We start from the raw sequence: 121,896 nt of genomic DNA, 5'->3' as shown, positions 1-121,896 counted from the left end.
CCTTGAATCTCATTTTGAGAGAAAAGTGGGACATAAATCCCATAAATAGTTCCATTATATACAATGGTATAGTAAAATGCTGTCCCTTATTTAAAATGCCAAAACCAAGGTTTGCTTTTGGACTAGGACATGGGGAGACCAGGGTTCAAATCCCAACTTCGCCATGGAAATCCACTGGGTGACCTTGGGCAAGTCACAGTCTCCCAGCTTCAGAGGATGGCAATGGCAAACACCCTCAAAAAAACTTGCCACGGAAACCCCACAAATAGGTATACCTTAGGGTCATTGTAAGTCAAAAATGACTCGAAGGAACACACCAACAAGTAAACAAATATACAATAACCACTTTTTGTGTGTGTCTTCGTATGTGTGCATGTATTGTGGCCTGTTATAGAGTATCATAGGAGTGCTTGGCTGTGCTAAAATGTAGGCCTGTATCACACAGTAGCATACTTAACAACCCAGCATAATTTAAAGCATTAATGTAGTCACATGCTGTGAGAAGTTCAGTTTTGCAAAAAAGGACAGGTGGCACTTCAGTATGCATGTTACAGTAGTAGACTGTGAGTCCACTGGGATGCACTTTAGAAACAAGGAAATACAACATAAAGCTAAACTACAAGGTAAAGCTAAATAGCAGTAGTAGAATAAGACTACAATACACTTTAAAAAAATAAACACAGTATGTTGGGTGAAAGTGCAAGGAAATCCATTTAGAGAAGGGGGAAAAAACCTGAACAAACAGCACAAACACACAATGGAGTATGACAATAAAAGATCCTTTTATTATAAAAATCTATACAATGAAATGCCAGACATAGCAATCATTTATATCTGGTTTATTTATATATATTTATATATCTATATATCCACATATATAGTTTTTACTTATAGCAAAGTAAAACTATGTTATATCACAAAATGCCTAACTACCATTTATTGCTCAATAAGGATGGCACAACACACACTCTTAGCATAAATGATGCCATGCTAGCTAAGATACTGAACAAACAGCCAAACACTGCATAACACACACAAAAGCATTTGTTAATTGTGAAGTGGAACCAGTCTGATTACTCACTTTATAAAAAATATTGGAATCATATAGATTTAAGCATTATAAAGGAGGAATATATTACTTAAAACATTTAAATAGTGCATATTGACATTTTGCATGTGGTATATAAAACATTCATGTACAACACTATACAGTACACAAGTTTCAATGTTTAAATGCACCGGTGTCTGTGGACAGATACAAAAGTAACTGAAGTGTACATTGCACAATGAAGCTGAATAAAAGCCACAGATAGTCTCCAGATTAATTTCCAATTCACTACAGTCCACTAAAAAAAATCCTTCTAGTTGTATAAAGCAAAGCATCAGAATATAAACCGATTTTAGTGCTCTCTCTTGGGTTCCAAAATTACATGCCTACAATCACAGTAAAAATAAGAGACTAATATGGAGTATCGCAAACCTATTTTCCATCTAATCCATGTTAACGCATCAACCTGATGAATTTACATGTTAGCCACTTATACCACAGACACTAATTTTTTTTTTTTTTTTGGTTTTTCAAAAAGCAGTGAAAAATAATATCAGTGCTGATATTAGCCATTTGTAACACATGCAGCAAATAGGCACATGCAAAAACATGGCCACAGTACAAAAGATCCCCCAAGGCGCCATGTTAAACACTTGAGCTCAAACCATTCTTACTAGATGTAGTACCTTACATGCAACGGGATCCCATTACACCCTGCTACTCCTTTCTGCACAATGCCCACAACCAGGCACTTTGTTTATTCAGAAAGCTATGCTGCTCAAACAAGTACCATAAAGAAGGTTGCAGCCTATGGAGACCCCTATGTGTAGATACCATATCCAAAGTAGGACTGGACAGAGTTCTTCTGAGTAAATTTTAAAAAAATGAAGCACATTAAAGACTGTTGTGTCATCTATAGTAAGCAAAATAAATGTCACCAAAAATGTTTCCATTCTGAAGCTTCATCATGCAAGAACCATATGATACTGTTTAACGCCACAAAGGTTAAATCACTTTTCTTTCCATGTCTACAACAGTGACATGGAAGAACTCTTTTTTTAAAAGCTGACTCTGTCCACCTTAAGTCAATCACATTATTGATTTGATTTTAGCCCTTGGTAAGATAAGTTTATTTTCAGATACAGCAGTTGACATAAGCCACATCTGAGCACTGACACAGTCTCCCCTGTAAGGGTAAGATGAGACATCCAATTTAGACCATACACTAAGTCATCATTCGCTGATAAACAGATAACTGATAAATTAACAGTAATGTTAGTCTTGTAGGCAATATGTGATATAAATGTTCAGATTTTTCCAATTTCTAAAAATAGAACAAGCAAGGTCACTTTCTGGTTTGTCCATTTTCATCTGAAACTGAAGAGCAAACAGGAGCTTTAAATTTCAATATCCACAGATCTCAAACCATTCTATTACATGACAGATGTCATTTGAAATCAAAGTGATTCCACAGCAGTCCTCTGAAAGGCGTTTCAGTTCAGTCTGGTGTTCAGGAACACAGTTTTTTTTAATTTGCTGCCATTGTTCCCCATAATAAAAAAGGCAACAGATGAGTTCAGTGTAACACTAACAAATGCAGATGAAACGAAGTTAGCAAGTCCAGAGTTTTGTAATGGTTCTAGTCCTACAGTCTTTTGAAAACAAGATGCATTTGTGATTTTAAAAAATGAGAAAAAACTTTGCTGAAGTTGGACAGAGCAGTCTTGATTTAAGAATCTCATTAGCTCTCTACTCAGGACCTACTTGCCCTTCAAATGTGGCACCATAGGAAAGTGTACAAAAACTGCATTCTTTCAACAGTGCAAGACAAAAGATAACACCAAAACAGTACAATAGACAGGATAAGAAACCATTCTTTCACTGTTATGAAGAAACATTATTTATATTTATTTTGAAGGATCCTGTTTGCTGATGAGGACCTCAAGAAGCCGAAGCTTGGCTTTAACTTTCTTATACTCTCTGTACTCATCAAGCATGGGGGCACGATCTTCCTTCTGAACATTCCTGAAAAAAGTGAAAAAAGATACAACATTAAAAAAGTAATCCTAGTAACCGTGTCGAAATAGAATGGTGATGAGTCAAGGCCAGCCTCTTTTAACCTCTCTTTCCTGAAAGCACCTTTGAAATAATTTTCAGGTCTCAGGGAAGCCCTGCATAAAAATAATTACCATATATACTTGACTATATGGTGACCTCATGTAAAAGTTGAGGGCAGGTTTTGGGGCCAAAATTATGGATTTTGATATGACCTGTAGGTAAGCTGAGGGTAAAACTTAGGGGCATGTAACAAAGGATGTAACAGATGAAGTAAAGGGAAATAATGCCACAGAACTTACAAAGTTCTGGCAGGCAAAAGCAGTGCTCATTTTAAAGTCTAAATGGATAAGAAGGGAACTGCGGTAAATGGTAGCTGTGCAATGTGTGGGGGAGGCAAGCAGGCACACGTGCAGCTCACAAAGTGCCCGTATGTCAAAATGGATATAAAGGCAAAGCAATGAAAATTGTGACTACATTAGCAATGATTACAACCTTTAACTTTAATGTGATAACTTTGTCTGATATTAACCCAGAAAAGCTGACAAATATACCCAAATGTCTTATTCAAATCTCTCAAAGGGCAGATTTTTCTCAGTCCTCCTTTGAGTGAAGCCCCAAAGAGCTGTCACCAACAGAGAACAGAAAGGGTTGGTACTTTCTTTAGGTGCTCCTGGGCCAGACTAAGCTCTCGCCTTTTGCCACTCCACTCAGAGGGGATGGTTCCTTTTTTTGATGATGCCGACTTTGTTGACTGCAAGATTGGCAGGTTGGCAGTTCGAGGCCCAAATGCTGTGTAATGGGATGAGTTCCCAACACTAGTCCCAGCTTCCGCCAACCTAGCAATTTGAAAGCATGCAAATAAAAGTAGATAGACTGGATACCATTTGAGTGGGAAGGTAACAGCGTTCTGTGCAATCATGACCACAGTCATCTTTGACAACGCTGGCTCTTCAGCTTAGTAATGAAGATACGTACTGCCCTCTACGGTCTGACACAACTCGACAACCTTTATCAAAGATGAATACCTTTACCTTCACCTTTAGAATACTTACCCCGACCCATGGATATGTTGACCCACCTTTTTTGGTCACTTTTTTGACTAAAATTTCTAAGCTAATACATTAGTAAATACAGCATATCTACAGCTCAAAAAAAGCATAGTTATTATCTCTCAATAGAACCTTTGAGATCTTTTGCAGAACCTTAGGGTTCCATGTAACCTTGGTTGAGAAACCCTGGTTTACACCCTCAGTTTTCCAAGCTACAGTGGTGATAAAATTTTTGATCTCAGTATTCTTCTGAAGCATTTTCGTAGAAAAGGTTTTATCACATTAAAGATGTATAATGCTCACATCATGGAAAGAGCACTCAGTAATCACAGCAATACAGCTTCTGAACATGGATGTTCCATTAAGTTATTTTTATCAAAATACAATGAATACACTGAATTTAAACTAGTGACAAATTTTACCTGCAATATTCATAACAGGCAAGCCACACACAAAAGCGCAGTCATTCTTTTGCTTTTATATGAATGATACCTGCTGCCACAATAATTTAAAAGTTGTCTTCAGTAGTTTATTTGGCCAAACCTACAACTGTGCCAAATTTCAAACCAGTCCAATAGCAATTCCCACATCTATAGCAAGTTAATAAGTGTCTAAAATCAACATTTGCTCCCCTTTCTTACTTTCTTGGGAAGTGGCCGTATGTATTTTTTCCAAATGCCAATTTTTTTTGTGAAAAGCATAGAATCATTTTATTAAGACTTGTCAAGAGATAGTGCATTTCATGGGCTCAGCGAAGCTCTGAACAGTGGTTTTCAGAGATAAGCTATTATGAAATGTGACTTTAAAATATTAGACTACACATGACTACACAGACTGAACAAAAGCTAGGAGGAAGGAGCCTACTGTTCTCTTTATGGTTCCTGCTGTCATTCTTCTGTCAAGTCTGCCACTCTGCCTCATAAGTGCCTTTTGGGGGGAGCAATAGCTAGGCCCTCTCCCTACCCTTTTTCCACCCACAGGTGAAGAGCTTTTTGTTCCGGCAGACTTTAAGATGTGAATTCTGTTAACTGTAGTAAAGTGGTGTGATCTATTTTATTTTTAAATGTTTTGTTAGTAATTTATATCTTAAATATGTTTTAATCATTTTAATCATGGTTTCAGTAACATTTGGCATTTAATGCATTTTTAACTTCGGTAGAATATGTTTTTTAATGGAATCTTGTTTTATATTTCTGTAAGCCACTTTAGATTCCATTGCAGGAGAAAGATGGGATAAAAATTCAACAAATAAATAAATAGCAGATTTAGACTTTGGGTGAAAGAGTGCCTTCCCAGGAGGGAGGAAACAAAAAAGGGGGCATACGTGTGCACACAGACAAAGAAAGGGCTACAGTACACTCAAGGAATCAGACGTGGAAAAAATGCCAAACCCACCCCTCCTTGGCTAGTCCTTCTTATTTATCTATCCTGTTTTTAAAATTATTGTTAGCGTTGTGTCAGTGTGATTGCTAGAAACAAAGGTTGCTAAAATTCACCCAGCTGTCAGCCACAGCCTCTAATATTGGCTGTATACACACAAAACAGATTTGTAAATTTTTACAGCAGTGTGGTAGAATTTTTACCTTTAAGGGTTCTTAGCACCATCTACTGGCATGGGTGACTGTATAATCATGGAGGAAGTCTCTTGACTTGTTTTTAGCCAAGGGCCCATACCATATTACCTATGCTTCTGGGGAGAAAGCTGGGAAGGACAGAACTCTGGTATATGCCACACCACTTTGTTCAACAAAGGTTAGATTACACAGTCAGAAATTCAGAAAGCATAGATCTCTCTCACTGCTTATCTCCTAAGCACAGCCAAGGTAGAAAGAGCTGCAAAACTAAATAAATAACAGAAATCAAGATGCTCTTTCTACATTTATATGAGCTCTCCTGTCACTAGCTGATCATCAGACCCCTTGCAAAAATTAGTTCTCTCTCAGTACCAATGCCAAAGTCCTTTAGTATTATTCAGCTTGTTATTTATTAAGCGGATTTATATTCCACCTTGCATTGTGGAATCTCAGGGCAATGTACAAATAAACAGTTTCAACGATTTAGAACACTTAACAATAGAGAAGAAGATTCAGACACAATGGGATTCCAAGAGAGAGCACATTCCACAACCAGGTCATAAGAGCAGAGAAGATTCTCTGCAATTTTCTGGCACACAAAGTTTATGGAATGTAAAGGAAACAACTTTTCTGGCCCTCAGAAACACTACAAGAGCTTCTGAGGTGGTGTTCTGAGGAGACTGAAAAATATGAGGAGATGATAATGAAAGTGAATAAGCCCTGCTTATTATCACTGTTCCCAAAGAAGCCTTCTGAATAACAATAGCTTTCTGTTACTTTTAATAAATGCATTATCCTAGTATTGCATTTTTGATTTTTCTAGATAGTGAACAAGATTATTTGAATTTATTAATTGTTTGTAATAATTTGTAATAATAATAATTAATTGTTTGTTTGCATCTTAACAAATTAATTATGGAACTTCAGATGAAATCACGACTACCATTATTTAACCTGTGTATAATATAGTTAAAACTTGCAAAAGATGATAATTAAAAATGTAAACTTTTGACAACACTAAGAACAATTTAAAACATACCATTATATTGTTTAAAAGTCTTTCTTTAAATTCTTCAGTTTTCAAAAGCTTGTTGGAATTTTATTGTTAAGTGTGTGCCTGCCAATAGAAGGACAGTAAAGAAGGGGCATTCTAGCCTTCATACCAATAAGAATTCAGGAGCCTGGGGGAAAGCCTATCTCATGTCCTCATCAGCAGTACCTGTGAAGATGGTGGGACTGAGAGAAGGGCCTCTTCTGAGGATCTCAGGACCTGGGCAGGCTCACAGACTGCCAAACAGCCTGGACCTAGACCATATTGGGCTTTATAAGTCATAATCAGACCTTTGAACTGTGTCACGGAAATTCAGTTATTAAAAATGTGACAGCTGAAGGTGAGAGTTAAGGCTATAGCATGGTTTCTTAGTCTCTACAAAGCTAAGAATCTGGAAGCCTCATGTTCAGTTTTGGTAATGTGCAACATGACAACTTGTGCTTACTTACAACTTACCCTACAGGCACCTACTTTTCTCTTTGTTTTTTCATGCCCAAATCTAGACAAGAAGGATGGAGTGGGTATGGGTCAACTCCCAAGAGGATCTGTTTAGCAATCCAGTAAAGCTTAGATGCTTCTTAAGGCAACACAAGGCCAGCACAAAGTAGAGCAACTTTCCTGGTCCCAGGCACTCCATTCTCCATATCCAGATGTGAGCTTGAAAATCCAAAGCACAGAGTGTGGGAGAAGAGAGAGTAGGATGTGTGACATTCCTCAGGGAGAGAGTAGAACAGTATGCATTCCTTTCTCTGCAGCAACATATTATTTGATTGCAAAAACACTGTCCAACAAGTCTCCATAGAACCCATACCAGCATAAAAATAGCCTGGTCTCTGGATTAATGTTCTAAAATGCACTCCATTTATATTAATTTTAATTCAATCACTATTAGTGTGACTGCTAATCCTACTAAAATAAATGGAATTGGTTATCATGTTATTTGTGTTAATTGTGTTAGCATAATTCTTGCCTTTTTCAGAGAAAGAGAAGTGCATTTTTTCCTTCTCATTGTTTCTATTAATAATGAATATTTAGTCTAACCAGTACTGCAAACTAAACTAACCTTCCATTCTGCTGATAAAATTCTTCTTCAAATTCTCGTAGCGTTTTGCGTAATTTCTTTTTTTCAGCTCTGGCTTTCCAAAGTTGCTCCAGTAATTCAGGCCTAGAAAGATTGTTAAAAAAAATACATTGGATTATAAACATCATTGTGTATACTTCATCCACTAAAGAAGCAATAATATTTGTTAGATGCCGTATATACTCGACTATAAGTCGATCTCGTGTATAAGGGCATGTTTTGGGGCCAAAATTATGGACTCTGATATGACTCATGCGTAAATCAAGGATAAAACCTAGAGGCATGTAACAAAGGATTTAAAGGATGAAGCAATGGAAGACTATGTCAAAGAATTTACAAAATTCCGGTGGGAATAAATGTGCTCACACTAAAAGCTGAATGGATGAGAGGACAGATTACACTCTTGCCTTTCACCAGGGGATGGTTCCTTTTTTAAAATAAGAGTTAAACTACAGTACTGTATTTTCCGGTGTATAAGACTGGGCATATAAGACGACCCCCAACTTTTCCAGTTAAAATATAGTTTGGGATATACTCACCGTATAAGACTACCCCTCTTCCAACGCACACCAAATAATTTTTTTTTAAAAAACCCATCAGATTTGATTTCAATATGGTAATTTTAATTCAAATGACATGCAGGTACTTAGCAGGAAACTTTGTTGTATACAAAGCCTGCTTAGATTGGTCAGCTCTCCCTGCCTGCCCAGCCTTTCCTGTCTCCAAGACTATCAGAGTGGTAGCTGCTTTCATACGATTGTCAAATATAGTGGGGATGTGGCCGCAGCCATTTTTGAGCTCCCCCCACCATATGTGGCGATCACAGATTCTCCAGTCCAGCTCAGAAGTTTCAGCACCTGCCGTATGACACCCGGTGTATGAGACGACCCTCGACTTTTGAGAAGATTTTCCTGGGTTAAAAAGTAGTCTTATACGCCAGAAAATACAGTACTTACATTGATCCATGGTTAAGTCAACTCAGTTATTTGGGGTCAATTTTTTGACTAAAATTTTTAGACTTATACATGAGTATATACAGTAATAAGTGACTTTTGCTGAGAAATTTGTTTCTGATAAAAGGTGTTTCATCAGAGGAAATGTTCAACTATTGCTGTTGATACAGAAGAAAGAACTATATGAAAATTTTTTGCTGAATTAATAAACTAGAATGGTATTTCAGATTATAGCCCTTGCATTTTAATGCTCTACCCCAAATACCATTATAATCCACAAATATTTACTGTAAAATATCAAACATCTATAAAATTTCCAAATTTGTAAACTAGTGCTCACACAATCCTGTTCACATACATGGAAGCTGCACGTGTACTAGAGAGACGGAGTTCTCGAGTCAACTTCTCCTGAGTATCTTCAGCATCAGACTCTGAGTTTTCAACTGGGCTGGTAGTAAAGGGCTGTGTTTGGGCACTTGATTTCAAGATATCACTCAACTCTGAGGAAAGTTCACCATCTTCTTCTTCTTCCTGCAAGATAATAAATGTAGCGCAATAAACACTATTACACATTACACACTCCAAATGACTAGCCACACGCCGCCAAGTATCATTTACAATGCTTCCACATATGCATTCATGTTTAGAATTCTATGGCACTTTACAGGACATAGGAGGGAAGTGCAAAGTACTACTGGCTCATTTATATTAAGGTTGTGGTCATCTTTGGACACTCAAAATACCTTAATCTCTTCAAAGAAGTGGGCTGTTTCTCCTTCTATGATAGGCTGTAATATTTGGCCACGCCTTTTGGTTGACGGTGATCCCTTAAACAAAATCACAAGGTGTTAAACAGGACACAGAATCAATACTGTTTTAAGTTTTGTTCCAGTTATTTTTAGAACAGGTATGCAGTTTCTGTACCTCTCTATGTTAGCAAAACAGAACATTGAAACCTAGCCAACATCTATCTAGAGACTAGTGTTAACACTACAAAATGAGAACACTAAATCCTACATGGCTCTAATGGCTTAGTGCCAACTAGTGCCAAAAATTCAAAACAAAACTGTTGCTCCAGTTTTACAACCTGTCTGGAGAAAGATCACTACTTTTAAAAATCATACATCATTTTAGACAAAAGTTATTATAACAAATGTTGATGCACACTGGTGATGAAATAAATTAATCTGCTGCAGCTGACACAAACTAGAGAAAGGCAAGAAAAAGTTGAGACTTATTAATTCATCAGTTATCCAAAAGCTAAAAACCAAATAAAATCAGTGTAAAGAATTTTTTGAAATCCTATGTAGTATTTCACTGCCTGGCTCTTCACATAAGAACTAGAAAACGATTCTGAAATACAGAGCAAGATATTATTCTCATTGCTGAAGTAAGTTAACATCAATCAACTGAACAATCTTTGAAATACATTTTCTACTTACAAGGATGGGAGTAATGCTTGCTCGAGTTAACATTTGTTTCACAAGCCTGTATCTGTCATAGAGGGGTTTAACAATATGCCTTTCTTCTCTGGAAACCTAAGAGAAAGATGAGATAGATCATCAAACAGTGAAAACGAACAAAATGGACAGTTCCCTATGCTGAGAAAAAGGCTTGCATGCTCTTTTCAGCAGCACAGAAATATTTACAATTAATAACACAAACTAGAATATGTCATCTACTGAACACTAAGTTTGTAGGGCATAATTTGAACTTAATGTGAAAGACAGGCAAATACCTAAGGCATGGTTGCTCAGAGTGCAGAGGTGAAAGGACCAATGCAACTCTTTTGCTGGAGCAGCGAAATGTTTAGACATATCCTTATCTACAAGTTATCACGGTCATCAGTGACAATTCTGACAAGTGGGCTATTCTCCACAATTCTGGATAAAAGGCAGAGAGAAATGAAGGCCACCTCAAAGAGCATTCACCCCTTTCTGCAGTTACACAGTTAGAAAAAGAGCAGGAAGTCAACATTCAATGGAATACCAACTCCCCAAAAAAGGAAAGCTCCCCACTAGACAAAAGTATGTGAGATAAGAGTTCTCGTCCTATTATGTCATTACAGGATGTTATGCCAAATCAGTACTAACAGAAGAGACATTACCAAAATTGGAAACTACCTTCACAAAGTGCTAAACCAAAACGCCATAATGCTAAACACGGTTTGCAGAAAAGAATACATCTTACAGAAGAATGTATAAGGGCCTAAGATGTCTCCCTGTCAACATTACCCCAAAAATGCTTTAGGTAAGGGGTGGTAGCTGTCCAGAACATGTTGGACTGCAAGTCCCTGCAGCCTAAGCCAGCATAGACAATGGTAAGAATACTGGGAGTTACAGTCCAACAGCATCTGGAGGGCCACATGTTTCCCACCCTACTTTAGATTGTAACTGGGTGGATGAAAATAGTTTAGTTTAAAAATAAAATCAGATTTTTAGCTTTAACATTTTTTTAAAGGTGCACTTATATCTAATACAGCTTGGCTTAAAATAACAACCAAATGTAATGCAAGTATATAAATCTACACTCTCTTCACACTAAATGCATGGCCCCTGTTTAAACACATTAAGCTCAATAAACACATTGAGCTAATCAACATATTATTCATTAGATTTTTTTACAAAACAGATAGTTAGACTCTTTTGAAAGCATGAACATGTATTTTCAGTTCCAGATATAAATATCATTCTGCCCAGTCACTTTTGATGCTGGTAAGTTTTGGGCAATAAAGTCTTCAATTCAAGTAAGTTATCTTTGAGCTGGAACAGACCAGCTCTAAAAGCCACGGTCCAGGAGGCTTGGGAGCGCAGCATTTATATGCCGCATGCTCCCATGCTGCTGTGAAGCCACGCAGAAGTCGGGTGGCCACCCAGATGTGGCCAACTTCAAGACGCTGTGGTGGAGCGGCGTTTACATGCTGCACACCACCGCAGTGTTTGGAAGCCAGCTTTGGGCTGTAGCAGGGCAGGAAAATCTGCCCTTTCACCAACTTGGAGCTCCAACATGACAACATTCAGTAAACACACAATTTTAAATTATAAATAACTAAAGGGTGGAGAAAAATATGAAATATTACCGGACGTCCATGCTGACTTTCATAGTACAGGAGACTTTTTTGGAGTGATGTTTTTTCTTCTGCCAGATGGTCTTTGTTCATTTTCTATAGTGAAAGAGAAAGTAAAGCTAAAACAAAGGCGCATTACAGACGGGCCTAAGAGGCGCCGTCCTTGTGCCGCGATTACGCGCCTTGCCCCTCGCGCGTAACCGATATGTCAAGATAGCGGCGCCCTATACAGATGGGTGCCACCATCTTGACGTAGTGGATGCTCTGCGTCCGCACGTCCCAACCCAGAAGAGACGTCGCGAGTGCGCACTTTGGCACTTGCGATGTCTCTTCCGGGTTGCCGGAAGGAGCGCGATTTTCACGCTCCTTTTTTGCAGCGCAGAGGAGTCACGCGGTTTGGCTGCTGCGGCTCCTCCACGCTGCAACCGGCAGCGGCCTGAGACCGCCCCTTTTGGGCGGTCTGTAACGGACCAAAATTTAAAAGCTCTAAAGTGCTATGAAGTATACCTCATTTAATGGAATAGGCAGGTTCCTAAGTTTTACTTCTTTAACAGAAAATTTGGTACCAGAGGTAAAAATAACATGGCAAGAATAGAGATAGAGCCGTCAACCACAGTTCAATGTGCTTCAGCAAAGTTTTTATCCAAAACTAGTATTATACATACATAAAATGAAACAAACCAGGTCAGGGAATCTTTGTATAATGAACAAAAACACTTTGAATCTTCTAGAAACCATCTGAAAACTTTCTCCAAAATATGTCCTGGAATGATTTTTTCCCCAACACACTCCATTTTTCTTAAGATTTCCTTTTTGGTTGCAAAACCTAAAGATCTAGGATAGTTGGTAAGGCAGGCTAGTCTGTTTTCCCCTTTTCTTTATGTTTTGCTATTCACGCAAGCTCAGTAAGTGATTCTGGAGGAAGCTGTTTACCTGGCCTATTGTAGGTAAGCACACAGAACTATGGTTGGATAACCTACAGCAGAATCCAATTTTTTTCTGGGTCAAGTTTCATTGTATTGTTTACTGCAGACCAACTACTGCAAAGCAACACTAAAGGTCAGTCTTAGACCATCCCTCCTCCATCATCCTCCCAATGCCATAGCTGCAAAAACAATTTCCAGCTAGACAGAAGCTAAGAAAAAAGGAGGGTCGGTCTAGGCTGGGTTGCTGTGAAAAGACTTTGTAAAAAGGAGTTTCTTTTTCAGAAACTTTGTTAAATGAAGTATGCCTATACAAAGTAATAGGTCTGCATACTGACCCTACAACTCCATGGGCTACAGTCCTTCTGCATGAGGTTCCTTGCTCAACCCAGTGTCAAGAAATGTTTCATGTGCCCATCATCAAGCAGATGTTGTTGACTTCATTACTGGTGCAGAATTTCATAGATGCATTTGAGACTTTGCATCAGGGCAATTTTTTTTTACAGTTCTTCCTACAAAATTAATATTCGGGGGGGGGACTATAAATCAGGAACTGTAAGTCAAATTAGGGCACATGCTTGACTGAAATATTTCCATTTCCTTTTCAGGTGTAACAATACAGACAATACTTACCTTTATATCTTCTGGTAGGCATCTTTCAATTCGTTTTTCCTTCAACCTTTTTAAAATGAGTTCAACTGTGGCCTCCTTGGTAGGCTTTTTCTCTTTCTGTGCAACCCGCAAATCATCTTCATTTTCTTCATCTTCATGATCCAGAGATGAGCCAAAGCTTTTTGGAAGAGTGTTACTTCGTGGACGTGTCTGAGGTACAAATTCACCATCTGAGCTTTTGTGCTTTGCATCTACATTCCAGAAAAAATACCAAACCTAAGTGAAGAGTCACTTTGCATCATTATATTTAAATCACCTGAACTAAAACAGAAATTAGGATTTTAATTCATTTTTTCAGGGCTCAAGAAATAGGGACTCTAGGGCTTACTGTGATATACAAACTATATATAAAGTGTAAGCCATGATTGTTCTGGAAATGCAGATCATGATTCAGTTATATTACTTGTCTCCAAGGAAGGCACTGAAAGATTTGTAATTTGTAGTTTGTGAAGATGGATCTCTTACCTTTTATTTGCTTTTTCAATTTGGTAAGTTCTGTCATCCATTTTAAGACCTTTGGATTTGCTGCAATATCAGAATACGAAGGCTGCAAAAGATATATGTGTAACATTAATATCCTCAAGCAAAGTAGGGAAGTCAAACAGTGAACCAAATGTATCTATCTGACTTCAATATGGGAAAAGCAGGTCCCCACTTTTCCTTGCTGGTCAAAATACACTGCACTGGTAGTCAATATGGCCAGGTTTAAGATTTTATTCAGCCATTTGGGATGAGGTTACCCTAAGGATAATCTCCCTTTACCCTTGCCTGGTAGTCTTAAAATGAGGCACTTTTGATGTACCATACAGCCTAAGAGGTCTGCTATGAAGAAAACAGCCTTTAGTGTAGTAAGCTCCTGTTCTGTGGCAATGTTAGCCAACCAACTATAATCAAGACTTTTAGGCACCTGCTTAAGACACATTTTTTCTACTCAAGCTTTCCCTGAAGTCTCATTTGGCTATGCTTACTGATTTTACAGATCACGTGATGAAGATGTTTTTCCTTTTTTCTTATAAATACAATATAATAAATATGAACAAAAAAGGAAAAACATCTTACTACACTAAAGGGTGTTTTCTTCATAGCAGACCTCTGTTAAATATTTAACAGTCTATAAGTGTGCATAATAGTAACAACAGCATCAGAAGCAAAAAATGGTCCTATTTTGCAAGGATCTAAGTACGCATTTTCCCTGATCACAAACTTCAAATCTGCACAACTCAGTTGATTACACAGGTAATTCTTACTTTTTCATAAGAGTGGTCACTTTTGTGGAATTTTGTGGAACCTGTCAAGTTATGAATCCCCTAGCTGTGTGTAGATAACATCAAAGATATATTAAAAGGTCACTGTATTGACTGGAAATCAGGGATGGGGAAAGTGCAGCCATTTTTGTGGCACCCAGAGTCCTCCACCACCATCAAAAATATTTTGGAAAAATAGCCAAAAATGAATCACAGTGCCCAAAGAATTCAAGGCATCACTATGGTGGTTAATGTATTATTAATAACTTTGCTATGTGTGTACATTATTTCATTTATTCACATAGGAGATGATTTTAATTCAAAACTGTTTTATATAGAACAGAAGTGAACAATTGTGAAAGTATAGGGGATCATATTAGCCCCTCAGGAGACACTGGAGAGCCGCACCTCCCTCACTGCATCTGCTCTGGGGAAAAACAAACTAAAATAGTATTTTTTGTCCCCTATGCACTCGGGGAATGAGAGGGGTATTTTCACCATATTTTGGGGCCTTCCTGGGCCATTTTAGAATCAGGAAGTAAAAAAGGCCTCTCTGGGCTCAAAACATGGCATAACTCCCTCTAGAGGGCATACCTTTCTAAGTATGTACAGACTAACTGACAAATGATATGTTCTAGAACTTTTCCTGGTATTGACATCAGGCTGACTGGTTGATAGTTGCTCAGGTCCTTGGTTTGTGTCCTTTCTGAAGATGAAGACAGCAACTGCCCTCCAAAAACCTGCTAGGACTTCTCCTGTCCTCCTCCAAGAATTCTCAAAGATTATTAATTGTGGCTCTGAGATTACACCTGTAAATTCCTTTTTATTCTTGGAAGCAGTTCATCTGGACACAGATGGTGGAATTTATATAGAGAGCTAGATATTCGTTTACTACCTCTTTACCTATTCTGGTTAAATTTTCCTTTACTACTTCTTTACCTAGTCTACCCTGAAGTCTTTTTTTGCATAATTTCTTCTGTTTTCATCAGTCAGAAGCACTATTTTCCTTTGGGGGTAAAACTGAAGGTACTGAACAGTTCAGTCTTCACCATCCTCCCTACACAATGGCCTTACCATTTCTTGTTCTTTTCTTGCTTTGACCATAGCCAAAAAATTCACCCATTTTATTATTTTGAACTTCACTAGAAGCTTCTTTCTAGTGAACTTCTTGTTAGTTTTTCTGACTTTCTCCCTATAAGACTATTATTCATTTGTATTTCTCTTTGGTGAGTTCCCCTTTCTTCTATTTCTTATGTCTCTTCTAAACCTCAACTCGTCTGAAATTTCTTTATACATCCAACATGGTTTCTTTAGACCAGTGGTTCCCAACCTTTGTTGGGCCGCGACCCCCATTGCGGGCAAAAGTCCCGCCCATGACCTCCCTCATTGGTTGGGAGGCCAGGTACGGGTGGGACTTTCGACCGCCTACAAGCCCCAGCAGGCTTTGCGCCCGGAAGTCCCGCCCCTACCTGGCCTCCCAGCCAATCAGGGAGGCCACTGGCAAAGAAGGGGTGGGACTTCCGGCCGCAAAGGCCACTGGGACTTGCAGTCCTGTCTTTGTCCCCTTCTACCCGCAGGTGCCTTCAAGGCACCCGCGGGGAGAAGAGGCAAGGCGGCGGCGGCCCTTTCCCCTTCTCCTTGCGGGTGCCTTCGAAGGCAACCACAGGGAGAAGGGAAGAGGATGAGGTGGCCCTGGCCCCTTCTCCTCGTGTTGTCCGCCGGCAGCCACGAGGAAAAAGGGAAGAGGGGAATCCCAACCTGGCGACTCTCAAGAAAGGGTCGAGCGACCCCCAAAGTGGTTGCGACCCCTGCTTTAGACATTCCAGTTCTCTTTCTCACTAGAATAGCTTGCAACTGTGCATTCAGTATCTCATCTTTAAGAAACATCTATACATTAGGACAAGGAAATGGAAGGAAAAAGAAAAGCGCATTCGTGCTGAATTAAAAAAAAGCATACCTTGAAGTTTTTGTCTTTTTCAAACTGCTCCTCAAATTGTTTTATTTTTTTCTGCAACTTCTTGACTAGCTGATAAGGAGTCTTTTCTTCCCTTCTGTCATCCTTAGAACTATTAAATGATGCTCTTCGGGTTCTGAATGTAAAAGAAGGGGATGTAAATTTTTAGATACGCATACACATATTATAAAATACAGAAAGCCCCCCAAAAAACAATAAGCAGAGGTACATTTATTTTAAAAATTCTAACACAATGTCTGCAGAGTAAACAAAATAATAATAATCTCACATGTTACAAAATATCGTCCTCTCACAAAATACTGTCACTAATCCTCACTATAAAGTTGTATTTTGATGAGGTGAGAACATGGCAGGTGAACAGGAAGTCAGTCAAGTGCTTGAATCACTGATAAGAGCTGACCCTTTACTCTTGCCACAAGATGACTGATTTCTTCCAGAAGCTGTAAACTATAGCCTCTGTGAAAAACATGAAATCATTGCAGACTCTAAGGGAAAATGCATAGCACTTTCACACCACAGCTTTAAAAGACATCTAACACAAAAAATCAGCGACAGAAAATGAATCCCTTTTCTCTGATACCATGTCAATGCTATTAATACAAAAACTACATGCAGTGATAAATAGAAGGAAATAGCTTATAGCCTAAAGACTAATTTCTACCCTTGTGTCCACAACAAAATTTATGTTTTCTTCACTGCAATTGGAGGCTAAGAGTACTGTCAGATATTCTTGACAAATCATTTAAGCTTTTCTGTGCCTTTACTTCCTCTCTTCAAGAGGCAACTTCTCCACTTTTAACAGAATATGAGGTACATTATTTGGGTCCAGACCACAAAAAAGATCTCTACGGTATACTTACATTTGTTCAAGCCAAGCTAATTCTGTGTCTACATCTCTAAATGTTTCCTTTAAGATGAGCAAATTCTCAAAAATTAAGTGGTTTCTACAAAATTTCTTACTCGGGAAATATAGCCAAAAACAAATTCCATGACTCATAAGATAGCTGAAAAGAAAGTGTTCCCTTGTCTTTACTACTGCCTGATGATTCTGCAAGCATCCTTTCTTTATTATACATGAAGTTCATTTTATGTCATTCCTCAGTGAAAAAGCTGAGAACTAATACCAGTTTGAACAGAACATCTATATAATTGATAATAAACCTCTGTCAGCTAGTTACAAATTTCCCTTTAACCTGGTCAACAATTCACTGCTATTCTAACTTCTTCTGGACTAAGCTACTCACTAAATAATGTGCTAATCAGAATGCCAAAAGAAAATTAATGTCTCTTTATGCTCGTAGACACTAACATGAAAAGGCTTTTATTTTTCTTTCAAATGATCCCTGTTAAAAGAAATGGAATACCTTTTGTGCCATGGAAGAAAAAGATTTCTAGATCTGTCTAGCAGGAAAAGAAATCTAGAATAAGGTATAAAACACTGTATGATGCCAAGGGAAGGGGTGGCTTGGGTGTCACAATCCACATTGATGTGGAGTTCTCCTGACCTTCTGTAATGCATTTCCAACGATGGAAACTATGGAAAGAGGAGGGATAGGGAAATTCTTTCTCACTAGAATAGCTTGCAACTGTGTTTCCACAGCTATGCTGAACACACCTACATTTTATGCTGAATCCGCACTGCAGAAATAAGCCAATTTGACATCACTTTTACTGTCATGGCTCAATGCTATAGAATCCCAGAATTTTAGTTTTTTGTGGCAAAGTTCTCTGACAAAGAAGGCAAAATGTCTCACAAAGTTACAACTCCCAGAGTTCCATAACACTGAGTCATGGCAGTTAAAGTGGTGCCAAATGGATTATTTCTGCAGTATGGATGTAGCCTTTATTTTTTTAGAAAATGAACAGTGATATTTCGGAAATGATAGAAAGTTCTTCACCTAAGCTGGAAAACCAGCTTTAACTCAATCTGCCAAGTATAGACATGGGGAAAGATTGGGTTTTAATGTTTAGAATACTGAGGCCTGTTACAGACGGACCTTAAAGTATGTGCTGAGCACATACTAGGGTTAGGAAGCGGCGGCGCTTCCGCACCCCCCAACCCTGGTACGTGCTCAGCACATACAAAATGGCGGCAGCCTTTCCACACGGTCGCCGCCATGATGTCACGACTGCGCTGCCTCCAAATGAAGCGGTGCGGTTGTGACGTAGTGGGGCCGCGCGAGGGTGCTTAGTGCGCCCTTTCCGCGGCCCCGGAAGGAGCTCCGTTTCGGAGCTCCTTCCAGGTTTGCGTCGCTGGGCGCTGCCTTTAGATGGCTGCGCCCAGCGACGCAGAGGAGAAAGGGGCCAAGCGGCCCCTTTCTCCTCCTCCCCGCCGCCGCGGGGTGTCCTTGGGGCTTGAAGCCCCAAGGACACCCCTTTCCAGGCTGCGGGGAAGCGGTGTTTTGCCCCTTCCTCGCGGCCCGGAAAGTGGCAGATCGGGGCCTCAGCGGCTGCTGCTCTGGCCACTGAGGCCCCGATCCGGCGGGGAAAGGGGCGTGTGCAGGCCGCCGCTTTTCAGCGGTCTGTAACGCGCCTTAGTTAGCGAGGCCAAAAGTGAAGGCTTATGGGTGCTGGAATTCAAAACATCAGGAGGGCCAACATTTCTCCCTCCTGCCTTTGTCTGTCCATCCCCTCCTTTTGTCTGTTAGCCATACAGCGCCTTTCTTTACAAAGATATTTGAAGAACATGTGAAAAAAGTAGTGAACTATACAAGAACAAAGGCACGGGACAGCCAAAGTTAGTTAAAAATGGAAATGGACTGTTGAAATGTGTTTAGAAAATATCAGTGGTCCTTAAGCTTCTTAAGGTCAAGTTTCTGACCAGTTTAATATGTTTAAGAAAATCAAAGTGCGCTGTAGAATTAAAGGAATTTTAAACTGTCCATACTGTCCATTAAGGAGAACGCTTGTGGCAATTACCGTATTTTCCAGTGTATAAGACGACTGGGCGTATAAGACGACCTCCAACTTTTCCAGTTAAAATATAGAGTTTGGGATATACTCGCCGTATAAGACTACCCCTCTTCCAATGCACACCAAATAAAAAAAATTAAAAATCAGATTTGAGTTCAATATGGTAATTTTAATTCAAATGCTTATGACATGTAGGTACTTAGCAGGAAAATGTGTTGTATACAAATCCTGCTTGGATTGGTCAGCTCTCCCTGCCTGCCCAGCCTTCCCTGTCTCCAAGACTATCAGAGCAGTAGCGCAAACATGGCTCTTTTTCTATACCCTGGCTATCCTGGGCACCTGCAGCTTGCTCCGCCCTTCACTTACACTTTCTCGGTGAGGCGCCTCCTCACCTCGTCATCAGGACCACGTGAGTGGATTTTCTTCTACCGTACTTGTACAGCGCCGCCCTTGCTGCTTTCATATGGTCACCACATATGGTGGGGATGTGGCTGTGGCCATTTTTGAGCTCCCCCACCATATGTGGTGACCGCAGATTCTCCAGTCCAGCTCGGAAGTTTCAGCACCTGCTCCAAAAAGCGACACCCGGCATATAAGACGACCCCCGACTTTTGAAAAGATTTTCCTGGGTTAAAAAGTAGTCTTATACGCCAGAAAATACAGTCGTTTGTACAGGCTGAACGATTCTTGAAGCACTGGCTGATTACACTTTCCATACAGACATTGTTTCTCCATTTCAAAATGGGGCAATTTTATTGTGACAATTGTTTATCATTAAAAAAAGAAAAGATCATAAACCAATGAAGTGAAAGAATCTGCATTAGCCAGAATTCTCTGCAAATGAAGCCCGCTGCATTAAAATGCGACAACTTTTTACCACTCACAGCCAGTGGTTTTACAAAAGTAATTCTCTGAAAGATAATTACATGACTGCATCTATGGTCTACAGGTAGATGGTTGACAAACAAATGAAGAACTTTGCATCCTGAGACTGAATTTCTGTCATGTAGCTTTCACTACTTATGAACTCTATCAACTACATACCTAACAAAAGAAAGTGCTTTAGATGAAGAATCTATTTTTTCTGGATCATGGAGGAAACGCTGGCTTTGCCCAAAATCCAAACTCCGATGTGATAAAATAGGATGACTGTCCTCTTCCAGAGGATGATTCATTCTTCCAGCTTGTGGAGAAAGCTGGGCTTCTCCAGATTCACTGTCTTCCTGCCAAGATTTAAAAGCAGGAAACGGCTCTGCAAAAAATAAATATAAAAGAAAAGCAAATGGCACTGGGATATTAGAACATCACCAGGAAAATCAAATGTCCATCCAATGTTTAGCCTAGTGTGCTATCAACAGCATGTGTGTTAAACACAAAATGAACAGTGAAATGCACTGGAAAGCTATGTGTTAAAAGCAAACAAAAAAAGCGCAATACACTCCAAATACATATATATCAATCTTCTAGAGGGTTTATACCAATTATGCATTTAGTGAATATTTTGCATGCATTATTTTATAAAGCTCTACAGTGTTGCACACTAAAATATGTACAGTGTGCATTTTGTTTAAATTCCAGAACAGAGGCAGTGGTGAGATTAAGCCACATGACCACAGATACGTCATGTAAAAAGCAGTACACGGCACACTGAAATATTTCAAGTGAAACATTAATTGCATTGATCCATCCATCTGCATCGATATTTTAAAAAATGAAGTCAATCTTCACAAATCTTGGAAAAGAAAAATAACCATTATTTATGTTGTAATATATAAAGAGTTCTAATCTCTGCCATGTCTTTATATACAGAAGTAGCTCACTAATTCTAGTGTGATGCTGAAGGAGCCCTATTATTTTCAAAGAAAATAATAACAATTTCTGATCAGGGCAAATATTTAGCTGAAATGATTATTTTATAAAACATTTGTGACTGCTCTAAAGAAACTGGAAACAATGGATTTCAAGAGAGAAAACCAGTGTACCTTAATTTTCATCATTCTGTTTACTTATTGTCAAGATCATACTATTACTACTTCTAAAAAATTCCAGTGCAAATCTCACATTCCAAAGCTAGGCTGAAAGTACACAAAATGACAACATAGCAAAATATTGATTGACCCACTTATACCTGCTTCCCACCGAGTACAATATGGTTTTGAGGAATCACTTACTTTAACTATAAGATGCTGAGTGTACAATGCCAAGCATTTTGCTGTGGTGTGGTCATAGGATGCTGCCCATAACCGGTCACATTGTTGGTCCATTTAGCAGATTACTATCTATTCTACCTGGCAGCAGGTTTCAAGGGCCACAGAAAGAGGTCTTTTCCAGCTTTGCAGCTTGGATCCTTTTACTAGCTATGTCAGAATTTTACCTGGCACCTTCTGCATGCAAAGTCTGTGTACTACTACTAAGGCCCTTCAGAAGGCAGCAGGTAAAGGGGTAATTTGAAAACAACCATAAACCACGAGAATAGGCAGATAACTAAATGTATGGCGAACCATACTTACCCTCCCCTTCTCTCTGTAGATGCATTGTTTTGAAATCAATGAGGGGAAAAGTGATAGGGCATGGCGCTAATAAATGAAAAAATGGCAAAAAATACTGAAGTGAACACATCGCACAGTTAGAACAAACCATACATAACATATAGGAAATACAGCAGCACAAGGAAAGTCTTCCAACTGACATCTGGGCCAGATGTGAGCACACCATTCCCAATGATGTGAAGCAGGTGAAACCTGCTCAGCACCATTCAGAATCAGGCCCTTTATTAATTAAAAGGCTTTCCAGAAGAGCTAGGTCAGAGATGACAAACAAAAAAGCCACATGCTTTCTCTTATTTTAGCAAAACATACTTTAAACAAAAGAGGATTTACACACAGGACAGATTTCGCTCACATTTGTTTAAAGATAACAACAATCCAAAATGCAAAAGTTCATAGCACTAAGGATTATATTATTTGTGCATCAAAAGCATGCATTTGTTTGAATTAGAATAATAAGCATTAATAGAAATACTGGTCAGTGCAGATTCTTGACCGCAGCAAATGAAACAGTCCTGGCTCTGCAGATCACTGAACTGGATTTAAATTCCAAACATATGAAGGTAATGTAACTAGTTAAACATCAAAAAATGTAGAATACTACTGTACAAATGGTCAAGAGGAAAACAGAGGATTAGCGGACCTAGTCCAGGATCCAAAACATAGTCTTCCAAGAACACACAAGGCTGCCAGTTTCTCCACATAGTAGTCCATAACTGTCCATGTCAGCAACTCCAAGGTCACAGAAAGGAGGTGGATGGGGGAGACCCTTGGACCAACATTTCATTGAGTCCCAGAAGGATAAAAAATTGTAACTGCTCCCCAAGCCTAATGTTACTCTCTGGATCCATGATACTCTTTGGATCATACAGCAACTAAGAGAGGAACAGATCTTATTTGTCACAAACTTTCCCATAACACAGGATCACAGCTTGGGTATGCTGTTGGATTCAGTTCTGAGACTGGAAGCCCAGGTTCCAGCAGTGGCTATGAGTACATTTGCATAGTTAAAAGTTTGTGCACCAGCTGTACCGATTCCTTGAGACATTAGATCTAGCTACAGTGACACATGCCTTGTAATGTGCTCTACATGGGCCTGCCTTTGAATAGTGTTCAGGAACTTCAACCTGTCCAAAGAGTGGAAGCTAAATTGCTAACTGTGGATGGCTACAAGAATCACATACAACTCCCTTTTTGGTGCTGGTTCATTTCTGGGCACAATTCAAAGTGCTGGTTATGCTCTTTAAAGCCCTACTACTGTTAAAGTCTATTCCGGCAGGCATTTGATGAGTGATTATATAAGACACAGGTACTCAACCTGTGAGTTGCGACCCCTTTGGGGTCGAATGACTGTTTCACAGGAGTCACCTAAGACCATTGGAAAACACATATTTCCGATGGTCTTAGTTCCTTAGACTGCTCCGCTATCCCAGGGACGTAGCCAAGGGGGGGGGGGATCTTGGGGTCCGGACCCCCCCCTTCCATTAGAAAAATGAATGGTGTGTGCTGCTGTGCCACCACATCCAAGCCCCAATATAATGGTGGCACTTAGTCTGGACCCCCCCTTCCTAAAATCCTGGCTACATCCCTGGCTATCCGTCTTTTATGGTTGGGAGTCACCACAATATGAGGAACTGTCTAAAAGGGTCGGGGCATTAGGCAGGTTGAAAATCAATGATATAAGGTCTGTGGGTGTTTTAATGATGTGAGTTTTAACCTGGGTTTAAATTTTCTATTTTTTAATTGTGTTTTAACTTTTTTATCTAGTGAATTTTTAACTATTTGTTTAATTGTTGTAAGCCACTATGAGTCCCAATCTATGGAAAAGACAGAATACAAATATAATAATAATAATAACAGCAACAGATTTTATAAAAAGCAGATATATGGACAAAGTATATACTTGTCCCTCCATATTCACTAAGTTTGGGAGCACAAGACCTCCATGAATATGGAAACACCGCAAATAACAAAAACATCATATTTTTGCCTGAGAGGACACCTTTCTATGAATATCTAGGTCCTCCAGTGCAACTCTGTGGTCAACGTCCAACAGACACTGACCACAGAGCTGTACTGGAGGACCTAGATATTCATAGAGAGAACATATTAATCAAATCTGTGAATAATCAAATCCAAGTATTAAAGCCGCAAATATGGAGGGATGAGTGTATTTCTTACCGCAGATTTAGAAATAATCAGAATAGAACCTACTAACTATTTTGATAACTTAGTTGAAGTACAAATTAGCAATGGTACAGTGGGCCCTCGATATCCGCAGGGGATCCATTCCGGAACACACACTCCTGGCAGATACCAAAATCCATGGATGCTCAAGTCCCACTGACCTCAATGATGGCACGGCCATGCAGCCACGTTGCCACTGGAGACAATGGGACTGAAATCTTCCCTCCCTCCTTCCCTCTCCATCCAAGGCTTCTGCCATGGGCTTGGCTTCAGGGGTGTAGGCTGGAGCCCCATCGGCCTGAGGGAGCCAGAGAGACCCAAGCCCCGGCCCCAGTGCAGGCTCCCTTCGGCCAACAGGGCTTCAGCCTCTGCCTCCAAACCACTCCTGAAGCCAAGTCCAGGACAGAAGCCTCAGAGGGGGAGGGGGAGGGAGGACTTCAGTTAGAAGATGCAGGCTTGCTGTCTGCAGATGCTCAAATCCGCAGATAGCAAGTACACAGATACTGAGGTCCCACTGTTCTTAACACAGTAGCTCAGCTTCACAGTTTGGTGCTACAGCACAAACTCAAGCTCTTGCACACTTTCCCTGGTCCAGCAGTGGTTCAGTGTTGCTACTGCAGCCACTCACTCACAAACCATAAGGTTGCGAGTTCAATACCAGCAAAAGAGCTCAAGCTCGACTCAGGCTTGCATCCTTCTGAGGTCGCTAAAATGAGTACCCAGATTGTTGGGGGCAATTAGCTTACACTTTGTAAACCGCTTAGGTAGTGCTTAAGTGCACTGATAAGCGGTATAGAAATCTACTTGCTATTGCTAATATTTTTCCAAACTTCGTTCCTTATTACCAGGAAACTATAGAAGAGTTTGCACTTGGACCCAATGTGCAAACAAGTGCAAATTATGGATTCCACTTGCACTGGTTTGAAGGATATACCATATATACTAGTCCATAAGTCAAAAAATTTATGCCAAAAATTGATCCCAAAATCATGGGTCAACTTATGAGTCAATACAATAATACTGCTCAGAAAGGTCCTAAAAGAAGTGCTGCCCAATGTCCCATTCTCTCTATTCCTGCAGTTGCTGATCAAGCAAGGAAAGAGTGCAGTGCGTTCATGTTTGTTTATGTGTCTGTCCCTCTGCTTTGAAAAGAGCTGCTGCCCCCCCACCGACTCCACTCATCCCAGCTCGGTTTTCAGAGGAAAATCAGGCTGCAGCAAGGAGCTAGGCTGAGTGTGCAACATGCCCCTATGCCCTTCCTTGCTGTGGCCCAGTTTTCCTCTGAGGAGAACTGAGCCACAACATGGAGGGGTAAGAAGGCCTGGCTCTTTGCCAAAGCCTGGTTTTCCTCTGACGAAAACCGAGCCACAGCAAGGAGGGGCAGGGAGTGCGCACATGCTCAGCAAGGCTCTCTCACCTCCTTGTGGAAGCCCTGCCCCTCCACTTTGGAAGTTCCACCTCTGCCCTGCCAGGAAGTCCCACCCTCCAACAGGGTGACACCAGAGGCAGGGATGCCACTACTTCCTGACTCATCTTTGTACATAGCACCAAACTGTGGTCTGGCATTACACTCTACTGACTCATTTTGCATTCAGCACTGTGCAACACAATAAATGAATTTCTGGGGCAGCATATTTTATTCAACCATACACAATGAGAATATGACCACCAATCTTAATATTTTGTTATTCAATAACTAATGCAAGGCCAGTATTTGATTGTTTATCATATCCCTAGTATATTCCTATTCATTGTATTGATATAAATTACAAGCAATTACCTGTATACCTAATATGATGCAGTATGCCAAGCATTTTATAAATTTTAACTGAAAAGAATTGTAATTCCTTTTACAGAGAACAAAAAATAAAATTAAGGTATTAATAATGGGGCTAGGTGAATTATGTGTATCCAGTTTTTAGTGAAAATGTGAAAGTACATTTGTTGTCAGTTTGCATTAAGATATTTATGTTACTGACTACAGAGGGCCACACACTTTTGGTTAGCCTTGATAGCAAAACTAAAAATCACAGTAACCATATCCTTGCCACCATGGCTGTAATATAGTTGGGTTACTTCTCTTTTGTTTTTAAAAAAGGACATATATGAAGCATTCCAAAATGGCCACCACTTGCATCTCAGTTGCACAGCAGCCAAACAAGACTCACAACTCCATATCAAAGTTTTTCCTGTGTGACTTCAAGCCATTTCTCACTTATGGCAACCTTAAGGTCACCTAGTGGGTTTCTATGCCAAGTGGGGATTCGAACCCTGGTCTCCAGAGTCATTGTCCCAGCATTCAAACCACTACAACATGCTGGCTCTCTCATGTCAAAATACAAAAAGGCAAGCCAGAACACATCAGCAAAAGAGTGCCTTCCATTCCCTATTTCAGAACAGGAAATAATCAGTTTAGCCCTGTGTGATGAGACAACCCATTGTTTTTGTCTCAAGCTGCCATCAGGTTTGGCAGACAGAGTAGGAGAAAAGCATAGTGCAACTGCCATTAAAAATCCTCATCAACCGAAAAAGAAATTTGTAGCAGAAGCCTTTGTAGACTTAAGTCTACTTCATAGATGCATAAAATGCATCAAAAGCTGCTTCCTTTGTGACAGATATGAAAGCCTCCTCTGCAGGGGACAAAATTCATTGTTCTAGCCATCTAATTTGCCTTCATACTGGTTTCAAACAGCCCTCTATTAGTCCACATCCCAAAATGCTACAAGATAAAACAAAATTAAGGATATTAAAACAAGTGAAAAGTTCCAAAGAGCTTATAGTTGAATGTTCATAATTACTGTAGTCTTCAAAAGTAACAAGTGATTCACAATTACCTTCCCAATTGTCACCACCATTTACATTCTTCAAATCAAGATGTGGCATGGGGACACACAATGTTGCTTCAGGAGCATTGTTGTTTCTGTTTTTCAGTTCTTCTGATTCAGTTTTGAAATTTGGATCACAAACTTTGCTAACAAACCCCTGTAAATATGAAGCAATACTGTGTGAATCTTTTGCAAGAATGATTTAAGTTTCAGTCCACAGCATCTATTTTATTGTTGAACTTTAAATTCAGTGTGTGCTTTTCTGTCTAGAATATGAATGGGAATGATAAGCAAACACTGAGGTAACCAACAGGATGCTGACATGTGTGGGGGTTGTTTTGTTTTTCTGGAACTCAACACATATATTACAGAGCATGCAGAGACATTCTAAGAATTTTTTTTAAAAACCCTAGCATCTTTCTGAGGAAGCGTTGGTGGAGGTAAGAGAACTTGGAACTGAGAAGAGGAAGGTTCTAAGTGTGATCTGGGCTTTAAGGAGTTCCAGTTCTCCCTGACCTTTCAAGCAAGCTATGCCTCAGAGAGCCTAACAATTATTCCTCATGAAGAAGCAAGAATGACTTAGCCCTCCCTATGTGCTTAAAAGGAAGGTGTTATCCAAAACTAAAGAAAAATCTTTGTGAGCTTCTCAAGGATACCAATTCTGCTAAATAAAAATGCGAAGATGGACATGCAAACATGGTTAAGACTGGGGAAAGCAAGGAAAGAAAAAACAAAGAAGCCAGTACTCACAAGAATCATGTGTGACGTCATTTTGTCGCCATCATCAAATGATGTACAATCTTGCCTATAAACAGAGTCTTATTATTGTTTGAGCAGATTATTACTTCAAAGCATCTGTGAAGACAATTTATTCTTTTATACTACACATATAGGCTCAGACATCACACCAAACCATGGTTTGCATCAACCATAATTTAGAAACCAAAGTACAGCTTAAGCTTCCAAACAATCAGGCTAACCACCAAGTAAAGCCACATGTCTGCTTTTATTTTCCATCTGCTAAGCACTCCCATCCCTCGATATATGTGTCTGAAGCTAAAGTAACAGTCATAACTAAAATTCGTCAACTCAGACTTCATGTCAAACCACAGTTAGCAAAAACCATGGTTTGTAAATACTCTTAAAATAACAGTTTCTGATTCTGTTTTGTTAGCTGATTGCAAATCATGAAACCATTTAAAAACCATGAATTACTGGAATTGAGCCAGAATGTATAGCAAGAAACTGTCTAGTTTGGCAGGTTCAGAAGTATATAGCTTTATGATAAACAAGATGCTCCCCAAACCCTATTTTGTATTTAAAACCATTACACAAAACGGAAAATGATTTGGTTGCTGAGGCAAAAAAGAGCTTTCATACAAAATTATGGTTTTCTTCTTGATTTCCTCTTCCTTGCTGCAAAAAAGCAATATAAAAATCATAAAAGCCTAGATACTTAAAAAGCAAGTCACTTCCAACCTGTAATATAAAGTAAGTGGGACAATAGCATCAGTTACACTTTTAATATTAGCTGTCCCTTAGCTGTGCTAAGAAGTACCACAAAAATATGTTTTCATACTAGGGAAACTAATTCGGGACAGTAATTCCTTTTTTAAAATATTTTTCTCTAAACAGAAATTCCTTGATATTCATAAAACTGAGATCAGGAACTGTGACAACACTCTGCTTCCCAGTTTTCTCATTTATACTCAGATATAATGAATTACATACCTATCTCCAATAGACCCTCTAGTTTCTTCTCCTCCATCACATGGCTTCAATAATATCCCTGCTGCCTATTGAGGAAAAAAAAACAGACTTTAGCAATGATACCTCAAAGACTGGTACAGCTACCTTCTCTCTCTCTCTCTTTTCCTTTCTTCCTTCTCTCTTTCTTTCTTTTTGAAGAAACAAGAATTTTATACATAGCCCTGACCCAAATCACTCACACTATTCAAAGTTGTTAACTCCCATTAACTATAAACACGGCTAAGAATATTATGTATGAAATAGCACACCTTTTTAGTCCTTTTTTAGCTTCTGGGGAACATATTTATGAAGTTTTGCCACTAGATGAAGATCAAATTCGTGGCCTGAAGTTCTGAACTCAATAACAACAAGCAGCATGTTATGGACTTGTTCTCAGCTTATGTAAAATGAATCATCCACAGGGCTCTCTAAAAAGTACTATTAATCCTTGTTACTAAATAAAGTATCAACATGGATAGAATGAGATGCAAAACTGTTGGCAGCAAGCATTCATGCTGTCTGAAAGAGGAAGAGAGAAACAGCCAAAGTTTGCTCATCTGTTAAGCTCCGTGAAACACTGAGGGAAAGGCAGGCCAGACTAATGATGGTAAATTCTTAAGAAAAAAAATCCCAGAAAAACAAACAAACAAACAAACATAAAAAGCAGGAATACATAACTAGTGACCCCCAATTCCGAGGGATCACTATACTGATCTGAGAATAAAGGAGGGATATTTGGCAGAAAGGGTATTTTAAAAATATGGAATATATGTGTGTATAAGTTGACCTCATGTATACATCGAGGGCAGATTTGGGGGCCAAAATTATGTGGTTTTTTATGAGCTGTGGGTAAGTCAAGGGTCAAAGTTAGTGGCTTGTAACAAACAAATCTTTTCCTCTCCTTATGAAAGTGCACAGAAGGAACATACTAAGGGATAGCTAAAGATAAGGACAAGATCTGTTTATTTGAGGAATTACAATTAGAGACAGGGTATAAATGGTACTATATCTATACCACTTATCAGTGAGCTAGCACTCCCTAAGCCATTTACAATGTGAAAGCCAATTGCCCCCAACAAGCTAGGTACTCATATTACCAACCTAGGAAAGGATGGAAATCTGAATTGACCTTGGAGCCCTCCAGGATTGAAATTACAAGGTTGTGGCTGCAGGATGGGCATTTAACCACTGCACCACCAGGGCTCCAAGGGAAAGGAATATAAATGAGGGAAAAGAATGAGAATGCAATGGGGGGGGGGGACGAAAAACAAAGAACACAACCTGCCTCTATTAGGGACCCAGCGCAAAGCAAGTGGCAAGACATAGAAGCCACTCTGTGTAAATCTCTGCAGAGAGACCAGTGATGATTTTTAAAAGGGGCATACTGTATAAGCCTCTCTGCAGAAAGACTGCCCAAACTCATGAGACATTTACAGTAAGTCCCTATTAAAAATGGCCACTGCCGCCACTCTGCTCCATCTCGTGTCCAAAATGGCGGGCACACCACCAATATTCAGGCTCCCCTACCAATATTGCTGCTGAATGCCAAGTAAGCAGAAAAAGAAGGTGAGGAACAAAGGAGGGCTGTATTTCTTTCTCCAGTTTGGGCAAGAGAGGGATAATGAAGTGGGAGCACTGCTTCCATGCCCTGGACTTCTTGTTCTGTCTCTTGTCATTATCTTGTAGGCATTTTAAGGTTATCAAACTGGGTCTCCATTCCTGCACTGACCCATTTGCAAGTCAATCCAGGGTTCGGGGGTCAATGTCAAAATTATTTTTAAAAAATTAAACTTATACATGATACGCCAGCGGTTCTCAACCTGTGGGTCGCAACCCCTTTGGAGGTTGAATGACCCTTTCAAAAAGGTCACCTAAGACATATTTCCGATGGTCTTAGGAACTGAGACACCATTCCTCTATCTATCTTTTATGGTTGGGGGTCACCACAACACGAGGAACTGTCTTAAAGGGCTGCGGCATTAGGAAGGTTGCAGTAACTGGATTTTCTTTATAATATGCTACCTTTCCCCCAAATGAGGGATTCAAGACAGCTCACAAAAAGATTAAAAACAGGTACAAAAACACACAATAAATTATTATCTTAAAGCAAGTTACAATATTTAGAATTAAAAATGTATATGTCTTTAAAAGTCTATCTAAACAAATATATTAAAAAGTCTTTGTTTTTCTTCTCTTGATATGTATTAAATGAGGAAATCTGTTTGGAATGCTTGCATCTATTTTCTTCCCCTCATGTCATGTTGCACAGATGTCATTTCTGATAGCATCTTTGATCCTTTCGATAAACTGATCACCTGGGCTAATATCTGGGTGCCTGAAGTGGCCCCAGCCTGGCAAGAGAGGGACCCAGAATCATTAGAAAAATAATTTACTCTCATTACACTGGCATGTTATTGTTTCTCATCTGCTGCTGTTTGATGGACTGTGGTATTATATGAACTTTAGTTGTCATTTGTGGGTTGAAGACATATTGGATAAAATGTTTTCTTCAGCATTTTGAGTCCTAGTAATACAGTACTTTCATTCCAAATAATGGGGAAATAGTAAATTTAGTAATGGGAAATGCTAAAAGATAAGTCCTATGAATATGGACACTAACTCTATGTGAACCACTTGGATCAGCTGCTTGTTGTGCACAGAAGACTACATATCTGTATCAGAATCATCTGCTTGTAACTGGTGGCAACCAGGTAGGGAGAAGATGTCTCTTCTTTTCCAAATAGGTAAACTTTAGAAGTGATAAGGAGGAGGGCAGGTAGATTGGACATGAAATTATTCTGCCTTTTTTCTTTGGTATTGCCATGGGGTGCTTCCATCACAGCAGAACACAAGGAGGAAGAAGGAAAAACTAAAATGTGTGCATGCTTATGTACACAAACACATATTGTGAAACAAAGACTGTCCTGGGAAAATGTGTGCCCACAGAGAGGGCTCTGAGTGCCACTTCTGTCACTCGTGCCATAGGTTCGCCACCACTGGTATAATCCTACTATGTCCCAACTAGATGTGTACAGGATTGTAAATATTTTAAGGTTATAGCCAGAAGAAACAGCACCAACATCCACCAAGCATATCTCTGTCCTATTCTTACCTGATAACTTTCTTCTTCCTCAGACACAGGCTGTACAACTTCATTGTCTGAATTAGTGCAATCCAGAGTTTCAGAGCAGTCTTCAAGGTTTTCATAATCTTCAGAAACATTCTTTTCTGTATCATCCCTAATAAGAGAAACAAGGTTTTTAGAAAGACTTACCTAAAAAGTTTATGTTTATATGTTGTAAATTCTGGAAGTTAACAACATTAAGTCTTAAAGTCTCTGGCAACAATGGTATCCTGGGATAAAATAGGCCAAAACATGTTGAAGCCAGATACTTCCCTGCCTAGCTCAGGAGTCAATCCAATGTCATTAAAAAGGGGGAAATGTTATTTAAGGGATAGTAATATTTCCTGTCACGTTAAACTCTTCATTTATGAAATGATTTCAATTATACCTCTGGTAGGTATCTATTAGTCCTATCGTGCATATCATCCATAAGCAGGAGATATTTGAATGGACTATTTGCACAGGAAGTAATTGATAAGCTCACTGAACAAATGGCAGCACCAGAAAATTGATACTGGCTAAGTGGCACCACTGTCTCTATGAAGTATCTACACAACCCCCTGAAACTGCTTGTGTAGGCTACTATAAATCATCACCACCACCTCATACCAATTCCTTGAAGATTACCCTTAGGAGGAGAGCATGGGCTCCCACCACTACTATGAAAAAGAGGGGACATTCATCAGACAGTAAATCATCAATTGGGAACTTACTGTGAAGGTCCATTCTAGCCAAAGTGAAGAAGCCCTCCAAGAAAGGGTTAATTCTAGTTGCCACCCAGGAAGGCAAGGGAACCTGTGTTGTTTTGGAGAGCATCTCCCATTAGTTCCCTAGCTCCACCTCAGTTTGTTCCCCAGAGGAGAAAAGGAAAGGGAGACAGAAAGATCCCCCCCAAAAGAAGAGCAGCCTCATCATCCACAGGCTGGGCTGGATGGTTCCTTCTTCTTGGCTAGAATGGACCTTCATGGTAAATTCCTAATGTGCCATTCTCAGCTCAGCCAGAGAAGAACCCATCCAAGAAAAGAAACCACCTTAGCTGAAATGGACACTGGGAGAGGTGGTGGCAGGAAAATTAAGTCAGTCTGAAAGGACCTGTTGGAATGTGCTAAAGGAGGCCCGCATTGAGGCAGATTTGCCTAATCTAGAGTGCTTTGTAAAGGTAGAAGGAGTAGCCCAAGTTTAATGTATTTTTACATTAAACTGGACTTACAATTAAATTTACCCTGAAAACCACACTAGTGTACTATCTTTGTTAGATTCCTTAAAAAGTCACAGAAATGTGTAAGATTTCAAGAAATGTTCAAGATTCCCAGAAGAAAAATGTTAAGGAAAATTAAAAATGGTGTATTTTTAAAAGAAAACTGTAATGTTTGCCATGCTGGCAACACAACAAAATGAAACAAAATCCAAAACACAAATCATGGTAATAAAAGGTGCAAAATATATTGTGCTGGTTTTTAAAACACATTGGCTTCTTAGTCAGGCAAAGATATTAAAAACTATGTAAATGGAAAAAAGTAACTGTCAGTGTCACAAATCTGCATCTTGCTTAAAATTTTTCCTTAGGCATTGTGGAAGATGGCCTTGAGGAAGAGGCAAAAAAGATGGAAACCAATACTTGGCCTTAACAGGGCTTGGAAAAAAGGGAGCAAAATAAATGCAACAAACTATCTCTCCATTAGCAGCACCAGAGGAACCTCCTTTGAGATCTGGGCTATTATCTGCCCTTTTGAGGCCAAAAGCCACTACACAGGCAGTATACAGTGAAACTCTTAAAGAGCTCCTGCACTGTCAGTTCTGGAGATGAATTCATGTTATACTAGGTAAAAAACGCCAATTTTGGATTGCTTTACCTGATGTTGCAGAAAAAAAGCTAAGAGTGAGTCCCAGTCTGTCAACTCCCTGTCAGTTAGAAGTTCCTTCTGCCAGCAGCTGAATTTTTACGTTATGTTGTTTGGGTGTTCAAAATTTTACAACGGAATAGGTGAGGAGGAGGGATTTGCAGACAATATAGTGACATCTCAAATCAATTTGAAAGTTGGAAAACATTCTCTTCTCTCCCATTTCATCTTATGAAGATAAAATGACTGCAACATTATCAGTCTTTTTCCTTCATTTTATCTTCTCTCCTGGTGCAACCCACTGCACACTTGCTTTTTGCAAAATCCTTCTTCACTAAAAGATCTCAGTTTAAAAAAAACTGAAAATATTTCATGACCTTTGTTAATAATAAAGATAATATCTTTATTATTAATGACAATATGGCTTTCAGACTGTTGTGTTAAATATGTCTCATTTTCCAAACTTACTTAATTTAGGTCTGATTTAAGATGATAACAATAAATTAAGAAAGTGACATTTTAAACATGCTGTGGTTTTTGAAGTTAAACATGCAGTCTTACTGGTTGTTAGATCCTTCTTTATCCTCTATATTTGCTTCATGGCACACCATTCGATGTTGTAAATTCTTGAAATCTTGATCTATGCTGCTCTGCAGATCAAAGAGATGTTGTTCTACAGCTGCTCTAATTGTTCTTTCTAAAATGCTTTAAAAAGGGGGAAGAAAGATTATATGTATTAATAATTAATAATTTAATTTTTCAACATGGAATATCATCTTATTTCCCAGTTTTGTACCTAGCACGCAGAATGTATTTGTTTTTTCAAAAATAATCAAAAAGCCTAAACTCAATTCTGAACCCCAGAGTACTGAAGACACATACATGTCTTATTTAAACTACAGTATATTAACTTCTCAAAAGCCATGCAATCAATCATACATACTTTTTTTAAAAAAAATTCTCCACAGATTATTCATTAGACAGACAATATTTATCATCATCATTTTGTAGCAGCATTTGGGTTTCTGAATCACATGAAGATCCCACTCTACTAGACATCTTGAAGAAAAACGTCAGAAAGAAAAGGACTCCATAACCCACACAACCCAGACCTAAATCTACTGTTAGTCCTAAACTAGAGCAGGCCCAGTGAATGTACATAATGTTGATTTAACAAGTTCCTATTGATTTAATGCATCTACTCTAGCTCAGACTAATGAATGTTTCTATATTTCCTAGGGCTTGTTATTCTAGAAACAAGGACTTACTTAAACATGAAACTCTAGGCTTTGAATCTACCAACGAACAATTGTATCAGACCCCTTCTAATAGACAGCATTTCAGGTTTCTTAATGAAGAAAATGAGGAACAGAATGAGAAGGTCAAGGCTTAGTTCATTATTTCTCCCCCCCACCCCTTCCGTTAAATTCTATCAGTTGTAACCAAGACCTCATACTGCTAATTAAAAATATCATTAACAGTACGTGAAAGATGAACATTAGTATATGGTCACAGGTGGAACCTGCTGAAATGTCATCTAATCTTCTGACTGTTCAGAGTAAAGGGAATCAGCAACACATAACTGATTAACTATGCAGCTAGTGTGGAAGAAAGTGATCAATCAGAACTATAGAATCATAGAGCTGGATTAGGTGAGAGGTGTTTCAGTAGAGAACATAAAGAGTCAAGGATGGTGAGTTCTCAAGGGAAAAGAGCCAAGGCAAGAGTACTGGGAAGTGAATCTGGAAGTAAACCTAGCTCAGTAGGGCTGAGGTTAGAAAGAGCAGCAATTAGGCTGAGAATTAGGGATGCAAATGAAGTAGAGTGAAAAGGAAAAATAATGCAGCTCAGGATGGAAAGAGACTCATGGGTATCAGGAAATATGGGGTAGGATTACAGGCTAAATTTAAGTTTTAACTAACTATTTCAGCGTATGCTGCAGATTTGTAAGTTACACTGAAATCAGCCAGCCTTTAACCATTCAGACCTCAAACAATGCAAAGCTCCCATAACACAATACAGCTCAATCACAAGTACTTTCTATGGCTAAGGGAAATGTATACTTACTCTGCAGAGGCTGGTAAGATGCTTAAAGGAGAGAGATGAGCACTGCAATGAAAGAGAAATCATGGTCTCCCTTTTCCACAAAGAATATCAACATCAAATAGGTGTTATAACGCAGTATCACTTTTAATCTGGAGCATTAAATGGCTGTGGCCCTTTATACTACCTTACACTTCTAATAAAAATCAAGATTTCACTAAAAATGTCCTCTTAACAACAGTATTAATTCAGTGGCATAAACCAAATTGTTAGCCCCAAACTAAATAGACCCACTAGATCAATGGAAGTTAGGTAAGCACTGACATATTAAGTTCCTAATTATTTGTTAGATCTACCCTAGTTAGGACTATTTACAGTCCTAGAGACTGGACAAAATGTGAAGATTCTTCCATGTGCTCAACTATACTTTCCTGTCTAGCTTTGGTAGCTATAATTTGAAACAAAAAAGAGAATTTGATATATTTTTGCAGCTGCAGCATTATTTATTACCAAGGTAGCTTCTGTCTCTACCAGTTTGTTTACACATGCCTCTACCTGGACCATTGTGCATGCCCTCTGCTATCACTTCCCCCCCCCCCCAAATTTTTTTTAAAAGGACTTTCATTCACACACACCCAGGGCCATATGGGACAATTCACAAGGATCTTTCGTTCCTGCTTGGTCTGTTTTAGACCAAAAAAGGAGGGAAAGGGGGTGAAAACTGGGGTACACTCTGCTTTAGTTGGGATCCTAGAATGAATAGGAGTCTTTGAAGGAACAAGGGAAAAACTTTTTTCTGATTAAAAATGCTTTCTTAGACAAAGGTTAGGTACTCAAGATACCAGTAACTGCATACAGTTGGCCTTCTGTTTTCGCAGGGAATCCATTTCGGACCACCTCGCAAAAAAGGAGACTTGCGCATATTCAAGCCCCATAGGCTTGAATGAGGTGTGTGCACATGCTCCATTGAAAATAGTAGAAGTCACCCCTCCATGCGTATTTAAGAGTGTGGATCTGAAATGTGCAAGTTAAGAAAGGGCGACTGTAGTATGAAAATATGTATACAATACTGTATAATGACAAAAACAACACTCAAATTCAAGAAGCATTTCTAGATTCAGTGGATGCTGCCATCTTCAGGAGAAAAGAATACAGGCAGGCTTCCCATACACAGGGGGGTCCATTTCAGACCCCCTCCCCCATGTAAAGGGAAAAACATGTATGCTCAAGCCCTGTTTAAAACAATAGGAGTATGTTCCTGTGAGGAGTGGGGGGGGGGCGCCATTGTTCTAAATGGGGCTTGCCTTCTGCTTAAAGTTAAAGCCACATATGGGCACACTGTAGTAGCAGCAGTAACAACAACAACAACATACTACTGAAGTGTTAAATATTTTCATTGTTGAGTTGAACTCTATATCCAATTATGTTGCTAGTCTCATCCTTGACACTGTACCTCAATGAGTCTCTTTCAGTCCAATTTTATTAGACTTTGCAGCTTCTATTTTCACTTTCTATTTTCACTTCTTTCCAGATAGAAAAAAACTAAAGTGTTTTTTTTAATGTCTTCATCAGTTCAATGAGAACTACTGTGTATCTTTGGCCAAAATTAGGCATTGAGAGTTTACACAATATTCTGTATAACACTCTCCAGTAGTACAGATGTTTTTTTGAAGGATGCAAATTCAAAAGAATAAATTCCACCCTACCAAAAAGTGAGACCTTTATTGGCAAAACCAAAGCGTACAATACACTTGTTGCTATCATCAGGCAAGATGTTACATATCAAACAGGAGAAAAATTGGATATGTTAGTAAGATGCTTGCATTTTGCTAAAGATACACTCTACATACCACCCTTAAGACAGAAACTACAAAATTCAGGAATCTTACTAACATGTCCATTTTTTCTCCTGTTTGGTATGTAACATCTTGCCTGATGAAGAAGCTAGTAGAGCAAGAAGCTAGTAGAGCTTCGAAACCTTGCAACAAGTATATTGTGCCTTTTGATTGGCCAATAAAGGCATCACTGTTTGGTGGATTTTTGTCTGAATTTACTAAATAGCCAAGACAGCTCCCCCTGCATGTTTTCTAAATTCTACCCTAATTAGGAAAGATAAATCTAATTATTTAATAAACATATGTATAAAATTATTGATGCTGTTAGTTATTGGATATATGAGTGTATCACCCTCCTAATATGACAAACTACAACTAGGACCCTAGTAGACCAGGAGTCCCCATTCAACCATGCAAACCCACTGGGTGACCTCTCTGAGTGTAAGAAGAAAGCAACGGCAAACCTCCTCTGAATAAACCTTGCTCCCACCAAAAAACAAACAAACCCAAAATAGAATCACCATAAGTTAGAATCCACTTGATAACAATTAAACAAAAAAAAATACGCTTGTTAAAATTATTATGTTTTAATAAACAGCCAGACTTTGACTAAAACTTCCAAAATCTCTGAAGATGAGGTAGGTAGAGTATCTTATTTTCTCTTTATCCACCCTCTGGAAATACACTGACATTTTGGGGCAAATAAAATATGCAGTACTTATATTTTTATCAGCTCTAACCTTACTTTACTATCCCAAGAACAGAAAATATACTGGACATGATCCACACATACACTCAGAGGTTTTTGTTGGTACTGGGAGGAGGGGACAAGGCAACAATTTTCTCTTACTCCCTCTTCCCCCTGTAGCTCACAGAACCATTTCTCATGTTGCTCCAAAGTGTCCCTCAGCATTTTATTTTGGAAGTGGCAGGAGGAAAAAATCAGAGAAAACTGCCATTTGTGTGGTTTCATGTCGATTCTAGTTCTATCCATAATGGACATAAGCCTTCTGTTCATGAAGGGGAAAATCTAGATCCAACCTATTCAGCACAATATAGCACATAAAACACTACTTTTTTTAAGAAGCATAAATGTGCTTATTTTATTTGAACCAATTACACATTTAGACCAAGTTTCAATCATACTGAACACTGACAAAGCTATTTCTACCAGAGAAATCAGAGAGAGATTATTCCCCTTCTTCTAGGTGCCCCAAAACCACACAATTCCCAGTTTCCTTCTAGGACTTTCCATTTCTAAGTCTGATAAAAGAAATATTAGTGCTAAAACATTTGCTAGCAAAATATGAGGAAGAAGGAAAGTAGACTAATTGTGCCTATTCTCTGGCAGGAATATAGAACTATTTAATACAGAACAATTAAAAACAATAAAAATGCTTTCTACTACAGTTTCTCTCTTTAGCAGGGCTGGTGACATACTTGGGAGACATAATAATCAGTTCTTGCTAATGAAAATGTCACATTTTTTTGAAGGGACAGCATCTCTAATATGAACAGTAAGAGAGTCAGGTTATTGTGTTCTTAAATACAAAGATCATTTCAGGAAAAAATGACATAAATCTTCCATCTTTCTGCATCAAGGGGCAATTTTCTAGGATAAATAGTAAAGTTATTACATAATTTAACAGAGCAGCAGTTAAACACTAGTGTAGCATTTTCCTGGCGATCAATGTCAGCTAAACACCTTGCAACTTCCAGCCAAGCATGGTTATAACCTTTTGCAACCAAATGCCTCACTGAGGCCTGTTACAGACTGCCAAAATAAAACTGCTTCGGGTCTCTTTGGAGGTATGCTGTTTAAATGATGCATGCATCCTAAGAATCCGGAAGCTGCACCAAAGCTGCACTCCAGTGCTTAGGAATGGAGTGTGGTTTTGGCACGACCTCCGGACTCTTAGGACCCATGCATCATTTAAATAGCATCCCTCCAAAGAGACCCGAAGCAGCTTTATTTTGGCAGTCTGTAACAGGCCTGAGAATCTCAAATTAGATACAAAGTGACAAATTTTTGTAGTCCATTATTCTGGGCTCATTTCTTTATTTGCCATCAAAACTAAATGGGAAACCAGCTGAAAAACTATCTTGACCCAGTACTGAATGGCTGCTTTCTAGGGCAAGGTTTTAACTGAACAAGCATGCAGACTCTGTATATACGAATGCCTTGGAGGAAGATTTGATAATTTCCAGAGTTTTTGTTAGAAAAGGCTATTCCAGATTCGCGGGGCCATCAATGAAAAGGCCATCTGGGAAGTTAATAACATATTTTGAAGGTGGAATTTCCAGCAAGTTCTTCCTGGTTGTTCTGAGTGTGCGGGGCGGATTATATGGGAAGATGCGGTCCCTCAAGTAACTCGGGCCCAAGCCATGTAGGGCTTTATAGGTAATAACCAACACCTTGTACTGCGCTCGGAAGTGAATAGGCAGCCAGTGAAGATCTTTTAAAATAGGTGTTATATGGTCAAATCTAGATGTACCGGTGACCAGTCTGGCTGCCATATTTTGTACTAACTGAAGCTTCCGGGCTTGGTACAAAGGTAGCCCCAAAGGTAGCGCATTACAGAAATCTAGACAAGAGGTTACCAGAGCATGTACCACAGTTTCAAGGTCCCTTTGGCCCAGGTAGGGTTGCAGTTGGCGTATCGACCAAAGTGGATAGCAAGCACTTCTGACCGTCGCATCTACCTGAGATGTCAACTGCAGAGACGAGTCAAGAAGTACTCCTAGACTGCGAACTTCGTCCTTCAGGGGAAGTGTGACCCCATTCAGGACAGGTGGATAAAGTTCCTTCCCCGGGCCTGGGGAACCTATCACCAGTACTTCTGTTTTCTCTGGATTCAAACTGAGTTTGTTTTCCCTCATCCAGCCCATTACTGACTCCAGGCAGGCATTCAGAGGAGAGACGCCATCCTTAGTCACTGCATCAGTCGGAGACACAGAGAAACATATTTGAGTGTCATCGGCATACTGGTAACACCGCGCCCCGTGTCTCCGGATGATCTCTCCCAGTGGTTTCATGTAAATGTTGAACAAAGTGGGGGACAAAATAGCTCCCTGAGGGACACCAGATGTGAGTTCCCTCTTAGAGGAGCAAGTGTCCCCCAACTGCACCATCCAGAATCTGCCCGAGAGATAGGATCGGAACCACTGGAGTGCAGTGCCCCCGATACCCAATTCTCCCAGGCGTTCCAGAAGGATACCATGGTCTATGGTATCGAAAGCTGCTGAGATGTCCAAAAGCACCAACCAGGTCACACTTCCCCTGTCAATGCCCAGACGGAGATCATCGACTAAGGCGACCATGGCAGTCTCAACTCCATATCCCGCTCTGAAGCCAGTTTGAAATGGGTCCAGATAATCGATTTCATCCAAGACTGCTTGGAGTTGGAAGGCGACCGCTCTCTCGATCACCTTACCCAGAAACAGCAACGAGACCGGTCTGTAGTTATTCCTTGCCGGGGGTCTAGGGAGGGTTTTTTAAGCAACGGTTTAACTGTCACTAGCTTTAAACTTGATGGAAATTTTCCCTCCCTGAAGGATGCATTGATTATACGTTGTAACAACAATGTTACAGCATTCCCACCCTGGGCGGTCAGCCAAGAAGGACAGGGATCAAGAGAGCATGTTGTCTTCCTAACACTTCCAAGAATCCTGTCCAATTCATCGGTATGTACAAACTCAAAGTGATCCAGTATAACAGAGTCCACGGAAGCTCTGGACACCTCTCTTGTTATTTCTGATGAAATGCCAGCGTCGAGATCAGCCCTTATCCGAGAGATTTTATCTGCTAAGAAGTTGTTAAAATTGTCACAGCAGACCTTAGTTGGTTCTAAAATAGGGTTCAGAGTGGGGGGAAGCTGAGTCAGCTCCCTGACCACCCTGAACAGCTCTGCTGGACATGACTCCGCAGACGCAATACGTGCAGCATAGAAGGAGTTCTTTGCTGTAACTATTGCCACTCCATAAGACTTCAAAAGAGACTGATGGAGTGTCTTGTCAGACAAGCGCTGATGTCTCCGCCAACTGCGCTCTAGTCATACTGAAGCAACTTCCACAGTACAGATACCAAAAGAAATCGGAAACCTTTGGCTGTGTACAGTGTGCCCTTCCCTTACGCTGGGATCCATTCCGGACCACCATCGCCCTGCCTAACGGGAAAAACGCGTATGCTCAAGCCCCACTAGAAGTGATGGGGCTTGTGCCCCCAGCGCAGCATGGGCATGTGCCATGGGCGCGCATCCCATTACTTCTTCCTGGCGCACCGAGGCTTCTTCCAGTGTGGGCTTCCAGTGTATGCTAGAAGCTGCGTAAAGTGCACCTGCATATAATGCGGGCGCACTGTATTAATTTGTTGGAAAAGAGGGCTTTCAAAGCAGAGGTATTTCAAAACGTCTCTTGTATCAGTTGTATCCTTACTAAAATTTATTTACTCTTGCACATAAACAAAGATAATGATTGTGTTGAGTAGTGTAAAGATTTTTTTGTTTAACTTCCATTCCTCTGTTTCCTTCGCTTTCTGCAGTTTATTCATTCAGAAGTCAGTCTCACATAATTTAATGACACTTATTCTTATGAAAGTGTATATGAAAATGTTGCCTTAGGCATGAAAAACACATGGGCCAAATAAGATGGCTTCTGGCAGCTTTGTGGGCGCCGTGTTTACATGACGCATGCCCCCAAAGCAACCAGTAGCCGCTCTGAGGCTGTGCTAGGGGGCTAAAAGCCAGCCCAAAAAGGAGCAGAAATAATCCACTCCTGCCAATGGCCAATTTGGGAGTGTGGCAGTGGCCCGCTTTTTGATCACTGCAGTGCCAGCCAGACGCCCCCTTCTGCCTCCACGCCGGACCACCGCCGTCGCTGCCAGGACTGCTTCTTTTGCCGGGTGGCCTCCTCCCGGGGTGTCGGAGGTGCGCATCTGCGCACCGCCCCGGGAGTGCCACCCACGGACTAAGGAGCACCCCAGCGGGACTCCTTTGGGACCTTGCAGCCCACTGGCTTTGGCGCTTGGCGGCCAGTTTGGAGCGTGGGGCCTTTAAGGACCATCTGGGGGGAAGCTAGGGAGGAGCCCCGCCAGGTGAGAGCGGCGGGGATAAAGCCGGGAAACCGGGCCCTTCCTGGCACGCCCCCTTCTGCCTCCACGCCGGACCACCGCCATCGCTGCCAGGACTGCTTCTTTTGCTGGGTGGCCTCCTCCCGGGGTGTCGGAGGTGTGCATCTGCGCACCGCCCCGGGAGTGCCACCCATGGACTAAGGAGCACCGCAGCTGCGCACCTGCGCAGTTGCGCAGTTTTATTGGTGTGGGTGGCTTGGATTGGCCCTGGGAGCAGAGGATGCCTGTAGTGGCTAACCTCTGCTCCTTTAGTAGCCATAGAAGGGTGGGGGGAGGATAGGGATGCGGGGGATGCCTGGGCCGGGGATAACACCTTGGTGGGCGGAGCTCCAATTGAGGTAGTGTGGGGCAGGGGGAGGTATGGCGGTGGGAGTAGGGACTTGCATTCCAGGGGAAGGCGTGATAGATGCATCATATCTATCTCGCCTTCCTGTCCCTCTCCCAACCTGAAGGACCTGAGGGTCTCTCCAACCGTGCCACAAACCCTGTCGCTGCTCCTGTGCAATGCCAGGTCTCTTAACAACAAGTCCCACATCCTCCAGGATCTGTTGGAGGACTCTAAGTGTGACCTGGCTTGCATTACCGAGACCTGGCTGGGGCCTGAAGGGGACGCTGTGTGGGCTCAGGCCCTGCCTGCTGGGTACTCGGTGAAGGACCAGCGCAGGTTAGGTGGGCGGGGGGGGGGGGAGTGGCCTTGGTGCATAGGAACACCGTGCCCCTCTCCAGGAACCACATCCGACAGACTTCCTATATCGAGTGTATTTACCTGACCCTAAAAGCTAGGGACAGTCTAGGGATTCTGTTAGTGTATCGGCCACCCCGTGCATTAGCGGACTCCCTTAACGAGCTGACACAGCTGGTCGCTGAGCTGATGCTGGAGACTCCCAGGCTTCTTGTCCTGGGTGATTTCAACATCTCCCTCACGGCCAGCTATGTTCCACCCGGTGCGGCTCGGGAATTCATGGAGACCATGGCGGCCATGGGCCTGTCCCAGCTGATACAGGGTCCTACGCATTGTGCGGGTAATACTCTCGATTTGGTCTTCTGTTCGGAGGCGGAGAATCCGTGGGTGGAAATAGATAATGTTTCCCCCCTGTCATGGACGGATCATTTCCTGGTTGAGGTGAAACTCAAGGCCTCTACCCAGATCCCCCCCGGGGGTGGTGGACCTGTTAGGATGGTCCACCCTCGAAGGCTGATGGAACCTGAGAGGTTCCAAGAAGCCTTAGAGGGGCTCACGGTTGGAAATGACGGCGACTCTGTTGATGCCCTTACCGGTATTTGGAATACCGGACTTTCTAGGGCTATACACAGGATCGCTCCCAAGCGCCCTCTCAGGCCCGCTTCCAAACGCAAGCCCTGGTATACGGAAGATCTCCGGGCAAGGAAGCGAGCTCTGCGACGGCTAGAGTACCCTTGGCGGAAACACCTTCGCTCAGACGATAAGACTCTCCTAGACCAACTGTTAAAGGACTATGGAGAGGCAATACGAGCAACAAAGAACTCGTTCTATGGTGCTCGTATTGCGTCCGCTGAGTCGCGTCCAGCAGAGTTGTTCAGGGTGGTTAGGGAGCTAACTCAGCTCCCTCCCGCCCTGAACCAGATCCTTGAACCTTCTAAGGCCTGCTGCGACTTGTTTAACGACTTTTTTGCGGATAAAACTTCTCGCATAAGCGAAAGTCTGAACGCCGACATTAGTGCAGAACCTAGGGTAGAAGTGTCCAGAGCCTCCGTGAACAATGTTAAACTGGATCACTTTGAGTCGGTGAGTACTGAGGATGTGGACAAGATCCTCGGAAGTGTTCGGAAAACAACCTGCTCTCTTGATCCCTGTCCCTCGTGGTTAGCAGCCCAGGGGGGACCGGTGGTAACATTATTGTTACGCCGGATAATTAATTCATCTTTGAGGGATGGGCTATTTCCATCGGATCTTAAATTGGCCATTGTAAAACCGATCCTAAAAAAGCCCTCCCTCGACCCCCTGGTACATAATAATTATCGGCCTGTTTCGCTGCTCCCATTTTTGGGAAAGGTGATCGAGAGGGCGGTTGCTATCCAGCTTCAGGCGGTCTTGGATGAAACGGATTATCTGGACCCATTTCAAACTGGCTTCCGGGCGGGTTACGGGGTTGAGACGGCCATGGTCGCCTTGGTCGATGATCTCCGTCTGGGCATCGACAGGGGAAGCGTGTCCCTGCTGGTGCTCTTGGACATCTCAGCGGCTTTCGATACCATAGACCATGGTATCCTTCTGGGGCGCCTGGCAGAGGTGGGAATCGGGGGCACTGCGCTCCAGTGGTTCCGCTCCTACCTCTCCGGGAGGTCCCAGATGGTGCAGCTGGGAGACGTGTGTTCCGACGAGAGGCCCCTTAAAACGGGGGTCCCTCAAGGAGCCATTCTGTCTCCCATGCTATTTAACATTTACATGAAACCGCTGGGAGAGATCATCCGGAGACATGGGGCGCGGGGTTATCAGTACGCTGATGACACCCAAATTATTTTCTCTATGTCTCCGACTGATGCAGTGACTGGGGATGGCGTCTCTCCTCTCGTGGCCTGTCTAGAGTCAGTAATGGGCTGGATGAGGGAAAACCGACTCAAGCTGAATCCAGAGAAAACGGAGGTACTCGTGATAGGTTCTCCTGGTCCAGGAATGGCGGTGGTTCCACCTGTCCTGAACGGGGTCACGCTCCCTGTGAAGGACTCCGTGCGCAGTCTGGGGGTGCTTCTTGACTCGTCGCTTCACCTGACAGCTCAGGTGAATGCGACGGTCAAGAACACCTGTTATCAGCTTCGGCTGATTCGCCAGCTGCGCCCATACCTGGCCCAGAGGGACCTAGAAACGGTTGTACATGCTCTGGTAACTTTGAGATTGGATTTCTGCAACGTACTCTACATGGGGCAACCCTTATACCAAACTCGGAAGCTGCAAATGGTGCAGAACATGGCAGCCCGGCTGGTCACTGGTGCTCCCAGGACCAGCCATATAACACCGGTTTTAAAAGAGCTCCATTGGCTGCCCATTCGCTTCCGAGCTCAATATAAGGTGTTGGTAATTACCTATAAAGCCCTAAATGGATTGGGCCCAGGATACCTAAAGGACCGCCTCTCCCCGTACATTCCGCCTCGCACCCTCAGAACGTCTGGGCAGCAGCTACTGAAGGTGCCTGGGGCTAGGTTGGCCTCCACTACTCGGAGGACGTTCTCCATAGCTGCCCCAGCCCTTTGGAACGCGCTGCCCACAGAGCTCCGCTCGTCTTCTACCCTGGCCCAATTTAGGAAGGATCTTAAAACCTTCCTATTCCAACAGGCATTCCCCGAATAAATATCCTGTGGGCCTCCCTCCTCTTCCGTGGCCAAGAGGTTGGGCTATGGGGTTTTTGTTTGTTGTTTGATTTTAATTTTGTAACCGTGTATTTTGTATATTTTAAACTGTTGTGAGCCGCCCTGATCGTAGGAAGGGCGGCATATAAATAAAAATTTTATTATTTATTATTATTATTATTATTATTATTATTATTATTATTATTATCGTGGCCTATGAATGCTCCTTCCAGGTGATCTGTTCCAGGCCTCTGTTTGCTCATCTGCTGAAAATCATGGTCAGATTATACAGGTTTTCTCCTATCTTTTAAATAGATTTTTTTTCCTGGGCTTTGTTTCCAAATAAAGATTTTGGGGAAATTATGAGAACACTACAGGAAAGATCTTGAATGCCAAAAAATAAATTAAAATAAATCTGTTTTCATAATTAATCTTTTTTAAAAGGAAAGATAACTGCTTTTTCTAATGCTGCAGACAGAGTTTGAATCTTCAAGCCTGAAAAACTGAATTTGAAACTTATCTAACCAATCATCAATACATTTTGATCCGGCTCACTAGCCAAACCCATAGCATGTTGTCTCTACTAGCCTCTCCCTTTCTTGAATCCGAAGGAATAGAGGGTGCTTGTTCCTATGCTAGATTTTTGAGAAGTAAATCAGCACAATACTGTTGCTATATTCAACAAAAGGCCAATAAATTTAGAAAAAACATGTCTTTCCTTACTCTATACCAATTGGGAAGGAAATTGAAGAGGCTTCTCTTCTGCAAGTTGGGCTTTTACAGAAAAGCAACAGGCGTGCATTACTGCTGCCTCTGCAAATGCCCAACAGAAGGGAAAGAAGTCATAATGAAAACAGATTGCTTTCCCTTCCCATTGGGATTTTGTAGGATTCTAAAGCAAAGCTCTACAAAAGCCCAATTAGCAGGACAAAGGCCACTTTTCCCCTGCTCTCTATTCTCTGGAAAGAAAGGAAACATTAATTTGCTCCCAAAAGTTTGAAAAGTTTAAAATATGTTTCACTGTTCCTTCCTGCAAAAAGGGGGACGGGGATTGAAAAAGAATTTTCTTCTGTCCTCCATTTCTTATTCTTCTCAATGGGCTTTCAAAAAACATTAGTGCCAAATGGTTGAGACTTCCTTCCTGCAGAACAGAAATCACCTTTCCTCTGTGGAAGAAAAGAAAGGTGATATTTTCTTCCAGGGGTGACCTTTGGAGAAAGCTCCATCAAATACCAAATGCCATTTCCTTTGGAGGGGGCGGGAATGAAGCAATAATAATAAATAATAATAAAATCTTTATTTATATCCCGCCCTTCCAAAAAGATCAGGGCGGCTTACAAATGCAACAATGCAACAAATACAGGTTAAAAACACAGCAAACATCAATACCAATACAAAAAATGAAAATAAAAAGCCCCATTAGCCCATCCTCATGGCCACGGAAGAGGAGGGAGGCCCACAGGATGTTTAGTCGGGGAATGCCTGCTTAAATAGGAAGGTCTTGAGATCCTTCCTAAATTGGGCCAGGGTAGTAGATGAGCGGAGCTCAATGGGCAGCGTATTCCAAAGGGCAGGGGCAGCTGTGGAAAAGGCTCTTCTAGAGGTAGAAGCTAGCCTAGCCCCTGGCACCTTCAGCAGTTGCTGCCCAGATGTTCTGAGGGTGCGAGGCGGATTGTACGGGGAGAGGCGGTCCTTCAGAAATCCTGGGCCCAAGCCATTTAGGGCTTTATAGGTAATAACCAACGCCTTATATTGAGCTCGGAAGCGAATGGGCAGCCAGTGAAGATCTTTAAGTATAGGTGTTATATGGCTGGTCCTGGTAGCCCCAGTGACCAGCCGGGCTGCCATATTCTGTACCAATTGAAGCTTCCGAGTTTGGTATAAGGGTTGCCCCATGTAGAGTACGTTGCAGAAGTCCAATCTCGAAGTTACCAGAGCATGTACAACAGTTTCTAGGTCCCTCCGGTCCAGGTATGGGCGCAGCTGGCGGATCAGCCGAAGCTGATAACAGGTGCTCTTGACCGTCGCATTCACCTGAGCAGTTAGATGAAGCGACGAATCAAGAAGCACTCCCAGACTGCGCACGGAGTCCTTCACGGGGAGCGTGATCCCGTTCAGGACAGGTGGAACCACCGCCATTCCCGGACCGGGGGAACCTATCACTAGTACCTCCGTTTTCTCTGGATTTAGTTTGAGTCGGTTTTTCCTCATCCAGTCCATTACTGACTCCAGACAGGCCACGAGAGGAGAGACGCCATCCCCGGTCACTGCATCAGTCGGAGATGAAGCAAGGAGAAAATCATTAGGTTTGACAGGAATCAGTACAGTACTGAGATAGAATGTTTTTGTTTTGTTTTTTCCTTCCTTTCTTTTTCACAAAAGTACAGCTCTGAGAAGGGGAAGCAACTTTCATTTCCACCCTGAAGAACCACAGATGAAAGGAGAGTTTAACAGAAGCAAAGCTTTTGCTAGTAACACAGAAATGCTTGTCAGATGAGACTAGCCCTTGCCCCTAGCAAAGAGGCAAGTGAGTTTCTGCCAATAGAAAACTCAACTACAGGAAAGCTGTCACTTAAGCTATCCAAGGGCTGTTATTTTTTATGGGGGTAAACTGTTGATATGTGTACCTCACATTTGTATTAAAATCAGTTCCAATGTGTTATACAAGGGTAGGATGCTGCATCTTCAAAAAAAGGTTCACCATCTTATCCTCCATTAGGTGGTAGAAACTCCAGGTCTTTACAATGTTTTGCAAAAAGCAATAAGTCTATTTTTTCGTTCTAGCTTTTTGCCCTGCTCCTCTCCTGGAGCATCATTATGAAGACTGTAGAAAAATTCAGGAAACAGTGGCATCTGCCTCTGTGCTACTGCCTTACAGTAAGTAAACATGACAGAAGAGAAGTACCACAAAGGAATGGGAGGAGAGGAAGAAGAACCTGATGTCAGGGAACGTCGAACAATAATATCCAGCTAAGAATCTGAGATGTGGCAAGGAATACAGAGAGCAAAGAAAGAGTGAAGAGAACACCAGATAGAAGCCTTGGGGTGACTTGGATAGCAAGAGAAATAGAGATTTATTTCAAAAGTCTCAGATGGGAACTGAGGTGAACATAAAGGTTCAGTGTAGAGGCAAAGGAAAAGGACGACAGATGGTATGGCTCATTCTAAATGACAGCACACCAAGACACCCAACAATAAAAGGGAATCACTAAATGAAAACATAATTATTAACTGCACTGTAGTTATTCTGACTGGAGTTCAAATGAAAATTTTCTCTTCCAGATACAAAGTGGTTGGGAAATGTCAGTAGTTGTTCTTGCTTTAAAATATAAATATTTATACAAATATGGCTATTATGTAACCTTTATTATATAAGGTATTATATAAATATTTCCAGTAAGATATCTCCTGCACTGACAATAGCAAAATAAATTATATAAATATTTCTTCTGCTCTTAATATGTTGTTGTTATTTTTAAGAAGTTCTCTTCTTCACCAAATATAGCTTACAATTTCAGAATTAGTTCAGGAAAAGATAAACACTAACCTCTCTTAGAGCTTGTGGCACCACTTTAAAAATCAGCTTTAAATGCACATGTATGATATTTCCAAGACTTGGTGCAATGTATTTGTTATATTTAGTTGTTATACCATTATTAAAATCTAAATGTTCCATTTGTGTTTTTTTAACTCATTTGTCATATAGGGATATAGTACAACATTCTCCAGTTTTACTACCTTATCTTGTTTCTAAAACAACATCTGCTTTTGTTAATCAGAGGATAATTTCAAAATAAGTAATATTTATAGAATAGGTTGTTACATTTAATTTATCCTATATGTTATACAGTATGAAAAACTGCTAAGATTAAATATTTTACAGTCATTTTTTCCCATGAAGCAATTACATAATATAGCAGTTCTTTTATCAGTAACAGCTGGGGGGGGGGGGGGGGGGACAACACGTAAAAAAAGCAAGATGTTCAAGCAAAATGTGAGGGAAGGATTAAAAGCAACAACTGAAAATACTTAAGACTCCTTTTATAAGCATGTCATTTATTTTCACACACTATCATTGAATATTTTACATATCCAATATTTTTACAAGATAGTGCTGAACTGAAGGGAGCAAAGAAAAAAATTAGTAAGGAATTTTTATAAATGTGTGTTTAGAAAAAGTGGCTTTTTAAATTGCACACAAATAAAAAATGGAGTATAATGAAAATTATATTTGTGTCAAGTTGGACTTGGAAATGCCTAAATCCTTTCTGCTCAGCTGAGAAAGATGAATAATCATAATAAGAACATTCTGCAGTTTTCCTATCCCTTGCATCCTTCAATGCAGCACTTAAAAGTAAATACTTCTAAGTTATATTTAGTTGTTATACCATTATTAAAATCTAAATGTTCCATTTGTTTTTTAACAGCATTACATAAAATTAACAGCATTACTTCAAAGCTGAAAGAACTCTATTGTTACTTAAATTATCTTATAAATGAAGCAAATTCTGAAAAGACGCCATGGAGCTTCAAAACATAGTAAGTTTTAATATATCTTATTATCAGTTCCCCTCCTGACATTCATATTTCAAACAACAGCATCATTTGGATGAATTGCTGATGCAGAATGACACAGCATAAATATTTTGATGTATTGTCATGCTCTGTCAATGAATTTTCACTGTAATATTTATTAGCAAAAATAAGTATTAAGGAATACATTCACAAGCTAACTTACCTTTAAGTTATACATACTGCTATCACTACAGGCATACAGTCTTTTTTATATTGTCATGAATACCTTTCAAAACATCTCTGCTTAGTTTACAAAAGTTATTTCAATGTTATCAAACTTGCCTTTTAAGTCAATTTTACCTGTGCAGTAGAACTTTGTAAGCCATTCTGATGATTCTTGCTATTCCAAATGAGCATTTTGTGTAAAAACACTTCATTTGAAAAACTATACAGTATGATAGTCTCTGCTGGCTATTCATTTTGCTTGCCTGATTTGAAGAGCTGCCTGTAAGGTGGCACTGGAGCGCTGCACTAAGCCCTGCAGTCTACACAGAACTAGACTGCAACATGAGGTCACTACCGACAATAAGCTGTCCAATCAACATTTTAGCTTTCATTTGTTTTTCATTCTACTTCTTCTTAGTGCAAGATGCTGTATTCTAAGGGCTGCTAATCAGATCAACATTCACTAATTTTAATAACCACATTTCAAAGAATATGAAGAATATTCAGGAAAGATGATATAATATATGAAACAACTGAGTTTGGGCTTATACCAGATTTCAAGTCTTCCCCTTTTTATACATGCTAAATTTATTAGAGGAAAGAAAAATTAAAGGTTCAACTTGTAATACAGGAGGCTGAACTAACAAAAGTCTTAACTGTAAGCAATAATGGGTAATAAAAGACAGGTTATAAATACCATAATATCTAGTTCTAGTGTTTCAAAGTGGGATGCATGCCAACTGACAATGAGAGAGGTGTAGGAAATCCTCCCATTGCAGAAGACAGCAACTGATGTATGTTTTAGAACTCATATTCTATCCAAAACAAAATCTGTTCTTCAATTTTTTTCTGCATACTCACTAATACTAAATCCACAAAACAGTAATATCTTTACTGGGTCAACAAAAAGGCACAAAATACATCATGCAAGCTTTCAAAGCTCCACTGGCTTCTCCAGTAACAGCCTAGATCTCAAGGGAAGTGACCTTTTCTGCTGCTAATGGAGCTTAAATTTACTTGCCGGGATTTTACAACTCTTCGTCTCCCAGAGTCCACAAGATCAGAGGGGAATCACTTCTGCCTTTCTTGACATCCCTCCAGACTAGTCTCCCAGAGTCCACAAGATCAGAGGGGAATCACCTCTGCCTTTCTTGACTTTCCTCCAGACTATCTTAACTGACAGAAACCAAAACAATATCTTGACAAAAGATGAATGGTACAAGGAGCCACACATGTTAGGGGAACATTGCCTCCTTCCAATTCCATTAGCAAAAAGCAGAATACTACCCTATATTCTTTTGACTGCATAGAGAAAAGAGTTTAGTATATTGAAAGCAATGAACTATACAGGTTTGTCAGTAGTAAAGGAAGTGAAATTACTCTGCCATGCAAGAAAGCCAGTGGGTTGCTCTAACAGGCAAGCATTTTCTATTTGGATCTAACTCATGTTTGAGTCATTAAGTTACATGTGTTCACCAGGTAGCCTTGAGTACATTGTTGTCTATCAGTGTGACCTCACAAAGGGGCATTTAAAAGCTAAACTGGCCCTTTGTGCTCCTCAAGAGGAAGAGTGGGACACAAAATATAATAATTAAATTTGAAGGGCTATTTTCAAAATGCTGGATAACTGAAAGTGGGCAACAAAAGCAAGAAATAAAAACACAAACAGCAGCATTGAGGAAGCCATTAAACAATGTATCCCCTAGTGATGCTTTTCAAACCAGCAACTCTGTTAATACCTTGTTGATGCAGAAACACTACATGACTCCAAGATACTTTCCATCATATCTTGAGATTCCATATTTCTCCCATATTCAGGGTCCTCCATGTTCTCTTCTTCTTCTGGCAGTTCTTCAGACTGCTCAAGCTTTATATCATCTTCATCCAACAGATCGTTTATCTTGTAAAAAAAAAAACACCCACAAATAATGTTGACATAAGTGTACTCTAAAAACAATGTTGCAGAACATTTACTATAGGCTACAGCTACTTTATGTCTTAAATCTGAATCCCAGAAAAGAAACCAGAAAATCAGTCTGCTCAGGCATTTCCTAAATTAGAATTTTCCAAAACAGCTCAGAAATGCTGTATTTTAAAATATATACAATATTAATTTTAAACCAACACACAAGCAAAGAAAAAATTCACTGTGAAAGACCATGGGAGCCATCTAATTTAGTGTGCCCCTGATTCTCAAACAGAGGTGTGTCTTGCCTATTAAGGTGATAGAAGAAACAACTGTAACTGGTGGGGACAAATATGGCAGCAGTCCCTTGCACACTAGAAAAAAAGTTAGTTCCCCACATCAGATAGCCTGAAAAGCTATAACCTGACAAGCAATTTAGATGAAAGCACAGTCCAATGTAAAACAAATCTTCAAGTGCAAAATGGTATGCTGCCTCTAACCTTAAATACTACATGTTTAGAACTTTTCAACTACAAATTAGCAAGGTATCTCCTTTTCCATAATGAGAAGAAATGAAATGAAGGTGAATACTCTACTTCAGCTCACATTTCTTTGGTGTTTACTGTGATATCTGAACACAGAAAACAGCATTCCCACAGAAATAGCTTTGTTGCCAAAACTCTAATCACAAATGTGATTATAATTCATTAATAGTGCACTAAGACGATCATCCAGTAGATAGAAACCATATATTTGCTTAGCAGAGTCAAATATCTCTTGAAAACAAGACACCTGGTAGCACACAGAGTTCCCTGGAAATTGCATTTGTGCTATGATCTGGAGAATAGACAAACAGCTATGCTCTTTTCTAAGGAGATAGTCTTTTTCCAAAATATTCTATGTATACCAAAGGACTTGGGGGAGAAAAGGAGATTGAGAGCATCCTCAAAGCAAGTCTGGCTGGTCAAAAGGTAAAAGTAGTCCCTTGACATGAATGTCTAGTTGAAAACGAATGTAGGGAGCGGTGCTCATCTCTGTTTCTAAGCCAAAGAGCCAGTGTTGTCCAAGGACTGCTCTGGTGGTCATGTGGACAGCATGACTGCACCAAACGCTTTTACTTCCCACTGAGAAGTGGTACCTATCTAGCTACTTGCATATGCATGCTTTCAAACTCCTAGGTTGGCAGAAGCTGGGACTAGTGATAGGAGCTAAGCCCCATCATGCAGTACTTGGCCCTCGAACTGTCAACCTTCTGATCTTTGTCAAAACTGGCATCTTAACCATTAAGCTGGTAAACCAAGCCAGAATTTCTGGATCCACACCCCAGTACGTGGTAAAAATTCTCTATAGCAAAGTCTTGTATTAACTAGAAAGTATACTGAATTCTTACCTGCTCAGTTATTGAACTTAAATCATTAGATGAGAAATCTTCCTCTTCATTTTCAAAGAGTTCATCATAATTTTCTAGCAGTCCCGACATTATTCTGCTAACTGATTCTTGCTCTTTCAGATCCTCCACATCAGTGTAAATGCTAAGGGAAAAAGCCAAAGCTAAATTACTGATTTTGAAAATTAATTTTCCAAATGCCATTAATATTTACCTAGCCCAGGGATATAAAAGGAATCCTCAAAAGTCATTACTGTCTCTGGATAAATCGAAAACTGTAGGTCTTGCTTCCACTTGTAACGTCTTGTGCTTGGCTTCCCAAAGCTGAGAAACCTTCTAGAACAGTATCTACAGTTTTTGGCTTGATAAGCAAAAATCTTTTAGGACTGTTAGTTTCTGCCCCCTCCAACTGCCCAGCAATTACAAGAAGGAAGCCAAATGGAGAGTATGTATTACTGGACACTGCTGTCTGCTGGCTCCATCATTCCTCATTGGGTTTCCTTGAAGAAATAATAATAATAATATAGTTTATTTATATTTTCCCACCTCTCCCAGATGGATCGAGGTGGGATTACAGTTCACTAAAATATACATAAAACACACCGATAAAATAGAATAACAATTAATATTAAAACTAGGTCATCATCAAATGGCAATACTATAGAGTTATACTACAATCAGAGGATGGGGGATCTCTTATACAAGGTCAGGTGGGTAAGCTCGCCAGATGAGATCCGTCTTAAGTGCCCTCTTAAATGCCTCAAAGGAAGCAATAAGACAGATCTCTTCCGGAAGACTGTTCCAGAGTTTCGGAGTAGCTGCAGTAAAGGCTTTTTGGGAAGTCAATATAAGCCTAGTAGGAAGTGTACACCACTGGGTATCACTCCCTTGAGGTACTGCAAACATCTCCAAGCAATGCTACCCAATGTACACACACCCTAACTGCCTTTCCTGATGGGGGAAGCTGCTGGCTTCACCTTGAACAGCAGAGGTTCTTTGGGCAAACTAGTCACACAGCTACAAAAAGACTTCCTCCCAACTTTGGAGCTGCCACAAATCACAATGGAAATACCCAAAGTTTCAAATTTGGAAGGAAAATTAACCACCCAACACACTCATCAGAATATAGCACCACATTCACTGTGATGAGAGGCAGAAGGAGGTGATAGTTTTATTACTTTAGGGTAGGGAATCTACACCAGATTTTACAGGCATATTTTATAGGCGTTATCCAAGCTCAACAATGGGTAGCAACTGTAAAGCCTGCGTCTATTCATTATCCTGAAGCAACAGAACCACCAGCTTCATCTAGTGAGCAGATTTACTGACGTTTAAGTATCCAGTGCAATATGAGGAACTAAGCAACATAAATGACAGTAGGACCAAGATATAGAAGCAATTGCTTGCTAACAGTAAAATACAAAATTTTAATTTATCTGAATTTTAAAGCTCTGTTTCTAAAACAAATAGCATAAAATTCTGTTTTAGTACTCATATTTTCACCATCTGTAACATCACTATTTTATTAAAATCTAGCAAGTTTTTAAGTCAGCATAAACACTTTTAGATTAAGTACTTAACTCTAACAAAATGTAAGATCTGACTTACTGGAAGACATCGGGACCAAAAACAGCAGCCAAAGAACTTGCAGACCAAATTTCTTCATGATGTGATGCTACATTAGCTAAAAATCTACACAGAAACTTTAACAAACTATAATTAAGAGGTGGAAGCTGCTGCAAGAGGAACCTCAACTTTCTTCCAAATTCATCTTGATTATAATCTGTAAAATTTGATTTTAAAAAAAAATTGATTAATTCAGTGTTCAACACACTTCAATAGTGCCAATATGATTTTTTTTAACAAAATTCACATGACTCTCTTGAAAGGCTCAATCCGATTTTTAGAAACGCTCTCTTTGCATAACAATATTTCAGCGTTTTCATATTAAAAACATTTTTCTTGGTTGTTGTGACTGTGAAAGTAAAAGCCAAAATTCTACAAACCACACATGTTTTACAAAGTGTGCATCAAAGCTGTTACCTATGTACTCATAATTACTTTGATTTACTGATAATCATACTGTACGTTTTTACTGGTCAAGTTATTAATTTAAATCCCAAAAATTTTGATAGAAAAAACTAGAAAATACATAGCATGAACACATATAGACAGACTATGAAACCTAAAATAATGACAAGTTTTTAGATTACCAATGCCTCCAAATTCATGTACACTAGTTCGGAAGAAGTAGACCAAGTATATGAAAGCTTAGGCTACAATTTCTTTGGGAGTTAGTCTCAAAGACCCTTTGAACTCTGGAAAACAGACATTGAAAACTGGGCTTAACATAACTATCCCATCTTCTAAACATACGCATGTTTTTGTAAGCTTCTGTAATTACATTTTGCACAAATTATCAATGCTCAATTTGCACACAAAAGCTTTGCATTGTGGGAAAATAGGACTTACAAACCTCATTTATTGTCTAGTCTGCAGACTCACCAGTTGCCCATATCTGGTCAATCCTTTGAATAGGTCTAATGAATCATTGCAGAGACCAAGACTATGTGGTCTTACACAAAACGTTCTGTTCACAATAGATATCTGATGGGTCCAGGGTATGTAGAAGAGGTAACTATTGGTAGGTTGGTCTGAGCTCCCCACATATATACATTTAAAACTGGTAAACAAGTGACCAAGGTTCCCACTCATCATCAAAAACTTGTAAAATATTCCAGAAGGAAAAATCTATAATTCTGCAATTTTTAAAAAACTGATTATTCTTGAAGCTATTTAACTTCATTTCAATACCTTGAGAAAGTTGCATCAGATGCATATGTAGAGTGCCTGGGATAACTGGTTCTGGAAGTGCTTGAAGAAAAAATCGAAGAAGACTAATAGCTGAAGGTACATCTGCTTCTTTAACCAGATCCACATCTTCTCCATTATCATATCTTTGCCGTAGCCACTCCACTGTTTCTGCATTCCCGTTGACTTGAAAAAGTCCTTCTTGCTCTAGACCTCCTTGAATCAAAATTTAAAAGAATTATGAATTATTTTATGCCAAAAATCCTATCAAGGCATTAATTATATATGATCATGCAACAAAGATGGAAAACAATGGTGCATTTTTGTTTGTTTTTAAAAAATAACTTACTTTTGTTCCATCTTACACAATTACTATTCCCATTCTTTGATCATAGTGCACTTCAGAACATCAGAGATTCAGTATTTGGGGAGAAAAGAGCACAACAAACCTTTGACTTACAACTGAACTCTTGCCTTGGATTGAAAGTATGCTGTTGAAGACGAAGTCAGGAAATGGAAAAACAAGTCAATCCAGACTTGACTTGTGGGTGAGCCCAGGATATCTCCAAGGTTCACCTGCCATTTTCTATGCACCCTAGCAGGCAAGGGAAAGGGCTTGAATTATAAGGAACTATCATAACACCTGTTTTGTTTCCTAATAGAGACCATAACTCGACAAACTGCTTGAAGGCCCATACACACACATAGGCTGAATTACTAGCTTGCCAAGGAATTTGTGTTACAAGCAACCCACCTCCCTAGATTCTGCTTGAGTAGAGGGGCTGAGGCCTTGGGTGCTCATTAGTTCACCCTTCAGAAAGCAAAGGTGCTCCAGCCAAACTAAAAAGTACACTCACTTGAGACTGAAGTGGAGAGAAAGTAGACATTTTGCTCTATCAGCAGCCAGAAACTTTCTTAGCAACCTCTTACTAGTGTCAGACCCATACTTTCCCCCTTGCTTGCTACTTTTCTTTGGATGATCCCCCCTTCAGCTCCAGTTCTGGAATGCACAACACCTGCCTCAATGCCTTCATGAGCCACCTTCATGCAGAAGTGATAAATGCAGGGGTCTCTGTGGGAAATAATCAGGAAAGGGCTGGGTGGAGACTATCCTGCCCTGAAGTGCACTGTTGGTCAATGGCTGGAGTTTACACACTGCAAACCTAGGTATGATCAAGGAAGAGAGCGGTGCATGAGAAAGGAGACACGCCACATAGGTGTTCCTCCATAGAAGGCAACCAGTCTCATGACAACCCAGAGAAGCAGTCAGATGAAGCATCAAACTGTGGTAGTTGTTAATAATAATAATGTTTATTTATATACCGCTTTTCCAAATTAGATCAAAGCGGTGTACAACAGGAAGTACAATACAATATCCAAAGTCAAAATAAAACATAACAGGCCTCTCTCCCTCTCAAGATGGTGGTCGGAAGGAGGGCTCTTTGTCTTTCCAGGCCAGGCCTCTCTCCCCCTCAAGATGGTGGTCGGAAGGGCTCTATTTCTTTCAGGCCAGGCCTCTCTCCCCCTCAAGATGGTGGTCGGAAGGAGGGCTCTTTGTCTTTCCAGGCCAGGCCTCTCTCTCCCTCAAGATGCTGTTATTATTTTTCTTATCACTGCATGTATCCCTGCTGACTTGCCAGTTATCTGGGAAATTGTAGTGCCTCACAGTTTGAGAAACACTGGGTTAGAATGGATTCATTTCAGCATTAGCAGGACTTGCCTGTGTAGAAATGCATGAGATCCAGCTTCAGACCTTGACTAGTCAACCCCCTTTCATTTATGGGTTTCACTCCCTTTTTTCATTCCAGGTAATAAAAGTCTGGTAAGGGTGATGGTTCACTGGAGCAAAATGGAGACAACTGCAATTCTCAATCCAGTTTGTTCCAGGTCAGTCCATTCACCTTGAGTAAAATTACGCCAGAATCAAAGCCTTTAGAAACTTTAATTTTCTCCATTCCGCCACCCACTCATTCCAGAGTTTTCTTGTTGCAAGCTAGGAATCTGGCCCTCACCTTCCTAATCTGTTTATATCCTGCAGTTAAACTGGAGTATTTGAGAGAATGGAGAAGCAATCCTATTCACATTTGTTTAGAAGAAGGCCCAACTGAATTCGCTTGGATTTACTCTGAAGGAAATGGCTCCAGGACTATGAGGAGGAGAATGCAGCTGGCTGCAATCCCTATGAACACCTCTTGGGTAAAGAAATCCTATTTGGATTCATTGGCGCTGACTGGTGCATAAAAATATATAGCACTTGGGGCAGTAGGACTCATGGGTCTAGATGCTGATACTGACCTCAGAGTAAACCTAATTGAATATGGCAAAGTGTGTTGTGAGATACCACTTTAGACCTTACCTGACCTCCTTTCGTTTGTGGGTTTTACTCCCATTTTCTTTTCAAGCAGAGACTTCACATCAGAGATGTTTGCTTGTCAGTATACCATAGTCATCATTTGTGTGCATATTTACTCAGAAGTTAACTACTTTGACTTCAGTGGGGTTAACTCCCATATAAGGGGTAATACCTGCTTTCAAGTGTATTCTTATGGTAGTTGGCTAAAGCCGCTGCAGGAGTAATGAATACTCACTCTGATCAGAGACTCAAGCATGTTTAGGAAAGGAGTGAAGACCTATAAACCTCTATGCCACCTAGAACCAGGTTACCTGAAAGATTACATTCTCCCCTGAGTCAGCCCACATTAAGATCTCATTCTGCTGCCACTGAAGGCATCTTTAGTAGTAATGCAGAAGACAGACTTTGGAGTGGTTGCTTCCAGGCTCTGCAACTCCTTCCAAGGAAGGCTAGGTTTGTCCCCTATTTCCTTCTGCAAACACATAAAGGGTGGTTGTTGTTGAAGGAGGTTTAAGTACCATAGTCATGTTTTTTCTTGTGTGCATGCACACACACCCCTACATTTGTGTGTGTATAGATCTCCATGTGTTTTTAATCTGTTTCTATATTAACTGTTTTTTGTTTTTATTTAAATTTCATTACTCTCGGCAACATTTACTAGCATTTGGGGACAGAATGATAAGGACACACTGTATCTTTCTGCCTAAAACATAAGATGTAACAACACAATCAACCATTTTGTCAGAGACAGGTAAACTTTTACTGCTTGGACTTGAAAGTCAGATTAATGCCTATTGTTCTTTCTAAAGGGCTTTATTCTTTCCTCCATTTTTATGTAACTTGTGAATGTTCTAAATAAAAGAGTCAGACACTATGGATGAAAGAACTTTAAAAAAATGTCTACGAGACTGTGTTTTTGTATGATTAAATCCAGCTATATAAGAAGGTGATATGCTTTAATAAAGCACAGTGAAAGAAATGTGAGCTGAATTTACATGTGAAAAACAGGTATTTTCATATTATGCTTGTAGTTCTGGTACAGGATAAAAACACCTACCATGTTCCTCAATATAATCCACGACATGGCGGACTATGAATGGAACTTCACTGCCTGGCTGTCCTTCCTGCTGCAGTTCTTCGAGTGGAATTCCAAATATTTTGTTAGTGAGAACAGAGTTGCAGTTACTCAAAGAAGGGGAGGAGCTCTTCCTCATATCTTTATGCAGCCCAATATCAAAGCTGTCTTTCTGTAAAATAAAGTTGATTTTCACTTGACTCTTTGCACATTAAGTGCTGATTCACAAATGAAGATTTATCACTCAATAAAGTAAATCAGAAATCCAATCTCCAATTTTTAAAAAATTTTAAAGCATTTTTATTTAAGAAGAAAATTATATTAGACCAACACAATGCCACACAACCCCACAAAAACTAAAATTTATGAATAATTGCTGATGCTTATGGTTTAAATCCAATTATTCATCCCAGCAAAACTAAACCCATTGAACCAACAGAACTTACGTAAGCAATGATTTATCAAGTTGCCATTAATTCAATTTATAATTTGATTAAAGTTTCATATAATCTCTTCTTCAACCATTTTTATGAGTCTAATAGGAAATTTCTAATATCCAATGTGAATTAGTATGGCAATGAATTAGTCTGTTGACTAATGAATTCAACACAATTTCATAGAAGTTTGGAAGTATTGCATTTAGCACATAATTGAGCTAAAAGGAAGGTGGAGCCACTGGAATACACATGTTTAAAAATGGGAGTGCATAACCACTTTTCAAAATATTTTTGACTCTTGCTTTACTGCTGTTGTTGCTGTGTTCCTTCAAGTAGTTTCTGGCTCATAGCAATCCTCCAACGACCCAATCACAATATGTTTTGGTAAGATTTGTTTGGATAGGGTTTGCCATTACCTTCCTATGAGGTGAGAGTGTGGGACTTGTCCAAGGTCAAACAGTGGGATTACTTGGCTCAGCAGGGATTCAAACCCTGATCTCCCAGAGCACCCAAGATTATTAAACCAGACAGCCACATTCCTTTACAAATGCTTATATCAAGTTACAAATGCCAACTAAAATGTCTATTATTGGCCTCAATGAAAATTTATTACAGTAATAAGCATGCAGTTTATAGTGATAACAACTTTGATCCATAGTTTTTTGTGGGGTTTTCTGGCTATGTGGCTGTGTTCTGGAAAAGTTTATTCCTGACATTTTACCTGCATCTGTGGCTGGCATGTTCAGAGAACAGTGGCACGCAGATGTAAGGAGTATATATACTGTGTGACCCTTGGTTGGGAAAAAGTGATTTACTTGTTAATCTGTGTTGGCCTGTTGGTGAATGGCCAGGCCTAAGGTTGGGAGGAATATGCGAGAAGGCATTTGCATATATTGAGTCTTGACCACCACCCAGGGTCAGGGGGTTTCCCAGCAGACGATGGGTCGTTAATTAAATAGACACAAAGCCTTCTCACATATTCCTCCCACCCTGCAGCCTGGCCGCATACCTACAGTGGGGCAAAAAAGTATTTAGTCAGCCACCAGTTGTGCAAGTTCTCCCACTTAAAAAGATTAGAGAGGCCTGTAATTGACATCATAGGTAGACCTCAACTATGAGAGACAAAATGTGAAAACAAATCCACACAATCACATTGTCTTGATTTTTAAAGAATTTATTTGCAAATTATGGAGGAAAATAAGTATTTGGTCAATATCAAAAGTTCATCTCAATACTTTGTTATATATCCTTTGTTGGCAATGACAGAGGTCAAACGTTTCCTGTAAGTCTTCACAAGGTTGGCCCATTCCTCCATGCAGATCTCCTCTAGAGCAGTGATGTTTTGGGGCTGTCACTGGGCAACATGGACTTTCAACTCCCTCCAAAGGTTTTCTATGGGGTTGAGATCTGGAGACTGGCTAGGCCAAGCCAGGACCTTGAAATGCTTCTTATGAAGCCACTCCTTCGTTGCCCGGGCGGTGTGTTTGGGATCATTGTCATGTTGAAAGACCCAGCCACGTTTCATCTTCAATGCCCTTGCTGATGGAAGGAGGTTTGCACTCAAAATCTCATGATACATGGCCCCATTCATTCTTTCCGGTACATGGATCAGTTGTCCTGGTCCCTTTGCAGAGAAACAGCACCAAAGCATAATGTTGCCACCCCCATGCTTCACAGTAGGTATGGTGTTGTTTGGATGCAACTCAGCATTCTCTCTCCTCCAAACACGACTAGTTGTGTTTCTACCAAACAGTTCTACTTTGGTTTCATCTGACTATATGACATTCTCCCAATCCTCTTTTGGATCATCCAAATGCTCTCTAGCATATTTCAGACGGGCCTGGACATGTACTGGCTTAAGCAGGGGGACACGTCTGGCACTGCAGGATCTGAGTCCCTGGCGCCGTAGTGTGTTACTGATGATAGCCTTTGTTACGTTGGTCCCAGCTCTCCGCAGGTCATTCACTAGGTCCCCCCGTGTGGTTCTGGGATTTTTGCTCACCATTCTTGCGATCATTTTGACTCCACAGGGTGAGATCTTGTGTGGAGCCCCAGATCAAGGGCGATTATCAGTGGTCTTGTATGTCTTCCATTTTCTAATTATTGCTCCCACAGTTGATTTCTTCACACCAAGCTGCTCGCCTATTGTAGATTCAGTCTTCCCAGCCTGGTGCAGGTCTACAATTTTGTTTCTGGTATCCTTCAACAGCTCTTTGGTCTTCACCATAGTCGAGTTTGGAGGGTGACTGTTTGAGGTTGTGGACAGGTGTCTTTTATACTGATAACGGGTTCAAACAGGTGCCATTAATACAGGTAATGAGTGGAGGACAGGTGAGCCTCTTAAGGAAGAAGTTACAGGTCTGTGAGAGCCAGAAATCTTGCTTGTTTGTCGGTGACCAAATACTTATTTTCCTCCACAATTTCCAAATAAATTCTTTAAAAATCAAGACAATGTGATTGTGTGGATTTGTTTTCTCATTTTGTCTCTCATAATTGAGGTCTACCTATGATGTCAATTACAGGCCTCTCTCATCTTTTTAAATGGGAGAACTTGCACAATTGGTGGCTGACTAAATACTTTTTTGCCCCACTGTACATGCCACCATTCTCTGAAGATGCCAGCCACAGATGCAGACAAAAAGTCAGGAATAAACTCTTCCAGAGCATGACCATGTGGCCCAAATTATTAAAAACCCACCAAAAACTATGATGCCAGCCATGAAAGCCTTCGACTTAACTTTGGCCCATGTTGCAAAAATAATTCCACATACTCCTAATTTTAACTGTTACATTTTTTAAAAAATATATTTTTAAGAACACCCATGATTTAATGAAATCATCTTCAAATGGTAATATATAAATAACCCATATTAGATCAGACACCAAATGATGGCAGATGTCGCTTTAAGTATAAAGATTTTCAAAGGCATCCACAGGCAGCTACCAGCAACATCTTGGACTGCCTGAAGGATGAGACTTCTCCCTCCTTTAACTGTATTTTGTATTGTATTACGATTTTACTGTACACAGCTATGATCATCGCGGAATAGCGGTCTATAAATAAAACATAGTATTATTATTATTATTATTATTATTATTATTATTTCATCAAGCAACATGCAGATAACAGAACAATTATATACTCTTCCTGTCTACTAAAAGCAAGTCCTATTGACCTTTGTTGTTCTTGTGTGCCTTCAAATCATTTCTAACTTATGATGACTGTAAGGCAACCCTATTATGCAGTTTCCTTGCCATGATTTGTTTGGAGGAAGTTTGCCATTGCCTTTCCCTGAAGCTAAGAGTATGTGACTTGCCCAAGGCCCAGTGGGTTTAATGGCCGAACAAGGAATCAAGACACACTTCCTCGGAGAGTGTAACACACTACCTCGGACAGTGGTGGAGTCTCCCTCCTTGGAGGTCTTTAAACAGAGGCTGGGTGGCCATCTGTCTGTCAGATATGCTTTGATTCAGAGTTCCTGCATGGCAGGGGGTTGGACTGGATGGCTCTTGTGGTCTCTTCCAATTCTATGATTCTATGACACGGTCTACAGAGTTGTAATCCAACAGCCAACCACTATGGCTCCCCTATTGTGTTTAGTGGGGTTAATTTACAGGTAAATGGATACAGGACTATAGAGTAAAGGAAATGCATGCATGTGTGAACCTGCCCAAATAAAATAAGTTCGTAATTAATATTCATGCAGTATTTGAAATCACAGATCCAAGCCAAACATAATTGTGCTGAAGCCAATTAGAATTGGGGGTATGCTACAATATTAATGGGTTAAAATAGGAACATTGGTTCTTACCTGTGATATGTTCATTTTCAGTGATGTAGGTGGGAATATCCTATAACTGCCTATTTTAGAAAAAGAGATGGAATCAACCCATGTTATAGGATGCTTCCACCTCCATCACTGGAAAATATAGTAAGCATTGCCTTGTGTTTGAATCCATTGTCTAAATTTGTTGTTAACTGCCTTCAAGTCAACCTTGACTCATGGCGATCCTGTGAATTAAACACCTCCCAAGACTCCTTATCCTCTACCACTCTGTTCAGATCGTGCACTCAGGGCTGTGTCCTCTTTGATTATCCATCAGATATATGGTCTTCTCCTCCTCCTATTCCTTCTACCTTTCCAAGCATTGTCTTTTCTAGTGAGTCATGTCTTCTCATGATGTGGCCAAAGTACAACAACCTCAAGTCATTTTGGCTTCTAGGGAGAGTTTAGGCTTGATTTGTTCTAGGGCCCTTATGTTTGTTGTTTTAGCCACATGCAGTGTCTGCAGAACTCTTCTTCTTTATTCACTGTCCAACTCTTACACCCATACGAAGTGATGGGAAATATGAGAGTTTGGACAATCCAAACATTTATACTTAATGTGTGAACTGATTTCAACAAAATAAGACAGAAGGTCTGTCAGCATATTAATAATTAGCACATTTTATTGGGGCCAGAGCTTGAAAAACTAAATTGAAAAATTAATTTGTTGACAAATATTGTTTAATTACTTGCATTATCACTGATTAACTAATTATTTGATGCATTACTTTTCAGGACAACCCAAAGGGGTTGCAGAAAACAGCAGGTAGGTTATCACCTTTCATCCTCAGGGCACATTTTATTATCAGAACCTTCAAAAGTACTCTTTTGGTCATTTTAAAAGTATCTTTCACCACCCTGCAGTCCCCCCCCCAATAGATTATAAAGCCTGCAGCCTGGGGATGGTGGGACCTCAACATGTTTAGAAACTATCTGATTGGGAAAAAGTGTCCCGAAGTATTTAGGCTCATCTTACAACCTGTTCATTTATGTTCTCTCAGTGATCAGTATCTCTGTTGGCCTTCCTCCCTGACAACATATTCAAATGCTTATGGAAAACATTCTTCTGCACAACTGAATCATGCATGCTCTTGACCTCCCTGCCCCCTATCAAGAAGTGTGATCTGCAAAGGTTAATAGCAGAGCACATGTTTTGTTCATTCTACCCACTGGGAAATAGATTTTATTTAAAAGCAAGACATTTCTTTAGCATTTTTTTTTTTAGAAAAAAGACAGACATTTCTCCCAGAGATGACAGGGTGTGAATTCAGCTAGCTGTATCTTTTGGTTCCAAGCTTCAAGCTTATCAATTCCCTCAAAATGTGTGATCCATTGGAGAATGGGTATGGGTATGAAGAAAGCAGACTGTGAGAGCTGGGGAGGAGAAAGGGAAAAAGAGAGAGAAGCCAAGAGAGGAGGAAATGTAGGGTGGGAGCGGGTTAAGAAAACCCTCCATTTAATTACCCAAGTGCCTAGTACTGTGTGTACAATATCATACTCAAGTATTATAAGTAGTTTCAATGGGATTTACTTTTGAGTAAACAGGGAGAGTGAGAGTTTATAAAATCATAGAGCTGGAAGGGGCTTCATGGGCCAGACAATGAGTCCAACCACCTGCTCAATGCAGGATCTACAGCTAAAACATCCCCAGCAGGTAGCTGTCCAGCCTCTTTTTGAAGATGTCTAGAAGAGACACTGCCACCTCTCTAAGCAGCTGGTTTCATTGCTGAACTGTTCTCACTGTCGTGAAGTTCCTTCTAATATTCAGTGGAAATCTGCCTTCCTGTAACTTAAAACCATTAGATCTGATCCTACCATCTGGACCAGCAGAGAGCAGGGTTCAATAAATGAATCTCTTCACTCCAAATTAATTATTCCAAATTCACTAATTCTCTCAAACTCTGTGACTCCCTGAATCAGAGCACTGATGGAAAGCAGAAAAAGGGTAGCCAGGAAAGCCCAAACAGGAGAAAATTGGGATGATGGGGGGGGGGGGGGGGACACTAACTGGCCTGAAATTTTGTAAATGTCATAGCCGTTTGAGAGCTTAGCAAACAAATTAATCATCCACTCTATTCTATGTCATACAGGGTCTCATTTTTTCTCCTTATCTTCTTAGGAACTGCTCCCTAATCCTAGCTCTTCAGTTGCTTTCCAGCTACTCTTCTGCTGCATTTCCAGAATCTTCTGTATCTTATTACTCAAGACAGCGGAGATATAGCCAGCAGAGTAGCCTGCCTAGCAACAGAGCCCTGTGCTGCATTTCCTCCAGTCTTATGCCTTCTCTTTCTTTTCTTCTCTTTTTTACTAAATCTGCCAGAGAAAGATCCATCTATTCTAACAAATTCTATCTTTATAAAATAAATTACGTATTTAAAGCATAGAATGTGTTAATCAAAGAATCCAATTACCTGAGTCACAACATTAGAAAAATCCAATGAGTCAATAAGAGAACTATTTAATTAACTAGTTATTTCCAACCTCTGATTATGCCATAGGCTTCCGCGGACTAGATGCATCTAATGAAATGAACTCAAATCTATAACAGTTCATGTCATAATAAATCAGTTAGTTTTTAATGTAACATGAGTCTCTTCATTGATTTTATATTTATACTGTAAATTTCAAATGTTCTTCACTGCATTTTTGCAAGTGTACTTCGATTTTTGATTATATTAGTGTTTGCACTTTAAAGACATTTTAAAAAAAATATTCAGTATATCCCTGACATCTGGCTACAAGAATCTACATGACAGTTATGACACATTAAATTATATAGGTACACACTGTAAAAACAAACAACAACAACAACAATATCTGAGAAGTGTAAACCAGGTAAACTGTAAAGGTATTCACAGTATCAAAGAGAAAAATTTAAAATTCAAACACTTGTTGAAATAAAAACGCATTCACACTATTCACTCAAGAAAGTGAATTAATTGGCCCTGCACCCAAAAGGTTCCTTAACCTATGTGGCACACCCTACTTCATTCAGGTATTTTCCTCAAATTTAGAAAAGACTTTGTATTTTAAGATAAGGCTGGAAAATCATTTTTCTTTAACCCAATTTTCTGTGTTCTTTTCAAGATTCAAACCTTTTTTAAAGTAATAAATGGCCAGAAAGCTACCGTATTTTAAAATACTACCGTTGAATTCTAAAGCAAACAGCATTTTATGGATGCTAATTACAGCCAGCACGGTCGACTAAGACTTTGGAGACCAGGGTTCAAATCCTCATTTGGCCACGGAATCCCATTGGATGACCTTTGGTAAGTCACACTCGCTCAGCCTCAGTGAAAGGTAATGGCAAAATTTCCTCTGAACAAATCTTGCCATTAATACCTTGTGATAGGGTTGCTTTAAGTCAGAAATAATTTGAAGGCACATAACAACAAAAGTTGCAGTACATTACCAAAGACATGCCCTTACAAACAGTGAAACAGCACCACTCTTACTGTACATACTGGACTATAAGTCAACCTCATTTATAAGTCGAGATCAACTTTTGGGACCAAAAGTGTTGATTTTTATAGGTCGAGAGTCAGCTGGGGTGAGGCTTCGGGGGCAATGCATCGCCCTTCCCAGCTTCTCCCCACCTGGGCTGTCCCCATGGACATAGCTCGGCTGGGAAGAGGCTTCGAGGGCAATGTGTTGCCTTTCTCACCCTCTTCCTATCTACAGTGTCCCCATGGGAGGAGGCTCGGGAGGACTTACCATACTGACCCGTGTATAAGTTGAGCTAAATTTTTGGGGTCCATTTTTTGACTGAAATTTCTCGACTTACAGACAAGTATATATGGTAATCACTGCTCTGAGACCATGGGTATAGCCTTCCAGCTTTTGAATTATCAAAAATTATAGCTAACATGCCCTCCAGTCAGAGCTCAGAAGTAATGCAGTACACAACATCACAACCTGTAAAACATTACTTTGGAGGAATAATGACAGCATAACAATGTAACATTTAAAAACTAATGCAATCATTGCTTTTTATAAATGCAGTAAGTAATCAATGTTTTCAATTCCTAAAGTGTAGCAATGTTACATTTTAAAAATGAGGCAACCATTACTTTTTAAAAATGAAAAAAAGTAATGTTTACTTTCCATTCTTAATCACTATCTGGAAGGAGTAGGCTATTTTTTGTTTTTTTAAAATAAGTACTTTTATTTACTTTTAAATAAGTAAATAATTAAAATTGAGGAAGTACTTGAACAGTAGAACATTAGCAACTGTATACTTAAAAAATCAGCAAGTTTTTAAAGGGAAAATAATTATTTCTTAGAAATAATATTCCACACTCTGGCTAGAAAAGTACTACTCAAAGAGAATAAACCAACAGTTGAGAAGACCTACCTCAGAGCACTTAAACACCTACGTTCACAAAATATTTTCTACGCCAGCTACCCTTACTGACGAAGCATATTTTTGTCATTTATGGTTGCTTGAGGTTATGGCAGAAGATCAGCCTGTAGTTCCTCATTGAAGAAGTGCAGAACTCGATCAGTACCTCAGCAGTTAATCTGGAAAACACACAAAAGCCTTTTGAGTACTGCAAATTTTCTGTAATCCTGACTCAGAGATAGTTCTATGTAAGCATGCACAGGACTGGCAGACTACATTTAAAGAAATGAGTTTGAGTGAGATATTAAATAACTAGAGATTAGTATCATATAGCTTGACTAACAGAAATTAAGTAACCAGAGATCAGTACTACACACTTTTGTTTAAAATAAGTAACAGCCTTTTCAGAGCTCTGGAGTACCCAATACGCAAATGCAGCTCCCACAAAGATCCCACTCAGTCCCTTATTACTTGATGTGGTTAACATTTTCATTTAAAGGTCAGAACAATAAAAACTAGATATAAACATTTTAAAGTTTAAAGTTAAACTAGAATCATAACAATATTCTCTCCCCCCCCCCAAAAAAAAACCACACACACCTTTTAAAAAAAACTTAGCATAAGATCTTATACATGCCTGTGTAAATAAATAAAACTGTCCTGGGCAGAATGGGAAAAGTCAAACAGAAAAGGCCAGACAACTCCCGCCCCACTTGCATAGGAGACCACCCAACAGTTGGATTGTAGCCTGGTCCCCTGAGCCTCCAGTTCAGCAGGGAGCACCAAAGACAGTTCCTAGTGAACATTCTGCTCAGAAAATGGCGGGAGCTAAACTGAAGCTGCTTACAATGATGGCAGACTGTATCCTGTCTCACCAAGTAGGAAGCTCTTAAGGACCAATTCTTTGCCACTCTCCCAGGAGCTCCTGCTGGGCAAGCTAGTGGTGGCGGCAGCAGGAATCCTGCAAATTTCAAGGACTGCAGAGCTTTCTGACCATCAGTTTGCCACAGTGCTTCACTCAAAGTTATCACAGACCTCCTGCAGGGAGAAATCTAAGCCCAGTATCTCCTCTGCTGGCATCTCAGTCTCCAAGTCCATGTCCTAACCACTACTGGACTCCCAGACAGGACATGGCAACAGAAAAGGCTTCCTTACATCCCAGCCTTTATTGGGACACAGAGAATCAGAATCAGAAATTAGGGCAAGACAAGATGGACTGTCTTTTTTAAGTACTGTATTCTGAACCAAAACCATTTAGGGCTTTACAGGTAATAAAGTACCTTGAATTGTGCTCAAAAACTTATCAATAACCAGTGCAGCTGTTTTAAAATGGGAACAATATGTCCATGCATTTGTATTGCAGGGAGCATCTTTGCTGTCACATTCTGGACCAGTGTGAAGTCTTTTTAAAGTCAACTGAATGTAGGCAATGTTAACAGAAGTCCTATTATGATATAACCAAATCATGTGTCACCAAGGCAAGTCCCAAGGTAAGCAAAGGCTCCACAGCTGCTATCTGGTCTCACAAAAAGCAAAGCCGAATCCAGGAAAACCTCAACTACCAAACTGTGGTGGATTTTCTACTTCTAGAAAAAGTAATCACCATAGGTACTACAAACTAGGAAATCTAACTGTATTACAGTAGGATCACCAGCAATAATAGCCTTTGTATTCCTGCCTACTGAGTTCCCAATGTATTTCCCCAAATTATGTGTATGCCCTATGTGCAATTCCAAAATCCCAAAAAACTTTTTGATCTTACCTGTGCTGTTCTTCTGAGGCTGGAGAGAGATATGAGAATTTATGAAATGGTGGAACCATGGATTTGTTCCAAGCACTACACATGGATTCCTACCATTTCACAGATCCTCAGTCTCTCTCTAGCGTCACTATGTCTCATTACATATATGCAAATATTGCTATTCTAAATCCAAAAGAAAAAAACCCGAAATATGGAACAGTTCTAGCTCAAGCATTTTGGATAAGGGATACTTAGCCTGTACATAGAACTCTACCAGCTAAACATTTACAGCATTTTCAAGTTCACAAAACACACACAAAAAGAGGGTAAGGAAAAGAAGGGGGGGAGACAAATTCAGGGGAAAGGTACTCACTTCCATTTTTTCTGAGGAAAAAGTTCCAACTTTGGGGCCCACAAATAAATATTTTGTCTTATGAGTGAAACAATTATTAAGAAAAGGTTTTATTCACTCAAAATTCAAGGAACTGCACGGTATGAAGATTTTATGTAATATTGTTGACATAATTATATCAATTACTGAACAATAACTCATGGACATAACTCTCATATCTACATTCCTGCCACTAACATAGTTCTGAGTTGGAGGGGTCTGCTGGCCTCCCAATATGGCCTTGAATATTGCCATCACTCCCAAATCCCATTTTTGCCTCCACATCCCCTAATGAGCACGGGAGAAAATGTTTTTGGCCCTCTTTGGCTCATCTTGAACACAGAAGAGGCTTGAGCCTAAAACAGCTCAAGGGGAACAAAAAAAACCCGATGTAACCAAGTTTAGTAAATATTGATATTTATTTATTAAAGAGATGTGAATTAAAAAACTGATTAAATATAGTCTTTTTATATCAGCCGAGAATCAGTCCATCCTGTCATGAGACCTCCTGATAGTTGATGGCCAACAGATGAAGACAGATGAAGCAATAGTAAGTAAAAGGTCTTAAATACAAATGTCCAGTCTCTTTATAAAATGGGCATCATTTACAATCTGAATCAGGCAGTGACACTGGCAAAACTATTTCTTAGCTTATCAAAGCGTCTCAAGTATTATTTGAATCAATACACTGGAACCTAACCTGGTATTTCATGAACAACACTCCTTCTGTCCAGGGAAGATGTATGATCCAGCTAAGGCTGGGGTGAACAAAGTGCAGTCCTCCATCTGTCTGAAACTCCCAACATTCCTCACCCTTCACTATGCTGTATAAGAGTTGTAGTCCAACATCCTCTGAAGAGACAAACCTCAGAGACCTAAGGGATCCCACTGCAACAAGCCGGGAGTGCAACTTTTGTCAGTTCACCCCTCTTCCTACAACCGCTTCTGCCCTCTGAAAATTCCCTCAAATCACTCAGGGGATATTTCCAGAGGAAGAGGCAAAGCTTGGATCTAATTCCACTCCAATAAGAAATTGTATATTGATCATTTATAAACAATATATAAAAATTCATTTCCTGAATTTTTGTTCTGTCTCAAGCATAACCATGAAATGGAATATATAGTTCAGCTATATATTCATCTTGTACATGAAAGCATGAGGGCTGGCTCTATACTTTTTCTAAGTGGTTTAAGAAGATCAGTACCTATGAGTACATAATCTTAAACCCTCATGGGGTGAATTGAAATTCCTTATCTCTCCATTTTAGAGTAGGTGATTTGCTCAAAGTTGTTCATGAGTATACAGCAGAGCTGGAACCTAAAGTCAATTCAAAGTTAAAATTACCGTATGCACAGTTCCCTGTGTAGACTGCCATCTGAGAAATGGTCGGAGAGTAGAAAACACATACCTTACCAGAGTTCACTAACACTTGGGGGTTGGGAACGGTTCCTATCCACTCATCCCTCAATGGTGACCAGGATGGAAACTAGATTATTTGCTCTCATTTTTATTCTTCTCATGAACTTATAGGATACATATTCCCACTGACTTACAGGATACATACACATACAGGCTGTAATTCTATGACCTCATAGGAGTAGGTATTACACTATCCCTACCTAACTTAGGACCAGAAGGAAGAGGCCTTAATCCCCATCAGCCTTTTTAAAGCTCAACATGCAAGAGACCAGAAAATATTGTAGCTATAATATGAATGTCAAGTTACTATTATTTATTCAGATGTTTGTAACACGTGCTTCCAAAAAATGTCTCCCTCTATATGCTATAGCATTGTGTCATTATATAGCTTGATTTGAGGTTAAACTGACTTACACTGGGTATTTCCAAAGAAAGGAAGATTCTCTGCATAAACCAACACCAGTGTCACCAATCTTCTCTATGTGATAAATATTGGGCTGATCTATGCAAAGAGCAAGTGGCTCAGTTTTCAGTGACACTACTGACTGAATTCTATGAAATAAAGCAATCTACAGCACAGTTGGGGAGGGGAGAAAGCAGAAACATGTTTCATGACATAAGTAACTCTCTTTTGTTATTTAAGGAGATCGCACACGCTGTGGAAACTGGTTCAGGGAGCACAGCTGACAGCCTTAAAGAAAACTGACAGCAAACAGTCATTAATGAGGTCTCTTTCAGCCCACTTAAGTCACATCCCCAAGTCTCTCTTCAACATCCCTCTCCATTTACAGAAGACACCTTTGCATTTGTTTCTGAGTAACTTAGTGTAGTGGTTTGAGGGTTGGACTACAACTCTGGAGACTACAATTGGAATCTGTGCTCAGCCATGAAAAGGGTGACTTGGGGCAAGTCACACTTTGTTAGCCTTAGAGAAAGGCAAAGGAGGGTCACCTTAGGGGCATTACAAGTCAGAAAGGAAGGGATACAATGACAACAAAGCCAACCATTAAGAAAACATGCTAAACAGAAGGGAGGGAGGACTGATTCCCTCCCTCCTCAGTGCAGCCTTCCCTAAATGGGATACCTCTACCTTCAGGGCATGGACAGTAAAAGGGACAAAAATAATTTTCTATGGACCTTTCTCTTTTACATAACATGTTATATACTGCTTTGCCATAATGAGAAGCACTTGTTTGAAAACTTTCTGGGTAGTATTATACTATAGAAGTAAACTCCACTGAATTCAGTCGCTACACTGCCAGGAGGAGGAGGGCCAGCCTACAAGATATGCCCCACCATACCATCTTAACTAAGAAGAGTAACAGCAAAATGCAGGCCTGTGACTAAAACCTTCAGTTTTTTTTCTCCTGTTTGGTTTGTAACACTTTGCCTGATGAAGAAGCCAGTGAAGCTTCTAACGCTTGCAACATATATATTGTGCATTCTGGTTGGCCAATAGAAGCATCACTGGTGAGTTTTTTATTGGATCCACTGAATTCAGTGGTTCTTGCCCCCTTGTACATCAGTATAAGTTGCAACTTTACCCACCAACTAAAAGGTGCCTTTCAGGGACCCTATACAGTATATATAGAAGAAGGAGAAAAAGAAATTCATGTTTTGAAATAAAAACACTCACAGCCAGACCGAAATCATAAGCAAAGCTGAAGTTATCTATTAAACAAGCAATATATCATGGACATTTCTAAAAAAATTGAAGATACTGTGCTACAACTAACAAGGTTGGCAATATTTTCCCCTCCCTAAAGTCACAAGAATACCAAGAGCAAACTTAACAGTAACCAATAACACCTTCTAGACAGAGGAACAACAATGACCTTCACAATAACAAACTTTCTAGCTCACTTCTATCAGCTAATAAATAACATACAAGGGTTGTTCAATGTTGTGCAACAGCCAATCTATTTATAACTATGTATTTGGTCACAAATTAATCTGCAGCTGTCTCATGAAATGGTAAGTTGATAAAATGTCAAAGTATTTGAGTAGGAAGAAAGTAACTAAATCAGTAAGCTTATGAAATATGATACATCAGTATCCTGAAAAACAACATATATTAAAAACAGAATAATTTTTAGGTAGTATTTGAAATTTGTTTTCTCCATCAATATAAAAAAAGCAAACATACTGATACTTGCTCAAAGGATTATTTCTTCCAATTCAGAATACCTCACAAAATATCCTATTTTATCATTAATGCATATGCCATCCTAATGACTGGGGAAGGAATGAGAAAATATGAATTCTAATTACAAACGCTTATAGCACAATTTATGGATATTTATCTGGAAGAAAATCCCACTGAGTTTGATTATACTTATTCCCCAGGAAGGGCCTTTAGGATTGCAGCCAGAGCACTGGAGGTCAGTATATATAAAATTTGTTAGAGAAAATTCCAACTCTACATCCAAAGAATCCCACAATTAACCAATCTGGTAATTACTACAGCAAGGTTCTTACTTACATTTAAAAGTTCTGCAGTGAAGAGGAAGAAAAATGTACAGGACTGAGAAGAAGGGAAAGTAGCGAAAACAAAACTGGCAGGAACCACACCCACAACTTAAAGTGTTAAGCCATCTATCTCATTTATTACTTTTTCAAAGTCCATTGTACTTTAGTAAACATGGACTTTAAGGCATTTGAAAGGCTACAGAGTTCCTGAAATGGAATATGCTAGAGGATGATAACTAAAGTATTCCAAACTCTAATTCCCTCTAAAGCTTTATTTCTAAATATACATGCATTAGTAACTGCTGGAATCATGTTTTCAAAATAATAACCAAGATAATTTTCATGTTTAAGAGCACCCTCTGCAGGGCACAGCTTTCATACAAGTTTCCTATAAACTTTATTTCTATACTAGCCATTTCACTATTGCTCAGGCACTTTGAGTAATAAGAAAATTAGAGATCGGAGCTTCTTTTTGTTCCTTGCTGCCAATAACTGCAAAAGTTTTTCCTAAGAATTCAAGTCATGCACTCTAGTCAATTTCTTACTGAAGTGACTGTCCAAATAAACGTAAAAATACAACAAACTTGAATCTGGTTAAAATGAAGTTTAAAATCCTAGTGGCATTACTATATATGAAAATGCTGAGTAAAAACAGTATTTCGCAAAATGATTCTGGAGTTGTGTTTGATGAGACAACAGCCAAAATTCTACATATATATACTCTTCTAGTAAAACATAGCTAACAGAAAAAAGGCAAATGGGTTTGTAAACATTTACACAGCAAACGTTCACAATTCTTAAATAACCATTTTAAAAGATATTTCCATATCATAATCAAACTTCAACACCCAAAATTTCTGCCTTAGTAACATACAATAACTTCTTATTTCAACATCACAAACCTTGCCAACAATACAATGAAAATATCACTTTTATAAAATTTAGATAAATTGTTAGTGCTTCTTTTGAAAAATCACCTGTCTCAATATCAACACACTTATTTCAACAGTACAGAAAGTTCAGATTCTCTGCTGCAAATAAATAAATAAATCATTAAGCCTTCCTTTCACAATTATTATTCCGATTCACCTACCTTCGGCATCACATATATTTTGTCATAATCACAAGTTCATATTCCATATTGAAGGTTTTTATTTTATAAGCTGGTAGACTGTACAATCAAGAATAATTATCACACAAAACACACATTTCTGGATCTCAGTTTATACCACGTTCTCCTTCTTTAGAATTTGATTGTCTTTTGAGGGAGTGCTATAGCAGCGCCGGTTGCTATAAACGGAGTCAAGATTCAGGCATTTTTATTCTCTCCTTGGGTGGTGACATGAGGGTAGCTACAGTTCGCTTGTTCGTATTACAGAAGTACAACTGACTACTAGGCAGTATGTGTTATTATGCTTTGAAATGGGCATGTTTGTTAACCCATTTCTTATTAAGCAACAAAATATATGTCTTGTAGGAAAATCTGTTCATACAAGTTGAGCTTGCAAGAATCATTCTTATCACAAAAAAGACTGGAAAAATGGGTGGCTAACTGTAACTCAAGTTGGAACTTGACACAAAAGATAAGATTTTTCCTCTAATGAAATAGAAAGCATTTTCAAACAAACGTGAAACAGAGATAGGGTTCATTTGTACCAATGTTTCTCTCTCTCTCTCATGCACACACACAGAAACAATCTTTCTCAGCTTAATATTTAAGCCACTGACAATCGACAGATAGTATAATGCAAGTATCAATTATGTATTAATTAGATCTTGTATTTGTAGTACTTGTGTAGAAAAAATATTTGTCCTAGCTAATAAATGAACAAGTAATAAACGAGCTAACATTCTAGTTTCAAGCAAACTTATTTGAGAGACTCAACAGGGATACTTGGCTATTGGTTTTATTACTAATACCTGGAAATATACCTATTGTGGAAACTCTGCTTCTACTGAAAACTAGCACTTTAAGGATGAAAGCCTATGTATTAAAATCTAGCTGCTCACTGGAAACAACAGGATTGCCTTCAGCTGGGGAGGAGGAAAAACAGTATCTCAGTTTATATGAAGAAATTGTATGAGATTCAAGTTATTCAGGATTTATTTTATAACTTTTAACAATAGCATTAATGGAAGAGATTGTGATTTTGCATTCCAGTTTTTCTAATGAAACTTAAAACAACTGACTGAGGATGAATAATAAAATTACTTGCCTGACCTGACCATTACTGGTGAGTTAGCGGTTATAATTTCAACAGATAGCATCACCTATTAAAATCATCCTTCTGAGCCAAACCTCAATGCGTTATGTCACTGCCACCCCCAGTTTCCACTAAGTAACAAGTTTTTATAAGCTTTTTCATTTAGCTTCAATTATCCAAGCACAAAGGTAAAAAGATTTTTTAAAAATAAATAAATTAATAATAATAATAATAATCCAAACATGGCTGTGTTCTCCAGTTATGGACATTCTATTATTTCCACCTTCTTCCTAAGGAATGTTTCAACACTTCACAACTATTCTAATCAAGCAAACAGAGCACTTTGTGCCAAACACAAAACTTACCATCCGAGCATAGACTTACCATCAGAACATGACTCACTACTGAGCGAAGCAGTATATATTCCTGTCCAGGAGAATTTAGCTGTGCAATTTTTACCAATAAATATCTTGATAAATTAAGAATTCTTCAGGAACAAGTACAACTTGGCTTTTGGCACCTTTAGTTCACCAGGACAAGACAGAAAAACAGGAATTGACCACCCAAGGATAGAGAAGAAAGTGAAAAAACAGAGATGAGACCGAGCATTAACAGCAAATGAATTAGTATGTTTGGGAAAAGACCAAGGTGTTCAAATGCCATGTGTAGGGCTAGGAAAATGTCAAGGGCTGAGGAGCCATATTTGCCCTCTCTGAGGGGCCAAAGTATATGGGGGGGCTTATCAGTCAATTCAGGATCATTTAAGGCCTCCTGCCCATCTATTCCAAGGCCTTATTGCCAGTTTCAGGACACTATTACACACAGCTTTTAAACCACGATTACACGAGGAAAGAAGCAGCATTGGCCATACTCATCTCATGACACTACCTTGACCCATAGCTGAGCTGTCCCCAACCTGTCCTTTTTCATTGATGGGGAAAACCCATCAATGACCTGGCAAGCATGCAAGTTCCCAGGTGTGAAACATCACTCCCAGGGAAACGCGCAATTTCAAATCATATGGTGTCAGTGTCCACTCCTTCCTTGGTTCCCTTCCCTCTCGCTATTCCCGATTACCTTTATTTTTATTTTTGAACCCATTTCCTTTCTTTCTTTTTACTTCAATCACGGAATTGCATGGGAAAAGTGGGGAATTTTAAAAAAGACACCTAAAGGCATGCTGGATAGGGTGTAAGGCAGGGAAGCAATGTTAAGAGAGGAAAAGTCAGGAAGAAAGCACGATGGGGACAGCAGTCCCAGTCGCACGGTTGAGAGGAGGTGTGGTGATGGCAGCTTTGAAAGCAGTAAGTTCCCATTTAATTTTTGGTAGTGTAACTGTTTCAAGAATGGATTCATGTGGAAGACTCCTCAGATGGATGGCTCTCTGATAACTAGAGCATATTTCATGAGCTGTCTAGAGCTAGTCTCATAGGGCCTTTGCTTTGATTTAGATTTCCTGCATGACAGGGGGTTGGACTGGATGGCTCTTGCGGTCTCTTTCAACTCTATGATTCTGAATGCTGACAGCTAAAACACATGAGATGTTTTCAGAAGAGCTGCTGCTTGGGGGGGGGGGGAGTCCTGACCAGGTTTAAAATAGGTTATCTACCCCTCACACCTCTGAAAAAGGCCTCTGACCATAGCAAAATGGCGAGTAGCATCCCTCCCCCAGTCTTGGAAAGGGGTGCTATATATATATAGATAGATAGATATGATCATTACACAAAAGTCGGGAGAGTACCAGTAAACAGAGAGGAAAGGAACTAAGGCTGCAGCTGAACTTCTCTAAAAGTGAACATCACAAAAAACACATTATATTACTGAGGAGAGAGAAAAGAAAACAGACAGCTGTAGAATTCAAAGTCAACACAGCACACTGTAAATATGAAATTCCTTTCCAAATAAGAAGTGCAGCAATGTAGGTAACCACTGCAATCTTTTTTTGCTGCAAAGAGAGTACTAAACTTATATCAGTTGTAGTGCAATGCACCATGGTAATTTTCACATTTGGAGACTGATGTTCCCCATGTGAACAAACTATACTGCCAAATGAGTATGGCATGAAACGGTAACTTACAGTTGGCCCTCTATATCCACGGATTCTTTACCTATGGACTCAAGCATCCATAGATTGAAAATATTTTTTTAAAAGTTTAAATTTCAAACAGCAAACCTTGATTTTGTCTTTTTATTTAAGAGACACCGTTTTACTATGCCATTGTATTTAATGGGACTTGAGCATTCATGAATTTTGGTATCCACAGGGGATCCTGGAACCAAACCCCCATGGATAACAAAAGCCCACTGTATAAACATGGTGAACTTTTCAAAGTGTTAAATGTATACAATTTGCAGACCAATACAAAGTGATTATTTCCATATATATATATATATATATATATGAATATACTCAACTAGTTAAAGCAATATCCAGTGCTGTCACTCTAACTAGCATTCTCCCTGATCTGGCATTGTTTTGGCAGGCGAGTTGAAATAGTACTTAGGAGTGTACTGAAATGTCACTAATTTGTAAAATAATATGACAACAGTCTTGTTTTTCAGATGGAAGAAATACTATGTTTGTCAACTATTATCACAGGAAAGCACTGTTTGTAGAATTTCAAATAATTTTTTGAAGAAAACATACAATTATTGCCACTCTTAACCAATTCTGTATAAGAACGTCCTTTGTCTTTTGAAGTTCATAACAAATTTCTGCCCCCTCCCCCATTTTCTTCCTCACAGTAAGATAATTATCTCTAAAGTTGGCTGAAAGCAAAATCTACTTCTTTCCCATAATGGCTGGGGGATTCTAGGAGTTGTGCAAAACAATAACTCCTCCAAGCTTTGACAACCATCTACCACAAAAAAAGTTTATAATGCAGACCAGTCAGCACTTAGTATCTGATCGTGCATGACTCATGTCAACATGAAAAACACAAAAGTTATTACTACTTAAATTAAGCTGCGCCACAACTTTTACCAATTTTAATTGTTCTGGCAATGTATGCTACGCAAATATATTTGAATAGAAGTATGAACAATGGAATGATAATTATGTGATCTTTATCCATTTGTGTTTCCACAGTTTTTCCTAGTTTAAAACATTAAGAGTTTTTGAAATGAACTGGAAGGTTCTCTACTTTTACGATAAATTTTACAAAATGCCCCTCTACAGACCTGCCCAAACTACTCACTTGGATTAGTTTCCATTAACACAAGCACCCTTTTAAGGCAAGCCAAGAGCAATTTGAAGAATATATGAAATGTTCTGTCCTTTGTCTGACCGCATCAACAATTCTGTGCTTGTGCTATTTGGCCTTTACAGCCTCTTTCTTGCATCACAAGCTATTGTTCCTGGCAATTTCCGTATTACTTTTTACAAGTATGTTTGTATTAAATTCTGATTTTGTTTTAAGGGAGGTTATTTTTAAAGAGACACAATAGATGGCAAGGATTTTAAATATTATTTTAATTAATTAAGAATCAGAATTAATAGAACTTGGTATGGTTAGAGAATTGATTTTAGATGTTAAATCCAGGGTCAAAAACTCACTCAACTATGAAGCGTTGTAGGTGGGGTTTGGGCAAGTAACTACAGGCAACTTCACACTTCATATAGCAGACACAATTGCTGGAGGTACATGTTATTATGCCAATGGAAAAATATTTCAACTGCAGATGACATTCCTACATCTTTGAACACCAATATATTTGCATCTTGGGACATGTCTAGCATTGCTACATGGCACCAAGGGAACTGAGGTTCTCACAGGCACTCATGACTGGTGCAAGAATCCCTTTAGTTCTCTTTAAAAAAAAAAAAACCCTTTTATTAAAAATGATGACAAAGCAAGTGCTAAATGACAGAAGCAGCAGCAGCTTTCTACGTTGTCACCAGTACATTTCCCCCTCATGCCCAACATGCATTACAAGGAAGCAAAAGTAACAGCTGCGACAGCCACATCACCCTTTGCTTATCTACTCTGTGTTGGACTGAGGAAATATATGGATACAGAGACTCTCCCATCCTCTCCTACTGCTAACTATTGCTGTCTTTAGCTGCCCACCCTCTGCCTCATAGTAAGCATACTATGGAAGGGACACCATTTACAGAGGCATAATGTCCACTACTCCCTCATAAGGATGTAGAAAGAGTGACAGCCTACGGCCAAGGATGTTGATTACACAGTGGGGAACAAGATGTCTATGGGAATACAAAATACAAAAGATGTCAGCAGAATATGAGTACAAGACTAGTGATGATGGCCTTGTCTAGGAACATGTAGCCCCAGTTTGGGCAGATTTTCCTGAATCTTGGCATCCAAACTCTGTGTCTGCTGCTAGAAACACTTAGATAACAGTTTGCACCCATACTAAAGTATCTGTAACACACTGGGTTGAATCCAGAAATTACCTTCCAGGAACAGAAGGCTTCCACAAGCTCCAGAGATTCAATTATGACTGATGCATGGAAATTTCCTCCAACAAATTTCCAGGTTGTCCACCACTTTGCCTGCATCCTCCTCCTGCTGCATTTTCAAACAGATGGCACAACTGCTGCTGAAAGCAGAGTGTAGGAAAATCATCTTCCCCCAGCATAGTCCTCTACAAATACTCCTTTAAAAGTTGACCATTCAAGGATTCAGCCTAAAGTATGGAGCTATCCTACTCTTTCGTCTAATTTAACTGGGCATGGAAAATGACAAAAACCCGAAACCTGGATGCACTTACTTGGACAGAAAGGAACAATAATACCACAAAAGGTAGTAATTATACCGTTAATAAGAGAAGGCTATCTTGACAGCCAAATCCCCCCTCCCCCAGCAACTTCATTCAAGTTACAAATTCTGCATCAGTTCTTCTACTAATGTCTTTGTACACCTGCCACAGCATTGCTGAACTCTGTAGTGGTTTCTGGAATGTGCTTTAGAGGCAAACATTCTTGCATTGTACTGACTAAGCCTACTGCACTTCACTCACACAAATAAAGAAATCCATAGCCAAGCCTGATCTCAAGGACAAACTCCACAGACGTTCCCATGAGACTTTCAATTTCACAGAAATATGGTCTTGAGAACACACTGGCCAAACTGTAATATGTGCACATTTTCCAGCAGATTGGATTGCGAAGAGACCCATGAGACTGGGTGCTTTTATTTCTGTAATATGTGACTTACCAGTAACTTCAGTGAGTCATGCAGGAGTTTTGTTTTTAGGAAACCTTTCTGAAATGCACCTGCTCTCTGTTTGTTAACACCTGGTCTGAATTACACCCAAGCAGTCCAATGAACCTTGCCTTGGAGCTAGATGGGTTGGTATAGGGAAGTCTTGGTCCTTCCCAGCTCAGACCCGTGGTTCCAGAAAGAAAAAGGCAATCAATACTGATTTAGTCTCTATTTCCAATATTAGCAGTTGTTATGGGAACATCAAAATAAAGCAATGCAAAACAAGTTATGAGGCACTGGTTGTTAATTTATCCACAACCATCCCTCAGTACCTCTGATACCACTCAGGAGCACACTACCATGTCCACAGACACCTTTAGCCAAGATACCATGGACTAACTTTACTTCAAAAGCTTGCATCATGTATAGGTGGGCCCGATAAAGGTACGTATCACTGTTTTGTTGATTTTGGATGTTATTGTACTTGGTTATCTGGACAATATGGCTACCTTTGAATATGTTAGCATTACTGTAGCCATTTACCTTTTTAAAGCAATGTACACCCTACAAATAAAATGCAGGTTCACAAATTAAATACAGAATCACAAAGTTGGAAGAGACTCCAAGGGCCATCAAGCCCAACCTGCTGCCATGCAGGAAGACACAATCACAGCACTACCAACAGAGGGCCAGCTGTCCGCTGTTTAAAAATTTAAGAAGAAGATACCAGCCTGTTATATTCTGAACCAGCCATTTTCATACCACAAGGTTTCACTGCTGCGAGAGACTCCATAAAGCCCAAGGGTGACCCAACTCACTCATCCATAAGGCTATGCACTCTCCTTGACTTTAAGCAACATCCTTCCTCCTGCCTTTGTTCCACCATGACCACTGTTAAAACTGAACTTGCCACCACATCTCCATACCCAAATTTTGAATTTCAATTGACATTCTCACACACAACCAATTTATATAGGTCTGTCTCTGGATTCTCCACTCCAAACATGCATCTGAGGAAGTAAGCTCAAGTCTGAAAAAGAGCATGCTACAAACTTCTTTTGGTTAATCTCAAAAGTGCTACAAGGTCCCTTTGCACACCGACCCACTCCAAACAGACTCCCCTTTTATATCTACAGATTCAATCATCCATGGCTTGAAAATACCCCCAAAATACATCAATTCCAAACAACAAACCTTGATTTCCCCATTTTATATAAGGGATTTCACTATACCATTGTATATATAATGGGACTTGAGCATCTGTGGATTTTGGCATCCAGGTTGATTACTTGGGCATTCAAGTGATCATATTACACCAATATTAAAATGACTCCACTAGCTGCCAGTCAAGTTTCCGGGCAAGGTACAAAGTGTTGATAATTAACTTTTAAGCCCTACATGGTTTGGGTCCAGGTTACCTACAGGATTGCCTCCTCCATATAATCTGCCCTATATCCTCTGGTGGATATTTACTCCGGTCAACCAGAGGCCCTTCTCTTCAGCTGCCCTTAAACTCTGGAATAACCTGCCAGAAGGGACTCAACAGCTGAATACGCTGTCTGAATTCAAAACATTAAAGACCAGTCTCTTCCAGCAGGCTTACCCAGATGATTTTTAAATTGCAAATTTTAAATGTGGGTTGTTTTAACATGTGTACATCGTTTGTCCTTTGAAACTGATGTGTGCTTTAACTGATGTCTTTTTAACTGATGTTTATTAATTGTTGTTGCGCACAGATCCATGGGGAGAAGAGGGTAATAAATAAATATCAAAGTCATCCATGGAAGGTCCAAGAACCAAACCCTTGCATAGTGATGTCGAAACTCTTGCCCTCCAGGTGTTTTGGACTTCAGCTCCCAGCACCCAGACTATTGGCCAAGGTGGCCAAGGCTTCTGGGAGCTGAAGTCCAAAACACCTGGAGGGCAAGAGTTGCGACATCGCTGCCCTAGCAGATATCAAGGGCCCACTGCATTCTGAACTTTAGATAGGAAGGACATTAATGAAAGTGGGAAGAAATAGCCCACTGTTTTTCCAACCCAGGCACTGCCTGCCTCCTCCTCTGTGCTACCCACCAACTGTTAATCTGCTATTCACTTTGTTTTTATTGTATACTAATTAGTGTTATTTTAGAGATATTTTAATCATGTAATGTTGTTGTTTTAGATTGTACGCCACTTGGCAGGTTTTTATTCTTTTCCCCCTCCAACCCTTACTATGCAAAGTGCTGTGCAAACTTTACAGTGCTCTATAACTAAATGTTAATAACAACAACTGCAGAGGGGCAACCTGCAAAGGCAGCCAGAGGAAAGGCGAGCCTAAGTGCCGGAAGAGAGAGACCTCCAGAGGGGGAAGAAAGAGGAGCCCACCCAGGGGACCAGATACATCCTCACTGCAAAGGGACAGCAGGCAAAATGGAGGACAAAACAAAACGCTATAAAACACTTGCAGAAATCCCTGCTTCTTAGCCATGCTTAAAATGGAGGGCGTTTTGGAACTCCTCATGGACAGAAGACTGAACTGTAGGCCGGGTCCAAGAAAAGGAGGGCCTCTGATCACCCTGTTGAGCTGGGGATGTGGAGGCATCAGCGGGGTCGGAGGATGTCCTCACCGTAAAGGAGGACCAGAAGACTGCAAAATGGAGGAGGTGACCAAAGAAAAGCTAAAACACACTTCTATGAGGATCAATCCCTGGACTGATCTTGTTCTCTCCCCCTTCCTTCTCCCGCTCTCTCCCCCCACAATAAATGTAAATAAGCCCCATTCTGCCATGCAGGGACTCTCAATCAAAGCACCCCTGACAGATGGCCATCCAGCCTCTGCTTAAAGACCTCCAAAGGAGGAGACCCACTCATGTGAAGATAAATCCTCGGACTGGTCCCCTTCTCTCTCTGACCTCCACCTTCTCCCACTCATATATATACACACACACACAAGCTCCCAATAACTGTGTGGAATGAGGGCCGGATCAGGATGGCCAGAGGTGACAACCCTGTTGAGCCGAGGATGTGGAGACATGGGCAGGGTGGCCAGGTGTTGGAGGTCTGGAAACAGAGGCTGGAGGGCCATCTGTCCATGGGGATGCTTTGGTTGAGAGCTCCGGCACGGCAGAAGGGGTGGGGCTGGGTGGCCCGTGGGGTCCCTTCTAACTCCGTGATTCTCTGTCCCTACCGCCAGGAAGGAAAAGAAAACTGAGGCCCTGGCAAAGGCGAGAGCCGCGTAAACGTCAAACCCAGGCTCCTTCTCAAAATGTAGGGCAGGTCCTGGAAAAGGAGGACAGCTTCCCCGCTCCCTCTCCCTGGTCTCCCATCCTGGGCCCTGAGGCGCATGCGCGGAGGCAGCTCCCTCACCGTTGCCGAGCGACTCTCCCCTCGGCCCTCAGCTTCAGCAGCAACAGCAGCAGGTTCCTGCGGCCCTTCTTCCCGCCGGAGGGCCCGGCTCGCCTGGGCCTTGCTCGGCTCCTCTTCAGGGCTGCCGGTGGCCCCGCGGAGGGAGACAACTGTGGGACTGCCGTCCCGCCCCGGGCCCCGCCCCGCCCCTCGAGGCCGGACACACACACAGACCCCGCCGCGGGCGCGGAGGAGGAGAAGGAGGAGAAGGAAGAGCAGGGAGAGGGACCCAGCGCCTCCGCTGACCGACGAGGAAGACGACGCCTCGGCTGTGGCAGCGGCAAAAAAGCGGCAGGCTCGGGGAGGAAGTGACGCGCACTAGCCCCGCCCACCTCGGCCCTCTTCCCCTCGATGTAGGAAGTGACGTATCTCAGGGGAGAGGAGGAAAGGCGGGAGGGAAACGGAGGCCGCTGGGCGCATGCGCACACAGTAGTGGTGGCGACGGCGCATGCGCAGGAGAAAAACAGGGAGGGGCAGAGCTTGGTTTCTCGGGGGGATGATAATAATAATAATAATCTGTTATTATTATTTGCCTCCCGCTTCTCCAAAGAACTCGGAGCTGCTAACAATGAAACACCCATAAAATGCAATAAGCATGCAATAGTGTCTTATTGTCCATTGTGTCCCAAATCCTCCCAGCCTTCCCACCCGCAATGAAATACACTTACATTATGAACACTTGTGTGTGAATGGATTTCATATAATCTCTAGAGGAGGAAGGGGTATAGGATAGCAGTTGAGGGCTCCTGTGGGCCTTCAGGCCCTTTCCGACATTATGGCGACCCAAGGGGCTCCTCAGCAAGATGTGTTCATTGGAGAGCAGGGTCTCTTGGCCTCCCTCTGCGGCTGAGAGAGTGTGACTCGCCCAAGGTTACCCAGTCTGGAAAATCAGAATGCTGCCAAGGGACCTTGTAGTGCCTTTCAGACTAAGTGAAAGAGAAATTGGTAGCATGAGCTTTCCTTGTCTTGAATCTACTTCCTCAGGTGCATAGATAGAGATACAGAGTTGTTGTCTGACTGAGGAAGTAGACTGAATTCTATGAAAGCTCATGCTGCCAGCTTCTTTCTTTCAGTCAGTCAGTCAGTCTCAAAGGTGCTACTAGATCTCTCCACATACTGATTCCACAGACAAACACAACTATATCTTTGAATGCTCCTACAGGTAGCTTAAGTTACCCTAAGGTTCTCAGTTTTCACAGGATCAAGGAGGTGATTTATGACTGGGATGTAAGAGTAAAATAAGCCATGCAGGCAGGCTAGTAAAATGTTAAAACTCTGGAGGCCACTGCTTTGGCTGAACAGTTGGGGTTACAGATGGGATTTGCAGGTTTTGCGAGGCACAAGACAGCAAAATACCTCAGTGGTTTGGGTTTTTCACAGATTCCACAACTGCGGTACTACAATTTCATAATTGTAGTGCAACAATTGTACTGCTGCAATTTCACAATTTGAATGCTGCGAGTCCACAATTTAAGTGCCATGGGCACATCTCATAGAAAGTTGCGATTTGTAGTTTGGGGAGGCACTAGACTAGAGCTTGGGGCTGAAGACTTTAAGTGCCTCTCCCTATAGTCTGCCAATGCCAGGTTGCAGCCTGAGAGAAGCAGGTAAAGATGCCACCATTTTGCCTCACAGCTCTATCTCCTCAGGCCTCTCCTCTTTTTCCCACCTAAACTCAACAGCCGTCCTTGCAATCTGAAAGAAACAGACAGAGGAACCGACATTTTGCATCTCAGTTCTGTCTCCTCAGTGGCTCATCTCTTCCCCACTTAAGTTCAATGGCTGCCCTTGTAGCCTCAGAGAAACAGATGGAAAAGCCACCATTTTGCCTCAAGGTTCTGTTTCTCAGGTTGATCAACCTTTTCCCACCTAAATTCAAAGACGGCCATGAGCCGCTGCCATTTTGCCTCATGGTCTCCTCAGGACACTTGTCTTTATCCCATCTAAATTCAATGGCTGCCTTTGAATGCTGAAAAAAAGCACAGAGGCACCACCATTTTGCCTCATGTTTATGTCCCCTCGGGTCATTTGCCTTATTTCTGCCAAAAGTCAATGGCTGCCATGAGGTGCCCCCATTTTGCCTCATGGTCTTTTTCCGGCCTAAATTCAATGACCGCCTTGTCTTTCAATCCCACCCAGTCTTTCACTTTGTAAAGGGGATGGAAGTTATGTAAAGAAGGTTCAGAAAATAATAATAATAATAATAATAATAATAATAGAACAGAGCAGTCTGCCTCAGGGGCAAAGAAAAAACAACTGCACTGATAGGATTCCAGAATCTATAAGCTTGCAAGGTGACATTACAGATGACTGAAAATTCACATTTACATAGTTGGTTGGGTTTTTTTGCGGATTTTTCAGGCCATCGGGAAGAGTTTATTCCTGATTTTTTGCCAGCAGTTGTGGCTGGCATCTTCAGAGAATGCTGGAATGGAATAGACTGGGGTTTATATATATTGTTGGTTGAGAGGAAGCGATTTGCATGTTAATCTGTGTATTGATCTGTGGTTGAATGGCAAGGCTTCCAGTGTCTATTTAATTAACAATCGGTTGTCTGCTGGGAAACCCCTCTCACCCTCGGTGGTTTTCATTTGCATGGGCTGAGTCTTGATTTTGGTGATTTTCAGGACGTGGCCAAACCTTGGGCCTAAACAGACAGGCCAAAATAAAGCTGCTTCAGGTCACTTTGGAGGTATGCTCTTTAAATGATGCACATGTCCTAAGAGGCCAGAAGCCATGCCAAAGCCATGCTCCAGTCCTAAGTATTGGAGCACAGCTTTGGCACAGCTTCTGGCCTCTTAAGATGTGTGTGTCATTTAAACAGCATACCTCCAAAGTGACCGAAGCAGCTTTATTTTGGCCTGTCTGTATGGGCCCCTTGTTTACTTTAAGGATTTCTTCTTTCCTGTTGAAGTTGTCCAGGTGTTTGTGGATTTCAATGGCTTCCTTGTGCATTCTGACCTGATAGTTGTTGGCATGGTCCAGAATTACAGTGTTTTCAAACAGCATTTTATGCCCAGGTTGGTTTATAATATGTTCTGTTACTGCTGATTTTTCTGGATGGCCCAGTCTGCAATGCTTCTCATGTTCCTTGATGTGTGCTTGAACACTGCGTTTGGTGGTCCCTATGTAGACTTGTCCGCAGCTGCATGGTATGCGGGAAACTCCTGCGGCTGTGAGAGGGTCTCTCTGGTCCTTGGCCGAGCGAAGCATTTGCTGGATTTTCTTGGTCGGTTTGTAGACCATTTGGACGTTGTGTTTCCTCACCAGTTTCCCTATTCTGTCTGTGACTCCTTTAATGTACAGTAAAACTACCTTCACGTGTATGTTACTGAGATTCCCATGACTTTGTTTGGTGTTAAAACCTAACACTTAGTGTTAGGTTTTAACAAACAACAATTAAGCATTCAGTTTATTTTCCCTTAGTCAGCCGATGTTGCACAAATGTAACAGTAAATGAGACAATGAGCAGAGGGAGCCTAGCAGCTTCTCAGGCAGCTGCAACGTTATCCATAACATGCCAGGCCGGCCAAGGTCAGTTCCCACTCTTTCTATGCTCACCCCCACCATCAATATCGCTGAACACTAGTTTGCTAGTGATCATTGCCCTTGGGCATTTAAATGTGAAAATGTCTTCATTATAGAAAATCACACCTTGAGGACAACTGGTCTGACCCCAACTAAAAGGAACTTGGGAATCTTGGTTTGAACTCTTAGATAAACCATTGAGTTACTCATATGGTTTCAGGATTCAGCTTACAGGGGCATTTCACACACATTATTTAAGAAGAAGTTAGTTTCTGGTTGAAAGATGGAGGCATTGTCCCTCAAATGAGTGTTTTAAAGTCATTTCCAACATGGCAACCTGAAGGCCATCATGATGGGCTTTTCTTGGCAAGAATAGTTCAGAGAGAGATTTAATTGTGACTTTCTCTGAGACTGAGAGAGTGTGACTATGAAGATTTGACTCCAGAGTCCAAAGCTCAAACCACTATAAAACACTGCCTCACTAATAAGTATTTTGTTCCCCAAAATGACACCCCACCCCCCTCTGGAGCAAAATCTGCACTCAGATCTTCAGTTTATAACATTTCCCCCCTTCAGTTTATAACATTTAAGATTTTATTTCAGTTTATTTTCAGGCTTTGGTTGAGCCTTTAAAAATCATAAGAGTTTAAGCATCCATAATTCATAATATGCTTCCCCCCCTCCCCCTCCCCCCCAAACAGACACTCAGAGGAAATACATTTCATTTAAATTAATAATCATTTTCAGAGATATGGAAAATATCAATAAGACATTCAGGTTTTTATGACCTACCTTCACAGTAGGCAATGCCCTTTTTCCATATATATATATATATACACTGTATATATATCTTACAATCTGAACCGCTTTTGCATCCTACCCTTGGTTATTCCCAGAGTATGCATTGTGGTGTTGTGCTTTTTTGCATTCTTTCTCACAGTTAACAAGGATTTGGGTGTCCATCAAAAACCAAATCGGTGCCCCGAGAAAGAGCCAGCTTTATGTTGGTATGTGGCATGAGGACCCTCATTTGATTGTTGTGTTGCTTCCTGTATTGCTTCCTGTTGTAATTGTTGGAGAGCTCATGTAATTGTTGAGGACCAGCAGCTCAAAAGACCTGGCATAACTGGAGACCTGTGAGTGAAGTTTAGGGCTTTGAATGCACTAATTATTGAGCATGATAAGGAACAAAATGTGGGTGTTACTAAAGCTGCTTATTCTTCAACACATCTGAAAGCTAATTCAGAGTCGTCATTGGGGGAAAGGGTGGAAATTACTGACCTCTCTATTTGTTACCAGACAGCATTTTGTAGTCTTTACTTCTGGTGGTGGTTTGTACCACCTAAACTCAGAAAAAAACAGAAACAAAAGATTACAAGGAAGTGTTTGGAAGTCAAGCATTTCACTCTAGTGTGAATTCTTGGAAAGATTTAATAATTGTAAAATTGGACTGCTTCGAGCCTAGTGGCCTGGAATTGAAGCAACTTTGCAGGTGATGCTGATGGGATCTATATCCAAGAAACCTGGTTAGTTGAGCCTTTCAGTGTTTAAGATACTGGGTTGTGTTGCCCTCTGTAAATGTCAAATTAAGTAGGTAAAGTATTGGCCCTTGAGGCCATTTCCAACACTATCATTCTGCTGTAATTTTTATTTGGGTTTTGTAGAACTGAACATTAGGAAACCACTTTTGAATACCTTGCAATGGATATATTTTTATTTAACTGTTTCATGTGCTGTTTTGAGAATTGTTAATATAATTCCTGCCTCTTTGTTGGAAAGCAGAAGCCTTATATTAAGTGTGGAGATACTAATATCCCCAGTTCTCTTTAGGGCAGCCACAGTGCAATGGAAAACTTTTAGAGGAATTTTGTGACTTGGTTCTTTTAAATGATGTAGTATCTATTCATTTTGATTTCACACTGGTTTCATCAGTCTTGTTTGGACCTTAGACTTGTGTCAGCATATACTGCTCTCATGTGTGGATGGGAGTTTTTTTTTCAGAAAGGCACTCTGGAAAATGATCACTTTCCTATGATTATTGTTTAAATGGGAAAGGGCTGAACTTACTATATAAATTTGACACTTTTTGGAGCTTAAAAATGCTGGTTGGAGATTATATCAATGAAAGTGTTTTTATCTTCATCACACTTTGATAATTTCATGATTGGCTTGTTGGATTATGTTTCTCAGACTATCCCCAAATGTGGACTGATACAAAGAATTTGGGGAAGGACGAATGTAATAGGAAAATTTAATGGGGTATAATTGCTATAGAGCCTTGGTGAAGGGAATACTTAGGGAACAAAGATGCAGTTGGCAGAGTTTCTGTGGCAGTTTTACACCAACAACTGAGATTGCATGTGCTTTAAAGAAATAATCCAGTTTCACACCACTTTAACTACCATGGCAATCATAAAACTACAATTCCCAGAGACATTTAGCCTTCTCTGTCAGAGAACTCTGGTGCCACAGCAATTTACAATTCCCAGAATTCCATAGCATTGAGCCATGGCAGTTAAAGTGGTGTGAAACCAGATTATTTCTGCAGTGCAGATGCAGACTGAGGAATTGCTGCCAAAGAGAAGATATTCCTGCTATATGTTCCTGTAGGAACCCTTTCAGGTGTTTCAAAAGTTCAGTAATGAAGATCACTCTTTAGAGGCCGTCTTTTCTTAAACCATATAATGACATCTCAACCGATTGCTCACTGAGTGATGAAGATATTTTGAATAGGGATTGTGCTCCAACAGAATATTTCTAGAGAAAACAATATAGGATATGAAATGTGTGTCATCTGGATATTTTTAAAAATATTTTATTATCTATTTATTTATTTCTGTTCTTCCTTTATAATCTGGTTTGGAAGTGAAGTTTGAAAATATGCTATTGTAATTCCTATTGCTAAAGTTTTTCCCCTGATCCTATTTCTACTATAGAGACTTCTTGTATGATCAAGGTTATAAAGGTTATATAAAGCTCATATAGGCCTGTTACAGACAGCCAAAATAAAGCTGCTTCGAGTCACTTTGGAGGTATGGTATTTCAATGATGCATGAATCCTAAGAGTCTGGAAGCTTCACCAAAGCTGCACTCTAGTCCTTAGGACTGGAGCGTGGCTTTGGTGCGGCCTTTGGACTCTTAGGACGCATGTATCATTGAAATAGCATACCTCCAAAGTGACTCGAAGCAGCTTTATTTTGGCTGTCTGTAACAGGCCATAGTTAACTGATATAATTGCACCAGGAAAGGACAAATAGTCGATTTCACAGTGGTAGGCATGCTGTGCATCATATTATCCAATTAGAAACAGAAGTCTGGGAAAAATTGCCCCAGGGAATTTTTCATTAGCTGTAGAAAAGGATATGTTATGGTCTGGAAGAAGGTTCTGACGTTCTATAAATTGTATCCGTTGGTAGCTGTGTGGTTGGTTTTTTTCATGGCCAGAAATTACAGGTCTGAGGGGGTTCAGTTCTTGCTAGGTCTTACTGAAAACCGCTGAGTGACCTTGGGCAAGTCACACTTTCTCAGCCTCAGAGGATGGCAATGTCAAACCCCTTCTGAAGAAACTTGCCATGAAAACCCCATGATGGCCTTAGCATTGCCGTAGTCGAAAACGACTTGAAGGCACACAACAACAAACTCTTCCTGATATCTCTTCGCTATTATCTTAGACAGAAGCTAAAAGCTGTCTTCAGAGGGATATTGTTAAGAAATGGCAGAACCAATGAGAGCTATGGTGGTTTTTTTCCCATTCGTACTACATTTAAATAATTTAACCAGAAAGGATGTTTATGCCAACAAAGCTGTCTTTTTTCAGGTACTAGCAGGACATTGTGCAGCCTGTAATAACCTTTTGGGCATTATATAGGTGAGAATGGTTTTAAAACTTTGGGCATCACCCCATGACTGAGAACATTATCACACAGAGTTTCTATAGTGAAGCAATCATGGTTTTGGAGCACACAAAACATACATCTTTATTGCACTTCCGTTTTGATACCGGTATAGTCCTGCACTGTACGGTGTATGAGTATTGCCACTGCCCCACTTTCTCCCTGTTATTGTCCTACTTAAGTCATGCAGATGGAAAGAAGTGAAACCAAGAGGTGGGGGGTGTTTGGGGAAGGCAGATTAGGTGGCAGGGCCATAAAGGGAGCGAAATAAGGCAGAAAGGGAGTGGTGGGGGGCATATGGGAGGCAGATTGGGTGGGGGTGGTAGGGGGCATGAGAAAGACATCAGGCAACAGGATGCACAGGGAAGAAAGATCATGTTGCAGAGAAGGCAGAAAGCAGATTGGGCGGGGGGAAGAGAGAAATGGAGAAAAAGCAATCCCAGCTCCCAACACCTTTCAAATAGCAATCAGCACCTGCCTTTGGAAAGGTGTTGGCAGCTGGGATCACTGCAAGTGGACGTGGGAAAGAAGCAGAATCATCACCCACTTTCATCATGGGACTGCCTGGGAAAAGGAACTACCCAGAAGAGACCTATCACACAAGGCGATCATGGAATATCAGCGTGATTGAAGGCCTATTGACGGGTTTTGCCCAGCAGTGAAAAGGCGCACCACAATAATTGGATGGATATAATGTTGTGCGATAAGTACCAGCCAAAAATGCTTTTATCCTGTTAAAATTCTGCTTTTTACCCTCATGTGATAATCTCCAGAGTTCTCTTAAAATCAGTCAGACAGTAATCCAGCAGATGTATTTTTCTCTATAGTGTTGAGGAAGCCATAAATTGTTGAATTTGTGAAAGCTATTCAGGTGTTAAAAGTGCAGGGTTAAGTAGAAAGGGGAGGAAGTTAGCTGTGTACCCTTACACACTGGAATATTTACTCTAAATATGCAACAATCAGTTATATCAGTTTGACACCATTAAATCAAACATCTAACTACTATCAGGCAGGTGAATAGGTTTTCACAGAACATGTGTTACATCCAGTCTGCATCAGTTTCACTAGCTTTTAATCATGGGCATTCCGTCCAATTTGTGGTACTTCGGCAATTTCTTTTTATGCACAAGAACTCGCATCTATTTTGTATACAATCTTCCTTTGGGAAAAATGTATGCAAAATGTGTTTATTGATATATGTCTTTATCTACATCATTTTTGTAAATAATTATGAAGGTGGGAAAAACATAACAGAATTCAGAGAAGTGACTAATGTAAACGATACTTTGTTCCAATCTGCATATTAGTTCAGGAAGTGTGAATTAGTACTGTTGGAAGCATGTGTTGCAGTTTCAACTTCTTTGTGTGTGGCTGTACAAAGGACTATCTAGTTGCTATTGGCTACCTCAAAAGCATAGATCAAACATTTTGAACTTTTTTTAAAATTCTTTTCTGCCAAGGCATTCAATGAGGTTTACAATTTAAAATATCAAAACCAAAAGTAGGATACAAAACAGATGTCTTTTCATGAACAGAGAGTACAAATGATCTGACCTGGGCTGTTCTGATACTCCTAGGCCACACAGGCCTTCTAAAATGAGAATACCAATTGTGAAATACTTTAATATTTCACTGAAAACAGTAGTACTAGAATTCCACATATCAGACAGCAAAACAAGTACCTTGTGTAAAGATAATGGGATTCCTATGCCCATGCATTATTTCATTTGCTTGCCAGGTAAACTAAGTTCAAAACATATTAATTGCAGCCACATATTATAGGTTTGGGTGCCTTTGTCAAATTTGTAACATGATGTGGCCCTAAATTGTAATGTGCGTAAAATATTAGCGTTCTCTGGCATAATAAAGTTTGAAGGTTCTTAGACCAATAAGTTTGTATGGTAAAATGACTAGGAGATGTGTTTGTTTGTTTGTTTATAAAACATATGCATGCCATTCTAGGAGCCCAGTATTTATTGAAGAATAAGGCAAAAATGCTTAATAAATAAAAAGGCCAGCTTGGTAAGACATATCACCTGTCAGATGTATTAATCTGCAAGATTTACAAATCATTCCAAATCTTTTGTTTCTCAATAGCTTGGTCATGTCCTAGTCTGATATTGTTTTATGCTTCTGGCCAGCTCTTTTCCTTTGAACGGCATGAGGTTCCTCAGCCACTGGGTCTCTAAAGCAAACAAACCCACAATGGCACTAGCGACATCCTTCCTTTGTTTACAGTAGGACATAATACTAGTGCACCCAAGTTAAACCAAGCTGGATGGGCTGAGGGTGGGGTGGACTTTGATTTGACTTAAGGATGACTGCCAGAGACAAGCGGCCATCTGCACCAGGGTTTCCGCCTCAAGACAAAGGCTCCACAGTTTTAACTCAAGCAAATCCAGATTGGTAGTGGCAAGAAGAGGAACTGGAAGACAAAGGTCAGAAACATGGAGCAACATGACCCACATGCTGCCTCTTCTACACACCCACGATCATTGTCTTCTTGTGTGGGAACCTGTTTCTGTTCTCAAGATGAGATATTTTTGCTGGCAACAAAACAGAACAAAAGACACAAGAAGGAATAAGATCCTTTCTTGGAAGATGATCTTGCTCTGTTTTTCTAGTCTGATCAAAATCTTCTGAAGCAAGTTAGCAATAAACCCAGGCATGACAGGAACTTGGTTGTATCTAGGGGGTACTGAAACCTTTTAATCTGTGTGAATTAAGAAATACAGACATTTGATGGACAACCCCCCCCCCTTTTTTTGAACTAAACCTTTCTACTAAAAGCTATAATTTAGGGTTTCAACCCTTTGGAATAGAAAATGCACCACACTTTTTAAAATATAAAATTGTTTTTTCTGTTGAGTGGGTGTGTTATTCCAAGGCAGCACTAATGTGATTATAAAAACACTTGTATCAGCTTATTGACTCAACTGCAATTGTTCTGATCTGCCAGAGTGTCTGGTCTGCTGAAACCTCATTGCTTGCTTTGGAGAACTTTGTCCCTTGCTCCCCCCCTCCCACAGAAACCCTAGCAACCTAGTACATGTAATTGTATTATTTTGTGATATCTGTAATGGGACTATCTCACCATCATTTAACTATTAGAGAAACTTGGCAGACACAGTGCAGGGCAGTTGTTTTAAGGAGTGCTGAACACAATATTGTACAGGAGTTCAAATCTCTATACTAATCAAAAGTATGACTTTTGTGATCTTTATTCTGTTATTCAACATAGCAGATCAAAATAATACTAATCTCTATTATGTCCTATTTTGAAATCCCTCTGCTCTTCAGTTGCCTGTTGACCAGCCTCTTCTTTCATGTTGCCTTTCCCCACCACCCTTGTTTCTGAAAGCTGGTGTTTTCCCTTTGGTTTACACAAAACATTCCCACATGATTGTCAGCACTATCACATGATAATAACTGTGTAAGGCTAGACATGTGATCATAAAAGCAAATGCTTTGGGCCATGTCTCCTTTTATCTCAGATGTGATTTTGGAAATCTCAGCCTAAAAGGGCTTTTTGATTGGGGTGGTTGCAGAGGAGAAATGCAATAATGTAAGTACTTTGATATATGTGGCCTTGCTTCATAGGAACCACAGAGTCAAATTTTGGGATGGCTAAATCCAACCCTCATATCTCTGAAATCAATTTGTAACACTTTTTTGGTTTATTTAGGAGAAGACCTTTCAGGATTGTTGTTCAAATAAAGCCTTCTGGGTGGCTAGTACAAGTACCACAGTAAATTATCTACTGAGACAGATGTATGGGCAGTTAACTGATACTCTACACACACATATCTGGCAGTAAATCCCATTGCATTTAACTATGTGGGTGTAAAGGTAAACCATAAGCACACAGACTTAAATCAAAATTTATTTTTTTAGAAAATTAGGCCACCAAAATTCCAGAATGAAGGAAGGAAGGTTTTCCTAAAGCTGGCTAAAAGTAACCTTCGTTTGTCTTATGATACTAAGGGTTCCCAACCTCTCTTGTCCAGTGGGCAAACCTGGGATTTTGATAAAATAGTGTGGGTGATATCACAAAATAGCTATCAAGAGGAAGGACATGCTTTTTCATCAGTGGTCTGTTTATCATGGCACAGCCTGTCACAAAACACCCATTTCACAAAGGCTGAACTGGGGGAAGTTTTTTGTTAAAAATCCCAAGTAACTGGGCCAAGAACCTGAACACAGAGCTGGGATATGAATCCCAAACACAAGCCCACTTTTAAAACTCAATTAATAGGCAAATCACCATCAGAGTTTTCCAAGCACATTCTCCCATGAAATGGTATGTATAGGGAGAACACTAAATGGATACAGTTTGTGGAAGAGCTTGCTGCAAAATATATTACTAACCTGTCTCCAAGATATCTTATTATATCTAAATACCCCAAATACTTCTGGTCCCAAGCACTTCAGATAAGGGAGAGTCAACCAGTACAGCCTGTGCCATCTCATTCTGAAGACATATAGCAGAGAGCCAGTATTAGAAAGGGGAGGAAGGAGGGGGTAGACTGAGCCCCCACCTTAATAGAACAACTTCTTGATGGGGTTGATCTTGATCCCAATCAAGAGATCTTTTTATAGAAGACTTCCGTCCCACTCCGCTTTGGAAAAAAGGAAAAGCAACCCACTCTCACCCCTGTGAAATGCATTCTGGTATCTCAGCATAAACACATTTAGCTCAAAATCCTTAGCAGAAAGGTAGCAGATGTTCTGTTGTAAAGGGCTCTTTTAAAATTATTATTATTATTATTATTTATATAGCGCTGTAGATTTGCACAGCGCTGTACATAAAAACAACAAATATAAAAGAGTAAACCTGCCTATGGCGTACAATCTAAGAAATGATAGGATAATACAAATAAAACACATAACAATACAGGAAATGATTCAATAAAACAGGCAACAAAAAGAACATCAGATAGCAAGTGACAATCACGCAATGCCTAGGAAGCTTCTCTGAACAGGATGGTCTTCAACTCCGTTTTGAAGCTGGTTAAAGAAGTGATGGCCCTTGCTCGCGAGGGAAGAAGGTTCCAGGAGTGAGGGGCAGCAAGTGAAAAGGGGCAGATCCTAGATGGGGCAGAGGAAATCCTGGGCTAGGACAGCCGACTTTGACTACCAGAACGGAGGGCCAAAAGGAAGGGAAGATGACAGAATGCTAGAAATGAACACCTGCCTTCACTTCTGGAAGAGCCCACCTGAGTAATGTACAGTGGTCCCTCTACATTCACTAGGCTTAGGGGCACAGGACTCCCATGAAAGTGGAAAAACCACAAATAACAACATTATGTTTTTACCTGAGAGAACACCTCTCTAGATCCTCCAATGAAACTCTGTGGTCAACATCTGCCAAACATTGACCACAGAATTGCACTGGACGAGCTACAAATGCCTCGTGGATTGATCTCTCTAGGAATCTCTAGGTCCCTCAGTGCAACCTTTGGTTAAAGTTGACCTAGGTATTCCTGGAGAGAACATACTAATACAATCAGTGAATAATCAAATCTGCAAAAGTCAAATCTGCAAATGTGGAGAGACGACTGTACTATGGAACCCTGACCTCATTTGTCATTGATTCTCAGCTGTTTCAATTATACTGTTTGTTTAAGGCACTGCATCTATGCAGACCTATCTGCAAGTTAGTTGCAACTGGATGTGATGGGGTTTATTTCCAAATAACTATGCACAACAGTTACACTGTTGGTGAGAACAATGTTTTCTTTTCACAATCTGGTGCTTAGTTGCTTCACTGAGTTCAACAGGGCTTCCTTAGTTACTTCCAGCCAAGAGTGCTAGGACTGCAGTTTTAAATGATTTACTCTGTCAATAGCATATGCAATCATCAATGTCAATTGATTCATAGATTCAGCAACCCGACCTCAGTCTCAGTCCCATAAGCAGCAAAAGAAAATACCTATCACTAAGTTCTTGCAGCCATCGCCTGAAAAGAGGTGAGTTTTTGCTGACTGGGGAGTTTATCAAATGGGAGGAATTTCTCTTAAATTTGAATGAAAAGAAAGTGGGACCATAATGCATTCACTTAAAGTCGCTAGTTTCGCGCAATTACGTGAATACGCATTGCATTCGAACTGGCTCCCCATAGCCCAAAAATAGCATGCCATTGCCCAAATTTGCATGTGGCAGTCTATCACGCAATAACGTGAAACCCCATGATTGCGTTCAGATTGCCATCGGATTATGCTTCCAATTCCCCTTGTCTGATAAACTCCTGGGTCTTTTTGAGGATTGACCCCTGTCACTTGTACCAACTCTATGTCCACCTCTGACAAACAGACTCCCCTTTTCCCATCATGATTTGTCTCATTCTGGTATCTCAGCACAAACAAATTTAACTTCAAATCCTTAGCAGAAAGGTAGCACATGTTTTGTTATAAAGGGCTCTTTTAAAAAGGAAGATGACAGAATGCTATAAATAAAAATTGTCTCCCACAATCACCCCCATTGCCCCACCACCCACCTTAGTTGCTCCAAGTTCAATGTGCCCACACCATTGCTTCTCTTATTAAAACATTAATATTAAACACTTCTGTTCCACCTTTATTATAGGATCTTGGGACAGTGTATGATCTAAACAATATAAAACAATTCTGGATTAAAACCTTAAATAATTTAAACAGGATTAAACATAGCAACAGTTAAAACCATTTTTAAAAACTTCTTGTTGTTTTTAGCAGCAACCTGTCCCGCATTAAAAAGGTGTTCTGCCCCGTCTCAGACTCATACCTGACCCAACATCATGACCAGCCGGAAGTTCCAAGTTCAGTTCCAGATTAAAACCTTAAATAATTTAAACAAGATTAAACATAGCAACAGTTAAGAACATTTAAAAAAATGTATTGAGTAACATTCAAGGGCAGTCCCACATACAGTGAATTGCAGTAGGCTTAATAGGAACGTTACAGAGTTTGGATTACTGTGGCTAATCATAGAATCATAGAATCAGAATCGTAGAGTTGGAAGAGACCACTAGGGCCATCCAGTCCAACCCCCTGCCATGCAGGAAATCCAATTCAAAGCATCCCTGACAGATGGCCATCCAGCCTCTGTTTAAAGACCTCCAAGGAAGGAGACTCTATCACCTTCCGAGGAAGTGCATTCCACTGTCGAACAGCCCTTACTGTCAGGAAGTTCCTCCTAATGTTCAGGTGGAATCTCTTTTCCTGTAGCTTGCATCCATTGTTCCGGGTCCTGTTCTCTGGAGCAGCAGAAAACAAGCTTGCTCCCTCTTCAATATGACATCCTTTCAAATATTTAAACAGGGCTATCATATCACCTCTTAACCTTCTTTTCTCCAGGCTAAACATCCCCAGCTCCCTAAGTCGTTCCTCATAGGGCATGGTTTCCAGACCCTTCACCATTTTTGTCGCCCTCCTTTGGACACGCTCCAGTTTCTCAATGTCCTTTCTGAATTGTGGTGCCCAGAACTGGATACAATATTCTAGGTGGGGCCTGACAAGAGCAGAATACAGTGGCACTATTACTTCTCTTGATCTAGACACTATACTTCTATTGATGCAGCCTAAAATAGCATTGGCCTTTTTAGCTGCCGCATCACACTGTTCACTCATGTTCAACTTGTGGTCTACTTAGACTCCTAGATCCCTTTCACACGTAGTTTCATTCAGCCAGGTGTCACCCATCCTATATCTGTGCATTTTATTTTTCCGCCCTAAGTGCAATACCTTACATTTCTCTGTGTTGAATTTCATTTTGTTAGCTTTGGCCCAGCTTTCTAGTCTATTCAGGTCATTTTGAATCTTGATCCTGTCCTCTGGGGTATTAGCTATTCCCCCTAATTTGGTGTCATCTGCAAATTTGATAAGTATGCTCCCAATTCTGTCATCCAGGTCATTGATAAAGATGTTGAATGGCACTGGGCCCAGGACAGAGCCCTGTGGGACCCCACTGGTCACTTCTCTCCAGGATGAAAAGGAGCCATTGTTGAGCACCCTTTGGGTTCGGCCGGTCAACCAATTACAGATCCATTTAACAGTTTCTTTGTCTAGCCCACATTTTACAAGCTTGTTTGCAAGAATGTCATGGGAAACCTTGTCAAAGGCCTTACTGAAATCAAGATATACTATATCCACAGCATTCCCTTCATCTACCAAGCTGGTAATTTTATCAAAGAAAGAGATTAGGTTTGTCTGGCATGACTTGTTTCTCTGAAACCCATGTTGACTTTTTGTGATTATGGCATTGCCTTCTAGATGTTCACAGACTCTCTGTTTAATGATCTGCTCCAGAATCTTTCCTGGTATTGATGTCAGACTAACTGGACGATAATTGTTGGGATCCTCTTTTTTCCCCTTTTTGAAGATGGGGACAACGTTTGCCCTCCTCCAGTCGGCTGGGATCTCTCCTGTTCTCCAGGAGTTTTCAAAGATTATTGCCAATGGCTCCGATATTACATTTGATAGCTCTGTCCAGAGCTAAGATAGCTCTGTCCAGGAAAGACCATAGCTGGTGCACCAGTCAGAGTTGTGGCCAAGTACTCCAAGCCATGGAGTCCACTTGGACCTCAGAGACAAAGACTGGTTTAGGAATACTGACAAGCTATGCACTTGTTCCTTCAGAGGGATTGCAGCCCCATCCAGGTAGGTTGCTTACCCAATTCCTTGAGAACCACCAGTCCACTGAGCCTCCATCTTATTGAGATTCCTCTTCAGTTTGTTGGTTCTCTCCACTGAAAAGAAGAAATAGAACTGAGTGTCATTAGTATACTGATGGCACCTCACCTCCCCCAGTGACTTCATTTGGAGGTTGAACAGTATTGAAGAAACAAGATAAACTTCACGGTTTAGAAAATGAACAGGAATCCCCTAATGTTACACTGTGGGGCTGGCCCAATAGATAGGAGGCACAGTGCCCCCCTCCTCCTCCTCTCTAACAGGGACACCTCAGTAACATACCATAATCAATGGTATCATAAATTGCTGAGGGGTCAAGAGCAGCACTTCCATCTTTCAGCTGGAGTAGGTTGTCAGTCAGAGCACCTAAAGCCAATTCAGTGCCATACTCTGGCTTGAAACCAGACTGAAATGGATCCAGATAGTCTGTTTCTTCTAAAAAATATCTGAAGTTGCACAGCCACCACAAGCTCAAGCACTGTGCCCCAAAAGGGGATATTAGCAATAGGAAAGTAGTTGTCAAATGCCACTGGGTCCAGAGAGGTCCTTTTCAAGAGAGAGCACACCACTGCCTCTTTCAAGGCAGCAGGCATCTTCTCTGGCACGGGGAGGCATTTATCTCCTCCTGGACCTACCTCTGCTAGATTCTATTAGCCAGGATGGGCCAGGGTCAAACTTGCATGTGGTGGGACAGACCAATTCAAGCATCTTGCCCACATCATCAGGCTGCAACAACTGAAACTTGGCCAGATGGAGCACTGGACAAATAGTGGAGGCATACTGTGACCTTTCTTTCTTTCTTTCTTTCTTTCTTTCTTTCTTTGGGCCCAAACAGATGGGCCAAAATAAAGCTGCTTTGGATCACTTTGGAAGTATGCTGTTTATATGACACTTACTGTACATCTTTAGAAGTCAGAAGTTGCACCAAAGCCGTGCTCCGGTCCTTAGGACTGGAGCACGGCTTGGGCGCAGTTTACAGCCTCTTAGGACACATGCATCATTTAAAAAGCATACCTCCAAAGTGACTCGAAGCAGCTTTATTTTGGCTTGTCTGTTTGGGCCCTTTCTTTCTTTCTTTCTTTCTTTCTTTCTTTCTTTCTTTCTTTCTTTGCCAGCTCCACTATCAATACTAGGCACAATGGAGAGTTTCTTGGTCTTTGGTTATACTCGCTCTGTGACCTATGCCACCTGCACTCTAGCCATCATCCAGCTTGCCTCATTGCCTGTAGATCTTTTTTATATCAAAATGAATTATGGGTTCCATAACACAGGACTGCGTGTTTAGGAGTGATTGCATTAGTGGCCCCATTGTTCTCAGGCTTTTCAAACTGAATCCTTTGTCTAAGAAAATGGACCCCGATGTCGAGGAGATAGTGCAACTAGCTCTAGGGCCACTGAGGATTATAAAACACACAGCCATGGACCACAAAGGTGGTGTGGGAGAGAAAGGTAGTGTATCCTTTTATGTGCTAGGTAGGCTAAGCCCCTTACCCCAATGATCAAGTAAGAAAGATAATTCTTGCAGTCAGAGTTGATTGATGACCTCCGTCTGAGCATGGACAGGGGAAGCGTGTCCCTGTTAGTGCTCTTGGACATCTCGGCGGCTTTCGATACCATCGACCATGGTATCCTTCTGGAACGCCTGGGGGAGTTGGGTATCGGGGGCACTGCTTTGCAGTGGTTCCGGTCCTACCTCTCGGGTAGATTCCAGATGGTGGAGCTGGGGGATTGTCGCTCCGATAAGAGGGCACTTACATCCGGTGTCCCTCAGGGAGCGATTTTATCCCCTATGCTTTTTAACATCTACATGAAACCGCTGGGAGAGATCATCCGGAGACACGGGGCGCGGTGTTATCAGTATGCTGATGACACCCAAATAATTTTCTCTGTGTCTCCGACTGATGCAGTAACTAAGGATGGCATCTCTCCTCTAGATGCCTGCTTGGCGTCGGTAATGGGCTGGATGAGGGAGAACAAACTCAGTGTGAATCCAGGGAAAACGGAAGTACTGGTGATAGGTCCCTCGGTTCCGGGTGGTGAGATTTGTCAGCCTGTCCTGAATGGGGTCACGCTCCCCTTGAGGGACTCGGTGCGCAGCTTGGGAGTACTCCTTGATTCGTCGCTTCATCTGACATCTCAGGTGGACGCGACGATCAGGAGTGCTTGTTATCAGCTTCGGCTGATACGCCAGCTGCGCCCCTACCTGGGCCGTCGGGACCTTGAAACTGTTGTACATGCTTTGGTAACCTCTCGATTGGATTTCTGCAATGCGCTCTACATAGGGCAACCCTTGTACCAAACCCGGAAGCTTCAATTGGTGCAGAATATGGCAGCCAGACTGGTCGCTGGTAGTTCCAGGACAGACCACATAACACCTATTTTAAAAGATCTCCACTGGCTACCCATTCACTTCCGAGCTCAATACAAGGTGTTGGTTTTGACCTATAAAGCCCTAAATGGCTTGGGCCCAGGGTACTTGGAGGACCGCCTCTCCCCACACAATCCGCCCCGCACACTCAGAACATCTGGGACCAATTTGTTAGAGGTCCCTAAATCCCATTTGGTGAGGACCTCACAGAGGGCTTTCACTATCGCCGCCCCCTCATTGTGGAATAAGCTCCCTGTAGAGCTCCGTTCCTCTGCATCTTTAGTTTCTTTTAAGAAACAATTAAAAACGCATCTATTCCAGTTGGCTTTTTCACTTTAGGTAATAGTGTTTTTTCTCTGCTCCTTGCCCTCTGTTTTTCGACCCCGGATTAGTGCAATATATTGTCTTTGTCTTTTTCTTGCCCCTAGTGAATTGTGATTTGTATAGATTCCCATTCCTACCCCTAGTAATGATGTTTTTAAACTTTTTATATTGTGATGTTTTACTTGTATTTTATTGTTTCTTGTCTTGTAAGCCGCCTTGATCATGCAATTGGAAAGGCGGGATATAAATAAAAATTATTATTATTATTATTATTATATTCAATATATGCTCAGTAATTTGGATTTATTTCATTTAAAAAATCATTACAACATGATTAAATCCTGTTTAATTTAATTTAGGCAAAAAGAGGCCTGAAAAGCAAACAAGCACACTACCTTCTACCTGGCATAAAAATATTTGGCATCCCAACCTACTGCCACTCTATGAGGGATGGGGGGGGGGGGCTGGCTCAGACAGTCAAAAAGCAGCGGAGGGAAGACCAAGAGACTTTCCAGTTCTGATCAGTATTTGGAGCAGTCCCTGGTTTCCCTTATGTCAGATAGAGCTTAGGAAAACATACCTTATGCTGAAACCTTTATGTTGCCCTAAATTTTTCCTCAAACATAGTTGCATATACATTCAGTTTTTACAAGATGGGCTCAATGTATGGGAGGGGGAGGAATTCAAGATAGCGTGTTGCTGTGTTTTTTGCTTTTTTGTTGTGCAGGTGGATATTCCTCCCGCATCTCCACCCCAGCCTGCTGTGTGAAATGATAAGTTGTCATTTGCTGAACTCCACTTGCTGCAAGCTTATCAATATTAATAGAGGTGGGCTGAGATGGAGAGGAGGGATTAGTATGACCTTTTCAAGCCCATGCTGGCTCAGACAGTCAAAAAGCAGCGGAGGAGAGAGACACAAGACAGGTAATAGCATGTGGCTTTAACATCCTTTCTGCCATCATAATGCAAAAAAGCAATAAAATCATGTAGCTTGTCATGATAGGCTTGAGAGGACAGATTTTACTGGTAAAGTTTGGGTCAGATTCATTCCTGCTAGCAGCCCCACTCCCTCCAGACGTATTGTGTCCCCCAGCTTTTGCAGAAAACCACCAGCAGTTAGCACAAAGAAGCTGAAATAGGTAAAGTGTTGAATGCTGGAATGTTGGTCTAATCAAAACCATTCTGCATGAAATGTGTTGGAGAGCAGAGAGGAGGATGAGGGAACAAAGCAATCCACACATCTGTCATTCTATTGTTAACCGCAATTGTTCACTCTAGCTAATCTAGACATTTATTTTGTGTTTTTTTGTTGTGTTAAGGAAACGGGGAGGTTTTGATTTTACTACAAACAATGTGGTATAAATTCATTGTTTAAAGAGATTCTAGAAAAAAAAGCAAAACCCAGATTGTTATGTATCAGCATTTTACTTTTAATTTTAACAAGTATTTCTTTGTTTCACAATAAATTTTGATTCATTTGTTTCAGATAAACACAAGAGTTTTCCTTGCTTATTGTTTATTGTATTTTGCTGTTTAAAGAAATAACAAATTCACAATCTCTTGCAATGTAGAACATTTATATTAGGTTGGACTTAACAAAAGATGTGATGCAGATATATTTTTAAAGGTTCTGCATGTGGGTTGTAAAATGGCACTAGCTAACAAAGCCAAGGGTGTGTTTCTCTTCTCTTTGTCAGGATCCATCATGTCTGACAAACCAGATTTTGCTGAAATTGAAACATTTGATAAGACCAAGCTGAAAAAAACTGAAACCAGAGAAAAAAATCCATTGCCTACTAAGGAAAGTAAGTTCTTTTCTACCTGGATATAAAATTAATATGTTGCTCAATATGCAAAATTGCATAAATACTGAAGGACCCAGGAGTCAAGTTTCCTCTAGACAAATGAATATAGGATTGCATTCTTAAAAGTGATTTTCAAAGAATATTACATTGGTTTTATTGTCTGTATATAGCTTAATTTGCACTGTATATTTAAAATGCAAATTATGGCTTGTTCTTACTGAATTTGCAGTTTGCAAGAGAGATAACATCACTGTACTTTTGAACAATTTATGTTGACAGTCTGTCTGGAAGCATGCTGATTAGATATCTGAATTTGAAATAAAAATCTCCTTCAATACATACCAGATGGTAGCCATGTTAGGTTATTAAAACATCATGAATGCACACACACAATATCAAAAATGATCTTGTGGCACCTTGTAGTATGATTTCTTATGGTATGGAAGGTTATAAATTGGTTAGAATTGAATAGGGCTACAATATTGGGTTTTTCTTTCCTTTTAACAGCGAACACAAAGTATTCCATAGAAAAGAATACTCTTACCATTTAAAGATTGCTTAGTACTGCCCTCTTCTGGGCTGAATTTATCATTGTACTATAGGATTGAATGAACTAGGATGCTGCCTACAAATATCAGCCTCTATACTACCAGAGGATTAACACAGCTACTCTAGAGTTTGATGAATCTAGTGTAAATTATATTATACTTATGACTGTTTTACACATCTGAAAATAAGAACCTTTATTTAATTTTATTTTGCAGCTGCAGTTAGCAAGAATTTTATAATTCAGGCCTCCTGAGTTTTTCACATAACTTTTAGAGTAAAGTGAATGTGCTTTTAAAGCCATTTCCTTAGAATAGGATCCAATAGATGATATAAGCTACCCATTCTTTTGTTTCCTACATGAACTCTTGTGCTCCAAACTGTTGTACTTGACAAAATGAGGGCCAGTGTGGTGTATTGGTTAGAGGTTGGACTAGGCCTGAGGAGATCCAGATCCGAATCTCCACCAAGCCTTGAAACCCACTTAGCCCATCATTCTCTTGCAGCTTAAGCTGCCACATCTTGATGTTGTGGAGCTAAAAATGTATCAGAGGAGAGTCATATACACTTCTTGAGCTCCTAGGAGGAATGGTGGGTGGGATATCAATGTAAATGTGCTGTAATTTTTCTTTTAGCACAGACTCGCATTAGATCTGCCCTCGTCATGAAACAGGAATATGCTAAAGAGGGATAAGGCCATTTTCCACAAGCACATTCTTCAGTACAGCCAGGCTTCAGTGGTGGCACTAGGGGACGCGCGGGGGGTGCTGACCACACCAGGTGACACTTCACAAGGATGTGGGACACCACTGCTCCTCAAGCATCTGCCTTTTGGCAGAAACAGGCTGTGGCGTTTGCCTGTGTCCCTTTAAAATTCTGAAGATATGGTGGGAGTGACTGAGGCTTAGTGGGAAGAGAAAGGAGAGGCCGCAGATTAATTTTAAAAAATCTTTAAAAACATTGTATTTTACCAAATTTTCATTTCAACCACATGAAAGTATGTAGAGAGACCTTGTAGCACTTTTGAGACTAACTGCAAGTTTAAGGAAGCATTGTTCTAGGTCAGCCATGAAGATATTGGCATATTATGGTACTATCTCAAAGGTGCTACAAGATCTCTCTACATACTGCTTCTACAGACTAACATGGCTATATCTTTGAATTCTACCACATGAAACTATGTATATTTAAATGCATTTAGGAAGTGTGTGTGATACTGTAATTTAAAGGAATATTTTTAATTATTCTTGTTGTTTGTGTCACAACTATTAAATTACATTCAATAATATGCGTGAATAACAATTAACGAGTAACATTAGCACAAAAAGCATTACTAAGGATTCAGCATGATATGGTACGGGAGGAAGTGAATGGGGGCACGGCACCATAAGTTACCACACCAGGTAACACCAACCCTAAGGATGCCACTGCCAGGTTATGGAGAGGAAGAGTGAGGTGAACTGACAGTATCAGAGGAATAACCAATAGCCATCTGTTTGTTCAGGGCTGTTGGCAAAAGCTCAACTGGATTCCCAGCAAATAGGAACATTTATTTGCTAAGTACTTAAAATAGCAAAGTGCTGTATGAGTGTCAGATCTTGGCAAATTATATTTCTCATGTTTTCTTGGCAGCAATTGAACAGGAAAAGCAAAGCAAAAACACACCCTGAAGTTGGATCAGAAGATATGGCTGGCATCTACTGCTGTGGGGTTTTATGTTCTACATTTTTTTTTAACTTTGCTATTAATTGCCTTGGTTCACCCATTTTAAAAATAGCACTTTTTTCTTTCTATCTCGGTGCAGCAGGGATATTTTCTTTTGAAGCAATGCTCTGAAACTAATCAAATCTACCTTTTGCCATTCCCCAAAGGAACTACAATGTTCTGTCCAATAAAAATGTGACAAGTTTGCCAAAAATGTACACTTCTGTTGTGTCTCAACAGGGAATGTCATAGTCATACAGTATCTGATTTAGAACTTCATAATAAAGTGTTTTCTTATGTGTTACCTTTATTTAGAAGTTAAACATGTGGATATAAAAAGAATGACACTTCCATAAAGTGTATCTATAAAGACTCTTTAAAATATTTACCTTTCACACTACAGTTAAATATGATCTGACTTTGTGGAGGGTCAGTAACATAACAAAACAGTTTAATCTTTGGCAATTGGCAGGAAATGTAATTCAATACAGTGTATTGAAGAAAAATGGAGTAAGCTTAGGCTATAAAAGAACAAAGGAATGATCACTGTGTTATGATTGTCATTTCCCCAAGGTAACAGCTTTGTATGGTTCCACATAGCACATTCATATTGATCTATGATTTGAACATAAGTTTTGTAAAGTTCCTCAAGACACAGTTAATATGCTTACATGTTAATCTGTCTAAACGGGAACATATTCACTTCACTATGGAAAGATGAGAAGGCTGTATTACCACATGCTGATTTTATATATGTTTCACTTTCCTTACCTAGGTAGGGAATGAAAATCTGTTTTCTGATGTTCTCTGATGTGCTTTCAGTTCATTCTGAGCTTTGAAAAGTTGCGTTTTGGAGGCAACAGTTCCAAGAATTTCACAGTAAACATGGCCAGTGGGATTCTAGCACTTATCGTAAAACAAGTATAGTCTGCAATTCAAAAACATAGCTGTATTAGTCTGTAAAATCAATATGGAAAGAGATCTTGTAGCACCTTTGAGACTAACTGAAAGAAGTTGTGATAGCATGAACATTTGCAAGCTTATGCTTACTTCCTCCCAAATGCATCTGAGGAAGTAGACTGAAGCCTACAAAAGCTCATGCTACCAACTTCCTCCTTTCAGTTAGTCTCAAAAGTATAGTCTGGTATACCTAGAGACCGCAACATGCAGTCATCCACAGAAACTGAAGAGTGAGAAATTAAGGAGAGACAATTAGAATTATTTATTGACACAGACCAAAGTGAAACTGTGGAATTTGCTATTACAGTGTACAACCACCAATTCAGATGGCTGCTAAAAGTGTTACGTATAATTCATGGAGGATAAAGCTGCCAGTGGCAGCTAGTCATTATGTTATGTATTACTTCAGGATCAGACGTTAACCTACCCTGACTTATCAGTCACTGGGAACAATGATAAGTACCAGGTTGGTGCTATTATCTTCATGTCTTGCTTATAGGCTTGCCTTGGACATCCTGATTTCCTACTGAAGGAAACAGAATGCTAGACTGCCAGTATGATTCAGCAGGGCTTTTCTTGTACGTCTTTTAGCTATTTGCCACACTACAGTATAAATGTTCCTGTCTGCCTGGATGAGGGTTAAAAGTGTAACTGAACTTGCATGCACACACACAGTGTACATACTTTTCCACAATCTCATCATCTGCATAACAGAACAGGAGATTCTATATAAAACAACTTACAGGTTTTCCATTTTAATGGGTTTAAAGTAGTCATATTGGGTAGGGGGTGTATTTGCAATACTAAATAGCTCCACTAGATGGTAGTTTGCCATCATTTGAATGAGACTTTCCCCAGTTTTCTTTCAGGAAGTGATTTTGAATTCTAGAATTAATTGTTTTCCCAAGAGACAATAGGGCTTCATCTAATGGTCAAGTATATTTTGGCTCTCTAACTGTATCTTTTCTTTAAAAATAAACCCTGTCTTGAATTCAGAAGAAATATTTTAAAATCGTAAATGCTATTATCTATAATGCCAGCATAGTATAGTGGTTTGAGTGTTGGACTATGACGCTGGATTCCCAGCTCTGCCATGGAAACCTACTGGGTGACATTGGGCAAAACACACTCTCTCAGCCCCAGACAACCCTGTGCTAGGTTCACTTAGGGTCACCATAAGTCCGAAATTACTTGAAGGCATACATCAACAGCAATTATCTATAAACAATTTTGTACTAAAGCACATGTGTTAATTGTTCTAGGTCATAATTTTTAAAGATGTGCAATTGGGATTCAGTTTTGTTTTGTTTTTTAAAATCACTCTGGCTGACCAAGATATGGCAGTCAAGATTTGTTTATGTGCAGCCTCTCCTTCCTGAGGGTTGCCTGTGTTCAATGTATTTTGTTGCAGCCTTGAATTCCTCAGAAAGCTTTATCAGTTCTCTCAGTGATAGCAAGGACTGTGCATGACATCTGAGTCTTTCTCCTTTTGTTGGCAAGTGAGTGGCTCTGATGGGCCCCTCATTCCCACTAAATAATAAACAGGTTTTCAAACTGATCTAAATTGGTTTAAATGGCCCTTGTTCACATTTGAACCTAATTTCTGGCATGGTTTGATGAAGGGGGCACAGTATTAAACCCGTTTAAACCAGTTCTTCCAGAACTGCCGAATTCACCGCTTCTTTTTGAATAAATTGATTCCACGCAAGTGAGAAAGCGTTATTTGATTTGGTTCCTTTGGCGCAGTCACTGCTGTGAGACAACTCCATGTTGAATTGATCCATTGCTGAATGTGAATGCAAAGTGAATTAAATTGAAATGGGTAGGTTCAGTCACGGCTCGAATAGTGTGAAAGTCTATTCAGCGCTAAATTCCTTCATTGAGTTGATCCAAAAATTATTTATTTTGTAATAGGAATGAGGCCATAGTTTCCTGTTGTCTAGTTCAGGGTTCTCAAATTTTCTGTCCCCAAGAATTTTCAACTAGTCCCAAAATGGGAGTGTAGTGTTGGGCAGAACCCATCACAAAATCCAAATCACAATCAATGGTTGAGTTTGATACAATCACCTTGAAGTTACTGGTATCATTTTATATTAATATGCAATTCATCTTTGCCAATGTGTGTTCTTTGCCAGAGCAATTTCCTTTTATCAGAAAATTCCATGGTTTAGCTTTGTGCAAGTTATATACGTGAATTCTTAACCTTTCTAAATGGTGTGTAATTTCTTATTAATGGCCTTTCCCAATATCCCCATGGTTGGAAAGGCTGTGGTGGCACCCTTGTAAGACCAGGCCATTTCCTGTTTTCATTCCCTGGCTCTTCCAGTGACCTGAACCCAGAGGGCCCCGATACCTTTCACCTTCCTTATTAAATAAATTATCATCTGTTGTGAAATGTGATTGCAATTTTTTGCTGCAGCCGAGATTTCGCAGCATTTTGAAGCTTGAGTGAAAATGGAAATTCCTGAACACAACATCCTTTAATGCCACTGAAAGGTTTTTGTTTGCCGATGCACACATGAGGGACATCAGGAGTGCTGCTGTAAAAGAGACAGGCAGGCAGCTGTATAGACTGGAAAAAACTTTAGGAGTACAGGAATGCTGACCAAATGATTGTGGATCATATGTACATCTTGGCACACAGAGTGAACACTACACAACATTGTGTTCAGGTAAATGTTAAATTTTGGCCTATTGTTGGAAAGAAACTTTCTTTAAAAAAAACTTTACTAGTGGAATCAGAGTACACAGATGAAGAAGTAAGAGCAAGGGATATAAGTTATGATTACACACCCACACCTATTGCTCATTTGCTTCAGCAAAGCATATGGAAAGACACAAGAAAAAGAAGGGTTCAAGTCTCCCCAAGGCTAGGAGATGCTGAGTATGATCTGATAAAATTGGATTCCTGGGACTCCTGTGTAGTTGAGTCTTCTCAGGCATTTTCAGTCAGAAGTATACTAAATGACCAAGCACTAAGAAATAGAGCTATAGAGGAACTTCCTAAGAAAGCCCTATGATGTGGTTGCTTTAAGGTCACCGTAAGTAAAAAAAATGACTTAGAGGGACACAACAACAAGAAGAACAATAAATTGTTGTTGAGCTCTCCCCGAAAAGACTGCCTGTAGTCTATCCTGTTTACATTTCCTTCGGAGTAAACTACATTGAAGATATGGAGGGCACTTCTAAGTACTTATTGTATTTGTTAAGTGTTCAGATGTAAGCTTGTTTAAATGATGATGTGAAAAATAATTTGCTCTTCCCATGCAAGTAGGCAAAATTAATAACAACCTGCCCCCTACCTTAAAAACAGGTCCAAGTCCTTAACAAAAAATGTAGGCTGTCTAGAAATAAATTTACACATTTATGGGTTCATTTATATCACCTTTCAATTAAAAACTACAAAAGGACTAAAAAAGAAGGAAGATGCTTTCCCTGACTTCCACGGCTAAGAACAGTATTAAAAATAAATGTTCACAAAATTTTGACTGCTAACAAATTTTGAATGTAAACGTTCCGCACTTCTGTATTATATTTTTTAAGTTCTACCATTCAAAGGGCAAATATTTTAAAATGTAAAATTTTATTGCTGAATTTGAAGAAGATAATTTTATCCGCTGGCTTTTGGGTAGGATTTGGATGACACATTTTAATGTTTTGAAGACAGTAGCTTGGATTATTTGGTCCTTGCCTCCACACCAGCATTTGTTTCCACTCCAACTCATAATGCACATAATAAGTTGGCTCATCTTTGTGTGTTTTTCCCCACACAGGCATATTTAAGACATATACAGTAGGAAGCATCCGCACATACCATCAAAACCCACTCCTGCCCACACAATGCCCTTCTGCTTTCCTCTTCTGTCGTTGTGTGCCTTCTAGTCATTTTTCACTTGCGGCCACTCTAAATTTTCTGGGCAAGATTTGTTCAGAGGGGGTTTGCCTTTGCCCTCCTCTAAGGCTGAGAGAGTGTGACTTGTCACCCAGTGTGTTTCCATGGCTGTGTGAGGATTTGAATCCTGGTCTCCAGCATTGTAGTCCAGTGCTCAAACTACTACACCACACTGGCTCTCCTCCTTCTGTTTTATGATTTTTTTTAAAAAAAACTTAGGTCTATTGTTATTATTCATTTTTCATTGCTCCCTTTAATATGAAGATCTTTGGAAGATAATTCCAGATTTGGCCTACAAGTCTACATGCATTTGCAGCAAGGCTACAATGACTCCCATGACAGTTGAGGCAGGACAAAATACCATCTATTTGTGCTAAAAATGCTTACTTTACCTGGGAAGGGTCAGAGCAGTATGGAAGAGCACAGGAAGGTCCTATCTTCAGCCCTCGCATCTCTAGGTGGGACTGGGAATGACCCCATGTTTGAAACAGGACAGGTAATACTGGGCTTGATTAAACTCTTTCTTTTCTCTTTTTCTTCATTGTAAGAGGTCCAAAGAGTCAGAAGTTACTGCTTTCTCATAACATGCAAAGTTAATTCCTGGAAAACTCTGGTGGGACAATTGGGTAAAAATGGTACAAATCAGGGTGATCCGATGTCCTCCTTTCCCAGGACATGTCCTACATTCCCATCTTCTGTCCAGGAGGAATTGCAAAATGTCCTCTCTGTTGAGCAGGAACAAGAAGCATGAATTTACATTTATACTGGTGTTTTTAGCTTTTATTCGGTAACGTTCTACATTTTGCAGTGCTTTATCTTCCTTTGCGGTTAGGTCATCTGGTCATCCTGGCTACAAGTTGTTTTTAAAATAGTTTTTAAAATGGTTAGAAATGGTAAAATAGTTCTATCAAACTACTTCTTTCTTCCAGTCTCTTAATCTGTTTATTGCAACTTTCAGAGGGGAATAAAGGATGTTCCAATTTCCTTTCGGTGAAGAAGGGAGAGACAAACAAGAGGGAAAGCAGCCTTGGGGGGTGAAGTCAATGTATGTGAAGGAAACGTAGACATTAATTTCATTTGAGAGAAGGAGTAGGGGGATGTCCTTCACCTTGTCTTAGCAAGCACATTCCTGCACCTAGCATTAGCAATGCTTGGTCTAGGATGATGGCTGTCTAACCCTAGGCTATAGGCTGACTCACCAGACATCCCACCATAATGAATGTTTAACGCCATTCAATTTGCACACAAGATATGTCTTATCACACAGCTTCAGTCCAGCCCCAGAGCTGCAAATTCCTGTAGATAATATCTCCATAGAGCACATCTTTGGGGACTACACATATTATCTTCTATGATGGCCAGGATAAACAAGCCTAGCCACATGTTATTCATGCCACAGAGTTAGACACATACAGAATGCAATCCTATTTGCATCTCCTTCTGAGTGAGTCACATTGAAACCTTGCAACTTGCTTTTGAGCAGGCATGCATAGGATCCCAGAATTTATTAACGATAATGAGCCTGCATCTATATTACCACCGAGTGCATACCTATTCTCACTGGATGCAGGGAGATGAATCCTGCAACTGACAAGAGGATTTACAATTCTCATCCAGAGAGCTCACCTGGTGCCTCTGAGCAAACTACAAAGCCCAGAATTCCATAAGTGGAGTCATAGCACTTTAATTAGGTAGTGTGAAAAGGGTCCCTGGAAGTACAGGGAATGATATGAAATCTATACACTAGTGCTGCAAAGGAATTACAGGAAACATAGGATGTTATCAGACAAGGGAAATTAGAGGTATAATCCAATGGCAATCCAAACACAATCATGGGGTTTAAAGTTATTGCGTGATAGAATACCACACACAATTTCAGGCAATGGGAAGCTATTTTCAGGCAATGGGAAGTCAGTTTGAATGCAATTTGAATTCATGTAAATTCGCTGAACTAGCGTTCTGGCCCCACTTTCTTTTCATTCAAAATTAAGAGAAATTCCTCCTGTGTGATAAACTCCAGAGTGTAGTGAAGAATGCTGGGTCAAAATACACAATCATTGAACCAGGATCTTTCAGGCTCAAATCATTGTTCAAAATAGCTTATGCATTTGAAGTTGGGTCCTGGGTAATTACAAGAGGAAACATTTCACATGAATTACTCATCTGCACATTTTATTCCTTGATTGTTCTTTGAGGTGAATTCCTCAAAAGAATTCTCTTCGTGAGGCTGTATATGAGCAAGATATGTGTGAATGCAACAAAACAATTCAACAAAATTGTTTTGTTTATATGGACGTATGTAAAGGAAACTCTCAGCTACAAAATCTGCATATTTTGACAGGGCAGTGTTGATTAATATTCTGTTGTGCAACTTTTCCAGTTGCTTTTAAAATGTCCTTCTCTCATGGACACAGCACACAGTCAGAGACCATGCTGGAGACCTGGAAGCATTCATTGGAACCTGTACTCTGTTAGCCTTTGAGAACCCAGGGTCACCTCCACACCACAATGAAGTAGGACTGTGTGGAAGCTTTCAGCCATATGTGTGGACAAACAAAATACTTGCATTATAGGGCAATGGATATATGTACCAACTGAGACATTTATCCTATACTAAGGACCAGGGACATCACTAGGGAGTGCAGGGGATGAGAGGGCTGCTGTACAACCCAGGGCTGACCCTGCTAGCTTCCAAGATCAGACAGGATCTGGTGCCTTTATGATGCTTCAGATTAATTTAAATTAAAATGATCGAAATCATTTATTTAAATTAAAATGCCTGCCTCGAAGGAACTGTGTGTGCTGCTGTTGCTGCTGCCGCTGTTGCTGCCGGGCGCCTCCCTGGGCAGAGAGGACACCAGCGCAGTTGTGCACCGCCACAGTGAGGACGCCTTCGGACTGGACCATCTTCAGCACCTCAGCAGCGAGCCAGAACCACCGAGGGATGAGTAACACCTGGGGGAAGGCGGGGAAAGGGGCGTGCTGGTGGGAGCGGCACGCATATAGCCAGCCTGCCTGGCTTCCTTCCCCGTCCCACCCCCGTGCCTGCCTCGGAGGAACTGTGTGTGCTGCTGTTGCTGCTGCCGCTGTTGCTGCCGGGCGCCTAGCTGGTCGGAGAGGACATCAGCGCAGTTGCGCACCGCCACAGGGAGGACGCCTTCGGACTGGACCATCTTCGGCACCTCAGCAGCGAGCCAGAACCACCGAGGGATGAGTAACACCTGGGGGAAGGCGGGGAAAGGGGCGTGCTGGTGGGAGCGGCACGCATATAGCCGGCCTGCCTGGCTTCTTTCCTTGTCCCACCCCCGTGCTTGCCTCGGAGGAACTGTGTGTGCTGCTGTTGCTGCTGCCGCTGTTGCTGCCGGGCGCCTCCCTGGGCGGAGAGGACATCAGCGCAGTTGCGCACCGCCACAGGGAGGACGCCTTCGGACTGGACCATCTTCGGCACCTCAGCAGCGAGCCAGAACCACCGAGGGATGAGTAACACCTGGGGGAAGGCGGGGAAAGGGGCGTGCTGGTGGGAGCGGCACGCATATAGCCGGCCTGCCTGGCTTCCTTCCCCGTCCCACCCCCGTGCCTGCCTTGGAGGAACTGTGTGTGCTGCTGTTGCTGCTGCCGCTGTTGCTGCCGGGCGCCTCCCTGGGCAGAGAGGACATCAGCGCAGTTGCGCACCGCCACAGGGAGGACGCCTTCGGACTGGACCATCTTCGGCACCTCAGCAGCGAGCCAGAACCACCGAGGGAGGAGTAACACCTGGGGGAAGGCGGGGAAAGGGGTGTGCTGGTGGGAGCGGCACGCATATAGCTGGCCTGCCTGGCTTCTTTCCCCGTCCCACCCCCGTGCCTGCCTCGGAGGAACTGTGTGTGCTGCTGTTGCTGCTGCCGCTGTTGCTGCCGGGCGCCTCCCTGGGCGGAGAGGACATCAGCGCAGTTGCGCACCGCCACAGGGAGGACGCCTTCGGACTGGACCATCTTCGGCACCTCAGCAGCGAGCCAGAACCACCGAGGGATGAGTAACACCTGGGGGAAGGCGGGGAAAGGGGCGTGCTGGTGGGAGCGGCACGCATATAGCCGGCCTGCCTGGCTTCCTTCCCCGTCCCACCCCCGTGCCTGCCTTGGAGGAACTGTGTGTGCTGCTGTTGCTGCTGCCGCTGTTGCTGCCGGGCGCCTCCCTGGGCGGAGAGGACATCAGCGCAGTTGCGCACCGCCACAGGGAGGACGCCTTCGGACTGGACCATCTTCGGCACCTCAGCAGTGAGCCAGAACCACCAAGGGATGAGTAACACCTGGGGGAAGGTGGGGAAAGGGGCGTGCTGGTGGGAGCGGCACGCATATAGCCGGCCTGCCTGGCTTCCTTCCCCGTCCCACCCCCGTGCCTGCCTTGGAGGAACTGTGTGTGCTGCTGTTGCTGCTGCCGCTGTTGCTGCCGGGCGCCTCCCTGGGTGGAGAGGACATCAGCACAGTTGCGCACCGCCACAGGGAGGACGCCTTCGGACTGGACCATCTTCGGCACCTCAGCAGCGAGCCAGAACCACCGAGGGATGAGTAACACCTGGGGGAAGGCGGGGAAAGGGGCGTGCTGGTGGGAGCGGCACACATATAGCCGGCCTGCCTGGCTTCCTTCCCCGTCCCACCCCCGTGCCTGCCTTGGAGGAACTGTGTGTGCTGCTGTTGCTGCTGCTGCTGTTGCTGCCGGGCGCCTCCCTGGGCGGAGAGGACATCAGCGCAGTTGCGCACCGCCACAGGGAGGACGCCTTCGGACTGGACCATCTTCACAACTGCGCAGTTGCACAGTTAAGCAGCCATTTTGTCCTGTGGGGGGGCAGGCACTGAGTTGTGCCCCGGCTAGCGTGTTGTGAATTGATGTTGTATTTTTATTGTTTGAGTTGTTTGTCGCTGGCTGTATTGAGATATGTATTGTTAAATGCTATTGCTATGTATTGAGATATGTATTAATATGTATTGTATTGAGATAGGTATTGTTTTATTTTCACTGTTGTACACAGCCCTGATGTTTCGAAGGGCGGTATATAAATAAACCTTTATTATTATATTATTATAAATCATTCATTTAAATAAAGTTTGTCCCAATATTTCTTCAACCCAAAATATTTAATGAAGTACAATTTATCCCAATATTTCTTCAACCCAAAATATTTAATGAAGTACAATTTATTTGTTTGTTGAAATAGAAGATTTTAGAATACATTTTAAACAATAAAATTCAATCTTACTATTTCTGGGTAGACCACTGGTCAATCCATTAAAAGGGAAAAGAAATATAGGCATGGACACTGTGGAATGGTGTTTCAGCCTAGAACCTTTTAAAACTCTCTATCGTAATTCCAAACAATGTGTTCTAATGTTTATGAACCCAGTTTAGGAGGACATTACCAAATAACAAACAAGTATATGTATTACATAAAAGATACACTTCTGAATAAAACGATCCTGTAATATCATTCCTTGTTCAGAAAATTATCCAATAACATTTTAAAATTCTTTTGTTTTTATAAGATGTTTTTGCATGATTCCCTCCTTTTAATCATGATTTTAATGATCTATCACCATCTAAATTGTCAGCGCAAATCCTTATCCATGTTCATATACTATTGTACTTATTGTGCAGTTTATATACTATTATAATTTGATTGATAAGTTGGGCTAAGTACCATGCCATTCAGCATGAACAACAGCTTAACATAAAGATAGTATCAGATTGCTAGGTAAATAATTGACAATAACCATGGATATTATACATTCAGAGGGAGGGGAAAGGGAAGGAGGGAGGTTTCTCCTAGTTAAAAAGCCCTTCTGTTTCATTTTGGGTGTCATAACTAGATTTTTGGTACAGTTAGCCCTCCTTATCCACAGCTTTGTTATCCATGGATTCAAGCATCCAATGCTTGCAAATATTTTTTTTAAAAAAATGAATTCCAACAAGCAGACCTTGATTTTGCCACTTTATAAAAGGAATATCATTTTAGTATGCCAATGTATATAATGGGACTTGAGCATCCACAGATGTTGATATCCGGAGGGTGGTGGGTCCTGGAACCAACCCTAGCAGATGCCAAGGGCCCACTGTATTTCAAACAACTGTTTCTGTGATTCAGACAGTCACTGAAGGAGGAAAAAGCTGAAGCCAAGTATCTTCCATTCTACTGATCTTCCTGCCCTAAGGCATAGGTGAACAGCTCCTATGGGAAAGATATGGAAAGGCTGTGTCTGAGTGTAGGACAGCTCAGTCCCCTTCAATGGAAGGTCACTAGTTGGCCCCGAAAGTCTCCGATTGTGTGTCACTACAAGGGGCTAACAGAGAGAACAAAACACTACAGGGAAATGAGTCATCTTAGACCCTTCCTCTCCCGTCCCCTCCAGCACCAATTTAAGAGTTTCTGTCTGCAAATAAAGTATATGGCATGACACATTGAGAATGTCCTCTGGCATCCCATGGAGAGCAATGCAGATGAACACAATAAAAGCAGGCCTTGTTATATATCTTGGGGGGGGGGATTTTTTAATTGCCCACGTGGGGTGTTATTGCAAAGCTGTGCAATACAAGGTCTGAGAAGAAAAGATTCTGAAGGTGTTGCTTGTTGTGTGTTGGTCTCAAACCTTCCTCTCTACTTTTCACAATTGTGTTGCACAATTTGTTTTTAGTAAGGCTATTTTACCCACCACCACCATGGTGCTTAAACAGGGACCATTAGTTTTGACCTCCTAATATATACTCAGATTCATGCCTGGTAAAAAGCTGTAGTTCTGCACACACAGACATGGAAATATAGCCTGTTGAAATCAGCCAGATTTACTCACATAGAGGCTCAGTCAAATGGCTGGGATAGAGTTCCACTCCTTTCTACAGCAAGTATGAGAAACTGTTAGCCTTCCAGGTGATTTGGACTACAACCCCCACAAATGCTTAGCAATGGCCAGGAGTGAGGCTAGTGGGAGATATCATCCAAGATATCTGGAAGGTGAAAAGTCCTTCACTCCATTTGAGACAGAAACTTTACTCACATTGTCTCTGTTTTTGCAGGAATCACATGAAAATGACATGTCTGTCTAGATACATGCATGCAGAATCCCAAACTTTGGTCCTCCAAGTGTTTTGGACTTCAGCTCCCAGAATTCCTTACTGTTGGCCAAACTAGCTGGGCCTTCTGAGAACTGAAGTCCAAAACATTTGGCGGACCAAAGTTTGGGAGCCACTGCTCTAGAGAGAAGGTGTAGGGACTACAGATGAGAGGGAGAAGTAGAAAACCTTAGGCGTGGGACAGACTGTCCAAAAAGGACGGTCTCCCGGCGCCTAGCTTTGGTCTGCGGGGAAGCCGCAGCCTCCAGATCGCACGTGACGAGGACGTCCTATCGCGCCCTTCTGGACTGGGCCTTAGCTGTGTGAGCTCCTTTGTGCTCATAAAACCACTGGATAAACCTCTCTCACAATATAACTATACAAAATAAATATAGAAAAAATATGCTTTTGTACATTGCTGTTTATTAAATATACTGCAGCAATTTGCCAATTTAACATACAGTAGAAACAATAATACAACATTTCATTAAAAGTAGAGAAGATAACCCAGCAAAAACTCATACAACATGGGATAAAAACAGAGGGATCATGCTTGATCAGACCAGAGGCCTATCTAGTCAGAACTGTCTTCATGAAGTGGTTAACCAGTTCTGCATAAGAAAATTCATGAGCAGAACCTGAGTGCAGCTGCACCCTCTGTCTGCCTTTCCCTAGCAACTGAAGCACATTGCTTCTGATGATACAGCAAACAATTTTATTATTGAGGGATCAACTGAAATGAATAAGAGGGTGTTTTGTGGAGAGGCAGCAGGGAGGATCCAATGCAAAGAAACATTTTGGCGGAAAATTTAAAGTGTTTTAATTCTGTTGTTATTTAATTCTCTTTTAAGCTTAATTTTGTAGGTTTTATATGTGTTTTTATTCTGTTTTAACCTTTTTTGTAAGCCATTTTGACCCCCAGTCTGGGGGAAAGGTGGAATATAAATAAAGGGATAGATGCATGCATGGAAAATTTCAGAATGATGGGGACACAACAGAAAAAGCCCTGCTCCTGAAGAGGGCCAATTTGGTTTCCCTTAAGTGGTGGGGCTCCCAACAGAACCTACATGCCAGGGATATGAAGGGATTTGTTCCTTGAGATTATGAAGATGTGTTCATGTGTGGGTGTGCTCCTTCAAGTTGTCTGTCCACTTTTGGTGATTCTGTGACTTTCTTAGGGTTTTCTCAGGCAAGGAATATTTTCCCAGTTCCTTCCTCTGAAATATAACCTACAGCACTTGGTATTCATTGGTGGTCACCCA

At 40.7% G+C, this 121,896-nt stretch overlaps 2 protein-coding genes across 12 annotated transcripts; one reads left to right on the top strand and one right to left on the bottom strand.

The window, feature by feature from the left end:
- Positions 1-763: 763 nt before the first annotated feature.
- FAM13B (family with sequence similarity 13 member B) lies at positions 764-86,056 on the bottom strand. 6 transcript variants are annotated; one of them, XM_089529451.1, is made up of 24 exons: positions 85,830-86,056; positions 69,101-69,267; positions 60,465-60,654; positions 57,058-57,270; positions 55,852-56,026; positions 54,247-54,388; positions 52,690-52,850; positions 35,948-35,989; positions 34,442-34,585; positions 32,028-32,154; positions 28,898-28,962; positions 27,917-27,971; positions 27,176-27,323; positions 22,119-22,184; positions 20,653-20,860; positions 16,678-16,810; positions 13,942-14,023; positions 13,438-13,667; positions 11,894-11,977; positions 10,257-10,352; positions 9,558-9,641; positions 9,155-9,345; positions 7,844-7,945; positions 764-3,073 (listed from the first exon to the last, which is right to left on the bottom strand). In XM_089529451.1, exons 3-24 carry the CDS (start codon positions 60,619-60,621, stop codon positions 2,956-2,958), a joined length of 2,823 nt encoding a protein of 940 aa, XP_089385577.1. In that variant the 5' UTR covers positions 60,622-60,654; positions 69,101-69,267; positions 85,830-86,056; the 3' UTR covers positions 764-2,955. The 6 variants fall into 6 exon arrangements, with proteins under 6 accessions (XP_089385577.1, XP_089385589.1, XP_089385583.1 ...); XM_089529463.1 differs by having other exon boundaries at positions 9,173-9,345; positions 85,830-86,054; XM_089529457.1 differs by lacking the exon at positions 85,830-86,056 and adding an exon at positions 81,731-81,748.
- An 896-nt stretch (positions 86,057-86,952) lies between these two features.
- On the top strand, positions 86,953-109,316 carry LOC149321831 (thymosin beta-12-like). Of its 6 annotated transcripts, none has more exons than XM_089529419.1 (4): positions 86,953-87,030; positions 99,171-99,258; positions 106,348-106,455; positions 108,634-109,316. In XM_089529419.1, exons 1-4 carry the CDS (start codon positions 87,019-87,021, stop codon positions 108,669-108,671), a joined length of 246 nt encoding a protein of 81 aa, XP_089385545.1. In that variant the 5' UTR covers positions 86,953-87,018; the 3' UTR covers positions 108,672-109,316. The 6 variants fall into 6 exon arrangements, with proteins under 6 accessions (XP_089385545.1, XP_089385536.1, XP_089385565.1 ...); XM_089529410.1 differs by lacking the exon at positions 99,171-99,258 and adding an exon at positions 105,378-105,574 and having other exon boundaries at positions 86,961-87,030; positions 108,634-109,315; XM_089529401.1 differs by lacking the exon at positions 86,953-87,030 and adding an exon at positions 105,378-105,574 and having other exon boundaries at positions 99,190-99,258; positions 108,634-109,315.
- Positions 109,317-121,896: the final 12,580 nt, after the last annotated feature.

This window comes from Sceloporus occidentalis, unplaced genomic scaffold (genome assembly GCF_023333645.1).
Source record: "Sceloporus occidentalis isolate IW3139 unplaced genomic scaffold, rSceOcc1.0.p SCAF_1, whole genome shotgun sequence".
In the NCBI taxonomy this organism is placed as follows: Eukaryota; Metazoa; Chordata; class Lepidosauria; order Squamata; family Phrynosomatidae; genus Sceloporus; species Sceloporus occidentalis.
This window is presented reverse-complemented; position numbering and strand designations above follow the sequence as displayed.

Excerpts from the sequence above, each read along its gene's own strand:
- FAM13B (XM_089529451.1), bottom strand. The coding sequence starts at position 60,621 with ATGAGGAAGAGCTCCTCCCCTTCTTTGAGTAACTGCAACTCTGTTCTC. Across the intron at positions 28,963-32,027 it reads AGGAAGAAGAAAGTTATCAG|GCAGCAGGGATATTATTGAA; the intron begins GTAAGAATAGGA and ends TTTCCTCAATAG. Across the intron at positions 3,074-7,843 it reads TTTTATCAGCAGAATGGAAG|GAATGTTCAGAAGGAAGATC; the intron begins GTTAGTTTAGTT and ends CACTTTTTTCAG.
- LOC149321831 (XM_089529410.1), top strand. The coding sequence starts at position 105,421 with ATGATAAGTTGTCATTTGCTGAACTCCACTTGCTGCAAGCTTATCAAT. Across the intron at positions 105,575-106,347 it reads AGGAGAGAGACACAAGACAG|GATCCATCATGTCTGACAAA; the intron begins GTAATAGCATGT and ends TCTCTTTGTCAG. Across the intron at positions 106,456-108,633 it reads TCCATTGCCTACTAAGGAAA|CAATTGAACAGGAAAAGCAA; the intron begins GTAAGTTCTTTT and ends TTTTCTTGGCAG.